This window comes from Molothrus ater, chromosome 23 (assembly GCF_012460135.2).
Source record: "Molothrus ater isolate BHLD 08-10-18 breed brown headed cowbird chromosome 23, BPBGC_Mater_1.1, whole genome shotgun sequence".
NCBI classification, from domain to species: domain Eukaryota; kingdom Metazoa; phylum Chordata; class Aves; order Passeriformes; family Icteridae; genus Molothrus; species Molothrus ater.
The window spans coordinates 2543530-2667785 of record NC_050500.2 but is presented as its reverse complement, the minus strand read 5'-3'; the positions used below and the strand labels follow the sequence as shown (position 1 = coordinate 2667785).

The 124256-nt window shown below is 45.2% G+C and overlaps 4 protein-coding genes across 5 annotated transcripts; 2 read left to right on the top strand and 2 right to left on the bottom strand.

The window, feature by feature from the left end:
• The first annotated feature begins 10091 nt into the window (after positions 1 to 10091).
• Positions 10092 to 12084, top strand: HES5 (hes family bHLH transcription factor 5). Its single transcript, XM_036396303.1, has 3 exons — positions 10092 to 10177; positions 10464 to 10647; positions 11019 to 12084. The coding sequence occupies exons 1-3, from the start codon at positions 10112 to 10114 to the stop codon at positions 11282 to 11284; spliced, it is 516 nt and encodes a 171-aa protein (XP_036252196.1). The 5' UTR covers positions 10092 to 10111; the 3' UTR covers positions 11285 to 12084.
• Positions 12085 to 22578: 10494 nt separating this feature from the next.
• On the top strand, positions 22579 to 40914 carry PANK4 (pantothenate kinase 4 (inactive)). Its single transcript, XM_036396177.2, has 19 exons — positions 22579 to 22728; positions 25279 to 25361; positions 25836 to 26044; positions 27442 to 27625; positions 28150 to 28242; positions 29364 to 29517; positions 30175 to 30356; positions 31735 to 31816; positions 32920 to 33020; positions 33645 to 33800; positions 34622 to 34734; positions 35214 to 35301; positions 36509 to 36660; positions 37078 to 37133; positions 37608 to 37657; positions 38787 to 38894; positions 39044 to 39144; positions 39581 to 39649; positions 40515 to 40914. The coding sequence occupies exons 1-19, from the start codon at positions 22611 to 22613 to the stop codon at positions 40726 to 40728; spliced, it is 2313 nt and encodes a 770-aa protein (XP_036252070.1). The 5' UTR covers positions 22579 to 22610; the 3' UTR covers positions 40729 to 40914.
• LOC118694874 (probable glutamate receptor) lies at positions 40894 to 52054 on the bottom strand. Of its 2 annotated transcripts, none has more exons than XM_036396179.2 (11): positions 51966 to 52054; positions 50311 to 50419; positions 48640 to 48671; positions 47592 to 47651; positions 46816 to 46995; positions 46057 to 46283; positions 45307 to 45404; positions 44625 to 44842; positions 43868 to 44093; positions 43227 to 43474; positions 40894 to 42633 (listed from the first exon to the last, which is right to left on the bottom strand). In XM_036396179.2, exons 2-11 carry the CDS (start codon positions 50381 to 50383, stop codon positions 42532 to 42534), a joined length of 1464 nt encoding a protein of 487 aa, XP_036252072.1. In that variant the 5' UTR covers positions 50384 to 50419; positions 51966 to 52054; the 3' UTR covers positions 40894 to 42531. The 2 variants fall into 2 exon arrangements, with proteins under 2 accessions (XP_036252072.1, XP_036252071.1); XM_036396178.2 differs by having other exon boundaries at positions 50311 to 50422; positions 51966 to 52018.
• Positions 52055 to 53954: 1900 nt separating this feature from the next.
• Positions 53955 to 100609, bottom strand: PLCH2 (phospholipase C eta 2). Its single transcript, XM_036396362.2, has 22 exons — positions 100181 to 100609; positions 84882 to 85028; positions 83776 to 84019; positions 82751 to 82880; positions 81572 to 81742; positions 79670 to 79763; positions 76085 to 76288; positions 74901 to 75021; positions 73491 to 73662; positions 73125 to 73232; positions 71770 to 71928; positions 70938 to 71030; positions 70371 to 70471; positions 69954 to 70051; positions 69450 to 69632; positions 68563 to 68670; positions 68263 to 68387; positions 67770 to 67854; positions 67171 to 67317; positions 66202 to 66281; positions 60669 to 61725; positions 53955 to 56922 (listed from the first exon to the last, which is right to left on the bottom strand). The coding sequence occupies exons 1-22, from the start codon at positions 100221 to 100223 to the stop codon at positions 55193 to 55195; spliced, it is 5400 nt and encodes a 1799-aa protein (XP_036252255.1). The 5' UTR covers positions 100224 to 100609; the 3' UTR covers positions 53955 to 55192.
• Positions 100610 to 124256: the final 23647 nt, after the last annotated feature.

Below are 124256 nucleotides of genomic sequence, written 5' to 3'. Positions count from 1 at the left end.
TGATTCTCCACTCAACACCCAGATAAAAACTACATTAATTCCTCCACCTCTGAAACCAATTTTCGCCTCTGAGCATCCCTCTCAGGGAGATTCTCTGAAACAGAAACTCCAGAGCTGGGACTCGTTTCTCCAGCTCATTAATTGAGCAGAGGAAGAAGAAAAGTGCCAGTCCTGTGATGGGCAGGGAAGTTTTGTTAGAGACAATTTTTGTTTCCCTCTTGCTGCTTTCCTGTGATTCTCCACTCAGCACCCAGATAAAAACTGCATTAATTCCATGGGAACAGCCATGTCAGCCTCACCCTCCTTGCTCTTGGGAGTGGTTGTGCACTGGCCCAGTGCTCAGAATTTCCTCCCCACATCCAAACTGACCCAGAACCTGCACCTGAGGAAGCTGAACACAAAGTCCAAATGCCCAGTAAAAAAATTAAAAAAAAAAAAAATTCTCTTTCTTTAGTATAGTTTTAGTATAGTATATATTTAGTATATATATAGTATTCTATAGTGTGTATATATATATAGTATATATATATACACTACATAGAGTATATATATACTATATATACTATATATACACACTACTATATAGATACTATATATTATATATAGTTACTATATATATTATATATAGTATGTATGTATAGTGTATATATAGTATAAATATATATTTATATAAATATAAATATATATAAAATATATATAAATAGAATAGATTTTAAAAATAAAAATTATATTTAATATATAAAATAATATATATATAAATAAAATATATTTTTATGCAAATATATATGGTATATATAGTATAAAAACTATATATAGTATATATTTAGTATATATTAGTTTAGTATAGTATATATATGTAGTGTATCTATTTTTAGTATAGTATAGCATTCTTTAATATAATATAATTATATTATTAATATAATTATATTATAATGTAATATAATATAATATAATATAATATAATATAATATAATATAATATAGTATACTAATAAATCAGCCTTCTGAGAACATGGAGCCAAACTCTCATGTCTCACCTCCTCCTGGGGACCCCACAAACACCACAGATCTGGATGTTTGAAACAGGGCATCAACAACAGGCTTGCCCCAGAATCCCTGCCAGATGTTGGCCCTTTAGAAAGCCCTAAGGATGGTGCTGCTTTCCCAAGTGTGGAGAGATGCTCCCAGTGCTGCCCAGATGGCCTTTTGGGAGCAGGGGTTTCCCACTGAACACAAAGCAGAGCCAAGCACCGTTGCTAATGTGGTTTGTAGTCGGGCACACTTCCTTTGTGACAGGAGGCAACGTGGTTAAGGAAGGTGTGGGAAACTCCAGAATAGGAGCAAGGCAAACTTCCCCAGCAAACTTCCCCAGCTGTGTGTTAGTGAGTCATTCAGAAAGGGGAGCAGGGGCAGAGATGAACTGGGAACAGGAAAAACAGCAACATTGGGATATTTAGCCAGTGCTGAGTCCTGCAGAGCATCCTGAGGTGGGAAATAAAATAGGTCCAATCCCAAGGGCCTAACTGAGATCCACACTGAGGCCAACAGAGAATTTGGACTCCAAGATTTGCTCTGTAGACTTCCTACCTCTGGAGCTATTTCTGATCTCTGTAAACTTGTAAATACAAATTACCTCCATGCCTACCTCAGAATTTAGCAAAACCTAATCAAAATTTGCATTTTCTCCTGCCAAATACCAAAACAAGAATCAGATCTGTTGTTTCTCATTTCTTTTCTCCAGCTGGTATTGCTGGTATAAAGTTTGGCTGAGTTTTCTCAGCTCCCATGGCTCCACATGGGCCATACGAAACTCTCACAATACCTTCATGCTCCACAGGAGTTGCTGCCTTTCCTGAGATGTATTAAACAGATTGGGGAGTTAAAGAGGCAAACAGGGGATGTGGATTAGAATTCTCAGAGCAATCTGACCACCTCTGCCACCTCCAGTGGGACAGCTGGCTTTGGTGCAGGAGCAAGTCTGCCCTGCAGCTCCTTTCCCTGTCATTTCCTCCCATCTTTCCTCTAACCCTTCCCTGCATTTCCTCCCTGCCCTTCCCTGTCCTGCTGCTTGGCTGGTGCAATTTCTGTCTGCCTTCACAGCTTCCTTCCCTTTTTATTTTTAATTTTTATTTTTTTCCTTCTTTCCTCGTGGTTTGCTTTCCCTCCATGCAGGTTTTATAATCTGATTTTTCGATCTGTCACTCCTTTCCCCCCCTGGCTGTCACAGGCAGATGTGGTTTGAGGACAGGGGTGTCTCAGAGCCCCACAGCCCTGGTGAGTGTGGAGTTCCCTCCAGTTTCCCACACTGCTCTCCCATTCAGGGCATTCAGGCTCAGGATAAAGGAAGTGTGCCATGCTACAAGCTGAATTAGAAATGGTGTTTGACTTCCCTTTGTACCGCACAGAAACCTTGCTCTGGGCAGACCATCTGCATAGCCCTCACCGTGGAGAAAACCATTGATCAAGGCCTGTCAGCCCAGCTGGGGGAACTTGGGAAAGTAATTCCTTGTGCCACTTCAGTTCTTTGGGGCTTAACATCTGGCTGGAGGGGGAGGCGACACTTGATGGTTTAACAGTCGTGCTTCCTTTCAAGTTTGGGATGCTGTTTTGATCCCAGATAAGCCTTTCTGAAATCCTGATTTTAATAACATGGAAAGCATCCAGAAGAGTAGGAATAATGCACTGGCTTTGCATTTTCAAAGTGCTTTACAAATACCAGCTAATGAATTCTCAGCGACCTCCTCCGTGGGTGAGGATGTATTATTAGCACAGTGGTTTACAAAGGAGGGAAAATGAGGCTGAGGGGAGAAAAACCAAGATTTCAAGATTTCAAACAGCCTACAGGTCGCAGGCTTCTATGGCCAGGAGGTTGTTTGAGACATCTGGTTTGCAAAAATGCTCAGCACCAACTTTTGTTTTAATTAGCTTTGGCATCTCTGAATGGGGCCAGCTCCCTTGCTTGTGGGAGGAATTGGATTTCCAGGCTGGACCACACTCACAGCCATGCACCACCCAGATAAGCAGATACCAAAGTTCTCCTTTGCCCTCAGGTGCAGCAGTGGGCTTTGAAAACGTTCTTTAGCATAATTTTTCTCAGCCCATGAAACAGCTGGAAAGGAAGATAAATCCCCAATCAGGAAATACTTATTGTTGTGCTCAACAGAAAATAACTCCATCTCTCCAGAAAGTAAACTAGTGTTTTCATTTGCTTATTCATACCCCTGCAGCTGTGCTTAGTCCCTGGGCAAGTCTGTCTGTCTGTCTGTCTGTCTGTCTGTCAGCACCATGGAATTCTGCTCAGCTGCTTCCAGCAGGGATGGTTGCCCTGGGATTGGAGCTCCTCAGGGAAGGGATGCAGTGGGCCCTGAATGGACTCCTGAGGGAATATGAGGAAATCTGACAACGTGCCTTGTCCTGTGGATGGAGATGAGAGCACCCAACCCTGCCCATGGCCTGGCAGCTCCTGTGTGTGCCCCTCTGCCAGTCCTTTGCCTGGCTCAGGAGCAGATTTTCCACCTCTTGAAAGCCCTTCTTGCTTTGATCAGACACCCTCTCTTCATTCTGCTGCCAGCTGAGAGTGGCAAAGGTGTCCCTGACATATTTTCTGAAAAATACTTTTGCTGGGATTTTTCTCCTGAGAAGCTGAGAGGCCTCAGAAACGAAATGTAAACAATAATTACCTGCTTCTGTGGAATGCAACAGGCTCATCTGGGATTGGTCTCATGTGGTTGTTTCTAATTAATGGCCAATCACAGTCCAGCTGTCTCAGACTCTGGTCAGTCACAAGATTTTATTATCATTCCTTTCTATTCCTTGCTAGCCTTCTGATGAAATAATTTCTTCTATTCTTTTAGTATAGTTTTAATATATTATTTGCTTTTCATATAACATATATCATAAAATAATTAATCAGCCTTCTGAAACATGGAGTCAAGTTTCTCATCTCCTCCCTTGTCCTGGGACCACAACACAAAGATGTCTCCAAATCCCACCTGCCTGGCAGGGCAGGACCTCACAGGAGCTCTGGGACACTTTGGGCTCTGCAGCTGGTGACTGATGGCTGCCAAGCACAAGAAAATGAGTTCCAGTGGGAGCTAACACCCCAAAACTCACCCCAAAACTCACCCCAAAACCCAGGCTGAGCTCGAGGGAAAAGGAGCAATCCACTGGGGCATAAGGGAGATGACTCTTCAGGCTATAGACTTGCTCCCAAGGCAGGGACAAGCAAAGGAGGCTCAGGGGACACCCAGGAAGCCTCTGGCTCTTATCTCCCAGCACTGCCCTGCTGGCCTCTGGGTGATTAAATATCTGCTCCATGCAGATGGGATTAATTGCTGGTGCTGCCAGGATCCTCCTGCCTGGCACAGAAACACCATTCCCCTCTGGTTAATGACACTAAGTGCTTGCTGGGGCCAGACTTCAGGAGCCACATTCCCCATTCCCAACCTGCTCTGCTGGAATATCCTCTCTGCAGGACACCTGCTCCCTGCCAAAAGCTTGGCAGCACTGTTTGCTGAGTCTTGGGGCTTTTATCAGGACACTCATAATACTTGGGGCCTTCAGCAGGACTTCACATCCAAGCCTCATAATTCTATAAAGAGAGAAAATTAATTCTATCAATCCAAACGCTCAGCAAAAAAAAAAAAAAAAAAAAAAAAAAAAAAAATCATCAAAATGCTTTTATTTTTATGGGAAACATCAAATTGTTTCTGTTAAACCTCTGGGATGTTCAGCCTATTTCTTGGCTCCCCAGAGCCCAAATTTTGATATTTGGAAGGTTGGCAGCACTGCCAGACCCACAGAAGCGCAGAGCCCATTGTAAGGGCTGGGTGCCACCATCTCCTAAAAAACTCACCCAAAACCAAACAGTGACAGAAGTGCACAAACCCAGCAGCTTCTGTTTGCTGTCCACCCTGCATTGCCAGTGACAGGCTGTGTCCTCCCTTGGCCAGGACAGGGCAGGTGACTGATGGGGAGTTCCAGGGGACTTTCAGGGAGCTCCCAGTTGAGAGGGATGGTGGATTTGTGTTTACAAACCAGCTGTGGGGCTGCTGGTGGATAAAACCTGCACTGGGAGAGAAAAGAAACAATGGGAGGATTCCACTGATTGATGAATGGGAAAAGAGATATTTGCTTTTACAAATAAACTTTGGGTTTGCTGATAAACGAAATTAGACATTGAGAGATGAAAGAAACAATGGGAAGAAAAAAACCCTAAATTCAGTAAGAATTAAAAATGAAAAGGGAGGGTTGTACATTAGAGGGGAATCTTTGGTATCAGGGAGTCTGAACCTCTCAAGTACCTCAGAAATGGGGGGAAAGCCCCAAATTCCATAAGAATTAAAAATGAAAAGGGAGGGTTGTATATTACAGGGGAACCTTTGGGATCAGGTGTTTTGGGAAGTCTGAACCTCTCAAGTACCTCAGAAATGGGGAAAGAGAGAAGGGAAATGTGGCTGGAATTAGGATAAAAAGGAGGCTGCATCCTCCAAAAATTGTAGAGACCCCAGGGGATGCCCCATGGCCTCTCCCTTTATTGGAATAAAGTTACAGGGCTCCTCTGTCTCCTTTTTGGACATAAACCTCTGGCTGTTTGTGGATTAATTTTCCTAACACCAGGATGGTTGGGAGGAACCTCAAACCCATCTGGCTGCACGTGGGAGATCTGTCACTACAGGACACAAAACGACACAGACTCGCTGCTCTTTCCAAGGCAAAAAGGACTCTTTATTTTCTGGCTCCAACAATTTATAGATTTCCAAAAGTGACAGTGCCACCTCTCCAATGACACTGGACAAACCAACAGGCCATCAAATTTCTCCTCCTCCATAAAAGAATGCAAAACAATAAGTTATTTACATGGAGTGCATGAGAAAGTTCGTTGCAGGAATGTAAACATCAGAAGGCTCAGAAAATCTTAAAAAATCAGGGTGACAGGAGATCCCTCAGCCCCATCCCAGAGATGGGGAGCAGCAGCATCTCCAAACTCCTCAGCAACTCAGCCCTGAGTCCCAGGGAGGAGCAGAAGGCCAGAATCCATCCCCTGGTTGTTTTTTCCAGGTTTGGAAGGAGGAGGGTGATAAACAGAGCCCATGGTGGCTCCCGCCAAGCCTGCTCCCAGGGCAATGTGTTCCTTTGAGCCATAATTGATTCCTGCCATCAGGCACCAGCCTGCTCTCCCCCAGGGTCAGCTCTTTCCCACATCCAAGCCCATTATCCCACAGACCATGCCTTTTGTACAACACACTCCAGCCATTCATGTGCAAAGCAGCTGTAATCCCCGGACCTTTCAGAGTCAATATACCAGGAAATAATAAATCCCTCTTGTGCACTCTTGAATGTGCCGAGAGGTGACTTGTGGGAATTTCAGCTGGGCAGAAAAATAATAAATTCTCCTTAATTTTTAATTATTTGTGATACTCTCTGTAGAAGGACTATGTCGTTGGGGCATGGCTGCTTGGGGGTCACCACACAAGCAGCTATAGAAAATTGCTTTTGCCTCTAACAACCCTAAAAATGCAGATCAAGTTGTCTCACATGTTTCTTAATGATCAAAGTCCACTTTCCTTCACTCATGCACCTGGGAATGGCAGTGTATTAAACATTCTGGATCTGAAGAAAAACTAATTAAAAAGGTTAAATCTGTGAAGAATGGACTTTACAGTATTAAGACCCCTTTTTTAGTGGGTTCTGGTGTCTCAAGGAGGCAAGATAATGCCATGTTAATGACATTTAATGGAATATTTCATACAACAGTTCTAATAACAACATAACCTTTTCCCCTGGAAGAAGCAGATTTCCCTTGACTCCCACTCCACTGGTTCACATGCAGAGTTCCCCGTGGGAACAGAAACCAGTCCTGAATAACAAGTTTGTCATGGTTATTTCTTTATATATTTCCTTCCAGCCAAACCATTTTTATATTATTTTCTGTGTTTCATGTCACTGAAGGACCCCGAGCAGAGCATGATAGGCAGGATTAGGATTAGGGTTAAGGGCAGGGTTAGGGCTGGGAGAAGGGATCTTCATCTTGGAGACACCAAAGGAAGCAGTGGCTCCTCAATTAAGAGCTGTCAGAGGATAATTAGGGGTCACCTCAAACAGGTCCTTGGCCAAGAACATCCAGGGAGGAAGCTGTGAGAACAGGAGGGTGATGAGGGGATGTGCTAACACTGCAGGGATTTGTGGTGCTGAAATCTTTGAACCTTCACCATTAGATCAGATCACTCCAGCAGTGACACACAGACCCAGCAGTTTACCAGGGTTTATCGTTTTGAAAAGCATCCAAAGATAATCCAAAGATAATCCAAAGATTTCCCCCCCAGGTGGGTCTGCCTGGGACTCTGGCAGTGTCATTGCTGCCATCAGCACATTCCCCCTGAAACTGAGATCAGAGCTGGCTTCATCCTCGCCTCCCTCCATTTCCCTGGCTATAAAAGCTTTCCCAGCACTGCTCCCAACACACAGGGAGACGAGAATCTCTCAGCAGCCCCAGCACTGCTGCTCCTCCACTCTGCTCCCTGGTGTGGTGGTCTCAGGATGAGGGAAGAGACGAGGATGTTGGCTCCATGTTTCAGAAGGTTTGATTTATTATTTTATGATATATATTATATTAAAACTATACGAAAAGAATAGAAGAAAGGATTTCATCAGAATGCTAGCTAAGAATAGAAAAGGAATGATACCAAAGGCTTGTGACTGACTGAGACAGTCTGGACGGCTGGACTGTGATTGGCCATCAATTAGAAACAACCACATAAGACCAATCCCAGATGCACCTGTTGCATCCCACAGCAGCAGATAACCATTGGTTACATTTTGTTCTGGAGGCCTCTCAGCTTCTCAGGAGAAAAAAATCCTAAGGAAAGGATTTTCCATAAAAGATGTCTGGGACACCCTGATGTGCTCCCAGGAGATGGCAGAAAAGCACAAGGGCCACGTGAGCCCCATGGGCACAGGTCAGCTCCCAGAGGGCTCTGTGGAAGAGCTCAGCACCCCTCTCCCATTTCCCAAAAGAGGAAACCGAGGCACAGTACAACAAACCAGAGCCCCAGCACGGCCTGAGCTGCAGCTCAGCATTCCTGCAGCCACCCCTGCGTGAACCTCTGTCGCTGCCCTTGTCACCCCCTTCTCCCCTGGATGGTGAAACGTGCCCGTTTCAGCCTTCCTGGGTGAAAAAGCCACAGAGTTCATGGTGCCCCAAGAGCAGCAGAGCCCCACAAAGGGGTTATTAGCAGCAGGCTGTGTGGGTTTGGATTTCTCTGCCTTTCCCAGACTCTTCCCCCATTGACAACATTTCTTGCTGGGACAATAGAAGTGTGCCTTGCAACTCCTCCCGACATTAGTGACGGTGCTTGAGCCTGAATGATTTAAAGGGAAGGAATCCAACTCCCAAAAGACCATCTGGCTATCAGTGCTAATACAGCAATAAAGGTCAGGGCTTCTCAGGAGCTGGGAAAAAGATGGGTTTTGACACTGCAGTGTCTTCAACCAGCTTGGTCCATGCCTACCTGTGTGCCAGCACGGCTCCCCTGCGAGGGAAGGGATAACCCAGGATAGCAGCTCCTGGAAAAATGCCAGCAGAGAGCACAGGAAAACAGGCAGCACCTCATTAAAGCTGGCAGAAGCTGGGGCTTGGTCTCTGAGCTGTCTTATTTTGTATCATAATCCTTTGACTGCTTCAAAGTGCTCATGAGATGTCTTGTCTCCTGGCTTTCCCACAAGGCAGGGAATAAAGGGCTCCAAGGACAACATCTGCCCTTCACAAAGGGCTGAGTCCATTCAGGCTGCCACAATGAGTCCCATAGCAGTGACACCTCCCTCCTTCCTGTCGACTGCCCATTACCCCCAGGCTTCATCGCAGCATTTCCAAGCACGAAATTCTTTGGTTTTCTTACCTCACTGCACATTTCCCTCCTCCCTTGCCATGCCCAGATGCTCAGGGGAGGAGCACACCTCTGCCTGGGGCACACAAGGCAGGATGCAGCACAGCTTTCCCCAGGTAGCTTCTGGGTTATTTTTTGGTGCTGTCTCAAGGGCTGTACTCAAGCAGATATTTTACTCACGACACAAAATCAGAACTGACCTCCAGTGCCCTCACAGCTTCATTCTTTATATTGCCTTTATCACAAAATAAATGGTTGCTTTCCCAGCTCCCCATGCTGCACACTCCACTGTCACTGGGATATTTTCTGAAAAACCCCTTAGCCAGGATTTCTCCTCCTGGCAAGAAGAGAAGCCTCAGCTTCTCCATGTTTTGCTGCTCTGGAATGTGGTCTGGAGATTGCTTGTCCAAACATGTGAATTGTTTTTAATTAATGACCAATCACCATCAGCTGTGTCGGACTCTGAGGAGTCAGTCACGGGTTTTTATTATTCATTCTTGTTAAGCCTTTCTTTTTCTTAGTTTTGGTATAGGATTGGATTGGATGGGATGGGATGGAATGGAATGGAATAGAATAGAATAGAATAGAATAGAATAGAATAGAATAGAATAGAATAGAATAGAATAGAATAGAATAGAATAGAATAGAATAGAATAGAATAGAATAGAATAGAATAATCAGCCTTCTGAGAACACGGAGTCAGATTCTCATCTCTCACCTCGTCCTGGGGACCCTCACAAACTCAACACAAGACACACACCCACACACACACAGAGCTCCTCCAAGCTCTGGGAATGGCAGAGATGTCCCTGGGGCTGTTGATTGGAACTCTAGCAGGGCTTCCCTCCCTTTCCCACCTTCCCCAAAAGCGTGCCTCCTCCACTGTGCCCGGCACATGCCAGGCTCAGGAATGCCACTGATGCCAGCCCAACCAGCTGGAGGGTCGGTGCTTTCCCAGCCCCACACTCCACCAGCAGCGTGGGCAGAAGGTTATTCTCCCCGGGGCATTGGCAATCAATGTACCACGCACTAATGGATGCTTCCTCTATTGTCCCTCCGCGGGGCTGGATTGGCTGCGGGGCTGTGGGAAACACCGGCCGTCCCCACACTCACGTATCTGCCCCGGCTCCCTGGGTATAAATAGAGGGATTTGGGAGCTGCCAGAGCATCTCATCACACTCGGCACAGCAGCTGCCTGGGGTCTGTGCCCAGGGCTGAGCGCTAGGAATGGCTCCCAGCAATGCTCTCGTGATCCACATGGAGGAGAAGCTGCTGCCAAAGGAAAAGAATAAAGTAAGTAGAGCCCTGGAGGGGATTGGAAGGGCTGGCCTGCTCCTAGAAAGTAAATATAACATGGGAGAAGAGGGGGAAGTGGTCTGGGAGAGAGCAAATGTGTTAAAGAGAGATAAGGTTAAAGAGAGATAAGGGTGATTGTATAGATTTTTAAAAATTAAAACGAGTGGGGAATGGGTCACACAGCTCTCCTGCTAAAAATAAGCATCTTTGAAGATGGGTGTATGAGAGGGGAAATTGGGTCAGGTCTCACCAAATCCCTGAGGATCTGCTCCCTCTCCCACAGCTGAGGAAGCCGGTGGTGGAGAAAATGCGCCGGGACCGGATTAACAGCAGCATCGAGCAGCTGAAGCTGCTCCTGGAGAAGGAGTTCCAGAGGCACCAGCCCAACTCCAAGCTGGAGAAAGCCGACATCCTGGAAGTGGCTGTCAGCTACCTGAAGCAGCAGAGCCAGCTGCAGGACCAAAAAGGTGAGTGCAGAGCAGGTATTGCACACCTGGACCTGCTCTCTGACACCCCAAGGCAGGCAGGGGACGGAGCACCCCAGCCCCAAGCACGTGAAGGCCACTGCACAAATTGTTGATTTGAACTCTAGCAGGGTTTCCCTCCCTTTCCCCACCTTCCCCCAAAAGTGTGGCCACACCACGGCTGTGCCCAGCACGTGCCAGGCTCAGGAATGCCACTGCTCCCAGGGTCCCTGCTTTCCCAGCCCCACACTCCACCAGCAGCCAGTGTTAGCGTTGGGTCCCTGCCCCATGTTCTGGTCATGTTTTGGTCATGGTTTGGTCATGTTTTGGTCATGGTTTTAACCCGCTGCATTTGCTTTTTCTTTCTCTTTCAGCTTTCATCCACAAGAGCCCAGAGCAGGACTTTAACAGCGGGTACCTGCGGTGCCTCAGGGAAGCCATGCACTTTCTGTCCTACTACGAGCCCAAGAAGGAGACCCAGGTGCAGCTGATCAAGCACTTCTGCAAGGCTCAGCTGGCTGCAGATGCCTCCTACTCTGCAGCTCTGCCTGGCTCCCCCCTGTCTCCCTGTGTGCTCCCCAGAAAACAGCCTGCCCAGAAGAGCCTGGCTGCTGCTCCCACCATCTGGAGACCCTGGTAGAGCTGCTGAACTTTATTCCCACGGTTTTTTTGGCTCCAAAAAAAAAAAAAACTAGAGGGACCTGTGGTTTATTAGTTCCTCTTTGAAGTAGGAAACGTTGCTTTCCAAAGGTGGGAGGAAGGGGTGGTTATTGGTTTTTTTTTTCTGTCAGCAGAAATGAGGGTCGCTGGGTGGTTTCCCTTCATAGTGAAGGATTCTGGGTGTATCTTGCAGCAGGTTTGTTGCTTCTATTGGTGGCTCCTGGCCAAAGACAGGACCAAGTTCTGTGGTGATTTAGAGAGCAGGGTTCCATCACAGGCTGCTGAGCCTGTGGCTGTCACTGGAAATCTTTCTGCTGACTGCCTGGGTCACAGTTCAAGTGCTCCATTGTCTCTAGATAATGTATTGACCTTCCTCAAGAAGGAGCCCTTCGGAGGATGTATTTTGTATCATAAAGAGAGGATTGAGCCTTTCCCTTTTGAGTGAAAGGTGTCATTAAGAAATGCTGATTCTTCTGAAGCTCCTCTGCTATTTTTAGTATCCTTCTTACAGAAAGTTGTGATGATCACAGAGAGCTCTGGGGACAATTCTCTTCGTGTCACTTTGTGCTGCTCTCATTTGAGGGATAATTGGTGCCTTTTGTAAAGGAAATACCTTAAGGAAAAGGGGGAGGAAGGGAGGCAATAAGTACTTTATAATCATTCACTGAGCACGCCAAGGAGCTTAAAAAGCTTTTATAAAGTTGTGATGTATTCATCCTGTGTGATGTTAAACTTGCATGTCTCGCTGTACAGTACAATAAAAATGGTTTTAGTCATTAATGCTTTGCTTTGGGATGATTAAAAGGGCTGGCACTGCTGGAGTGGGTGCCTGCAGCCTCTCCTGTGGTGGGGAAGCCATCAGGAGGTGTCAGTTCTGAGCCCTTCACTCCAATACATGAATTACATCTGGGAAATCCCTTTGGCAGAGCTGATCTCAGATCCTGTGAGGAAGCAACCTCTGGAAAAATTATCAAAAATCGAAATGGAGGTGAAATTGAAGTGAGGCGCTGAGAAGTGGCAACGTTTCAGATTTAACAGTGACCTATTCTGCCTCCAACAAATCACTCATTCCACAGCCACTTCATTTCCCCCACTAATTTTTCCACCAAGCTGAGAGCAGCCTTGTGCTTTCTGCCTGTGCAAATTTCCCAATAACTTCCAAAGGGTTTGGCACCTGCCTCAGCTTGGGGACCTTTGAAACCGCCTGCAATGAGGTGAACTAATTTTGCTGCTTTAATTTTATGACATAAATTCTGTTAGGCTTCTTTTCCAGAAGTGAAATTAGCCCACATATGGCTAAAAGTATAATTAGATAGGAGAGACTGAGGAAGCATTTCCTCTCCTAAGTTATTTCCTTTTATTTTACCTTCTCTTCTAAATAAATCTGCACAAATATTCATTTCACAAAACTATTCCCTAATCACAGCAATTCAGTGGTTTGGGTTTATGACAGGGGACACTCTCCTTCTTCCAGAGATACAGGAACAGCACAAAACACATTTGGACAAAAATCCAACTTTCCTCAGACTCCCTGGGAGAGGTGCCCTTGAAAAGCTGCATTTCAAGCACTCAGGGTTTGCTCCCTGACGAAAGGAAACACTGAATACCTGATCTTGTCAAAAGCAACCTGAGATCTGCTCAGCTGACAGATCAAACTGCAGCCAGCACTGAACCTGCCCAGTCCTTGCTGGGTTTGTGGTGAAATCCTCTGTTAACCACACAGAAAAGCCCCAAAAACCAAACAGGGATGTGCTGCTCTGCCTCATTTTGGGCATTGTGGATCATTTTGGTTTTGTTAGGAGAATTAATCCACAAACACCAGAGGTTTATGTCCAAAAAGGAGACAGAGGAGCCTCAGCCTTTATTCAAATAAAGCCAAAGAGGACTCCTCTGTCTCCTTTTTGGACATAAACCTCTGGTGTTTGTGGATTAATTTTCCTAACGGTTTTATTTCTGCACAGGCTGGTTGAATGCTCTTCAAGGTGGGGGGTTTGATGCAGGTCTCTACCAGTGCTCCAGATTTATTCTTCCTAATGAACTGCTAAATAATTCACAAGAGATATTTTTGGGTTTTATGGTTGCTTAGCGAGCTTGAAGAAGTCACTTCAACCTCTCCGCACTCAACTTGTCCTTGCCAATTAGCACAGGCTTCTGCATCCCAGCACAACTCCAGCTGTTGTCCATGCCTGGGGGGGTTTTAAATCAGGCCTAATGAGGGCAGTTTGGGGGAGTTCAGGCTCAGCTGGAGTGCCGTGTGCCCCAAAGGCCAGCCCAGCCTGATGGGCACTGCTGGAACCACAGCCACGCGTGGCACCGGCCGGGCTGCTGCTCTTCTGGGCATGGGGTTCCACCCAAGGGAGCGGGTGTGAGGGTCTCAGCTTGGCAGCACCTCTGAAGGTGGGGTAAAAAATGAGTGTGAGGGAGAGGAACAGTGGATTTCTCCTCCCTGGGCAGTGGGAAGGGACCAAACCCCACAGGAAAAAAGCTGGGTTTTTTTTTCCTTCTGCTTTCCATTGTTAGGAAAATTAATCCACAAACACCAGAGGTTTATGTCCAAAAAGGAGACAGAGGAGCCCTGTAACTTTATTCCAATAAAGGGAGAGACCATGGGGCATTCCCCTGGGATCTCTCCAATTTTTGGAGGATGCAGCCTCCTTTTTATCCCCATTTCCCAGCCACATTTCCCTTCTCTCTGTCCCCATTTCTGAGGTACCTGACAGGTTCAGACTTCCTGATACACCTGATACCAAAGATTTCCCTGTAATATACAACCCTCCCTTTTCATTTTTAATTCTTATGGAATTTGGGGCTTTTCCCCCATTCTGAGGTACTTGAGAGGTTCAGACCTCCCAAAACACCTGATACCAAAGATTTCCCTGTAATATACAACCCTCCCTTTTCATTTTTAATTCTTATGGAATTTAGGGGTTTTTCCCCATTTCTGAGGTACTTGAGAGGTTCAGACTTCCTGATACCAAAGATTCCCCTCTAATGTACGACCCTCCCTTTTCATTTTTAATTCTTACTGAATTTAGGGGTTTTTCTTCCCCATTGTTTCTTTCATCTCTCAATGTCTAATTTCGTTTATCAGCAAACCTAAGGTTTATTTGTAAAAACAAATATCTCTTTCCCATTCATCAACCAGTGGAATCCTCCCCATTGTTTCTTTTATCTCCCCCAGTGCAGGTTTTATCCACCAGCAGACCCACAGCTGGTTTGGAAGGACAAATCCACCATTCCTCTCACCATCAAGCCCAGCCTTGCCCCTCTGGGCTTTAATTTACCAATTACCCCGGAGCTAAAAGCCAGACCTCCAGCCTGCCCAGCCCCTGCCCAGCAAAGGTTATGTTTACAATTTATTAATTATTATCACTTCTCATAATTGAACTCAAAGCTTCTTAGGGCTCCTCCTGCCCCTGGGGTGACTCTCCCCTGCTCCCAACACATTCCCACCCTTAGGGAAAATGTTGTTTATTATGCTGATCCCACAGCTCAGGAATACTCTCCTGACAAAGCCCCTATTAACCTCAGAGTGTGGGCCTGAGTTTCTCCGAGTTTCCCACACTTTCTTCCCTATTTAGGGCATTCAGAGGCCCACAAAGGAAGCGTGCCTCACAACAGCCCACATTAGTGACGCTTTTTTGGCTCCTCATTGTGAGGAGCAGCAATTCCTGTCCCGATGGACCATCTGGAGAGCTATTTTTCCCAAGGAGCACATTGATCGATCAGTATTATGCCAAGGCCCTTTTAAAACTTGGGAACGTTATGCTCTTTGACACTAAATAGGTGTCTCAAGAGGTGTTGTCAGAAAGATTTTCAAACCATTTAAGGGAAGAAAAAAAAAAAAAAAACATTAAAAATCATAATTATTTCTTTAAAAACGCCATCAGTGGCATCTGGGAGACAGGCTGGCATGGATGTAGGAAATGGTCTAAAATGAAAATGCTCTAAAATTGGTGTGAGCCATCGAGTTGTGCGCTGGTAGCACAGCCACAGAGGTACAGGGCGCTGCTTTTTAAACCTGTGTGACACAGACAAGGAAATTCTGGGCTTGACAAGGAAATCCTGAGCTTCCAAGCTCTTTGCTGGTAGTCCAGCCTCCTCCAGACCTGTTGCTCCATTGCAGCACACTCAGCTCCCCTTGTTAGGAAAATTGATCCACAAACACCAGAGGTTTATGTCCAAAAAAGAGACAGAGGAGCCCTTGTACTTTATTTGAGTAAAGGAAAAGGCCATGGGCATTCCCCTGGGGTCTCTCCAATTTTTGGAGGATGTAGCCTCCTTTTTATCCCAATTTCCCAGCCAGATTTCCCTTCTCTCTCTCCCCATTTCTGAGGTACTTGAGAGGTTCAGACTTCCTGATAAACCTGACCCCAAAGATTTCTCTCTAATGTACAACTCTCCCTTTTAATTTTTAATTCTTATGGAATTTAGGGGGTTTTTCTTCCCCATGGTTTCTTTCATCTCTCAATGTCTAATTTCATTTATCAGCCCATTCTACTGATTGATGAATGGAAAAAGAGATATTTGCTTTTACAAATAAACTTTAGGTTTGCTGATAAATGAAATTAGACATTGAAAGATGAAAGAAACCATGGGGAAGACAAAACCTCTAAATTCTGTAAGAATTAAAAATGAAAAGGGAGGGTTGTACATTAGAGGGAAATCTCTGGACTCAGGTGTTTTGGGAAGTCTGAACCTCTCGAGTACCTCAGAAATGGGGGAAAAAACCCTAAATTCCATAAGAATTAAAAATTAAAAGGGAGGATTGTACATTAGAGGGAATCTTTGGTATCAGGTGTATCAGGAAGTCTGAACCTCTCAAGTACCTCAGAAATGGGGAAAGATAGAGGGAAATTGGATAAAAAAGGGAGGCTGCATCCTCCAAAAATGGGAGAGACCCCAGGGGAATGCCCCATGGCCTCTCCCTTTATTGGAATAAAGTAAAAAGGGACTCCTCTGTCTCCTTTTTGGACATAAACCTCTGGTATTTGTGGGTTAATTTTCCTAACACTGGGGCTGTTCCTCAGCTCACAGCAATCCCACAGGTTCCCCTCTGGAACCAAAGATGCCCCTGCTGGTAAACCATCTCCAGACCACATTCCAAAGCAATCAGATATTTAGTGTTCCCGTTCTTTTCTGAGGCTTCTCAGGAGAGGAAGTGCTAGTGAAGGGATTTAACAGAAAATAGAATGGAATTTTCAGAAAATAGAATTAGAAATCTTCTGAAAATATCGCCGAACTTTCAGAAAATACCACGGAAAATACAGAAAAACGCAGGAATCCGGGGGGTTTGGGGGCAGAGGGCTGTTGTGTGCCCGGCTCACCATTCCCATCAGATGGAGGGAGCTGCCAGGGTTTCCCATTTTGCCCTTCAACAATAGAAGTGTGCCTGGGAGGGTCCCGGGGAGAGCGGCGCCATCTGCCCGGCCCTTGCAGGAAGGGATCAGCCTTTAATCACCCCGAGCTGGTTGAGCCCTTTGGAGGCCGGGGCATTGTGCTGGGGACGGCGTGGCATCCTTTAAACCCGCTCATTTCATATTTCCAGGGCTGGAAATTGGGTCAGAGCTTCCCTCCCCATCTCCCCGTGGCCGCCTCCAGCATCCTCCTTCCTTCCCATCCCCTCCATCCCAGGAGGGATCCAGAAAATCCCGTGCTTCACTTCCCTCTGCAGGAACAGCACAAGCACATTGAACACGGATTGAACTTTTAACTTTTAACTTTTAACTTTTGAGAGGAATGGAGAATTCGTCTTTCCAAACAAGCTGTGGGGCTGCTGGTGGATAAAACCAGCACTGGGGGAGAGAAAAGAAGCAATGGGGAGGATCCCGCTGATTGATGAATGGGAAAAAGATATTTGTTTTTACAAATGAACCTTGGGTTTGCTGATAAATGAAATTAGACATTGAGAGGTGAAAGAAACCATGGGGAAGAAAAACCCTGAATCCCATAAGAATTAAAAATGAAAAGGGAGGGTTGTACATTAGAGGGAATCTTTGGGATCAGGTGTTCTGGGAAGTCTGAACCTCTCAAGTACATCAGAAATGGGAAAAAAACCCTGAATTCCATAAGAATTAAAAATTAAAAGGGAGGGTTGTACATTAGAGGGAATCTTTGGTATCAGGTGTATCAGGAAGTCTGAACCTCTCAAGTACCTCAGAAATGGGGAAAGAGAGAAGGGAAATGCAGCCAGGAAACTGGGATAAAAAGGAGGTTGCATCCTCCAAAAATTGTAGAGACCCCAGGGGAATGCCCCATGGCCTCTGCCTTTATTGAATAAATTCAAAGGGCTTCTCTGTCTCCTTTTTGGACATAAACCTCTGGTGTTTGTGGATCAATTTTCCTAACACCTTTACTTTTTTTGATTTAACTTTTTTTTGACTTAGAGATGAGGTAACTGCGTGGTGTTTTAAAAATTTTTATTCAATTTTTATTCTTATGAGAAGGGTGAAATACTACAGATATTATTTTCTTAATTTATAAAATTTTCTTAATTTATAAAATTGTAATAATAATTTGTTATAATATTAGAAGTTAGATATTTTTATTTACAATTCATTATAGGTGTTTCTTGGCCTACCAGCTTCAACCACACCATACTATAAACACCTTAAAATGAATCATCTAAAATTACCCCTCATAAGTCCTACTACAATACATCTTTCATAATTCTATTTCTCTAAAGTATCTAATCTTATTTACAAAACCAACCTTTAAAACTTACTTCTAATTCAATTTCTCTCCCAACAATGTCTATCCTATTCTGTAGTATTTCTAAGTCAATATTTCTTATCTCAAAATTTACATACAAATACAAGCTGTATAAACCTTCTATCAAATTTTAAGAATTTTCTACAAATCCATTCCCACACCTGCAGCAGGGATAGCCCCAGCTCCAAGGAATACTGCAGATTACTGCAGGAATGCTGCAGATTACAAGCTGACAAAATAATTCAGCTGATTTCGAATGAGACTCATGGTCTGTGTTAAGTCATAGTTTATGACAACCATCAAGAATTAAAATTGGTGTACCCTAAGTGATCCATCTAAATATAAATTGTCTTTGGGCTGGGAAGGGAATACACCTGGCTTGTGAAAATTGTGGAAAAGGCATTAAAATCTTCAGGTTAATAATTAAAAGGATCACCTTTAGCAGAATTATATCCTTTTATTCACCAGCCCTCTGTGCGATGGGACACTTTGCTATCCAGCTATCCATGGACACAGGTTTGGCCAGGGGAGGGATGCTCTGATTAAATCAGAGATTTCCTGCCTGATTTTGAAAGGCAGACACAAGAAATAAGCAGGGTTCTCATCAATGTTGTAAGAAACAGGTGTTCAAAAACGGCATGAGGCCTGAGAGATCCTGACCACGACTGGGTTTGTACTGGGTTGTGCTGGAAGGGGGCAGCAGACCTGAGCTGGCAGCTTAAAACAGCCTGGAAAAAAAAAAAAATAAATCAATATTGCTGCAAGGCAGCTCCAATCCAGCATCCTGCCTGCTCCTTTCTCCCTCATTACAGAGAAATCCCAAAACTGAGCAGAGTGCCAAGAGGGCCTCACACCTGTGGAACAACCTGAAAATGGGATAATATAGCAAAATAATGGTCAGGAATTGACTTCTCGCTCCCTCTCAGATGTCTGTAAATGGGAAATATATTTAGGTGGAGGCTCAGGAACAGTGAGGCATTTACAAAGTGGCATGAAATTAAACAGGACGTGTTTGGGAAAGACATCACAATCACCACATGTCTGCCGTAGGAAAGCCCAGATTAGCCAAACAAAAGCAAGGAAGAGCTCTGGGTATAACTTACAGAGGGACTTTCCACAATACAGAGGAAAATATTCCAAGCTAACTGTTTGAAGGGCTCTCCCCTCGATTTTAGCCTGAAAATTATCTGGTACTGTATTCATCTAAGCACGGTTTAATGTCAATGAAACGGTTTAGTCCCTCTAACTCTGCGTTTTTCCCTTTTCAACCTCTCTTTGGGGCGCAGAGCATTATCTCTTCCTGGGATCAGTCTTCTGTGCTTCATTTCAAGCCAGCCTGGGAAAAGGCAGCACATTGAGATGTCGAAGTTCCCAACATCAGGCAGAAGCCGGATGATAAAGACGGGCAACGCTTTCCCACGTTCCCTGCCCAGAGCCGCGATGCCAAACCCTATTGTGTCCCTCACTCCCCGGCCCACCTGCTCCTTTGGGAGCGGGGTATTATCCCCAGGCAATTCACAGTCAATTTGCCATGCTGTAATGGATGCTGTCCCATTGTCCCGGGCACGCACGGATTGGCTGGAGACTGTGGGAAACTGCGACTCGCTCCGGACCCAGACTTTGGTAATGCGGCTCCTGTGTATAAATAGGGCAGATCCCGGCTGCTTTCCCCACTCCGAGCCGGGAGCAGCCCCTGGGATAACGCTGCTCTGTCCCTGGACATCTGCCCTAAGCCAGGACAGCATCCCATGGCCCGGAGGGGAGCGCAGGGTGAGTACCTGGGAAGGGAAGGGCCGCACCTGTCCGGGGCTGGGAGCTGGGGAGGGGGAGCCTCGCTGCTCACCTGCCCTCACCTTCCTCACCTTCCCTTCTGTGTTACAGCTCGGCAACCCCGGGTGGGATTTACAGCAGCTGGAGCTGTCTGGAGAAGGGATTTCAGAGGGACCAGCCCAGCTCTGAGCGGGGGAAAGGAGAAATCCTTGGGGGGATTGCTGTGAGCGAGCCGGGATACGGGTGAGTGCTGCCCATCCCATTCCCCACCCCACTGATCCCATCCCATCCCATCCCATCAATCCCATCCCATCCCATCCCATCCCATCCCATCCCATCCCATCAATCCCATCCCATCCCATCCCATCCCATCCCATCCCATCCCATCCCATCCCATCCCATTGATCCCATCCTGTCCCACTGATCCCATCCCATCAATCCCATCCCAATGATCCCATCCAATCCCATCCCATCAATCCGATCCCATCCAATCCCATTGACCCCATCCTATCCCACTGATACCATCCCATCGATCCCATCCCATCCCACCAATCCCATCCCACTGATCCCATCCCACTGATCCCATCCCACTGATCCCATCCCATCCCCTATCCCTCTCGCTGCCTTTTCCTTTGGAAAAACCGTCTCCCTGTGTAACACTTTTCCCCTCTCCCTCCCTTGCAGCCCCTGCCAGGAGCCCTCAGCAGGATGATCCTGACGGGCTCCTCTGCAATTCCCGTCCCTCCATCCCACGGGGAAGCTGAGCTGCCACTCCTGGAGCTCACAGGTGGCACCTGGGGACCCTGCTGCTTCCTCCACACCCACCTCCAGCACCGAGGAGACGCCACGGCCTCGGGAGGCACCGGCATTTCCCAATCCTGTGATTTTTGGACTTTTCCCGTATTCCAGAGGAGCCCATGGCTTGGCTGTACAAGTCGCCCCCGCTCCTCTCACGAGTAGGGAAGAATGTTTCCCCTTTTTTTGAGCAGGTCGTTGCTCCGCACGGGTGCGAGCTCCCCTTCTCCCTGAAGGAGCACAGCCATCCCACCGCGTGGAGAGAAAGTTGTTCTGAGGGAATGAATGTGAGCTGGATCCTCCTGCTGGGAGGGCTTGGCTGTTCTCAGCCTCTGTGAGGTAGTCCTTGTACCTCTGCTGGGAAAGCTGTAACCCCTGGGATGGTCAGAATTCCCAATTTTCCTCTTTCCTTTTCCTCCCAGGGCATCCGCACCTGGAATGTGTCTCACTGTGACACATTTGGGAATCTGGCCTTCCCACGGTGCCACGAGGGGTTCTATAATATTTATAATCTGTAATATTTATAATTGGTAATATTTATAATCTATAATATTTATAATCAATATTTATAGTGCGTACTAAGCACGCTCTGAGAATGGTCAAACCATATCCCAAACTGTGTAGAGGAAATTCCTCGGGATGTCTTGCTCACGAGCCAGGGCTGTTTGTGAGGTTCAGGATGCATGTGTGCCTTTTGTAAAGGCAGGAGCTCGTTTTTGTGTCCTTATAGGACCAAAAGTTACAGCTGTGCTGTCCACTGTAAAAGAAATATTTATCTAAGTCTTTCATGAAAGGCAGATGTATAAATTATATTTAATTTTTGGTACCTTTTTGCCAAGGGAAAATGGGAATTTGTTACTGTCCTTGGAGGATGTTATGATGTGTTCTGTGCAAGCTGCACCGATGTATGACCTGTGCCAGAGTTGTCTTGAACATCAGAAGTTGCAGAAACTTTTAAAGGTCAAAAATAAATAAAAATCTGCTTAATCAATCCAAAGTCTTTTTTTTTAAGTAGTTTTTACAGCTGGTTTCCCTGTGGTCAACTGGCATGAGACAGATTCCAGAGAAAGCAGAGATATTCAGATTTAACACCGAATTTCCCATCGGGACCTCTGCAATGCTGTTTTCCACAGCTCGGGAATATCAAACCCCAGCTCTCTCAATGTGAGACAAAAATAACAGCACGCCCGAGCAGCCAATTCTCTGGGAATTCAGAGCCAAGAAAGGTCACTGCAAGGGTGAAAAAAATCATGGAATGGTTTGGTTGGGAGGGACCTTAAATATCACTTAATTCCGACCCCTTGTGACAGGCAGGGACACCAAACAGAGGAAGCACTTTTAATTTATTTAAATAAAGTTTTCCAAGGCGCAAATTCACATTCCTGGGGATTCGTCCGGGTCACAAATCACTTGGAAACACGTGAGGGGTTAAAATTAGGGGGTTTGGCTACAGAGGACACGCGTGGGGCTGCTCAGTGGGTGTGTGGCTGTATCGGTGTCCTGGACCCCCGTGAGCTAACGGGGATCCCCCTGCTCCCCCCGGGGGTCTCTCTGCCCATTCCCCTCCACGTTTCACCGGGGGTCTCTCTCCCCGTCACCCCCAATTTTCTTCCCCAGGCTCTCATCGACCCCACCAAGGGTCTGTCCTTGTCCCCTCCCGAGCTCTCTGCCCTGGGGTCTCTCCTCGTCCCCGCCCTGGGGTCTCCCTTCAATATCCCCCGGGGGTCTCTCCGCCCTTTTCCCCACAGTTTTCCCCGGGGATCTCTCTGCCCTCCCCAGGGGTTTCTCTCCAATTTACCCCTCGGGGTCTCACCGACCCCTCCCCGGTATTCCCCCCCCGGTTCCCCGTCGCGGTTTTTCCGCCCCTTCACCGCGAAGTCCCTCAAGCCCCGCCCCCACGCTAGTGGGCGGGGCCAGCGCGCTCTCCCCGCCTGATTCCCCGCGCCTCCTCTCGTTCGCATGCAGATTTATGCGCATACATTTGCATGCCGATGAGGCCGGGGTGAGGGAGGGAGTGGGTCGCGTTCAAAATGGCGGAACGGGGCGGGCGCGGCAGCGGTCACGGCAGCCTGGACAAGAGTATCACCCTCCCGCCCGACGAGATCTTCCGCAACCTGGAGAACGCCAAGCGCTTCGCCATAGACATCGGTAACCGGGCGGGGGAGGCCTGCGGGGAGGGGGCGGCGGCGGGGAACGGGCGGCAGCTCCAGCCCCGCCGAGGGGGCCCGCGGGGGGCCGGGCCGGGCGTGCGCGGGGCGCGCTGGGAAGTGTAGTCCCCCACGAAACGCGGGCCAGCGCGGGTGAGTGCGGGCTCACTACAGCTCCCAGCGGGTTGCGTGATATGGGGGGTGGCACGGGGCACGACGGGAGTTGTAGTCCCGCCGCCGGGTGCCGGCGCGGCCCTAGCGAGGAGCGGCACTACAAGTCCCGGTGGGCCCCGCGTGGGTAACGGGCCGCGGGGAGCAGGGCGGGGTGGCCCGGTCGGGGCTGCCCTTGGCGGCCAAGGGGGGACAGGGGAGAGCCCGGCAGGCTCGGCCGGGGGGCGGCGGAGCTGGGGAACATCGGCTGCACCCCCTCAGAGCGCACCGGGCCTTGCCCCAGTGCGCCAGGCCCGAGTGCGAAGCCCCTCGGCCGGCCCAGGCCGCGGCCCGCGGGATGCTGCGGGCGCTCCTCCTGCTCCCAAACCGGCCTGGAAGAAGCAAAAAGGGCCGGGGACGGCGGCTGTGGCACTGCCCGGGCAGGGCAGGGCGGATGCGGGGCTTGCCGTGTGCCGGGGTCTGTCACTGCTGCCTCAGTCACCCCCAAAACCACCCGCTGCCCTGTGCGTACACCCCAGCAGCCGACACTGGCGATTTTCCCGGGGGACAGAGTGACACACGGGACAGGGTGACACTCGGCAGGGTGACAGCCGGGAACTGTGCAGGGACAGGCTGAGCTTCTTCCCAGTTCCTTCGTGCAGGGATCAGCAGTGGTTCTGTGGACACCCACTAAGCCACAAGTGCCGTTTCAGACATTTCCCTTCCCTTTTACGGTCTCGGGATCAGCGGAACTTTTTAGGAGAAAAGCCAGGGAAAAGAAAAGCAAGCTGTTACTGGTCAGGTGAACACTGCTCTGTGTGCTGGGGACTCAGGGAGAGTGGGAACAAAACCTGCACCATAATAGAAAATGTTGTCGTGTCACTTCAGCCCCTCGGGAGCTGCTGGTTCCACGCCTGTGAAAATAACAGCTGGAGCTGGCCCTTTGTGCGGGTCAGCTCGGAATTAGAGTCCTGGGATTAGTTATAAAACCTAGTTACATGTCTCAGCTGGTGTTCTGAATGGATTTAAGTCTTTAAAAACTGGGAGAGCAAGGGGATAATGCACAAAGCCATGGCTCTGCATCCCGTGGGTCTGCTGGTGAATTCCTGCAGCACCTGTGTCATTGTTGGTGTAAAGAATGTGACATTCCAGCACTGAGCCTCAGCTTGGAGCCGTGGAGGGAAACTTTCCCATAAAAACTGCAAGCCCTCACCTTTTAGCAGAACAGACCGTGGGTTTTGTTTACCAGAAACTTCAAAGCACTGCCTGGGACACTGAAATCAGATCCAAGGTCAGGGAAGCTTTATTGCTTTAGTTACTGTAGGTGTCTGTCCATGGTCACTCTACGTTGACCTCACTTAAATTTTCCTGGAGTAAACTGCCTGTTTTTCTCCTACAGGTTGCAAATATTTTCCTAGCAAAAATGTTTGAGCATTGTGGAAGAGCTGACAGTATCTTTCACCTCTGCTGCTTCATTTCTTGGTTTTTATTAGGCAGCAGAGTGCAGTGCCACTGAATTTAGCCATTATTTAGGATCTAACATTGCCAGGTTTTTATTTACTTTCAGGACTTTAATGTCCTGACTTTAACCAGTAGTGGATCACAGTTACCCTCAGACCTGGAGCACTGTGCTGGAAAACATTGAAGTTATTCAGTGTAACCCCAGAAATCCACTTTTGCAGGTCAGATGCAAAGACAGGGCAAGGGGTTGAATTCTTTTTCAAGGGGAGAGTTGAAAGTTTTATTGCCATGAGCAGACTGGAGGCCTGAAGGGGGTGACGAGGCTGCTCTGCTCAGACTTGCACATTGCTAACATCTCCACTTTTGTGTGCTTGAGAAACAGCACTCTGAGCATTCTTTACCCCAAAGCCAAGACCAGTCTTGCAAAATAATTACTCAGTACAGAGGGTCATTTTCTAAACCATGAGTTTGCAGGCTTGTCCCTAAAAGCAGGGTGAGAATATTATTAAGTGTTGCTGCTGGAGCACTCTGGCACATGGGGGGCATTGCTCAGTGGGGGCAAACCAGCTGAGAAAATCCTGGTGCGGTTTTGGGGGGTTTCATAAAGTTCCCAAACAATTTGAATGACAGCAGTACATGTACTGGCCTGGCTGATTAAGAATTTCCACTGCTCATCTTCATCCCACATCAGTCAGGCACAAATTGAATTTATGGAGCTTTTCCCTCCTGTGATGCTCTGGGGGTTAACCAGGCCAAGAAGTTCCTCAACAAAAAATTCTTTCTGCAAGGATTCTTTCAAAGGATTCTTTCTGCAATCCCATTAATTTTCTCTGGCTTTACCTGAGGAAACCTGGAGAACCAAGAGCTGACATCAACACAAGTTCTATTGTTTGCTCCAAGGTGAGGCATTAATCATAACTTGTCATCTCTTTATGAACAGGTGGTTCATTAACCAAGCTGGCTTATTACTCAACTGTACAGCACAAAGTGGCAAGAGTGAGATCCTTTGATCATTCTGGAAAGGTGAGAATTCCATCAGGGATCAGCTGCATGGGATTGACTCACAGGAGTGAGGTTCTGGACTGGCTAGAACAGAAATTATTGTATCCAAACACATCTAATAACTTGTTTATATAAACCTTTTTGGGAAGTGTTTGTATTGCCAGGTACTATTTGTATTTATTTTTATTATTTATATTTATTTATTAAAATATTTATTTTCCAGACAGTAAGCGTGGTACTTTTGTAAAAAATCCCTGCTCCTGTGCAGACATAAGTTTCCTCATGCAGAGGGATTTCCTGCACATGGGAGAATTGATTATCTCAGCTTAAGGAGAATTAAGAGCTGTGAAACTCTGTTCTTCTTTGACACAGCTTGAGGTGTTGTGTTTAATGGCATTAACACAGTTTCAAGGGCAAGAAAAGCACAAGTATTGATGTTCAGGAGTTCAGTGTTTAACCTTGATGTTCTCTAAGAAATCCTTTTCTCTTTTAAAGGACATAGACAATGAACCTTTGTATGAAATATCTGTTCAGGAGGAGATTACAGCTCGACTTCACTTCATTAAATTTGAAAACACTTACATTGAAACCTGCCTAGATTTCATCAAAGACCATCTTGTCAATACAGAGACAAAAGTCATCAAAGCCACAGGTGGTGGTGCCTATAAATTCAAAGACCTTATTGAGAAGAAGCTGGGGTTGAAGTAAGTGGAACTGCTTTTTCTTCTGTAAAGAATGAACTTACACCTACTCCAAAAGCTTTTGTCATTTTCCTGGGCATGCTCAGAGGTAATTCATGTGACAGTCATTTATTGTACAGCTCCTACCTAAACTTCATGCAAAGGCTTGCAGCAGAACAAAAGGCAGCCCCGTGAATTTACAGGCTCATAAATTTCCTGCTCAAGCACCATTATCAAACATCAAATACTGAAAAGTTGACACTGAAACCTGCCTAGATGTCATCAAAGGCCATCTTATCAATACAGAGACAAAAGCCATCAAAGCCACACAGGGTGGTGCCTATAAATTCACACTTTCTGTGCTGTAAGTGTAGGAAAACATTCATTTACCCCAATATTAAACATCACTGGGGAGAGCTTCAAGGCACCTCTCCTGCTGTGATCTGTGTAGGAGATTCCTCACCCCCTGAGGGCCTGTACTCATCTTTTAGATTGTCTTTGCAAATCACTTATTTCTCCTGATAAGCTGGGCTCTGTTATCTCTATTTCACACCAGCCACTTTTAGTACCTTATTGGCTGTTACTAAAGATCAACTGATCAAGATAAGGAGGCACTTTCCCTTCTTATCTCATGTGGTGCACCTGGTTTAAGTTTTTATTTGGTTCTCACATACTCTGTTTTTCTCCACCATGGAACACACAAATTATTCTGTAGCACTTCAGATGAGCTTGTGCCTTGTGTTTCCAACAAGCCTCAGGATATATCCTGTAGGAATTTCCATAAATCAGTAACAGCACAGAGACACAGAAGTTCACAGAAGTCAGTGTGTGTTAGCTGATTTATCAATCATCTTCTCCAAGTTTTGGATCACATTCCCAGACTCCACACTGGGGATACCCTGTTGTGAATCCTGCTGCTCTTGTGAGAAGTCTGTGTTTGCTAATCCCACTTGTAGGCTCCTCCCAGCCCCTTGAATCTGTCATAAACAAGTGCTGAGATGTTGAGGGGGCCTTTTGTGCTTTATTAGGAGGCAGGGGACGAGCAACAGACAATTATTCCATGTTGGGAAATTGTTTTTTTGAGGTTAATTTCCAGCTAAGCCTCCTGACCTACTTTATGGCAGGGGTGCACAGCCCATGAAAGGAGCAGGGCAGGAAAAGAGCAGTGTAAACAAGCAAACAGGATTATTTTTAATGACAACATGATTAAAGTTACTGTGTAACAGAACTCCAGCCTGGACTCCTGGCACAGGAGGGGAGCACCAGGCCATGTGCAGATGGAGGTTTCATGTTTCCAGGGAGCTGGGCTTGTGCCAGCTGCTGTGAAAACTCCCCTCTGCAAAATCTGTGCAAACTCCAAAATCAAACTGCCTTATCAGGAGGGCCGGCACATTTGTTTAAGGCTTTTTCCTCCCCCTCAGGGTTGATAAGGAAGATGTAATGACCTGCCTAATTAAGGGGTGCAACTTTGTGCTGAGGAACATCCCCCACGAGGTGTTTGCTTACCAGAAGGATTCAGACACAGAATTCCGGTTCCAGACCAACCACCCCAACATTTTCCCTTATTTGCTGGTGAACATTGGCTCAGGGGTCTCCATAGTGAAGGTGAGTGGTGGCCAAAATGCTCTGCTGGAGATTTGATGAAGGTGATCTGAAACCTCTCCCTGGTTCAGATTTGTACTTGCTCCTGGGTAGTGCAAGGTTTAAAAAGAAAATTGTGCTTTTTTTAAAGTTTATTGGTTTATTTCTATTAATTGCAGAGTTATGAATGTTCTTCTATTCACTAATTTTTTTAAATTACATTTAATTTCATGTTTAGAGAAGTGATTACCCAATGAGGACAAAGGCTGTCAGATCAAAGTGATTTTTTTGTTTGTTTTGTTACACTGTTGAAGAGACCAAGTTTAATGTCTATATTTAGCATTATTTGCTAAGAATTAAATACAAAGATTTCCAAAACTGCTTGTGGTGGATGTGCAATGTGCCCTTCTCACCTGCCACTTCCACAGTGGAAGGATTCCATCTCCACTGATTCCACTCCTCCAAAACCCTGCACACTCTGACATTTAAATCTGTGTTCAACATTATAAAAGGACTTTCTAAATAAATCTGCCCTGTTTGACTCACAGGTAGAATCAGAAGACAAATTTGAATGGATTGGGGGCAGCTCAATTGGAGGTGGAACCTTCTGGGGTCTGGGAGCTCTGCTCACCAAAACAAAGGTACCCAAGTGTCTCTTTTAAGGGGGGTGGGATTAAAGTAAATGCTGGGAGGAAGCCTGAAATGTTGGAATGTTAGGTAAGAAGGCTGAGTCCTGCACTTGTGTCCATATTTTTGACACTTCTGATGCATAAAAGGAAGTTTTTAATGAAAAAAAGATACTGGTGGAATATAGGCACAAGAATTAGAAGATGCTTATTGTGACCAAAAGCAATCAAGGACAAGTGATGGACAAGAGCCTCCTCAAAGTAATTTTTTATTCTCTTTTCAACTTAAAATGCCAACCCAGATCCTTCAGTACTATCTGCAGAAGAAAGCAGGGAGCACAGAATTGCTGCAAAATGTCTGGGAGCTGAGAGGAGAAATTTTGCCTCATGGTTGGTTCTTTGGTTGCCAATTCAAATTTAAATCCTGGGCTGACGAACAAGGCCTGACTTAGTCCTGCTCTGACATCATGCTGGGCTTCCCAAAGAGCCACCGTGGCTTAAATGAGTCCTAAATGTCAGCAGTGTAGGAAAAGCTAGAGTTACAAATGCACCAGATCAGAAAATGTCAAAGGGAGGGCACAGCCTGGGCTGGGCTTTTGGTTTGATGCTCCTAAAGAAGAAATCTTAGCACATGACAGTGCCTGCTCTTAATTCTCTCTTGGTTTTATAGAAGAAATTCAAGTTAACAGGGTTATAAATTAAGTATTGGGATAATGGAGCTTGCCTGCAAGTTTAATTTCAGGGACAGTAAAGGCACACTGAGACTTTTTTCTCGAACTTCTCTTTTGTTGTGCTCCAGGAGACAAAATTCTGTTTCCTCTTAGTTCCTATGTTTCTGAATTTCAAGATAAGGGATTCCATGAGGCTTTTGACTGTTTTATATGTGCTGACCCACCCTAATTTTCAGGGGAAATTCAACAAAATATCTGCAGATAAGAAAGAGGTTGATTGTGGTGTTCATCTTTAAAGGCGTTCCACTTGAGATCTGTGTGCTTGATCACTGTGGATACATCCCTGTAATTAGAAGCAGCCTGTCTTTGGCTGGCAGGGTTAATTCTAGGACTGGTTTTGGTCAGTAAAGATGCTGCAGAGCTCTGGCTCAGGTCAGCTGTGGTAACTGTGCTTGTCACCCTCAGAAATTCGATGAATTGCTGCAGCTGGCCTCAAAGGGCCAGCACACCAACGTGGACATGCTGGTGAAGGATGTGTATGGAGGTGCCTACCACACCCTGGGGCTCAGTGGGAACCTCATTGCCAGCAGCTTTGGGAAGTCCACCACAGCAGACAAAGGTACTGGGAGAAAAAAGATCTCCCCAAACATCTCCTCTGGCTCTTGGGAATCAGCTTTATACTTTTTACAAGTAGAGCTGAAAATAATCACCAGCTTCTTTCATGATTTTGTGTTTTGCCTGCACAATATTGATTTAAAATGTTATGCAGTACTGCTTTATAAGCAGACACTTAAATTTTCAGTTTGGGATTGCTTAAGCTGAGGGAAAATTAAAAAATAGCTGTCTGGTTAGCCTGGGGTTAATTCATCCCTGTGGGAAATAGATGTGGCTTTCTGGGCTCCAGAAGGGCCCTTTGGCAGTGATTTATTACAATTTGCACTATCTTAATGAAATAATTGCAGTGCATCTCAGGCCAAGAGGGATGGATGAACCCTCACCCGTGGTTCCTAGAGAGAAGAAATGGATTCCTGCCATCCAGAAGTTTCTTTTCAAGAAATATTTCACATAGGCTTTGAGAGTTGGTTTTTTTAAATCAAATCACACTCCTCCTTGTTAGAAGTACATGTGAGGTTTTTATTTTCTTCTCCACACATCAAGAAAGCTGCTCCAGCCCTGGATTTTTCTTTCCCCAGCTGCAGGTTCAGTTAGAAAAGCAGAGTCCACTGGAGCTTCCTCTCTTTGTGTGTCATTTGCTTTCATCTTCCTTGCCTTCCAGAGTTTTCCAAAGAAGATATGGCCAAAAGTTTGCTCCACATGATCAGCAATGACATTGGCCAGCTGGCCTGCCTCCATGCCAAACTGCACAACCTGGATAAAATTTATTTTGGAGGGTTTTTTATCCGGGGCCACCCCGTCACCATGCGCACAATCACCTACAGCATCAACTTCTTCTCCAAGGTAAGGAAAACACAGGCTTCCCTACAGCAAAGTCCCATTTTAGGTGTTTTTCTAGGCTGTTGGGATACCTTAATAAATGAATGTGCACATGAAGTAAGCTTAGAATGCTGCTCCTTAGGTAGGTAAGGCAGGGATGTGTTGTGGGAGGGGTGAAATTCAATGTGAAATGCCTGGGAGTTGTGTCTGGCCTTTTTTCTCTCTCCCTACCTCCCTCTCTCTCTTTTTATTATTATTTTTTGATTGACAGTCTGTCTTGTAGCTCCAAGTAATGAGTTTCCACTGTGTTCTTAGATAGTCACCATCATTATTCAATTCCTCTTGCTGATTTGCATCTTTCCACCCCCAGGCCATGCAGTGTGGGGTTGTTCTGCTGAGGCACTTGGCATCAGTGTGGTTTTGTTACTAAAGAGAAAATCAAATCTCAAACCAACCAAGCTGAAGTTCTTTGCAGGTTTTGAAGCTGTGGAAAATACTGAAGATTTTTGACTAGGAGAAAGGTCTAATCCACAAGCTTGTTAATGGTTGTTACAGGTAGATTAGTCCTGCACTTTATAGAGTAGATGATACCAATTTTTTCTCATCTCAGTGCTTTATGCAAGAGACTCCTGTGTGCTGCCTTTTCCCCTCTTTATTTCACCACTGTTGTCCCTTTCTGTTCCAAGAAAGCTATTGCAAAACTGCAGCTTTAGGTTGTTGTAAGAGACGCTTTGCCAGGGGTTGAAATCCAGATCTCCCTGTGAGCTGGAGCTGCTGTTTCCCTCAGGGTGAGCTGTTCCCACAGTCACTGCTGAATTCCTTGGAAAAGGCCATGTCTCACCCAGCCTGGGAAAGCTGAGGGGCCCTGCTGTGAGGATGGAGGCTTCTCCTCCCCAGCATTCCTGTATTTGGCATTGATAATTAAATTATTTGGATGGGGGAATGCTTGCCTGTGGGTAATGCCCAGTGTCTGTGTGGTGTTGAAGAGCAGTGCAATAAAATAAACACAAGGAGCAGTGTCCCAAAGGTGTTGTTGGCTGCAGTGGCACACACTCACCTTGGCAATCCCATGCCCTTGCATTTCCAGCCTGTTGAAGCAAGAGGAGTTGAATATTCATGGATTGATGCAGTGGTGTTTTCCAGGGAAGGCCATAGAGCGCACACCACTGGTGCATGGGTGTTTTCCAGCTGTGTGATAACTGGGGAATGATGTGTGTGAGCAATTCCTCCCTGAGCTGCTCCAGAAGCACCATTAAAAGTTGCTGAATGTGTGAGAATGTAGCACAAATGACTATTACCATCTTCTAGTTGTTTCTATTAAATTAAAGTGTGAAACTAGTGACAAAGAAGTGCCTGTTAGCCCTCAGGGACCATCCAATTGCAATGTTTCATATTGTGGCAGGGAGAGGTTCAGGCATTGTTCCTGAGACATGAAGGCTACCTGGGAGCCATTGGGGCATTTTTAAAAGGAGCTGAACAAGACAGTAAGTACAGCACTGCTCTGTTCTGTATATGCTGTGTTCTGAAATGTCAGTGTACTGTCCAAGTTTCTCTTAAGAGGCTGCATGTAAGCTGTTGCCTAAATAAATCCATTTGGCACTAATAAACACAGATGCTGGGCTTTGGTTTTATACGTTCTGGCAGGGACATCTGAATTTCTCACTGGATTTCCTGCTCACCTTTGAGAAGGCAGCAGGACTGGGCTCTTCTCTTCTCTGCACTTCTCCAAAGAGCAGTCACAGCTCTAAATCCAGCTGGAGAAATGTGGGTTTGGAGAACCTCCTCCTCTTTAAGAGGCCACTTCTGAATTCCTTTAATGTACTGAGGAAGACCAGCATCTCCAAACTGTGTTTGTCTGGGAGTGAAAAGCCTCACAGAGGAGACCCTTCTGTCCAGATCCCTTGGATCCAGGGTGCTTTGGTGGAATTCTGCCTATTTGGTTTCCCTTTTCCCCTCTTGGTGTACTGGCAAGGCAGGCAGTACATTGGTTACAGTGGCACAGCCACAGGCTGCTGATGGCACTTAGCTCAGCAAATATCAAATACACCTCCAAAAAATGGATGTGGAATTCTTTTCCTGCCCATTTGATAGAGATGGGCCAGGAACCAGCTACTGAGGAATTAAAGACATTGCTTCTGCAGCATGTACTGTACATCTGAGCTCATTAAACTTTTCTCAAATAAAGCAAATCTGGAAATAACTTCAGTGTTTCTCTGAAGCTTCCATTGTGCTTTGGGAGTTCTATAATACTATTTTGTTAATAGATTTAGAAATAAATGCTCAGTGATAGTGCTTTGGAGGCATGCTGATTAATGACAAGGAAATGGGGTTAAAATAATGATTTTAGAACTTAAATTGTCTCTTGTCTCATTCAGGTTGAAGCTCCTTGGAGCAGGTAATTCATTGAGTGGTTGAAACATCTCTTTTGGGGGTTAGAGGGAAAAATTCTGTTTGCTTTTAAAGACAAGGGGAGCTGGCTTGTGTAGTGCAGCAGCTGCTCAGAGGGATGCTGGCTCTAGACTCACTCACAGGACTATTCTCAGTTTTATTTTCAGATTATGTGTGTCTGTGTCTTTCTCTTTTCTAGATCCAAACCAGTACAGCTGGGGAGAGAATTATGCTGGGAGTTCTGGGCTCATGAGCACATCCCCTGATGTTTCCCCTCTGCAGAGAACACGCAGTGGTACAGTATGTGCTGTCTTTCCTAGCCCTGTGTGTGTTCTCTTAGCAGTCCTGACCTGGACATGGGTGATGATTCTCCTGCTTGCCCTTGAGGCTCCTGCTTCCCAGAGAAGTGCCCAGTCTGGTGTCTGGGGTGGTGTTGTCTCCTGTCCTGTGTGGTGTTGGATGGGATGTTTCAGAAAACAGGCTGGCTGCTACTTTGGCTTGCTCTCCTTCACCAAAGTTGGGGGAATGTTTGTCTCTCAGCTGGATTTTGCTGCAGCTGAAATAGCTCAGAATTTGGAATTTCGTGTTCAGACATCTTTAAGCAGTGTTAATTTGCTTCCTGTGAGAAGAAAAATCCAAGATTGGACAGAAGAGCACAATCCCAGTCATCTCTTAAAGTCACTGACAGTACAGCAATTCTGATTGCACAGTGGATTATTTTCACACTGGATCATTTCTGTCTCTAGGGTGGGCATGGATAAAATAATCCTCAGAGGGAACTGGATTATTTATGATGACCTATAATTGTCTGCAAATCTGTCAGTCTTAACAGTGGCTGGACTTCTGCAGCCCTTGTGCTAATTTAATTCATTGTGAATTAATTTCTGAGTGAGTTCTAATCCATTTCTTTCATTTCTCCCCTAGTTTGACATGCTGGAAATGGACAGATTGGAGAGACCACTTGTTAACCTGCCACTGCTGAAAGACCCTTCCACTTATATCCCAGACACTGTTGACCTCACAGATGATGCCATGGCCAGAAAATACTGGCTCACCTGCTTTGAGGAGGCACTGGATGGGGTAAGTGTCACAGAACAGTCCTGTGTGAGTGACACAGGTATTTGGGAAAGAAATCTTCTGTGGAGCAGAAGCATGTTTGTCCTGGAAAATGTTCCTGCTGTGACACCCCTCTGGAAGTGCAGCCTCTCCTTCCCTGTGACAGAGGCACCTGGCATTGTCCCAGTCCCTTAAGGAAGGGCTTGGTCTCTTTAAAGGCAGAAATGTTCTTTTGTGGTGCTTTTTTTTTTCAGCTCCTGAAAGGTGTTTGCAGAGCATTTCTCTCTTTAATGGCACTTGGACCTCTGTGTACAGAGCTGCAGGCAGGACAGTTACACAACCAAAGGCCACAGATCCTTGGGTTGTTCCTCCTCTGGGAGCAGTCCTGCTGCCTCACAGACACTTTCCCATGGGAAAGGCTCAATTGAACCAGACATAAATTATATTTTTTTCTGCACTGAAGCTGATTCAGGCAGTTCACTGGAGTAAACAAAAAGAGAACACAAGGGGTCGATGTGCACCATTAAATTTCTGCTCCTGCTTCTCCTTTAGCGTATGTGCATTGTTACATTTTTTCCCCTCCTCTAAGTAATTAGAACTTATGCTTAATTTCTGACAGTACAGTCTGGAAAACAAACTTTAACTCTTTTGGGATGAAAAGAGCCATTAAAATTGTTGTTTACTGTTTGGAATGAAGGGAGGCTGGGAGGTGCTGTGTGGGAGGGAGCAGGCACAGAACAGGGAGGCAGATGGAGGGGTTATTGCTCAGACTGAACTTCACATCAATTACGAGGAGGAAGAGTTAATTTGGTAACTCCAAAAGTGTTGCCTCTTTTCTCTGCCAGGTGGCAAAGCGAGCTGCAGCCAGCCAGCCAGACTCTGTGGATGCACAGGAGAGAGCTGAGAAATTCCGCCAGAAATACTGGAATAAGCTCCAGACACTCAGGCAGCAGCCCTTGTAAGTTTTTGTTTTCCCTTTTGGATCACTGGCTGCTTCTTTTGAGCAGTGAATGCCCACCAAAAGCTAACCAGAGCAAACAAAGCCAAGTAGGCTGAAGGCTCAGATGTGCCAAACATCCTCTGCACAGAGATTTTGGATTTCATGTGTTGGAGTTGAGCAGAGAAATTCTATCTTGGCAGAAAAATTGTTATTAAAAATTTGGATGTGGTTATTAAAAATAGCAGCAAGTTAATTCTGGACACTCTCCCTCCCTGTATTTAAATAATCTTATTGTAAATTTAAGATTATTGAATCTACAGTAAATAATCTTAATTGTAGATTCAATAATCTTCTTGTAAAGCCACAGTTTAGCACCTGTGTCTTGCATCTTCAATGCTCATGTGGGAGGCTGTGACTTACAGAGGAAACAGAGGGAAAAAGAACTTTTTCTGTTTGAAGTAATTGATTTGTTTTTTCCCCCTTCTCCCTTTTCAAAGTGCATATGGTACCTTAACAGTCAGAAGTCTCTTGGATACAAGGGAGCACTGTTTGAACGAGTTCAGTTTTCCAGACCCCTATTCCAAGGTGAGTTCAAGACACTTTTCCATCACTCTGTGATGGATGGCTCAGAGGGGAGAGATCAGGAGCCAGTTCCTGCACTGGCTGGGAGCAGAAACAGCACTGGGGAATGGGACATAAACCCCTTCACCTCCACAGGCTCCTGGTGAGCAAAATGATAACCCAAAATATCACCAGCTTCAGTGTCCTGAGAGCCCTGAGAAGCCATCCTGGTGCTCCTGAGCTGTGTGTGGTGGCTGTCACCAGACACTGTCACCAGGCTGACACTGCTCTGATTCTCTCCTTTTGTCACTTGTGAGGTTCTCAGCATTAGGTTGGAAAGGACACAGTTCACAACCTCCTGCTCTCAAAAACATTCATTCCCCCTGTGCAGCTGTTTTCTCTCTGTGTTTTGTTCTGTGACATGAAATGATTGGGGAGAGGAAATTTGAGTCATTATTTCTCAAAAAACAACTTTCTGTATGTCCATTCCTCACCACTTGTTTGTGTGCCATATAAATAACAACAGTGCTAGTGGCTGATCCAAGACTCTTTTCCTGACTGTTGACATATTTCTGCAAAATACAGAGAAAGTTCTCCCTGGCTGCGCTGGCAGGTGCTACCTTCACTCTGAGAAAGGGCTAAAACACAGGGGAGGTGGCTTTTGCTTATGTTTGCTTCTTGTAATTCAGACAAGTTCACTGCCAGGACAAGATTTTGGTACCCAGAATCATTTTAAATTTTCTAAGAGAACTCACCCTGTAACACTGATCTCACTGGAAACAGAGAAGGGGGAAAAAAAACTGAGAGCTGCTGAGAATTTGGGATGATGCAAAAGAGAAAAAAAAAACCCAAACCCTTCAGATTTTGTGGGACTGCTGGTGGTGGTTTCCTGGGGTTGATGCATCATGTTACCACTACAGGGTTTTTGTGTGTCCACTCTCCCATTCCCCACCTTGCTCAAGAGACATTTCCCAATCTGTTCAAGATCTATTGCATCTCTAATTTGCTAAGAAAAGTAATTATTGGGCTATAGATCATATACTCATGACACTTTTTGTGAGAATCCAGGGAAGTTTTTCCATGGTCCTAAGCACACTGACAATAATTGGTTGGTCCATGAGAGGCCATGAGCACAGAGGAGATAGTTAAAAGTGGCCTTGGGAACTGAGACAACCAAAGCTGGGTAAGAAATGTTGGTCTGTGAATCCAATGTTTCCTGTCTGTCTTACAGGTAAAGCAGAAAGAAAATGGAATAGCCTTAAAGTGTTTCCAGAGTGTGATCGAGTCCCTGGACTCCCTGGGCTGGGAGGAGAGGCAGTTTGCACTGGTGAAAGGACTTCTGGCAGGGAATGTCTTTGACTGGGGAGCAAAGGCAGTCTCAGAGTAGGTGTTACATCCTTTACCAGCATCCTTTAAGCTACAGAATGTAAAAAATTCCTCAATTTCTCAAAAGTTCCTCAATCTCCCCATCACCACTGTTACAGCCTGCAGCTGGTTTAAGTCATTACCATTTCATGGTGGTTTGCAGACCCAAAAATGTCTTTTTTACCCTACTGCTTGCAAACATCTGTACATTGCTGAGGCTGTTTTCTTTTAGCATCAGAACTCTGATTTAATGTCCTGATGAGCCTTTTGGTTTTAACATGATTAAAAACTACATTTCCCAGTCCTGGGACCCACAGACAGCCCCAGTACAGGCAGTGCAGTGAAATTGCTGGGCCCCAGCTAAAGAAATGTTTGAATTCCACTGATGTGAGGTGGAGGTGTTGAACTGTGCCCTTTGTCTCTCTCCTGTCCCAGTGTTCTGGAGTCTGAGCCACAGTTTGGGTTTGAAGAAGCCAAGTCAAAGCTCCAAGGTAAGGGGAGATCCCTGCTGGTGGCTGGATGTTAATGAGGGAGTGGAGTGGGGATGTTTGTGGGGTTCTGGCACCCAGATGACAAAAAATCATTAGGGCTTGTTAGGGTTATATAAATGCAGAGTTTGGGTAAGGAATTAAACCTGCAGACTCTCTTTAAACACAGAGATGGTCACTCACTGTTGTGTCCCTGCCAGGGAAGTGTCCTGGGGGGTTCACACCCAGCTCACAGCACTCCTGAGCTGTAGTGTGAAAATTCCACTTCAGGCCTCCTGTCATGGAGCCATTCCCGTAACAGAGAGCTCAGGAACTCTGCCAGCCTACACATTTAACAGTAGAAACCTGAGCTCAAATGTTTCAGTGCTTCAGTGGGTGCAGCATGAGCCTCCTGCTTGTACCATGTGCCGAATGACTGCTGATAAGAGTGAGTGGCTGCTGATAAGAAATGCTGACACTGCTCTGTCTGTGCCACAGAACGTCCCTGGTTGGAAGATTCCTACAGCCAGTGGCTGGAGCGACTGAAGGTACGACCCTGGGTAGCCCTAACCCCACTAATTAACCACCTTAATCATCAAACCACCTTGGTAATTGTGGGGTTTGAACAGAACTCTGTTCAGACAGCCCAAAACAGATCCCAGTAATTCCCCGTAAAGAAAGGAGTGAAGGAATTAGTCTGAAATGTGGTTACTTCCCAAGCTGCTTCCCTGAATTCCCACTGGAGCCCAGCTGCTCCCAGAGCCCTGAATTTAAAACCCTGGGGCCAAATGTAGTGTTTGAGTTGTTCCTCCCCCTGAGTAGCCAAGCTAAACCTGGCATTAATGTAGGAGCTTGCTGGAAGTAATGAACTTACCAATTAGGAAAGGTTTTTTTCTTTTTTTCCCGTGTGATCTCTTTTACCATTTAATTAAGATTAATTAAAAAGCTTTTGTGTCTTTGTGTAAATCTCTCTGTTGAAAATGGCAGCTTAAAGGTTGGGGATGAGCAGACTATAGCAAATCATTACATGCTCCATCTTAAAGCACCAGCTAATCTTGTGTAACAGGGATAATTAGGGAACTACAGGCACTGTCCTGTCAGTTTTTATTAGGAATTAAGCATTTTTCAGTTCCTCTCTTGGTATGAACTGGAGTGAACTAAGTTTCATAACACCAGGTTGAGAGCAAATGAAGAGGTTAATGGAGAATAGGCACTATCTTTTCATTTTAGGATGTCACTGCCCCCACAGTCCATGCTGCCCTTTCCTGGCAGAAGGGAGTGCTGTTCAGCCAGCACCAGGCTGGCTTAAAACACCCTCCAAGGTAGGTCCAGCTGGCACCCAGCGCGTTCAGGATCAAAGCCTGACTCTGGAGTTAGGCCTGGCTTAAGTTGGCAGGTGGAGGTTTTGTTGCTGGAGTTTGAGAGCCCTGTCTCAAGCACAGCACAGGAACTTGAGGGGTGTTTTAAAACAGGAACTGTTTAGGGCCCTGTGCAAAGGCACCATCAGGGAGCCCCATTCCTCCTGTTGGTCACTGGTGTGTGCTGGGAGTTTGCTGCAAGCCAGACCCCAAGGCTCAGGTGTTTGAGGGTACAAAATGTGGGAGGAGTAGCTGTGAATAACAAACTGCCCTGAGCTGAGTGATGCTCCATCCTGAATGCATTGGTTTTCTCTTGCAGGAGGGTCCCCCTCATAAATGTGCCTTAATTTTCGCAGATAACAGTGGGATAGACATAATTTTAGGAGTCTTTCCTTTTGTCCGAGAGCTCCTTTCTAGAGGGACAGAGGTGAGTGCTCTTCCTTGCCAATTCCTCTGGAGCTTTGGTAACTGCTGGACGGTGTCACTGCCCACCAGCAGGACACTCCTCTGCCAAACTGGGAATGATCCAAGCACCTGGAATGCCAGAGCCTGACTGTGTCACCTCCCTCCCCCCAGGTGATTTTGGCCTGTAACTCTGGCCCTGCCCTCAACGACGTCACCTACAGCGAGTCCCTGATCGTGACCGAGCGCATCGCGGCCATGGACCCCGTGATCCAGTGAGCAGCAGCACCCCTGTCACCCCTCCCTGGGGACAGCACAGCCTGGGCACAGCCTGGCTTTGCATTTCTCTCTTCATCTGTAACTGCAGCCTCAGCCCAAGGCAGAGCATTTGCTTTTGTTAAAGTGAAAAATTTAGGAATTAGGTCTTTCTGGCATGCCCGTAGTTATATTTCTTGTTGTGTCTTCCCCTGACAAGCACTCCAGCTGCTCTACCAGGAATTTTCTGTGTTAATAGAAGCAAATCCATGTATGTCACACACACAGTGTCCCCAGGAGAGGATGCTCAAGGAAACATTGTGTTTCCTGGTGGAGTCCCTGCAGCAAAGGAAGCCTTTGCAAAAGAGGTTTTGATATTCCTGCTTCTCTGGCTTATTCCCAGGTGTGCAAGGCCCTGCTGAAGCAGCTGTTTAATATTTTTGTCTTTTTAAACAGCTCTGCACTGAGGGATAAGAAGCTGCTGTTGGTTCAGACGGGCTCCAGTTCTCCGTGCCTGGATCTGAGGTATGTGGGCAAAGGCCACTGTGTGGTTTGTGTCCCTCAGCTGCAGGATGGTCAAAGGTTTGGCTGTGGAGCATCCCAGGCACCCTTCCCACTGGGAATCACTTCTGCACACCCATCAGGAGGGGCTTAGTGTGGATTTACAGAGCTCTGACACTGCTCAGGCTTTGGAGCTGTTGGCTCTTGGTGAGATGTCTGTGTTCAGGACACAGCTGGGGCAGGAGCTGCGGTTATGGCTGATGTCAAAACCCCCTGGGACAGAAGCACCATTTCACCCTGTTTAACCTATTCTGATCAGTTCCTCTATTAGAGACATACCTGTGTCAAAATCCCAACTTGGCTGCATTTAAACAACATTTCAATCGAATCCCTTGGCTTTCAGGGGCTGCTGTTTGTGGGAACCAGTAACTCCATGCAGAATCCCAGAGGGCAGCTTGGGGCAGCTCTGGGGTGTGGCTGCAGGTTGGGCTGAGGGGTGGCCACAGTGGTGGCCGTGGTGTGGCTGAAGTGTGGCCACTGTGGTGGGGGAGAGGCGGCCATAGTGTGGCTGCAGTGAGGCTGCAGATGGAGCTAAGGTGTGGCTGGAGGTGTGACCAAAGTGTGGCTGCAGTGGTGGCCAAGGGGTGGCTGTGGCGTGGCCATGGTGTGGGCTAAGGTGTGGCTGCAGTGAGGCTGCAGATGGAGCTGGGATGTGGCTGCAGGTGTGGCCGCAGTGGTGGCTGAGGGGTGGCTGCAGTGTGGCCATGGTGTGGCTGCAGGTGGAGCTGAGGTGTGGCCTCAGTGGTGGCTGAGGGGTGTCCTCAGCGTGTCCTCAGCGTGTCCTCAGTGGTGTCCTCAGCGTGTCCTCTCTGGCCGCTCTGTGTTGCAGCCGCCTGGACCAGGGCCTGGCCGTGCTGGTGCGGGAGCGACAGACAGACCTGGTGGTCATCGAGGGCATGGGCAGGGCCATCCACACCAACTACTACGCCGTGCTCAGGTGCGAGAGCCTCAAGCTGGCCGTCATCAAGAACTCGTGGCTCGCCGACCGCCTCGGGGGCAAAATCTTCAGCGTCATCTTCAAGTACGAAGTGCCCTGTAAATGATGGAGCTGGCACGGCCCACGGACTTGCACTAGTTTTACTTTAACTGTAAAGAATGTATTTTTATTACAACAGGGACAAGAGTTCACAGGAAATTCCGTATTTATATTGTGCTTTTGTGACTTAAAAAGCGACAATATGATTCACTCTATAGTCTACACACTCAAATATATATATGTATATCACTCATTGTTTATTTTGGTAAGTGTTTATTTTAATGCTGCAGTATTTGTGATGAAAAGACTTTATTTTTTTGTTCTGTGAGACATTCATATAGAAATATATTTAAATGTCAATGAAACCTTTTTTTATACATCTCTGCCTACTCTGCCAGCAGTGACACAACACCTACCAAATAGTTTTTAACTGCTAAGTGAACCTGTTGTTGCATTTTCTGATGTTGCATTTTCAGCTTGTAGACTTACCTAAATCTCTCCTGCTCTGTGCAGCTCAGCTGATGGAAGGGCTGATCCACCTTCTCACCCCACAAACGTTGCTCAGGCTGTGGCTGAGCCAGGGCTGTTGCAGTCTGAGTTGAGGACCAGCCCTGGTTTCCCAATACCTGGAATTCCTAACCCCTTGTTCCCATTAGCAGGAGGGACAAGGGAGGGAGTCCTGGAGGGATGAGGGAGTCCTGCAGCTGCACTGAATCCCTTCACAGCAGCTGGAAGCTGAGTCTCACTGAGTTCCCCTCCCAGGGAATGTGCAGTGCTGGATTCAGGATCACCCATAACTTCCCAGCCTGAGCCCCCTTGGTTTCTGTTCCCTTCAGTTTTCCCTGCTGGGACTGACAAGGGTTGGTGGCTTTGTTCCTGCAATGCAATTACAGCCATTCCCAAGGAACCCAATTTGGTTTTTCCCTCCTTCAGCTGCACAGTTCATAAATGGAGTGATTTCACCACCAATTTACCCTAACACTTAAATGCTTCAGTCATCCCAGCTCTGAAAGGGAAAACAGCTTAATGAGGAAGGTGTTTAACATGCAGCTGAGAAACCTTCCCATAACCTTCAGCATTGTTTGAGAGCAGGAGGATGATGCAAAACACCCTCACATCTCCCCTTGCAGGGGAGCTGGGGCTCTGCTGTGTTTGACTCATCCCCACACTCCTTCCCTGCTCTGGTACTGATGAATTGCCACTGCCAATCCTCAATTCTTGGGCAACAAGAACAAAACATTCTCTGTCACTCCTGTGCTGGGAAGGGACAAAGGACAAGGCCTGCCTGGCATTTCTTAGCTCAGGTGCCACCTTGGTGGCAGGGGCTCCCTTTTTGGGGTGCAGGGAGGGCCTGTTTGGGGTTACACAGCAGCACTGTCAGTTCTGATCCAGGAATTGCCTTCCAGGGACCAGCCCCTCCTGCTCAGGCAGGGTGAGGCTATTTCTAGCTGCAGTGCTTAAGCTGCTGTTCCTAATTATGAGACAGACAAGAGCTTTAATGTTCCACGAGTGTTCCTCACACAGGAATTAGTAGCAGAGGCTTCACATTAACCTGTCCCCAGTCACTTCCTCCTCCAGGCCTTCATGGACTTACAGGGTGAACTTCAAACCTAAACATGGATCCACCATCCTGGCCAGCTCTGCTCCAGTTTATCCATTTGTCACAGCTCCACTCAACCCCTTACCAATTTAAATTCTTCCAAGCCACTGAGCATTTTCCTTGTGTCTGCAGCTCCACCACCACTCCAGAAGTGCTGTGTCTGTGTGTGTCTGTAATTAGCAAACTAACACTCTAGACTAGGAGAAAAACATCTTCCTACACTGATACAGCTCCTAGGACGTGGCACAACCCTAACACAGCAAAAACTCCTCAAGCATTTGCCTTCCCTGACGGCTCCTGGCTTTGTCTGGCGGCTCCTTTTATGCGTAGACGAGTGCAGATTTCTTCTGTGAAAACAGAGCAACAAGATTTCTGAAAGAGAAATAGGGAGAGAAGGCTGTGGGTGGTTGTTCTGTGGATTCATCTTTTCCATGTGCACACTGGGAGAGCTGGAGAGCAGGAGCACCAAGGGGCACTAGTGCAGTTCCCCTGTGTGTGTGTTTTCCTTGTCTAATGACTAAAGAACAGCCAGCCCTGGGAATAAACTCATTAAGGATCATTTACTGTCCTCTCTAACACCCAGGTCAGTGGAATGCAGTTTGGCTGTCTTGGGAGTTCAGGGAATGGGATTTAATTTGTTTTTTGTTGGGGGGGAAAGGGGTGCTAGGGGTTTATTTTATTTCTATATATTATATTTATGCTGTTCAGGGTTCAAACCCATCCCACAGTCCAATTTTGGCACTAACTGCACAGCCTTCCCTCACCCCTGCCCTTCTGCACAGCTTTCCTTAGAAAACCAAGGTCGGGGTGGAAATGCTGGTGCAGGAGGGACACGGGGAGGCAGGACAAGGTGCAGGGCCCACCTTGGAGGAGGAAGGGACACAGGGATGCAGGAAAGGACCTGGAGCAGGAGCCAGGGCCCACCTTGGTGGAAGAAGGGACACAGGACAAGGTGCAGGGCCCACCTTGGCGTGCGCGGCCGCGCGGCGGCTGCTGCTGGAGAGCTCGGCCAGGGCAGCGAGGATGCCGAGGGCGAGGCCGATGCCCAGCGTGAGGAAAAGCCCCCCCAGGGCCGGCGGCTCCAGGGGCGCCCAGCGCTCCCGGCTCTGGCGCAGGCAGCTGCTCTCCCACCATTTGTTCCTCAGGTAGTCCAGGTCACCCGACTCGCGCAGCTTGAGCACGGCGATGGACAGGGGCTTGGTCCAGGGGGATGCTTGGGGAGAGAGGAGAGAGAGGAGGATGGCAGAGCTCCCAGCCATGGTTTAGTTAAATATTGTCAAAGGGGGCAGAGGTGTCACTGAACCCAACCCCGCCTGCCAAAGGCTTTTCCTGGCTAACAACAATCCTGCCCTATCCACCTGTGGGACAGGGGCAGAGCAAAGGTGCTTTGGGAAGAACATGAGCAGACTGTCCCCTGCTCTGCATTCCTGGGGCCAAGGCCACCAGGAGTTGGAATATTTGTGGATAAGAGTCCAAAGTGAGAGCCAGCGTTAACTCCCCACAGAGCAGTGACCCCACCGTGCAGCGTTCTCAGCCTGGTGACCCTGACAGCAGTGCTGGCTCTGGCCCGTTGGTACCCCAGGGAGCAGAGGGGACAGGGACTCACCCTGGGTGGTGGCAATGCCAAAGCCACGGGCCCCAATGACCTCGGGGGCCCTGATGAGGTTGCAGTGGCGGGCGGCCGCCAGGTCCTGCGAGATGGACTCGCCGATGAAGGCGTAGTTGGAGTCCATCACGCGCTGCACGGCCTCCTGGTAGGTCTTGACCAGCACGTGCTCCCTCCTCTTCTCCATGTACTCGTAGATCATCTGGTGGATGGGGTTCTTGGAGTTCTGCAGCCCAGAAATCCAAGGGTCAAACTCAAACGTCAAACCCAAGTGTCAAAAAACCCAAGGGTCAAACTCAAGGGTGAGACAACCACCAGAAAAAGAAAAATCTGCTTGTACGTGCAAGGGTTGTAAAACAGGTTGGAGAAGAAAAGCATTTAAACCATTTATGAACCCTTGCAAGCACAGATTGTCCCCCACACTGGGGACAAACATCATCAGGTGTACAAGTGTCACAGATGCTGAGGTACACAAGGGCAGCCCCTGAAGAGTAGAGAGATTTTTCATGGAGAATTCAGAATAAAAATAAGAATTCTGTGCCCGCTTTCCTGTGGGAAGAGGTGGAGGAAGGGCTGAACAGAACAATAATCAATAATCAATAATAATAAACAATATTATTTGAAGTATTCCAGGAAAACTGAGGGACTCAACAGTGACGAGGGTGCTGTAGGGGTTATAAGGCCTGAGCTGTGGGACAGCCCCAGCTCAGCAGTCCTACAGCCCCTGTGTGTGTGGGCACAGGGAAATTCTCTGCACCTTGAAGTAGTAGAAGGTCGAGGAGCCCTCCAGGGTCCCAAACTCCAGGTTCCTCTGCTTGACCAGGTCCTCGAAGGTCTGGATGGGGAGCTGCTCGCTGCCGGAGCTCAGCAGGGCCGTGAAGTTGGCGATGTAGGCGGCCAGCAGGGCCAGGGTGAAGAGCCACCAGACCACAGCAATGACCCTCACCGAGAGTGCCTGGGGCCTGGGGGTGGCACCTGCACCACAGGGAGCCAAAAAAATCACATAAATCACACAGGAGGGGATGTGGGGCCAGAGACACACCAAGAACTGCAGGTCCACCGGCCTGAGTTACAGAGAGTTGCCTTTCAATAAAGGCAAATTGCAGATCCTGCCCTGCAGCTACACAGAGCCTGAGCCTGGAGGGTCCCTCCTGTGCTGCTCTGGGCAGGGCTGGAGCAGCAGCAGTGGCACAAAGCTGCACAATCAGCTCCTCTGTACCAAGCAGCCCTGCCATGCTCAGCTGGGCATTGCCCCAGGCAATGGTTGCCCAGAGTAGAAAATATTTCCCAGCCAGAGTCAATCACCTGTACAGGCCCAGCAGGTCTGTACTCACACCTCCCCAAACTGGTTTAGTGCTCCAAGTGTCTCTCCTAGGACACCTTTTCACCCCAGTGTCACAGAAGAAGCTGTGTGCACCATCGTCATCCTCCCAGCTCACCTTGCAGGGCCAGTGCTCCTGCTCCAAACCAGAGGCTGTTCAGGAAGGTGAAGTGGTTCTCTTCATTCTTTGGCTCGTTCCATTCACAGGGGCTCAGTCTGTGGGAAAATGACAGGATAAAACCAGACATTCAGCAGGAAAAAAATAAAAATAATCCCCCTCAAGAGATCTGGTGTTCCTCACTGGGACATCCCAGTCATAATGCTGCTTAATCTGACAGGATTTAAGCATTCTCAGCCCTTGTACTAGAGCTGCACAGGAGGTTCCTAGAGCAAAAGGCTCCCTGGGACTTTCTAAGCTCTTCATAGGTGAGAAAGGCACTGACTTGAACACAGCCTGTGAAAGAAATGTGTGATGGTGTTCACAGGGGTCTGAGGATGAGGGAAGAGATGAGGATGTGGCTCCATGTTTCAGAAGGCTTGATTTATTATTTTATGATATATATTATATTAAAACAATACTAAAAGAATAGAAGAAAGGATTTCATCAGAAGGCTGGCTAAGGATAGAATAAGAAGGAATGATAACAAAAACTTGTGTCTCAAACAGAGAGTCCGAGCCAGCTGACTGTGATTGGCCATTAATTAGAAACAACCACATGAGACCAATCACAGATGCACCTGTTGCATTCCACAGCAGCAGATAACCATTGCTTACATTTTGTTCTTGAGGCTTCTCAGCTTCTCAGGAGGAAAAATCTTAAGGAAAGGATTTTTCAGAAAATATCATGGCTACAGAAATGCATTTGTACCTGGCAACAAGGAAGAGGCAGAAGCAGGTGAGCAGGTAAGCAAATAAAAGAGCTGTCCAGGTCTCCTTGCTGAAAGGGGACAGGAAGTGGAAGAAGGACATGTCCTGGGAGGCCGTGTCCTTGCGGAGCAGGATCCCAATCCCAGTCTGCAGGAAGGGGGTGGTGAAGGACACCACCTCCTCCCTGGCTGAAGTGACGGTCAGCGGAGCCACTGCAATGTCAGCTTCCTGCCAAGGAGACAAAAAACAGTCAGCCACCAGCCCAGGGAACATTTCTGTCCCTCAAACAAACATTTCTGTCCCTCGAACATTTCTGTCCCTCGAACAACAGCCATATTTTGAACAAATCATAGCTGGATATGGGTACTAGATCAACAGCCATATTTGGAATAAATCACAGTTGGATATGGGTACCAGCTCAACATCCCTATTTGGAATAAACCACAGTCGGATATGGGTACTAGATCAACATCCCTCTTTTTAATAAACCACAGTCAGATATGGGTACCAGCTCAACATCCCTATTTTGGATAAACCACAGTCGGATATGGGTACCAGCTCAACATCCCTATTTTGGATAAACCACAGTTGGATATGGGTACCAGCTCAACATCCCTATTTTGGATAAACCACAGTCGGATATGGGTACCAGCTCAACATCCCTATTTGGAATAAACCACAGTCAGATATGGGTACCAGCTCAACGTGCCCATTTGGAATAAACGGTCCCCGCAGGTGGTGGGGGCAGGCGGGGCCTTACCCTCCTGAGGATCTCGCCGATCATGCCGCTCCAGTTGCCCCCGGCCGCCACAGCCCCGTACTGGCCGTCGCCCACCACCCTGACGCGGTACTGGAAGCGCAGCATCCCCGCCAGGGCCGCCAGCAGCTCCATGCAGTATCCCTCCAGCTCTGCTCCCCTCACCATCACGTAGGGATCCTCCTGAGAGGCAGGGACACGCAGCCAGATCAGCCCGGGGGGTTAAACCCGGCCTTGGTAAAACCGCCCCCTTATTCCTCCCCACTTTTTTAATTTTTAATTTTTTTTCCTTTTTTCTGTCTTTTTTTTCCTTTTTTGTTCTTTTTTTTTTCTTTTTATTTCCTTTTTTATTTCCTTTTTTTCCTTTTTTTTCCTTCTTTTTTTTTCCTTTTTTTTCCTTCTTTTTTTTTCTTTTTATTTCCTTTTTTATTTCCTTTTTTTTCTTTTTTTTCCTTTTTATTTTATTTTATTGATATTAACATTTTCCAAGATTCCCCCCACCCCCCCTCCAAAATTCTCAAATTCCTGAAGTTTCCTGGAATTACGGGAGGATTTTTGAGATGCAAAATCCATGGAAATTCCCAGAGTGGCCTCGAATCGGGGGAGTTCTCATCACAGTCCCCCCCACCCAAAAAAAATTTCAGAATTCTCGAAATTCCCAGAATTACCAAAAATTCTCAACCCCCCCTTTAGTGAAATTGGGCTCCGGCCACGGTTTTGGGTGGGAAAAGGGGAATTAGCCCAAAAAAAGCTGTTCCCTGCCCCTGTCAGGGCCTTACCAGGATGGTTGTGACAGTCAGGGTTGGAAGCCCCTCTCCTGCTCCCCGAGGGTCCGTGCCCTGCAAAGCAGAAATTGAGGAACTGTTGGGTTTCAAGGTTTTTCAAAGTTATTTTGGGGTGACCTGGGAGGTGTAGGGGGGTTAAACCAGCCCTAAACCTGCAGTGGCTGCTGCTGTTTCCTGACTAATTAATAAATCACAGCGTTTCACTTCATTGCCTGCTGCAAACAACAATCCCTGCAAATGCTGCTGCACATCTTCAGCTGGTGCGTGCAGCCTCCCCAAGAGACCAATTCCTGCTGCAGACAAAAGAATTAGCAGCCAATTAAGGTCTCATTAGAGAGCAATTCCAGGAGACGCAGAACAGTTGGAAACCTGAGAGGAGGAGGAGGAGGAGAGGAAAAGTGGATTCATTCGTGTGAGTTAAAGACACATCTTCCAATTTTGCAGTCACCCACTCGAGAGGATTCCTCATCAAAGCCACTGCAGGGCACTTGTAGCTTTTTCTAGTGAAGTGCCAAATTCTGTGAGGTTTGCTGGTCTTAAATGCATCTGCTTATTGTAAATTACAGGATGATTTTTCTAGACAGAGAGAGGATGTGTATATGTGTGTGTGAATATATAAATATATAAATATATATATATATGCAGTACAAAATGTGCAAAAGAAACCTCAGTCCTTCCAAAGGATCTCGTTTTAATTCTCTCTGTGCCATGGAAGGGTTTGAGGGATGAGCTTTGAGTGGAAAGCTGTGATCACAAGTTCCCCAGCTCAACCAGCCATGAAGACAAGGGCTACTGGCAGGTTCTTCCCTGGGGCACAGCTGAATTTTGAGCTCTGGATAAAAAATTCAGTCAAAAAAACTCACAAAAACAAACAAAGGAAAACAGCACAGAGACACAGCCGGCCATGAACACTGTACTTAAAATAATAACTCTTCAAAGATGAAAATATTTTACATTCTGATCACTATTTCTGGATTGAATATGTAAAATCATCGGCCCCACGCCTTCGTTAGTGGCTCTGCAGTAATGAACTCAGACATACCTTACTCATAGCATCATCATTCCTCCCAGCTCCTGGAAAAATACAACAAAATCAGATTTGTGTGGGTCTTGTATTCACAGCTCCTCATTTCACAGCCCACTGAAATAATCACAACATTCACCCTCAACTCCCCAAGTCCCTTTCTGTCCTCCCCCAGGGCACAAATGAAGGCAGAGACAGCAGAGAGGGGCTGCAGGAGGTTCTAAAGTCACTTAATGATGCCACTTGATGTCCCTCACCCTCTGAGGGCCTCCTGCACAGCCAGTCCATCCCTGAGGAGGGGCAGCACCAGCTCCTCTTCCTCACACAGCCCAGACCTTCCCCCTTTCCTGCCAAGCCCCATCTTCCCCTGAGGAGAAGCCAAAGGTTCCTCACCACCCAATTCCCAGCCACTCCTTTTTCTTACTCTCGCTTTCCCCTGCTGCTGGCAGGTTCTGCATCTGAGATGCAGAATTAAAACCACAATTTTGTCAATATGTTGCTTATTAATTGCCCAGGATGATTTTTCTAGAATCTGCTTAGCATTGCTCCTTGGACTCAGAGAATTCACAGCACAAAAGCCAAAAATCCCTCAAGATAAACTAAAAAATGCAGGATATGTTTTCACTCTTTCAAGCAAAAGCTGTGAGTTTTTTCTCTAAATATAACAGCATATTCATTCATTATGTATTTATTTTTCCTTCTTTGGTGTTGCATTTTCTGGCCTTGTGCTGAACTCTGCATTCTTGTCAAACAAAACCTGTTTTTTCCCTCTCCACCACAGTTCTCCATGGGGGCTGGAAATCTCCACAAAGGAGTTCTCTTGTCTGCCTTTAGAAGCCCTTTAAAGCCAGCAGCAGCCTTTGGAGGCCCCGTGGGGTTCCTTGGAAGGCAGCAGAGCCTCTGAGGGCTCCAGCTCCCAGCTCAAAGCCCCTTTGTGAACCCTCCTGAAAGGCCCAGGGGTGATGGGGCTGCAGCACCAACCCCAGGTCATGGCAGTGACAGTGCCCAGCATCGAGGATTCTGCTGGGAATCCTCCTGGGAATCCTGGGAATCCTCCTGGAAATCCTGGGAATCCTCCTGGGAGGCTGCAGCAGCACAGGATAAGGGAAAGGCTCATCCCTCCCTTCCCCATAGGTTGGTGGTTGCAGGCAGAGACTGTGGCTGTAAGAAAATCAGCTTTTTTCTTTGCTCCTGCTACCCTGAGCTTGCCCAGCCCTCCAAAGGGAGGCTCCTGCTGGATTCCTGGGGAAAAGGCTCCTGGCACTGCTCAGGACTGGCCACCTCACCTCAGTTTTCTCCTCCATCCTCAGCACACCTTGCTGCAGCTCAAGGGACCATAAACTCACAGAAGTGCAGCTTTAACCACAATAACCACACCTAAACCCACCCCTTTTTCTTGGCTTTTTTCATCTTCCCCCGTCTCTGCCATCAGGTTTTCAACTGTAGCAGCAAAGGCACTTGGGGACATCAAAGGCATTGGAGGACATCAAAGGCACTTGGTGGCACTCACAGAGCCCCAGCCACCAGGTGAGCCCTGGGGAATTTCTTAATAACCCATTTGAAAGCAAATTCTGAGATCAGGACAAAATTCTGCAAGCACTGGCAGGCAAAACCAGAAGGAATTAATGATTTAAAGAAGAACAAAGCCAGGTTTGGGTGCAGCCAACACTTCTGGATCCTTTTCCTCACCTGCTTGGCTTGATTCCTTCAGGAGCAGCAGGGCTGTGAGCACACAGATTGTGAAGCGAAGTGATTTATCCATGGGAGCAGAAATTCCTGCTGCTCCACAGGAACCTTCCTGCTGGAGGTGAAAGGCAAGCAGTTAAACCTGGTTCTACAGCTCCTCATCGCTGGCTGAGAGCACTTTGTCCTGGATTTTCTGCTCCTTTTTCCGTGGAGCCACAATTCCAAACCAAGTCTCCAGCTGAAAACAGTCACTGCTGAGCTCAGCCAGTACAAACATTACAGAAAGGCTCTGGTGAAGCCTCCTCTGCAGCAAAAAGGATGTGACAAACCTAAAAAAGGGGATTTACCCACTGGTGGTTCTTGAAAGGGCAGGAGAGGAAGCAGCAGCAATATTTTTAATGGTATTTGTTCTCCAACAAAATGCAGGACACCATTACACCAGAAATTATAAAAAATAAATTTGAAATGCCCAAGAAAACTTACCATTTATGAGAGTGTGTAGGCAAAAATATACTACATGTGGCATTACTGGCAAACACTGGATTTAGGGATCTTACCTCATCAGCTTTTAGGAAATTTCCCAATCCTACATCCTAGGAAAACTCAGCTTTACAGCTCAGCACTTTCCCTCATTCATTTTCCCTAACGAAAGAAATAACTCAAACCTCCACAGAAGATTCCCTCCAGGCTAAATCTCAATGCTGATTTTGTTGTTGCTGCTGTTAAAATATTCTGCCAAATAGGAAAATGTTGATCCTTGTGAAAGGATCCCAGAGGAGAGGGCTGAGATCTGAGCTGTACATCAGCCAACACCTGTGGGAAATGGATGTGTAAGGAATTCTCAAAACCTGATAGAAAGCTTATACAGTCTTGTACATCTGTATGCGAATACTGAAATAAGGTGTGCTAATTCAGGAATGGAATAGAGATGACATTGTTGAGAGATTGAACTAGAAACAAATTTCAACAAGTTTCAAAATACAGCCTTGCAAAAAGACCAGGTATTTTAGAGAATTAGAGCTGTGAAAGATGCATTGTATTGTAACCAGGAAATAGGTTGGCTTCTGATGGAATGGTGTTGAGTTTTACATCTCTTGTGTCTCACAAGAGACTGATAATGGAATAAAACCTTTTAAAACACCCCTGAGTTGCCCCATTTCTGTAAAAGCTGAGAAAACCAACAAACACTGACTTTATCCTACAACTGCTTTTTAGACAAAGTAGTTGCTGCTCTTGGCTGTTGCCAGAGCAGCACAAAAACTGAGCAGCTTCAACAACGGGGGAAAAAAAAAAAATTGAAAAGAAGCAGCAGCCTTCAGGCTGAGCCAGGGAGGAGCTGTGCTTTCCTGGTAGGTTTAGCCTCTAAACTCCTGTTCCTTTTCCCTTTCGATTTGGTACATATAACAAAATCACCTTTGTTTCAAGTGGGCTCCTCTAAAAATGCCCAAACTGATCAGAGCTCCTCCAAAAAAAACCCCAGACTGATCAGAGCTGGTATTGCTGGCATCACCTCGAACAGAAAGCTGTTAACCACGCTGCTCCTCTAAAAGCACAGATAGGGTGCAAATGTGTGTTCGAAAGGCAGGAAGGAGCCGGTGGCAGCAGGCTTTGCCCCTTGCCAGAAGCAGAGCACGAACTGAAGGCAGTTTCTCACTTACAGCGACTCCCTGGGGCCGTCTGTCTGTCTGTCCGTCCGTCAGTCCGTTCGGGATGCCCGGCACAGGAGTGAGGATCCTGCAGGTTTGGGCATCCCGTGCTGGGTTAAATACCCGTGAGAGGAGGAGGAGGAGGAGGAGGAGGAAGAGGAGGAGGAGGAGGAGTGGCTCTGAACGTGCCAGCTGGACCAGGGGACACCTTCGGGGGAAGGAGGAGACCTCACCAAAGGACCTTTGGAAGCAGCTGGGTCCCACAGCTGGATGCTGCATCGGGACTCACCGAATTCCCTCACTGTCCTGTGGAGTTGCTGTAAAATTCCTCCCTCTGGAGCTGTCCCCAGCAGCTGTGCCCGTTTTCCTGCCTGTTGATCACACAGACAAAATCAGCTTTGAAAGACACAATTGAGTGTTCATTATCAGACTATAAATCCACATCCAGTCATGTCCAGTTCACTGCTTGTGATCTGGAGACTTCGGATTTCAGATCTCACCATTTAATGAACTGAGATGCACATCCAGGAGTCTCAGGATGCACAGGAAGAGCAGAAGAATGAAGAGCAAAACTGTGACCTTCTGCTGACTTAAATTCCAAATAATTCTTAGATGCTGGAATAAATTCCACTCATAGGAATAAAAAAATACATGATGAATAGTCAGTCTTACATAGTGTCACAAAACAAGCTGCAAAAGTGGTTGCTATTAATTTAGGAGCAAGAGGCAAATTTCACACGTACCCTAATGATTTAAATCCAGACACTGTTAGTTAAAATTCTGAATGAAGGTAAATGTTTTAAAGTGATGCTGCATCCTGTGAGGTGCATTAATTTAACAAGTATTGCTTAATCAATTAAAGATGAAAATAATCTGGTTGTGAGACTCAGTCTTTGAGAAGACACGAATAGGCCTTTTAAACATTAACTTTCCAAAGCTGTCAAGTTACATGTACTTGACATTAAAGCTGCAAAAGCATTAAAGATACAAAGGCAGCGACTCCCTGCAGCTTTTCAGCCTGAAATTAAAGTATTACATGAATGATTTTTCATCCAGAGAATGTTAATGAAACTTGCTTTGTGCTGGGACACAATGGGAGGCTCCTCTTGGCAGATCCCACGTTCTGCTGCAGCTTCACCTCCCTCCCTTCAGAGCCTGCAGTGATGCTGTGGGGTCACCTCAGTGCACATCCCAAAGCTCTGCTGCACAAAGCTGCCCTGGGATCTTCAGGATCCGAGTCCTGCAGACAAACCGGGCAGATCTGAGCCAGCCTGGAAAACTGAGGGAATGTCTTCAGACAAAACATGCTGAAGGGAATTTGAAAAGATTGAATCAGGAAATTTAACCCCTCCAGCCTTCTCACTGTATTATGGTGATAACACAGTCAGCCTTACATTTTGATATCTCAGAGTTTAAATTTTGTTACTGTTTTGGTATCTCAGCGTTTAAATTCGTGTGGCCAAGGGATACTAAAATTAGAACCAAGAGCCCCTTCCCAGCTCCACAAGTGACAGCCCTTCCAGGAGGAGTGCGAAGGAAGTAAAATGCACTTTCACTGTGCACTTTGCTGGGACAGGAATAGAAGTGATTTTTCAGTCAAGTGACAGGTGAAGAGCAAAATTGAGCTGCAGCATTTTCAGCCAGACTTTAAACCCCCGTCAGTGATGAAACAGGGCCATCTGTGTTACTTGTACAGCTGCTCCAGGATGGATCAGCTCCTTCTGACTGTTTTTCTACTAATTCCACCAGTTGCCCCAGAGTTTTCATCCTGCCCCAGCCCCTGTGCTGTGTCTCACACCTCACAATGTCAGTCCCTGCCAATCCTTGCACAAGTTCTGGAGGACCTGCGAAAATCTGAGTGGGTCTGCGCTGGCTGCCCCTCTGAAAAAGAGTAAAATTAAATGTTATCCACAAAGGAAGCTGGAAAACAAAGCAGATAGAATGAACCATGCTTGTGTATCACAAACCCCAGTGTTGTGTTACAGCTAAAGAGTCACCAGCTGGGAGGTTAAATATGTTTATTTTAGTAGTGTAAGGTGGTTTTACAAACAAATTCTTAAATTTTGCAATATACACAAAAGAATCATTACAAAGGCAAAATATCCTCTCAATAATAGGGACTCTATGCAGCCTGAAATAAAATTAAACCTCTGTTTCTCTTTAAAATGCATCTCAGTAAACATTCTTCTCCATCACTGATAAAATGTACATCTATAATAAATGACATCATAACTGGGGACCGGGGGGGACACATGACAACATCCCTAAAAATAAAACGTAAAAAAAAGGGGAAAGGAAAAATTATTACTCTGTTTAGGTTGTTATTTAATTCTAAATATGTCCATCTAAAAAAATTAAATATCTCTTTTTTTTTAAACATATCATTGAAAACTTTGCATGGCAGTGCAATACAGAAATAGTAAAATTTATCCAAAAAGTGCTATGTACAGCAGCATTGTTAAAATACCATAAGAAGGGACAGTGCTGTTTCAAGAAAAGACATGCTTTGTAGCCATTTCTGAAGTAAAGTCAGAAGATATTTCTATTTTTAGCCATTCCCTTCTCTCTCCTGTCTCAATTCCCTCAGACAATGCCTTGAGACAAGGAGCAGTCACAGTTCAGGTTCAGGGTGTGCATGTGTACATACATGTGCAGACATTTCTTTGCATACACACAGGTGTATATATATAGATATTTATATATATATATATATAGATATATAAACAGGATGAGTTTATAAAAGCATTGCTTTGGAACAAGAGAGCTTTTCTTCAAAGAGAAAATATGGATTTTCACTGAAATAAGCAGGTCCACGATGGAAGATGGACTGTATCTACTGCATTATTAATTCACACCCTCAGAGGCCTCAAACTCTTCCAGAAAATAAAATATGATTTTAAGTCCAGCCTCCTTACATGGATCCATGATTTGTAAGAGCAAAATTCACCTTAGCTGTGGTTAGCATCACATTTAGCTATTACACATCAGGGTTACTATTGTCAGAAGAATTATTGAAATTAGTAAAGACCAAGAGCAAACTGCAAACGCAAGAAGTGCTCACACACAAAGGAGGCCTGATTGGAGGCTGGGCAAAGCGCAATTAACAACTGATGAATCCTCATCAGTTCCTTTGGAGTTGTGATCTCAAGCACCCTTGGCTCAAGGGAAGGCCAGGAAGCTCAGGATTATTTTGGGCCTCTCAGGTTTTGCTGTGCCAGCAGTGCCCAGCGCCGCCAGGGTCACAGTTTGAGCATGAAGAACACCTCGGTGTCGGCCGCGCAGTCGGGCTGGGCCTTGGGCGAGGCCGCCAGGGCCGCGTGGGCAGCGGGGTCGGTGCAGCCGGCCCTGCCCACGCTGCAGGCGCCCTCGGGGTTGCCCCTCTCCTCGATGGGGCTGCCCCCGAGCTGTGCCCGGCCCTGCAGGCGCTGCCTCTCCTGGGCCTGCCTTGCCCTGTTGGCGATGTAGCGCACGCGGCTCTGGCTGCGCGACGACGAGCGGCGCAGCAGCCCCACGCTCTCGCCCTCCTCCTCCGACTCGCTGGGCTCGAGGCTGATGGGGGAGGTGATGTCGTTTTCCTGCTGGAAGGCTGTCAGCTTCTTCAGCTGCTCCGTCAGTTCATCCCGGGATTTGGCCGAGGGCCGCAGGCTGGCGGAGCGACGCTGCTCCCGCATGGAGCGCGTGACGAAGCTCCTGCTGATGCTGCGGTATTTGCTTTCAAAAGTGCACACGATGTCATCAGAGGTAAGGTCCCCGAGGCTTTTGGACTTTGTCTGGTTATTCCCGACCGTGTCATGCGCTTTGGATTTGTTAGAGGACTGCCTGAGGCTCTCCATGTAGAGCCTGCTCCAGGTGTGCCTTCTAGGAATGGACGAGAAGGCGTCCTGAGGGCTCCTGGCCAGGGGCCGGGGGCACAGCTCGTCAGCCGGCAGCTGGCCAGACCTCAGGTTGGGGTTGGACTTGCTCTTGCTGACCATTGGCATCTCGCTGCTGCAGGTGGTGGCGGAGCGGGGGCGCATGCCCTTCCTGATGGCCAGGGGCTCCAGGCTGTCCTGGCGGATGCCCAGGTCCGGGAGGCTTTTGCGGGCCAGGCTGGGGAGGGAGAGGTCGATGACGGTGTCGTTGGAGGACATGCTGGACGAGGAGGACATGCTGTCACGGTGGCTGGCACAGTCCAGCTTGCTCCAGATCCGGTCATTGACAGTGGCATCAAAGTACACTTCAGCTGCTGGAGACTGGCTGCTCGGGGTTTTTATTAAGGCTGAGGAGTCTGACGTCTTCAGTCCTTCACTCTTTGCCCTTCTTGCCAACGTGTAAGAGCTCGTCTGGGAAACAGAGACAGGGAGAGCCTGTGCAGCCCAGGCTTTCTGGGGAGAATCTGCCTTGGGGCTGTTACCGACACTGCTTTGCTGGGGTGGAACCGCTGCTGCACCCAGGTTTTGCCCTTTGCATTCAGAGGTGCTTTTCATGTCTGCTGATACCTGACCTGGTTGGTTTTGCTTCTGGCAGTTTCCTACAGGTTGGCCAGCACTGTGATCTGCTGCCTCTACCAGCCTGGCTTTTTTGGGATGTGCTGCTGATCCACCCTGATCTTGAGCCTCACTGCTCTGTGTCCAGACATTTCCTTCTGTGGGACATCCTGCCACATTTGTCCTCTCATCCTCTGGGGCTCCTAAACCTGAGTCAGCTGCTCTTGGGACATCCTGCCCTTGGTCTTCTGCAGCCAGATTGGTTCCTTGTTCCCTGGAGGGTAGGGGCTCTTGAGGCTGGTTGGGTGTTCTGCTTCCCTCTGATGGAGCCTCGGTGGAATGGTCAGAGCCAGATCCTTCCTCAGAGTCACTGTAGGGGGCAACAGGCAGGGGGAAGAGAAGGCTGCAGTGATGGCCCTCACTGGCAAGGACAGGCTCTTCTGTGATCGTTTCTAGGCTGCATAAAGAAGTGACTGACCTCTGCATGGAGAAGTGGCAGACATCTGCTTGGAAGGCATGAAAAGAAAAAGAAAGAAACAAGAAAAAGAGAGATACAGGGTTAGTTATCTCTTACAAATTACAGCTGAGCTTAGATTCATTCCTTATGTGTTACCATTTTGTTCTCAAGGTACAAGTTGTCCATGTTAATCACGATTTAAAAAATAACTTGAGATTTCAAATGCCTGGCCAAAGGCAGCAAAACATTTTGCACATTCAGTTTTAGCTGCACAAAGCCCTGTTGCTTCAAGAAATCTCAGTCCATGCACAGCAGCACCATGTGACTGTTCTGGTTTTCTTATCAAACAACAGCAATACCCAGCAATTTTTGCCCTTTGTGACCCCTTTTGTAAACCAGCTTTTCTTCCTCCACCATCCAGCACCACTTGATTTTCAGTTTTCCTTCCTTCCAGCATTTAAACAGGTCAGGGTATCAGAGCACAACCAGAGCATGTACAATGATCAAACAGGAGTTTGACCAGCAGATGTGATCCCAGTGACCAACCACTCAGAAGAGAAGCAGCACAGGACTTATGGAGCAGATTACAAATGATCTGCAGACAGTGGAATGTTAGCAATGGGACTTTTAAACACAAAACAAAAGCTTTAAACAGACTTTGTTCTTCCTAAAAAAAACTTGGTAATTTCTATTTCAAAAAAAAAAAAACAACTCTGCAGACAGATGGGTCATGAACAGCAGGCTGTGAGTGCAACCCTGGAGAATCACTCCAGCCACCAATTATCTGGAGAAAATGCTCCATTCTCTGCAGTGTTTATCACCTGCACCCCAGGAGCCAAAGCAATCATGCCAAGAAGATGATTCCCCATATCTCCAAAGCACAGTGCAGACATGCATTCCAGAACTAACAAAGCACCACCAAGGCAGACCACGACCTCAGGGACACAGGAGCAGGTAATTATAGGGCAGCAAACAGGGAAAAACCAGGGCTACAGGCAACAAGGTGCTGAAATCAGGGACACTCAGCAGACATTACCTTTGACTTGCTTGTCCTTTCAGTTCTTAACTAGACAGAGAGAGTGTGCATGTAGAATAATAGGACAGAACAGAGGAAAAATCCAATTAATGTAGGGAAGGCAGGTGCAGATAACAGGATAAATTAGTGCTCAGGGAGGGAAAGGAGACATACAGGAATATTCACACATGGTTGTAGGATCCTAAGAATTTCTGACCAACCAGAGCACTCAATGGAATCCACACATGGACAGATATTAAGTTCATTTTTTTTATCATAGAAGGATGAAAATATTTGTTGGTGTTGAAGGAACACACTCCACTGGACGGGGGAATGGAATCACAGAATCACAGAATCAGAGTGGCTTGTGACAGAAAGGACCCTAAAAATCATCACGTTTCAAGTACCCTGACATAGGCAAGGACACCTTCCAGGTTGCTCAGAGGAATCTGGACTGCTCCAAAGCCCTCTCCCAATGGGAAACATCACTCCCAGAACCTGCCCAGGGAATATCAGGCCTTTGCTTTCCTGGGATACCAGGATTTCCAGCCCAGTGCAGAACTCAGGGGTGGGAGCAGCTCTGCCCTGTCCTGCATTAGCTGGGAGCGCTGGAAGGGAATCAGGCACCTGTGCCCATAACCCAAATCCAACATTCCACAACCCAAATCCAACATTCCACAACCCAAATCCAACATTCCAGACTCTCAGTGCCTGGAGGAGTGTCAGAAAGGGCCCAGAGCTGATCAGATTTATAAATTCTCCTTCTGCCCATCCAGCAGCATGGATTAGGGCACACTAGGAAGGGAAATCTCTGGAAAAATGTAATTTTGGGCCAGCTATTGTAAGAATAAATATTATTAAATATATTTATATTATATATTATTGTTAAATATAGATCAATATATTTATATTTGTTTACATGTTGCATATTTATATATAACGCATATTTATATTATTGTTATATATTTATATTATATAAATAATTGTTATAAAATACATTTATTTAATATATAATAAAGGGCCAGCTATAGTTTCCTGCCTTATCCCAGGGCACTTCCCCCAGCAGAATGCCAATTCCCAAGTGCAGCCATGGAGCTGGTTTCCCTGGTTTCCTGGCCCAAGGCATGGCCTTGCAGGAGTTTGGGAAAGGGAGCTGTTTGTGCAAACAGAGGGGCTGTCACTGGACCAGCAGCAGCCAGTCCAAGGCACCATTTCACCATTTTAAGGGTTTGCTGATTCCATGCTTGGGAAGTCAGATGGATTTAATCAAATTTCAAGCATATCACAATATTTGTTCAGTGACTTGGGGGGCTGGCAGGGGAGCTGGCACTGATAATGGGAAATGGTTTCATATGTCACAGTACTCAGAGTTTGTGAAAAGCCCAATGCCAATAATTTAGGCATAGAAAGAGTTCTGCTGCTTTGGATTAACTGCAAGTCACGGGAACCAGCAAATCTCTCCCCTCCCATTGTCCTGGTATTTTCCTAAAAGCCTGAAGCAGATATTGGAAAAATATGTTTATTTAAAAAAAAAAAAGGTATAAAAAAATAGAAGGTAAATTTCAGGCACCCAATCAGATGAAATTGGTCAAATAAATAAAATATCTGAAATTTCTGTATGAGGCTTTCAAAGAAGCCCACTATAGGTGAGCAGTCAGAATCTGTTATCAAAAAAGGGAAAAGCACCAAAATAATTTCACTGTTCCTGAACATGTAATCATCAGTGTCCACATTTCTTGGACAATTAACAAGGAGGGTGAGGGATTTGAGGAGGAGCTCTTGCAGTCACAGCCAAAAGCTGCATTTCCTACTTTCTCCTTACAGTTCTGTGAAGCAGAAAATTCTTATCAAAATCTCTTTCCTTCTGTCCCATTCCTGCCAAATCAGGAGCAAAAATGCCATTTTTCTCACTAAAAGTCATCCTTTGATTGCCTCTGCTTTGATTTCCCGTCTCTACAAACTCCCAGTTCATGGTACAGGTGCAGCCACACAGACCCAGTTTGAAACAACCACAAAATGCTGCAGCTTTAGGAACTTTCCTCTAAGTTTTGGGCACATTTTGGGTGGCAGTGGGGAATGGCAGGAGTGCCCCAGCCTGGCTGATGCCAGGGAGCAGCAGATCACACCCTCTGCCCTCAGGCCAGGAACATCACAGCACAGCAGAAATGTTTGCACACACATTTAGGAGCAGAATGGGCTGCTGTGTTTATAAAATACATCTCCTGAAGAGAGAAATCCATCCAGTAATTCCTGGACTGACAGCAGTGATTTTGCAAGATCTTTGAGGAGGGAACAGGTTTATTGTTATCAGAGGGCACATCAGACATCATTCCTGATGTGGTTATCCCTCAGTGGAACACAAAGGTTGATAATGGAAATATTGTTTGTTGATGTGGGTTTTCCATATTTAATCTCACTTAATGCTCTGGTTTGGATCTTAAAATTTACTTAGTATCATACCACATTCACTAAGAAAATCAAGGAAAGAAAAAGCCCTGAACAAACAACCCCAACATTTATGGACTACTGACAGTGCCACTACTGCAGATGGTTAACTAGGCATGGCAAGGACTAAGCTAAACCAGACACTTCTACAAAAAAAGAAAATAAAAATATTTATGCAGATTTTTTTTCTTCTGTCATTGCCAAAATTAAAAAAAAAAAAGACCTCTTGACAGCCAAACAACATGGAGGAGCTTCTAAGTAAGGATGCTATGCAGAAGCTGAGACAATGACGTGATCTACAGTGGAGAAGGGTGAAGAAAATCTGGTCTTACCAGTAAAGAATATAGGGGATTTACTTCGAATTTCCTCCAATTTTTGAACGAACAAGGCGTTCATTTCCCTCTGGAGGGTGCCCACTTGCCTTCGAGAAGGTTCAGCCCAGCGCTTGGGGAATTCTGGGCTTCCAAGGCTTTCTAGACTGCTGGAGTTGGAGGACACAGAGCCATTGCTGGCTGCAACCAAGTTGACAGTGCTTCCATACTTGCCACCAGAGTGGCCCTGCCAGCGGTGCCGGGGGTGAGCCTTTATCCCGTGGCCCTTAGAGTCACCACTCGTCTTCCCTGGGCTCACAAGGGCCTGGCTGCTCCTCCTCAGGTCACCTGCAGTTCCAGGGCTGCTGCAAGGCTGCAAATCTGAGAGCGGCCTGGGCTGCCCTCTGACCACCCAGGTGTGCAGCTCTACCCTCTCCTCTGCACTGCTGCCCTGCCCGGCCTGCAGGGGCTCTCTGGCCACCGTGGGCCTGCCAGGGTGGTCACTCCATGGCCCCTCAGGGTCAGGGCTCTCTTTGGAGCCAATCATGCATTTCATGCAGTTGGTGGCCACTCCGATCCTGCCCGAGCTGTTGATGGCACAGCGGGCAAAGACGCTCGGCTTCTCGCCCAGGGGCTCCTGCAGCCTCACCCTGTGTGCCCTGGGCAAGGGCTCGCTGAAGGGAGCCCCGGGGTGGGCACAGCTCTGCCCTGGCCCCTGGGGACAGCCCTGGGCCTTACCTTTCAAGCCCTTGCCAGGTGCCTCCCCAGTGGCACCGTCTCGGGGAGCTGGGGACGGGGAAGCACTTTCTGGCTCTTGCACAAAGCGAGGCTGGGAGGCAGCTTCCACTTCCCTCCCTTCTCCAGCCCCTGCAGAGCTGCTGTCCTTTGTGTCAAAAGCAATTTCTGGAAAGCCCTTCTTGTTCTTCTTCTGGCTCTTGGTGGGTGCACTGGCCGTCCGTCTCAGGATGTGGCTGCTAAAGGAATGTTTGCGATGGAGCTGCCCAGCAGCATGACTGTCCAGAGAGGCCTGCTTTGGATTTCTGAGAAACAGCCCTTTTAGACCTAGAGCTTGTTTGGCCTGCAAAAGAAATAAGAAAAGAATAAAAACATTAAAATAAAAATAATAGAAAAAGAAAATAATAGAAAAATAAAAATGCAAGGCTCTTCCTCCCGAGCACAGGAACTCATGAACAAATGATCGTTCGCACACAGTTTCCTGATATATTCCTGCCATCAGCATGAAAACTAACCCAGAAATAGGACAGGCATTAAAAATGAAAAAAAAAAAATCACTAACAGCAGCCTTGCAATATAACACATCTTTTTTTTTTTCTCAGCTATGTTTTTAGATAACATTTTGCAGCCACACTTATCTCTGTATTTGTCATCGTTTTCTTTCTAGCATGTAATTACTTACAACATCTACATAAACATTAGAGCTATTGAAAAGACAACAGCAAAAAAAAGGAAATACTTCTGTCAACAAGGCTTTCCTTCTGAAAGCTGAAGAGTTTCTCAGTTTCACCCAAAGCAGATGCATTTAAAATTCCTGCTGTAAATGCATTTTCTAGGAACTGTTGGGAAATAAACACTGGCCATAAAATAGAATATTTTTTTCAATATAAAGGAGATCTACACTCGAATTGAATTGAGCACTGTCATGAATAGCAGTTAACTATACACACACAAAAGATCATGGAGTATTTCAATTTCTACCTGTGTGATTGCATTTTGGTAATTTTTCCTACCATACAACACTTATCCCAAGACACTGGTGTATGTGTTCAGCACTGAGGAAACACACTATAAACAAGGGAAGTTAGTCAGTGTCACATTACAGTTGTCCACAGTCTTCAGTAGTTATTTAAGCATTAAACACACAAATCCACCATCATAAATCTCCCACCACCATACAACTGATTTACATTTCAATGAAACAGAGTTCCAGCATTCCTGCAAACATTCCAGGTGTACTTGCCAACTCTCCAAGGCCAGGCTGATGCCTGAGTCAGCGTTGGTTCGCTCTGAGCACAGAGATCACTTCAGGCACAGAAAGGTATTTCTCTTTTCATCTACTTCTCCCCCTTTGCTCTCTTTATTTCCCAGCTGGATCAGACTTTTGAGCAGCTGTAGCATCCAGAATGAATAAAGCCAGGGTGGATCATGGCTGAAGTGCATTTTAGGAAGCCTGTGGCAGACCCTGACCAGCAGCCTGCGCTCGCTGGCGCTCGCTGTCAGTTCCACTTCTGCCCTGTGATGTCACATGAGGCCACGTTTCTGCTGTGCCCAACAATGGCACAGAAGAGTCTCATTTAAATTACAATGCTCTTTCACCCCAAAATAAATATTTGAGTGCCTGCTTGTGCATTTCCAGTTCTGCTGTGCAGGACTTAATGCAGATGTTGGCTGCCCTGTGCACTGAGCCTGGGCTAAGAGCTGATTTTACCCCAAGTGTCCTGCCCAAGCTGCCCTGCGGGACCAAGGTTTATTTGGCTGACACAAGGGCCAGTAAAATTTTTCATAATATTATTTTTATATAATATTTAGTAAATTATAATTGATTGAAGTTTACTTATCACGTGCCAATTTCCAGCGTGAGTAAGACATTATCAAAAATTACCTTTAGGATAAGATAGAGATGGTGGAGTTTGATTTTTCCCATGCAAGGCAAATATTGAATATTGGAAAATCATCTGTGAGAGCCAGACTATTGAACAATCTGCTTGGATTACTGGGAGACAAGTTGGCAAGTACATGAATTTTTTGCTATAAAAATCAGACAATATAAATATTTGCAAAACCCAGAAAAAATTGTCATACAAACAACACAAACAAATAATATCCACCAAAAAGAAAAGGGAAGCACTGATGGAATGGGAGGCAGTGCAGGGCCCAAGGTGTCATTCTGGCTTGTTTGCTGCAGCTTTGTTAAGCTGGACACTGTTGCTTGAATCAATGGAGTGATTCAAGAACACAAAGGCAGATTTGATTAACTTAGGGGGGAAAAAAAAGTTTTAAAAGAAGGAAAAAAAAAAAAATAAAAGAGAGCAGTTTTGAGGGAGATCCAGGACACTGTGCTTTCAGCTTCCAGCCCAGCTTTTACAGGGCTGTTCACTCTGGAAAGCAGACTTGAAAAACAGCACAAGAGGCTTTCCCCCAATTTAGCAAATGATTCAGTGTCAATGTTCTTTTCTGTGTGAAAGAAGGGCTCTGAATCGCAGCCCTCCAGAGAAAAGGCAGGAGAGGGAGAGGCTCAGAGAAGGGGGAGAGTGGCAGGAATTTTATCCTGGATCTGCTTCACACGGGGAGGGCTCTGTGGCTGTCAGTGACCCCACAGGGGTGACCCAGCCAAATGTCACAGATCATGTTCCATGAGTTGGAGAGCTCAAAGATGCTACCAAGGAAAAGGTTGATGCTAATGAAGCCACCAGCTCAAGGCATGCAGGTGTGTGGTGGTGTCTGCACCTCCCTGGGACAGGAGGGGTACCTTCAAGGCGTCTAAAAACGCTCTGCTTCTAAAAGGAGACTTTTTTGACATAGAGAAGCCCACTGAAATCACAAACAGACAGAGTAAAGGCAGAGTAACAGTGAGGGAGGAGCTCAGAGATAGGCACATCTAGAAAAACCACAAGAAATTCTGCACTACATCAGCAGACCACAGAAGAGACAGAAACAAAGAAAAGCCTTTCCAGGAAACAGAGCAATCTGAAAGAGATTTCACACACAAGTTAAGGTTCTTTTTTTCACCTAAGACTGTTTTAGTAATACCAAGCTACTGAGCAGGTGGAATATCTCCATTTATAAAAAAGTCTCAAAATGTAAATGTTTGCATTAGAATCTCTGGATTAATAAAGAATGGGTAAAACCAATTAATAAAGAATGGGTAAAAACCAAACCAGGCTGATAACTGGGGTGATTTTTCTGCCCATAATTAAGAGAGGAGAAAAGAAAAAATACTAATTTGGACAGCAGTCTGTTAACCAAAAATCAAAGCAAAAAGTTATTCAGACAGACCAAACCAGAAAGGGATGTGTAATATTTGTTCCACATTTTCAGAGGTTTTTATTAAAAATTATAAATTAAAAAAAAAAAAAAGACAAAAAAAAAAAACCACCAAAACAAAAACCACAACACATACAGATTTTCCTTTCAAATCCTTGTATTTTGTCTGTGCACAGAACCACTTCCTAACAGCAGCAAGCCCAGAGAGACTGAAGTGACAATGAGAAGCAATCAGGGAACACCAAGAAAAATCTATGTCCCAAAAAAAACTGCCGAAGTTTCAATGGGCATTTGCCCTTCTGCAAACTGTCCCAGCCAGTCACTCATGAAGAAGTTAGGAAGAGCAAATTATTATGAAAGGCCAGGAAATTAAGGCTAAACAGAGAGAATTTGCCAAAGGAGGTTTGAATTGAAAATACTTCACTGCTGAAGAGGATGAACATCGGCCCTTCCATTAAACACTGCTGGCAAGGGCAGCGACTGGAGTTGAGTAACTGAGTGATTAATAAGTATTAAAAAGCTGTTTTCCTGTTCAGGATTGCTCGAATTTCCCTCTGGAGGAGGAGCTGGGCATTCCCAGCCCGCTGGATGCCTCCTCCTGCTGTCCTGATGCTGAAATTGCATCTCACTGCTGCGGGACCAACTGGGGTCCTGCGAGAAGCTCTGTACCCGATTTCACTGGCATTAACAGCCCTGAACGCTGCTGATGTTTTACTCGTGCTTGAGTAGGTTTTTGTAACACTTTGACTTTGAAATTAGAGAAGAAAAATGAGAAAACAAAGGAGGCAGAGAAGCTTTCTTTCCTCCTGCTCTCATGATTCTGATATTGCATCTCACTGCTGCAGGACAAACAGATCCTGCAAGGAGCTTTGCACCTGATTTCTTTGGCATTAACAGCACAGATCACTGCACTCAGAGCACAGGAGCTGCCTCCTTTTTATCTGGCCTAGGACAAGTCTGAAATTAGGGCTTTACTTTGGTGGAAATTGAGATGTGGCACACTAAGAGTTGTTTATTTCCTGCACGTGAAGAAATCACACCCCTAATAACACACAAGGAGTGTAAATATGTCCAGCTATTACCAGCATCACCTTTCCTCTGCATTTTAAGAGTTATTATGGCAAAAAATCCAAAGTAAATAAGCTTGAAGAATTTAATTAAATTTAAAATGCTAAAACATCAGACAGAGCCTTTAAAGCACCAGCTTTGCAGGGAGCAAGTGCTCAGGGTTCAGGTGTGCCACCTTTGGTTCAGCAAGGTGCACTCACAATCACATTATTTATATAAATGTGTGTGCTGCAAGGAAATTACCTTCCCCTATGGCTTCCTCAAAAAGGCACTGCAAGAATCTCTTTTATCACTTTCCCTACAATTTGCCTTTATCTCCATGGACATTCAGAAAGATCTCAGGCTACCACGACAAGCACAGCGATCAATTTTACTCCAAGTGAACAAAAATGTCAGCCTGGACCTTGACCCACTGAGCTTCCCTGGTGTGATACAAGGTGCTGGCAGCTCCTGTGGGGGTGCTGCTCACCACAGAGACACTCACCTTACCACAGATGTCATTTATAGCCACATGCACAAAGATGGAAGCCTCTTCTATGCCCTCCAGGTACACGTGTCTGTAACCTGAAACAGAGGGAGCAGAGCTGGAACAAGGCTGGCACAGGAGGAGTAGCTGGAGATTTTCCTTTTAGGAGCAGCAGAAGAGATCAAGCAGGATTCTTCCAGCTCCTCCTCACAGTGAGGTTCCAGGCTTGAGCATCACCTTGCCACACTCAGGTGTAGCTGAGCCACACCACCTGCAAACTTCACCCCCATTTTTTGTCATGATTTCATAAAACGGCCCTGTCCTGTTTCATCCAGGCTCTGTTATTGCTGCTGTCAAACCATGATTTAAGCATGACCACATTCTCTCCTCTGGACTGTTAGTCCATAATTGAGACTGCAAACCTTTCATCCAAGGTCAGTTTAGTGAGAATGGATGGAGTTTTTTAATCTTAAAGAGAATTTTTTTTTTTAATTTGAAAGGAAAGAAAAATACACACACACAAGAAGTTTTAATGTGAAAGAAGACTGAAATGAAAACAGAAAGAGGAAACTGTCAGAAAATGGCATTTAATGGCCTGGATCCCATCATTAGAATAGGTAACTTTATGAGTAGTAGTTTAACACAGAACAGAGTCACAAAACCAATCAAAATTCTAGAGTTTTTTCAAAAACTGGTGTGAAGAAAGAGAGGACAAAGCAGTAAAGGAGTAAAGTATTTAAAACCCACAGTATTTACCCTGCTTAACAATCTTACCTATTTTTTCAAAATCTAGTCCCAAAAATCTAGAGTTAATTGATTTAGTTTTCATCACCATATCAGTCAGGAGCTGACTAAGGCAGAGAACTCAGGGCCCAGACTCCAGCTTTTCTTGTTCTAACTAGAAATTTCTGCAGCAGATACATTAATTTTGATTTTTCCCAGGAAAAAAATCCCAGCCCATTGATTTGGGATGACTCTTTCTCTTACCTGGCATCATGCTGCTGAAGGCAATTGTCCTCTGCCCGATGAAATCCCTCCCGATGGGGTCGTGGTCCCACACCAGGAACCGGATCAGGGCAATCTCTGGCATGTGCACTGTGAACACCAAGGTCTCCTCCCACATGGGGTTAAAACCTTCCAAAGGGGGAATCAGCCTTCAGGAATCTCATTCACAACAAACAACAAGTCTGCCTAAGCTGTGGTGTCATTCTGGTTTTCCTGACAGATTGGTTGTTCTTGAAAAATCCAGTATTCCCACAAGGAACAGAGTTGGGTCTTGCCTAAATTTGGCCCTGCTTTCAGCAGGGGATTGGCCAACCTGCCTTTTTGACCACAGCAAGCTCAAAACACCCTTCTCCCACACATAATGAGAAAAAAAATGCTTTGCTTCATACCGAGACCTTCAGCATATTTATACCAACTCAATCAAACAAGTCAAGATCCAAGTCTAATTAACATTAAAAATGCTGAAATCCAGTTTTCAGTGCTTTGTCATAATAGGCACCAAATCTTATCTACTCCTATTTTTATGAAAAAACCTGCCTGAAAGAGGATGTTTCAGCCATAAAAATCCCAGACAATCTTACCATTATCATCAACTACTCTGGTTTGTTCTTTGAAGCAATCAACAGGTAAGCCTATAACTTCTACTTCAACAAATGGATCTATGATCTGAAAAACAAAAACCAACAAATATTGAAAAGAAAGAGTGACAAAGAAGATGGAACCCAAGCAAATGGCTTTTACAATATGGGCACTGTACATGAATGTCTGGGTAATTATTGCTCCTGAGCCTTATGGAGTGGATTATTAAATTGATAAGATCTCTCTCCCTTTTTTCTTTTTTTGCTTTTCCTGGAAGGACTGTGCTGGCAATTGGAGGAAAACCATCAAACCACAACTGTGATGCTTAAAAGTAAAAAAACACCACCAGAAGGTGTAGGATGTTCATGACCTAATTTATTCATGGTCTGTGTGTGCTGACAAGTAACTGCAGGGTGTGAAATCCTCATGCTTAGCCCAGCCAGTATGAAAATAAACCTTCTGCACCACAAAATAACAACCACAGCTGTCCCATACCTCTCCTCTGTCTCCCAGCATGGAATCACGTGGTTTGGGGAGCTGTTGACCACTGATAATTCTTAGTACCAGCTGTTTCTTCAATTGACCAGGCAGTGGGTCTTCAGAATTTGGGTTAAAGACGCCTGTAAGAATAGAGAATCCCATAATGTGAAGGTGCAACATGACTTTAATTACAGATACCTTGGGGCTCTTTTGCTTCTGGCATCAGAAATGAATTTTTAAACAAACTGTACCAAGGCCTCACACTCAATCCTGTCCTGCAATCAGTGTTCCCCTGGTTTTGCTGGTTTTCCTTACCTTGACACATGCAGTTGGGTTTGAGGACATAGCCACAGTTCCCATTGGCACTGAATTTGGCCCGGTTCAGTTGCAGCATTCTCCCCTCTGACTGGTAGTTTAGTGCAACTATTAAAAAAAATAAATAAATCAGATTCAAATTTGACTTCTTAGATGCAAAACAAAATCAGATATCTTATGGAAAATTATTGTCTTATATTAGAGCTTCAGGGAGAGAAGCTCTCCAGAAGAACTGAACTCTGAAGACCTCTTGCATTTGAGAAGTTCATTTATTTCCATTTACCAGACAACTCCTTGCATGTAAGACACATGTTCAAGGTAATCAATCCAGGGACAGTACCAAGGAGGACTCCATGGTCAGCAAAGCTGGGTAAGCAGAGGACTCAGAGTGCTCTAAGGGGTGATTCCAGTGCTCCTATTCAAGCATCCCCTTGGACTGAGCTCTTTTCTGACCCAGAGATGGGGCAGCTGAGAGGTGCTCCAAAAACTTTTATTCTACTTTTAGTCTCATGTGAAGGGTGAGACAATACAGATGTTATAATTCACACCATCAGAATCAGAAGCCAACTATTTCCTAATTACAATATCCTATAAGCATTTCTTGGCCTATCAGCTTTTGTTACACTATGTTGTAAATGTTTTAAAGCAAATCACCTAAAATTACCCATTGTAAGCCTTACTAAAATGCATCTTTCATAGTTCTATTTCTCTAAAGTATCCAGTCTTATTTGCAAAGCCACCCTTTGAAACTCCTTTCTAGTTCCATTTCTCTCTCAGCAACATCTGTCCTATCCCATGGACAGAATCCTCTACAAATCCATTTCCCACAGCATCCCTCCCAAAATAAAGCCAAAAAAAATTAAATAAATAAAGAGGTTTCAGCTCACCAAGTTGGCAGCCGGCATTCCAGAAGGGCTGGGGGTTGTAGTTGCTGGAGTCCACCCTGTAGGAGGAGGGGTAGATGCGGGACAGCTGGTGCTGGTTGAAGCGCAGGTACTGCGCTGGCTTCTGCTGCAGGATCTGGTGGGCTTTGGTTTCACTGAAAGATGAAACCTGCCAGCTGGAAGAGACTGCAGAGGAGATTAGAGGTAATCTCCTTATTCATTTATTTATGATCTAGATAAAGCTTTCAAAAGTACATAGCATTAGTTCCTTTTTAGCTATCAAGCATCATTTCAGTGCATGCCACTCAGAGGGAACTCTGTTTTCCTTAAATTACAGCAGACACTCTGCTTATTGGGGCAGTTATGGTTGAGAAAGTGAAGCTGAATATGATGATGACCTGAACCTTCATTAAGAAGTCTTCTTCTAATGAAAAGATATGTAAGAACATAAACATTTCCATTTCTTTGTGCAGCAATTATTTTCACCAAACTTTTAGTTCAACTTACTTTCAGTTTCAACATCATGGATGCCAACTGACTTTGTGTATTTCACCAGGTCAGACAGGGCCCTGGACAGCTTCATTGTCTTCTTCTGTCGGCTTACCCTAGAAAGGTAACAAATTACCAGAACAAATTAACTTCCCACCAATTAAGGGGTAAATGTTATCTTTCCTATTTAAAAATAAATCACGGTAAAGAAATGTATGAGACAGTAAGAGCTCAAAATGCACAAAAGGTCCACTGTGCTTGGCTAATGAATCTGAAGAGCACCAAGAGATCGTTCTGGTGATTTTGTGGCAGACATTGACATCTCCCCACTGCAGCCACCAACAAACTGGCATCTAGACCAGAAGCAAACCTATTTAGTGGGTGCATTTATGCTGGCATATTTTAGCAGCAAAGTTGTCCGATCATTTAACAAACCTGCTGTAATGTACAGAGCTCCTGGCTAAATTCCCTTGAGAATCCGAATCGTCTTCACCCTCTTCCAGACTTGATGCCTTTTTCAATTTGCTTCCTTTTTTCTGTGCCAGAAGAAATAAAACCATAATATCATAACTGTGTGATCAAAGTTTGAGCAGCTGGCTACAATTCTGCTTTGTTATGCCAATGAGTGTGTTGCTTAGAGAAAATGGAAAATGACAGCTTTTGTAACACTCAGCTCTGCAGCAAAATTTGCACATGGGGAAAACTCAGCCCAGGGTCTGAGCCTTGTTACAAAGGAAGCACAAATCCTCAGATAAAAGGTGTAAATTAATTTTTGTGGTTCTCAGCTAGATCTTGGATGCCCTCAGACCTTCATGTAGATTGAATCCGTGATGTTATGCACAATGATAAGCAGCTCCCCAGCCTGTCTGTTCAGTGAACAGCCGCACAGCGAGGTGCTGCAGATGTTGCAGTTATGAAATTCCTCTCCAGTGCATGCAAAAATAAAAATCCCTCCAAGAATCCAAGCTCTGGTGCCAAGCCCTCACCTTGGCAGGGGCTCACCTTGCGTTTGGAGAAGCTGCCCATGAGTGACCTGCTGGGCCTCTTGCTGGCACTGAAATCTTCCCCAGATTCTGCATCATCCTCAAGTTTACTCTGAAGCAACCAAAGAGAGAGGAAAGAACACAGGAGCTCAGACAGAGTGCTCAGACAGAGGTCTCTGGGTATCAACACAAACAGGAGGGGATTTTAGCACTGACTATTTGGGTAACATCTCTGCTAAAGGGTTTGTCAAGCCTTGGCCTTGCTTGGCTCTCACAAGAATTCTCTGATACATCATGTAAAGCGTTGGGTTTAAAATACATCAAAACTCACCCACAGAATGTTTTGGGAAGCTGATTTTTAGTTCTCATCCCTAGTTTAGTTTTAATCCCTGGTTATTGCACCTGCTTATTGTTGGCAGATCTCCACTGCTTTTTCATTTGCGTGGAACAACCTTCCCAAAGTTTTTGTGGCTTATTACAAAGCCTAAAATGAAAATGCCTCAACTTCATGAAGTGTAGTCTGTGGGCTGAGTACATTTTTATAAATTAGAGTTAATATAAAATTAAAATATACTGAAAATGCATAGAACATAGAGAACTGAGGAACAAAAAGAGCCCAACATTCAAAAGGAGTTTTTATAATGGAAAATCAAATTCTTTGTTGAAAAGTCATTTCAGAGTACATTTCATGCTCCAATTGCTGTGTGAGCAAGATAAATAGTTTGTGTATCTGACAGTGATGTTCACCTGGCATCATCATTAACTGCATGAATTCAGCTATGAAGCTGAAGTCAATATAAGATATATTTAGTAAACTAATGAAACACAAGTACAATTAAACACAAATTCACCTTCTTACTATCAGACTTCAGCCCAGCCTTTCCTGAGGATGGGAGAGTGGAAACTGCAAAATTGTTTGGATCTTCACAGTCACGGATTTTGGATTCTTTTATCAGTGAGTCAAGTTTTTTCTTTGCTATATTCTCCACTCTTTTCCTGTTAGCAGATGCCTGCAAACAAAACATTAAACCATTAAACAAGGCAGTGATGAAGGAAGCATCATGTGAGTCCCATGCCATGTCCAGGCTGACTGCAGCTGCAAGAGGTGCAAGATCTATTGGGTGGAAGGGATGGGAGATGCTTTGGAATCCTCTTTTCAGCAAATCAAAGGCAAAATGCAAGAGAACTCCTGTTCCCTGCTCTGTGTGCACCATGGCCCACGTGGGGAAGTGGGGAAATAAAACCAAAAATAAAAATCAAGAGTTTTCTTTTCCACTCAGGTCTTTTAAGGGGTGACAGATTGTGTTCTCTCAGTAGGCCCCAAGAATTCCCAGTTACATTTGTCATGAAACAAGCTCTGATTTTCTGAACTCTTCAAAATTTTGTTTTGGAAAGCAAACCAGGTGTAGCAAATCTCAGATTCAAAGCATCAGTAAATCTCAGCAAAGTGAACTGTTAATAACAAAGATGGTGCTGTAAAACACTGAAAAGTGATATGCTGACATGTAATAACATCCAAAAAGCAAAGAAATTCTATTTCTCCTTTGTTAGTCTTATTCACAGAGAAGTTTCTCTTTTAGATGAAAAGGATCAGATCCATAATACAAAATGAGGAAATAGCCTGAGGGAGAGAGGACTGAGAATGCAAACTGTCTCCAAGACAATCTGGTTTATGTCATTAAATGGTTTTGCTGTGTTTTGTATTGTTTCTGCAAGGTGCAGTGGAATTTGCCAAAAGATTAAAGTGACAAAAAAATAGAACTTTTAAAAAAGGAAGAAGAAACAAGGGATTTTCAGATTGAAGCCAGCAGAGATTTTTCTTACAGTAAAAATCAATCAAGCTCAGCATTCAGCAAAGCAAAGGGATGCTCTGTAAAAGTGACCAGAAATTGATGTAAATACAATATTTTCTTTTCTTCTTTTTTTTTTTTTTTTTTTTTTTGCATTTTAGGGGAAGCACACTGTGATGCACTGAAGAATCATAAGATATTAATATTCTAAACTAGAAACATAACCCCTAGAAACAGGTTAGAACAGGCTGCTTCCTGTGCACTTTTGTGAATCTGCCCCCATGAAGGTTTAGAACCTGAACCCCTTGTGATGAGCCCCAGAGATCAGACCACACCCAAAATCCAGAGAGCTCCCCCAAGGTTTCCTCTCACTGGGATGGGAAGCCTTGACAGACATTTACATTCACTTCACTTACATCTCCATTCATTAGTTTACAGTCATCATCAATCTCATCAGCACTGTCCTCATCAGAAACTTCTCCTTCCTCTGCATCCTCACTGATGTTGGCTGGAAGTTTCTTGCCCTAGAAGATAAATTTATTACAGAGGCAGGGGAGCATGCAGCTCTTGCTATGACATATTCTAAAAAAAACCCCAAATTATTCAAAGCATGCTATTTCCAGGGTTTTACTGACTGAGAAGACATTTTGTATGAACCTTAAGTAGCAGTTTCCTAAGGTCTGTTTTTTGTGAAGTGATTTAAGTTAGGGTACAGTGATAACCAGGCAGAAATCATCACCACAAACAAGAGGAGGGAAAGGACACATGAAGCAGGAGTTTACCTTAACCAGGATCTTGCCTTTAAGACTTGCTGGTGAGGGGAGCTTTGTGGAGTCATCGTTGTGCACAGAGGACAGATCCAGTTTGTCTCCCAGGATTTCTGTAAGGTACTGAGCCATTTTCTTCTGCTGCACGATGCTGCAGTGGTTCTCAATTGACAGGATCACAGGGTACCTGCAGGGACCAGAAAGCTCCAGCTGCAAATTTGGCTTTTACACCATGAAGGCTTTTCCCACTAACAACAGAGCAGGGTCCTACAGATAAACCTGCAGACAAAGCCTCTTCTACAAAGACAGCAAGTGTTGTTTCTAGTTTTAGTTTCACTGTTCTTATTTATTGTTGATTATCCAGACCAAGGCCAAGAAACAACTATGCCTGGTTGAAGATAGGACTTGTGGAGCATCTACTCCAGTGTGGTCAGTGCCAGTAAAACCACACTGAAGATGGATTTCTCTCTAGAGATGATGCATTTTTAAGATCAGCACAACAGCCTTTTATAAAGGAGTTTTGCAGGATCAAACTATCAGGGATTCATTCATTAAAAATCAATTATTTTTACCCTGACATCTGGCCTTCATTGGCTCCTCATCAGGATTTGAGCCACACCAGGACCAGACTTTCCCAGTTGATGATGTGGTCCCAGTTACCATTTTTGCAAAGGTTTAAAAGCTGAAGCATTTCAGAAGCACTGCTTTTGATTTGTTTATCATGACTTCAGGCAAACTGCAAGAAGTATCAGGCTCACAAGAAGTTTGCCTGGTCTGAAAATTTAGTGCAAGTTTATTTTCTATTTGTAAAGGCAGATGGGCTGCTTTGGGCGAGCTACTGGAAAATTTTTACAGTGATAAAGTGATTTCTATTTAAAAAAAAACAAAGGTTGCTACACACATTTTGACTGTGTGGAGGAGGAGAACAGTAACTGCCAAGGTATATGAAACTTCTCATGAATAATACTGATTTTCTGAACAATATACCTGTAGGGAAAATAACCTCTTTCTGATGAACGCCCTGCTTTGTCCACAACCAGGTTACTCTCTCTTTGGATCCTTTATTCCCTGACTTGTTTCCTATCCCTGGAGCACCCAGGTGTAGCCTTGGCAGCACCAGAGTGCTCATCCAGAGAGACAAAGTGGTTTAACTGCCAGCCCTTCACTAAAAACATTCACTGGCAAAACCTGTTGTTCCTCAGGTGTTGTACAAGCTCAATAAAGCCAGCTCCACACCCCTGTGCAGAATGACCCCTACTCAGCTTTGACTTGGTGTTTCTTTCTGAAGGATCTGAAGGATTTCCCCCAGGAAACAACTCCAAATTCTGTCTGGAATTCTGGAACAGGTCAGGGATGTACAAGGATGCCAGGGAACACTCCCATTCACAGCCCTGAGACTCAGAGGCTGGCAGGCTGGATACATACTCATTCTTGATGAAGGCATATTTGTTGATAGTTTCAATCACATCTTTGAAGAGGATTTTGGAAGTCAGAGTGTATCCATGGTGGACAATTGGTTCCCCATCCGGCCCGTCCCAGCAGTCAACTGCAGGACAGAAACAGTGACACCATCAGAGCAGGAACAGCTGGGCCAGCCTCAGTGGGGGACAATAAAACCCTGCAATTCCCTTCAGCAGCCCAGCCAGCCGTGTCCCCAAAGCAGGACACAGGCTCATTCCCACCCTGCACTCCCTCCTCTCTGTGCTGAACATCCTTCCCGGGAAGGAACTTCCTGAACTTGGCCTCGTGCTGGGACCAGCTGACTGTTCCCACTGTCTGAGAGAGCCCCAAGCAAAGAAACTCTTGTAAAAAGTGCTGAGGACTTTATGACAGGGAGAGAGGTGACAGAGCAGAGCACTGCCTTCATTGTGCTCCTGCTGAACCTGAAAAGGAAAGCAGAGGCTCTCAGCCAGGCTGCTCACACCACAGGCCAAGCCAAGACCTGCCCATCCCTTGCCCAGCCTGGATTTTGCCTGACTTTGTCTATAATATTTGTCTATTATCATATTTCCATGGAATATTTTACTCCCCTGAAGCACCCAATGGCACATCCACAATCCAACCTAAAGCAAACCGTATTTGCCTTCTGAAAAACTGTGCAAACACTTTGATGGTCAGAACATTAAAGATGAGGATGAAAGAGGCAATGTCTCAGAAAGGCAGCACAAGAAGGGATTGCACAAAAAGGTCCCCTGGTCACTGCAGACACTGTCACCATTTCACAGAATATTTCCCTGAGCAGAAATACCCACTTTCCTCTCAGGTGTGGCTGGAACTCTGCCACATTTGCCAGTCTGGCTGTCACACACTTAGCTGGGCAGGACAAGCGCCAGTGCATTCTGCCCAACATCAGCATCATCTCTACAACAGGAGTTTCACAATTTTTTTTTCCTCACTACCAACAACACCACTACTCAAATGTCTGTCTCAAGAAAATTTGCCCATTCTATCCCAACATTATTTTGTTGTTCTTTGTGAAAGGAAAACATCATTCTCCTAGGATTTTTCCTCTCCCCAGCTACCATGCCTTCTGCAGAAGCCACAAATCTTTCTTCAGAGAGGAAAAACAAGACCACAGAGCCCACTGGCAGCTCCTTTTTGCTCTTTACCTTCCACACAGCGACAGCCAGACTGCAGCACCCATGCATACATGTCCACCCTGGACTGGGACATCAGCTGATCTCCCATGAGGTAGGTGTTGTGTGAAGAGGTAATGAAATAGTGACTCAGAGGGTAGCTCATGTCCTGGTTCACTTGGTAATGCTCTGGGTTGAAGATGTCCCCCGATGGACTCCTCATGTAATTGGTGAAACCTGTCAACAAACAACACTTTAAATAATGTTTCATCAATGTTTCACAGTTTCATCCTTTTTGTTGCTGTAACATTCCTAAAACCAGCCAAAAATACATCCCTATATTCACCAGCACATTTAAGATAAAGAAACAGAACCACTACACCCAAATTGTCACCATGACCAAGTGCAATTATTGCTTTTCTCATTGCTTTGTACGTTTTCCTGCTCTGCCTTTCCTGAGAAAAATGTGTCTATTTAATCCAAACCTTATAACTTGTGCCAAAAGATTCTGCTAGGACATTGGCTCACATGGCACATAAAAGCCTCCAGAGATCTGCAGTCATATCCTGGAGTTGCTCCTCAGTGAAATCTTGTAAGATCTACAGTATTGGGCTGTGTGGAGATAGTTTTTGATGGCCCAACAGGAGATACTCTCAATACTCTTCTCTTCTCTTTCAGTATTTTCCCCCAAAAACCACCAGAATAATGACAGTACACATTGGCTTGTACAAGCTACGCTCTCTAATTTGGAAATCACACCACAAACCTGCCTGTGGAGTGGGGAGCTCTGCAGTACTGCACTAATGTCACTTCAGAGACTAAAGTTCACTCCAGAATTGACACTGAAATATCAATTATCTGTGGGGCTTTCAGTGGTGCTACCAGAAGAATTTCTTTTCCAGAGCAGTGGGATGCTTGGAAATCCTGCAGGCATCATCACCTGGGCCCTGTGTGTATTGCAATCACTACTCTTGTTCAGAAGCAAGGTTTTAGCAAGTTATGATTTAATCTTTGTGTGAAATTGCTGCTCTCAGGCCTCCAGCAGACATTTGTGCACATATCACAGCCACTTTCACAATTCAGACTGACACAAAACACTGTAACTTCCACTTCAGATCTCCCCCAAAGGTTTTTCTTTCACCACCAAGGAAAGACTCAGACTCCCATTCACACCCTGGCTTTGCTGACAGTGCTGATGCCTTTGGTCAGAGGGTTTCTGCTTCAAGACTTCCAATTCTCCTGACATTTCACTCATTCCATAAATGAATCAGTGCCTCTGTAAAAATCCTGCCAGATTTCCAAAGGTCTTAACACACTTCGACTGTGACAAGAGAAAATGTCACCTTTATGATGGTCCTTCTAGGCTACACATTTGGTGTTGATGAAAGTTTTATTAAAGGAAAAGAGCTGATAAACAGAAACAGCAGCCAAACATTTTGAACAACACACTGGGACACAGTGCCAGGGAATTCAACTCAGCCCAGCTGAATATTGAATCTCTTGGAGCACACACCATGATCAATGAGCACATCAATGATAGAGGCAGGGTGAAAACAAAAGATAAACCAAGGCAGAGCAGCCACTGTGGCGAATGGATAGAGCACAGGGTGTGTCAGCAAACACACAGCCACCCACTGGTGGCAGGTAATCAGCTCTTCCTGCAAACCAATCAGCTGCTGCGAGATCAATTCCACCCGGCAGCTGGGGAGGGCAGCAGCTGCAGCAGCACCATTGTTTGCTTTGAGCTCTTGTTAAAGTGTGATGGTTGCAATGAGTTCACACTAACTGGATTTATCAGTCCTACAAGGAAGAAAGAGGAGTGGAGGAAGGTGCTGGTGGCAGTGAGTGCCACAGGACTGCAGTGGTCACCCTCAGGGGAGGTGCACTGGTACGGCGGCACTTTGATCAGCAGACAAAGGTAAAGGGTTTCTTTAGAGACTGTGAATGAGCCCATTGTCACAGCCCAAGGTGCTCCATGACAAAAGCCAGCGCAGCTGAGGACAGGCACATGAATAAATAGGACAGGACAAAGAACAGTGAATTGTTATTTCACTCCTATTGAGGTGCAGCCAGGTGTGGGCAGGATGGTCCTGTCAGGGCTGTACCAATCTGAGGAATGAACAGGCAGCTTCAGCTTCCGTGGCTGCTGCATTTCAGTCCCCAGGGCAGCACTGGAGTTGTTTTCTGGGAGACAGGAGACGTCTAAAGTCTCAACTCCACACAGACAAGAGAGGAATAACTCCTCTGCATGTGTGTGCACACATGTTCATACATGATGTACATGCAGACACAGGTTTGGGGTTTTTAAGCAGCTCTTCCTCCTGCTGTCAGCACCAGCCCAGCAGTGAGCCCCTGTCAGCTCCTCAGTCACCTCTGTTTTGTTTGGATGTCACCAGAAATGTCCTGCATTAATTAGGCTCTAGATTAGGTCTGTTCTGTTCTGCTGCACTTGGAGCAAGTTACTGGAGGGGTTAAGGTCACAAAGCTTTTTCCAGTTGTCTCCGAAGGACCTCACCTTCTGCTTCTCTCTGACACCAGCAGAATGTCACCATGCTGGACTCTCCCTTATCCTGACCCATAAATTCTCTAATGTTTTATCATCCAGTCTGAGGCAAAGCAACTGTATAGATTTTGTTGTTGTTGGTTTTGTTTTCCTCTATGGAAACTTACAATACTTTGAAAAGCCTACTCTTTACTTTTTTAGGTATGAGGAAAGCAAGATAATGAACTCGCTTATTCATTATTTATGTGACTGCAACTGTCTGTAAAGACCAGAAAATGAAAAGAATGTCATCTGCTCCCTCACTGGCATTAGCATAAGCTTTAAAATAAATTGAAAATTTAGTCTGGAAGTAGAACAGACCTTGACCCATCCTAAGCAACCACCTTACACACTGTACCAGAAACTACCCACTTCTTCCTGCAGGAAACCAAACAACTTCTGTTCTGCCACTTTTCAAGATGACAACACACCCACAGAAATGGACAAGGCTGATTTTCTAAACATCCAAGAACTTTGGCACAGAACCTAATTCCTCAGGAAAGTGCTCCCTTCTTGGGGTCAATAAATCTGGCTGAAGATTTGCTGTTTAGGGGAAAGGACTTAGAGCCAGCCCCCAAAATAACAGCTACCACCCTGGTGGTACAGCATGGGTATATTTAGAGAGAAGGCTTCAGCAGCAAAGGTCAGGAAGGCAGGACCAATTTCATCTATCATCCCACTCAGACATTTACTCTGGATCACATCACTCCTCTTATATTAAGACTTAATTTGATTTCCAAATTGATTTGATTTCCAAAAATACCTGCAGGAATGATGCAACTAAATTCAACTGTATTTTCCAAAAGCATAAATAGAGACACCTCCAGTTCCAGCTGACTTTCAATGACTGCTGCTTCATCCTGATATGTACCTTTCAAAAATCCTCCCAAGAGATCTGGTTTTTTTAGGTTCCTCAGTAAATGGTAGATATTTTTTAAAAAAGCAAAAGGGCTGGAAACATACTTTATACAACATGACAAAATTCTACACCTCTATATTCTGCAAGCAGCAGCATTATTCTCCTGAGCCCTGAGCCAGTTCCCTTTTCCCCACAAAAGCTGCACCAGCCAGCTTACCATCAATTCCCAGGGCTCCCTCCTTCTTGTTCTCTGGGCATGGCTCAAACTTGCTGATGATTTCCAGGCAATGTTCTTTAGTCACATTTGTCATCTGGAAAAGCAGCAGAAATGTAGTGTTAACTATTAATCACAGCTTCTCTGAGCTCTCTCCATCTCCAGTCCAACAACTGGGCAGATGATCCATGGTGGGACTGAGGATTTCCAGTTCCCCAGAGGGATTCTCACTCCTGTCAATCAGTGTCAGGTCAGATCAGAAGGGGAGCTCTCTGTGAAAAGTTTCTGTGCTATTGGCAGCTGCCTGATGTGAGAGTTCTGCTTTGTAGGTCAGATCTGTTGTTAGGCACCACAGAGCGTCCAAACAGAACGAGCTTTGCCACAAGCCAATGGGATCTCTTCTCTTGTAGGATTAGAGGATTAGTTTGCATTATCAAAGGGTTTTTTTCCTTTAAAATAAAACAAGAAAATGTCTCATCTTTATGCAGCAGACAGAAAAATCTGTTAGTAGCAGGGAAACAGAGAAACAGGACATAATGTTCTCAGGAAATCTGCTAACTTCAAGGTTGCTCTGCATTCTCAGCTGAAAAAAAAAGAGTACAAAGGGAAATATTTATCTGTAAATGTTGTCATTTATGAAACCAGGGTCATTAATGCTGAGCTGTAACTTTTTTTACATAATGCAGTGTTTTAGTAACCTAATTTTAACACAATTAATACCCCTGCTATTAACTGTTGATGTGTTCTCTCTTATCCTGATATTATTTAACATTCCTGTCCTGAATGGTCCAGCAAATCCTTTCTATTAGATGCTGTACATGAAAACACAGCCCTTGTCATCAGAGTGCAATAAAGTGACCATCAATTTGGCAACACAGAATCTTTGCCTGGGGGAAAATGAAACCACCAGCACATCTGCTACAAGATCAATGCCTTTTCTGGGGGTAATTTAAACCTAATAAAAAAAAGTAAAAGAAGAAGACAAAAACCTCTAACTCTGGATTTGAACATCAATGATACTAGGTTCAAAAGATGAAGCTCTGGAAGACCAGGTTTTCCTGGAATGGAGTAAAGATGTTTTCCCTGTCCATGCTGTATGAGAAAGGGTGGCAAGGGAGAGAATTCCTCAGGCAGGATTTGGCCATGTCAGTAATTAGCTGAGTTGATTTCTGTCCTGTGGTGAGTGTTCATTTTCCCCTCACCATCTGGAAGATCAATTGACCAATGAAATGGAAACACACCCCACTTATCTAAGAAGATAACTGCCAGAGAGTTGGATTTTTTATTCATTCCTTTCATGGACAATGACTGAAAATCATGGACAGTTATGGCTTACAGGCATGAAGCTTCAGAGGAGACCATGACAGGAAAAGGACAAAGATAAGTTGAAGGACTTCTTCCTGCAGCACTGGACTTAAATCACTCTGAGAAAATTCCTTGGGCACTACAATGTGTTTCAAAAACTCTCCTATGCATTAATCATCCTCTCAACTGCTCTTTGAAAGATAATCTTCCAGTTTACACACTGAGATAGTGTGACAAAGGAATTCAGAGTTTCATCATGGGCTGTGCACTAGGTCACATGCAGAGCCAGGAACACCAGCTTTGCTCCAAGGTGCTGAATACTGGGAACAGACAGATGCTGATGGGATTGTTCAAGGGGAACACATGAAAAAAGAAAGCAATTCTAGAGATTATATTTAGGGCCTCACCAAAAGAGCCTACAGGGCAAAAAGGTGTGAGAGCAAGAAGATTCAAGAAATACTCCTAGATGAAAATCAAGAGACATCTGTCTCTTTTTCACATGCACGGCATCGAAGTCCCCACCCCTTTTTAAAGGGAATTCATTCCCAGTGGCAAGCAGGAAGGCCTGCAGCTGGAATTCTGCTCCTGGCTTGGGCCTACCTTCTGCTCAGTCTCCAAGAAGCGTTTCAGGTCATCTGTGTCCAGGTAGTCCTTGTGGTTGCTGTAGGTGAGCATCAGCAGGTACAGATCGCGCCGCGTCGACATCATCTTGTAGAAAGCACAGAACTCCTCAAAGTCCAGCGTGCCCTGGTTGTCATCTGTGTCAGCCTCCTGCAGCACACAGCAACCAGACAGTCACAACCCAACTGCCTGCACCAATTTTAGATAAACAAACCCCTGCATGAGAGTGAAGCACTGGAATTAAACGCAGGTTGAAGCTGCGTGATGTGGCTGCTAGAACTGACTGATCTACCAGCCTTGTCACAGGAATCCTCTGCACAGCTTTGAACCTCTCCCATGGACACATCCATGCCAAAAACAACTTTGAAGGTTTCAATTGTTCCACAGGGAACCCTGCTGAAGAATTTCTTCTGTCTATGGCAATTAAGTGAAGGCAAGTTCCCCTCCAACAACATGTGTGTGTCTGGCAGAATTACCCATACACATCTTCAGAAGATCATTGGAGCCCAAGTATCCTGAAATTAATTTTATATCCAGGATTTGAGAGGATATCTGTTAAATCCATGGCCATAAATTAATAAAATCTGGAAGAATACTAATTTTGCAAGTAAAGAAAAAAATCATCAGGGATTTCACATAAAGGCTTGCTGGTCCCCGCAGGGACTTTGTGATAACAAAAGCTACACATCTCCATTGTTGCTCATTAAATTGGGCCAAGGTCAGCAGAACACAATGTCAAACAAACAGCTCTCAGCAGTGCAAAAATCTGACAGATACAGAAGTTTACATGCTGGGTATTTTATTAGTACCAGCTATCAGAGGATACTGGATACTTGATTTGATAATATTTTTAGAGAGAACATAACTGGAGGAGGAAACATGACTGGGTTTCTGACCTAAAAAGTATAGCAAAAGAGCAATCTTGGAACTGTGTGTTTTCACGTTATGTAACACCAGAAGGTACCTGGTGTGTTGCCTTTTTCTGTGCATAACAATTTATCTGTGACGTTCTTCTGGAGCTCTTTCCAATTTACCAAATGGACTGTGTAGTATCTCTCAGTAGAGTGGAAACAAACCACCTGCTGAAGTATTTGCTATCTCTCCTACTGGATTTCGTGTTAAATCCTTGCTTTTTCAGGAAAAAAAAAAAAATCTTACCTTAAACATTTGCTTGACTTTCTGTCGGGGTAGGTTCACATTCAGTTTGTGCATGAGCTGGAGCACTTCACTAATACTCAGACTGCCATCCCCATTTTTATCTGCCTCATCAAATGTCTGCTTCAACCACATTGAACAGGAGTTAAGGAACAGCACGGAATATTGAAGGATATTACTGAACATCATGGATATATTATTTTTTTCACATTAGGAAACACTGCAAATGAGACTGGGAATGAAAGGTCAAGCTAATATCTAACTCTCCTCATGTTACTTCAGTAACAGCTTCTAGACTTGCTGTGCTCAACATGCCACATGTGCTCTGTGCCTATTTGACAATACAGAAGAAAAACTTCTGAGTGAATCTCAGTGTTACGTTGTGATGGTGTTCACAGGGGTCTTAGGATGAGGGAAGAGACGAGGATCTGATTCTATGTTTCTTGATTTATTATTTTATGATAGATATTCTATTAAAACTATACTAAAAGAATAGAAGAAAGGACTTAATCAGAGGGCTAGCTAAGAATAGAATAAGAATGGAATGATAAAAAAAGCTTGTGTCTTGGACAGAGAGTCTGAGCCAGCTGGACTGACTGTGATTGGCCATTAATTAGAAACAACCACATGAGACCAATCCCAGATGCACCTGTTGCATTCCACAGCAGCAGATAACCATTGTTTACATTTTGTTCCTGAGGCCTCTCAGCTTCTCAGGAGGAAAAATCTTAATGAAAGGATTTTTCAGAAAATGTCATGGCTACATTACATCACCAAATTAAATGGATGGTTTTACACTGGGAGTGAGACTGAAGAATGCACCTGTGTCTTTTTCAGTCCACTGCACTCAGTCATCTCCATCTCCAGGACAATCCTCTTTAGGAACTCTGTGTCTGGAAGCAGGGAATACAGTGGCAACTGCTTTGAAGCTCTGAGCCTAGTGCTTACTTGTAGCAAAGCAAATACTGTAAGGAATCCTGATCTTCTCCCACTGCAGGGAAAGCTCCCAGGCAGCACAGGAAGGATATTGGTCTCTGGTCCTTTGGCGTTTGGAGAGGCTGTCCTCATCGCTGATGCCTGCCATCAGGTACTTCAGCCCTGTGATCCAGGTCCGTGCTTCCTCAGCACTGGAGGACACCAGGTCCAGGGACTCCATGTGGTCCCCGTAGTAGATGCTGAAGCAGCAGTTGGGGTCGAAGCTGCCGTCGGCGTAGCGCTGGAAGATCTCCGACTGCTTCCCCTCACACACCTCCTGGATGGAGTCGATGGAAACTGCAGGGACACAGCTGCAGCTCAGCAATGGCTGCGAGCAGGCCCAGAGACAGCCCGGAGAGGGAGAGCCCAAACCTCACCCTGCACGGCCCCAGTTCACACAGGGGTTGCCTCCAACTCATTTACAGCACCCTACACCCCTGCAACCTGCATGGCCAACCACAGCACCTTCAACTTCATAAATTACCCATCATAAAATCATTTACTGCCCTTTAAAGTCAAGTACAACACTGTGGAATCCTTTGAACCCTTCAGGGAAATACCCAGGGCCTTGCCTTGGAAAAAGGTAGAGTTTTCCCCACCTAGGCTGAAAGAGAGGACTTCCCCCATGGTGCTCTGCAGCACTATTGCCAATCTAATGCAGATTGCTTCCCCCATTGGCCAGTTGACCTTGCCCACCTCAATTATTCATCCCTCATTGCCCCTACAGGCCGCTGCCCTTTGCACAACCCCTGTTCCCTCAGACCACTGGCCACTGACCCCCGTACTTAACTCTTTACACAGCACATGCTTGTGTGTTTTGTCCCTGATTTCCCTTCAGCATGGTGGAGCAAACCTTCTCTGGAATTCATCATACAAAAGGCCCTTCTGCCTCTCTTTGCTGAGCTCGCTGTGGTGAGTGTGCTGTGGACTTCACTGCTTTCCCTGAATTCTTACCCAAGATAGTGGATGGTGTTGCCTATTTCCCAATAAGCTTTTCCACAAGAGATGCTTATTGGGAAATAGGCAACACCATCCACCATCTAAACCCCACACTGCCACACAACACCTCTCATTGAGCCAGACCCTTCATCCTCCTTTGTTTACAAGAGCACAAGGCCCCAGGAGAGGTCAGAGGGGAGGTTCTGTGGCTGACACTCACTTTTGGCTTTCTCATTCTTCCGAGAGGGTCTCCAGCGAATGCAGGACCTGTGATCATCCAAGTAGTAGAAGCGGACCAACCCCTTGGAGCCTCCTCGGAGTTTGATCATCTGGGTGCCCGCCTGCATGGAGCTCATGCATCTTTCCACTGAGAGGCGAATAAAGAGAGAGCAGTGAGCCAGACCTTGCTCCCTTTGGAATTGCCTTTACGGGATGAAAACACATCAAGCAGCTGCCAAATGAACGGTTTCAGTCAAAGGATGAGGGTGCCTGTAGTGTCTGGTGTAAGAGGTCAGGTGTTAAGATCAAAAAGTCAGAAAGATTCTCGGTGGCTGTGGACTTAGCCTGTAAATGTGAAAGTTTTCATCCCCATATTGATTTATAAGAAGTGATCATATGTTGGGACCAGCACAAGGTATGTGCCTTTCTCAAGACCATCTCAAATCTGAGCTCCTACAACATGTAAACCTTGTGCTGGACACAGGGTGAAATTTCACCTGGAAACTGGAATCCTTGGCCAGCAAGGTCCCACTGCTTCTATGGATTAAGCCACTGATTCTATGGATTTGCTTAGCAGGAACCCCACAAACTTTTCATCTCCCAAATCCCCCAAACCCACATTTTCCTAGCAGGAAGCCTCTCACTTGTGCTGTACTTTGGGCCTCAGGACCTGTTCCACTCCTGAGCGTTTGGCAGAATCCCAGACAGTGCAGCCTGAAAAGCCACGAGTGTTGGGAGAAGCTCCCTCCAAGGGTCTGCTCTGCCTCTGCAGGGATCCTGCCCTTTCCTGGGGAGCTGCTGCCAAACCAGGGCTCTGGCACTGGCAGCCCCTGGGAGCCAGGTTGGGGCTTTCTGAAATCCAGCTGCTGCAAGGACTAAGCACAACAACTTCAATCCAACTGTGAGTGGCTGGCTCTGTCCCAGGAATAAATGCAGACTCACATTTTCTGCCAAGTCTCCCATTTATTTCCCCTGATGACAGAGCAGAGCCTGTGACCTGATTTTCCTCTGACTTTCTGCCTGATCCGTTTAAGTAAAATTAAAACTATTACTGTGTTCAACATTCTTTTTTTTTTTTTTTCAGCCCTAGAGATGAGAAGTGAAAATTACTGCTGAGATTCTGGATTGAAGAATGAAAATTAATACATGCAATACACATTCTAGTTCAGAAATAAATGCAAGGAGATTCTGAGGTCAGCTTTCTTTTATCAATCTTCTGCCATAAGGATTAAAGATGAATACACTGATTCCATGTGTTCCAAAATGCATCAACACCAACACAACAACTTGGGTGATTCAAGTCCACCTCTCAGGCAAAAGCAAAAGCAAGGTAAGTAAAAAGAAATGGGAAAAAGCTTTGATGTCCCTGTGCTTTAGAGCTCATGTTCAGATAAAGTCAATTAATTCATTCTGGAAAAGGTTCAGCAAAATAGACTCATTTGAAAGCAGACCTCTATGGTACAAGAAAATTTTAATTTGAAGGCACAATTCTGTAGAGTTCATTGTCCATGTTAATAAAATATTCATGGAGAGAAGGTGTGGAATTGAGAGCAAGATAATCCCTGGTGTAACATTTTACTTCTTAAAGCTGGACCCTTGTCTTCAGGCACAGATACCTTTAGAGAAAATCAATATTCAGCAGGTATCACCATAAAGGCAAGAGCTGTGCCAGAAACATCCACTGCAACATCAGATCCAAAGTCAGCCCAACCCTCTCCCAGACACTCAATCTTTTCAAAATCTGCTTTCATTCTGATTCAGAAGAAGAGAAATATTTCTCAGATTTACTGAAATAATAATTATGGGAAGCTTGAACTGATTTTCATTTCACAAGGCTCATAGGGTTTTTGAAAAAAAATTCAGTCAAAATAGCTAATAAAAGAATTTCTCTGAACATTAATCACACACACTTCAAAATCACATTAAATTTCCTACTTCCTCTTTGGGAATTATAGCAGTAAATAATCTTATTGGAAGAAACCAGAAGAGTAGCAATGGGAAAAGTATCCAAGATCACACCTGTTACAAAGCAGAAGATAATGAAGAAGTACCAAAATAAAACCACACTTTCTGCAACACCCATTTACTTTGCTTTTGCATGAAGCAGGAACACGTTCTCTGCTGTTAAAATTTTAATAAGCATCCTTAGATTGCTTTTTCCATGCTGCTGTTTATTTTGTTGGAGGATTTCTCCCCCAAAGCCACCCTGAGCACCTCACTGCAGCTGCCTGCTGCAGTTCCAGCTCCTCTGCACTGAGCTTGGGTGATCCATGGCCAGCCCCAGTATTTCAGTGTTGCCATCTTTTTGGGGCTGGTGACACAGGAGGGCACAAGAAATCCTCCCCTTCCTGTGGGCGAGCAGATTTTGTGGATCCTGGCAATGCAGGGGGAAGGAAAACCCCAAAGGGAATGCAGAGGTGTTTGGTGGGGGCACCAGGCAAGGGCCAGGACATGGAGCAGGGACGTTTCCCCACCTGTCCCTTCTGGGGACTGAAAGTTTAGAGCACTACAGAGACTGGAAGAAAGAAAAAAATAAAAAGAAAAAAGAAATCCTAGTGGTACTTATATCAAACAGAAAATGATATGGTTTTTTCCCTGAAGTCTTTCGCAGCATGTAAGTGAAAAGGGCACACTGCTGAGAAGTAGAACTGTTTCTCCTTGCCATTGTTCACATTCCTTCTTTAAGGATTCATTCCTATACTTCAGATAAAAATCCCCCAGTCTTGCAATGAATCAGGTTTTTGAAGAAATGGCTCTTAACTATCTTCAATTAAGGCTGAATTACAGCTTTTCTGTTTTTCACTTCATTAGTTCCTTTTTTTTTTTTTTTTCAGAATTCAGCTTATGTTCAGCTCTCTTCTGATCTAATGAGTTGCCTCAATTTGCATCTGAACAAAAAAATTGTGGAGAAAAGATGGATCTCTGTATACTGCAGCACAGAGCACTGTCAGAGCAAAGCAGAGCAGGGATAGAAACGTGGAACACCCAGTTCCACACGGGACTGATGCAGCAAAAAGGCTCCCAGTGATTTCTCATGCTTCTTAATAACATTTATATTTACTATACAAAGTGTTAAAGCAACAATAAATAGCAAAACTAAACAAACCATAAACCCTACAATTTGTCCTGAAACAAGGGGGGAAAAGGAGACTGATATAATTCCTATTGTTAGAAAGATGTTCTAGTGTCTGCAAATTAATTATTTATGGTTCAGTAGCATTATTGTCTTTTAGGAGTCTCTGAGTTTGATATAAATATGTGAAGGAGTGGGAGTATTTTAGCATGTGGGGATGAAAAGAAGTCAGGAGATTGAGTCATTGAGTATTTTTGTACACGGACCAGCTTTGTCAAAAGACTCCCATCCCTGGGCTCGAGGCAGCCCCAGGCTGTGTCACACACCTTTGCCCCTGGCAGGCTCAGGGACAGAGAGCATCAAAGCCCTCTGCCCCAAGAACAGACCCTGGAGGGATGAATCCTAATTGTGTGCCTCGCACCAACCACCCTCCTAAACAACATCAGGAGAGGAGAGCAGATTCCAGCAGCTCATTTCTCTCCAGAAGATGTTTGTGAGCCCAGAGAAACCCCCCAGTACATGTGCACCAGAAGGGCAAGAAAATATCCCCCTAAAATATCACCAAACCAAAACAGCTTTCCCACACACAAACAGAGGACTCCCACACTTGTCACACATTCAGCACTGCCAATCCATTGAAGACATAATGACTGCCCCATTTTTTTAAAGTCTCACTGGAAATGGTTTCACAGCTATAAGTGGCTCATCAATATGTAAACCAAAGAGCTGGCTGGCTCCAACTATTCCTGCCAGGAATATCACTTTCTTTCTAGACAGGAGGCATAAAATCTTTTTAAAAATCAATATATCAATATATTGATATAAAATATGTAATGTATCCAAGGACACAACTTATCCAGCAGAGTGTGTTGGGAATTCTGTCCAGAAGATATTTTGCCAATCCTGCCTAAGAACTGGCTGTGGTTCTCCTGGCCCAGGTACACCAGACTCACTCACATCACTCCGTTGGATCCAGTTAAAAACCAGATCACATCCAAACTCATTAATCTTCATTTGTTTCATTCTGCATCCCTCCAGCCTAATGAACTGGTGCCTCTCACCTTTTAAACCAACCATTTTATTCCTAGCACTGCTTTGTCCCCCTTGTTGGCTCAAGCTTCACTGAAGTTCAGGACTTCTACTGTTCTGCTCATTGGCCAAAACAAATCTGGAAGTGTCTTTGGAAAAGAACATTTCTCTACAGTACTGTCAGCAATGGCTGGGACAGTGTTTACAGTGTACAAGAGATGATGAAAGACTGAACCCATCCTTAAAGCACACCACCCCTGATAAATGAGGTGTTAATGGGAGCAGAGTTGTTCTTAATCCTGTGGAAATTAGGGGCTTGATTTGAGGTCAGGCTGTCAGCTCTCCATCCCTCCAGCAGCCAAGAGCATCCAGGGAAATGCAGAAGCAGAGTAGGAAGGTGTTTCTCCTCTGCAAAAATTCCCAGTGCTTGCCGAGCTATCTATGTGTCCAACTTTCTTGCTAAAAAAAAAATCTTTGATCGATGAAGCTGACAGACAAACAGGACAGAAAGTGCTCAGGGAATGGGTGGTTCTGGTCAGGCTGCAGGTTTCCTCACTGGCCATGCAGAAGTGGCCCAAGAAGATTGTTATTAAAGTGCTTTTACTAGAACAGCTGTTTTCTCTGGCCATCTCTAATCAGGTTTGCTGGGTTTATTAGCAATTTAAAGGAAAGGCTGCTGTGAGTACCCAAAGGGGATCCTTCTCACAGAGCCAGTGAAGCTTGAGAGTTTTGTGTATCTGAATTCAGAAAACAGCCTCTAAACAGTCCAGTCACCTGGTGTAGATCAAGACAGCAGAGATACTTCCAAATGCTCATTTTTAAAACTCTAAGCTACAAATAAAGATTTAAGAGTTGTACAGTACTGGCAGACAGCAAAACTGTTGTGCTGTGGATAAGGAGAAGGAGACAGAGTCTATGCAACAGAATATTTTAAAGGGTCAGCAAGTTTCAAAATGTACAATTTTGCTGTAGCTTGTCCTGAAGAACATAAATCATGAAATTATAAGTGGGGGCTTGCTGAAGACAAAAAGAACTGCACTAACATCAGACCAGGGCTGCCTCCTCCTTCCTTCTTTTCTGCTCCCCGCGCTGCTGCTGCACAAAGGTGCCACTAACTAAGATTTCAGCATGAAAGATTTAAAGGTGTCACCATTTCATGGAATGCAGGGGTTCAGCATCTTACCAAAGTGGCCAATTTTCCATCTCGGAGAGGCGACGATGCTGCCACCAACCCAGAAAAAGTCTTCAGCCAGACGAGCCACTGAGAACTTATTTTGAAGCAAGGGAGATTTTGAGATATCCATATCTGAGCTGGACTGGAAACAAGCACTGATGGCCTTAGGAGGTATCAAAATTTTATAGTACACATTCTCCATGTAGCAGAATAAAAATGTTATCAGAAAAATAGAAAACAGCCATTGATTTCCAAAACCCAGTGGTATTTTTCAGGTATTTTTCAGGTTGTTTCAGAACAGTTTCTCAGGTAATTTAGGTCTCTTTCACAGTCCAGATTTACAACATTAAAATCCCAATAAAATCCTTTTTGTTGTGATGTACCTGTGACTACTTTGAAGAATTGGGTGGGCTTCAGTTCAAGATTTTAAAGAAGACACGTGATGGAGCATGAGGCAATTTGGCATGTAGATGAAACCATTTCTGGACAGCAAGGCCTCCTGATGATATTCTTTTCCTCCTGCTGATTTTCCTTTTCCTTTGGTACTTTCCCAACTGCTTGGCATCATCAAGACATTACAGCAATTTATTGTTGTTGGCTCCTCCACCACTTCCTCCTCCTGACAGTGATTCCCACAAGGAGAAAACCCTTTGGTCACAAACAGATTTGCAGGTTCCACTCTTTCTGGGGCTCTACCTGCTCTTCAAAGCCAACCAACAACATCCCCTGCAGTAAATAATGCACAGTTAACAGCACAATCCATTCCCCTCTCTGCCCTCCTGAGCCACCCTTGCCTTTCACTGTGGATCTGCCCAGGTGCATAAGCTCTTCAGTCTCTTTCCAGGGCTGGAAAAAAAAGAAGAATCACATTTTCTTCTCATACAGCTCCTCAAAATATCATTGTACCAATCTTCTTCTCTTCTCTGAAGGTTCTCCTCACTATTTTAATGGGCATTTCTGATAAAAGAAAGAATATTTCTCTCTAGGCAGCAAAAACTAGATACGATGGAAACACAGCAACACATGTTTGCTTCAAATCCTAAATCCATCACAGGCACTAATCCTAAGCTGTGCTCCTGCCCTATCCAGTCAAGGGATTTAGGTGACACGTTACAACTGAAAAACAAAAAAGGTTTCAAATAAGTGCATTCTTCTGCTTCTCTTCTTCATCTTCATCTTCTTCTCCTCCTCTTCCTTCTTCTTCTTTCCATCTCACACCCTATTTAGGGATGCCTTTGCAGGCTGACACAGCCACAGAAGATCTTGCTCAGGGCACAGCCAGGCAGCTCCTGTGCCCAGAGCTGCTGTAACAGAACCAGGAGCACTGAGGGGGCTCCAGGACTGACAGATAAAAGCAGGTGAGGATGAATTTTTAAAAAGCACTAAGTCACTACTTCATTCCATTTGAAATGCACCCATTGAACTCCAAAGACAGAAATCTGTCACGTAGGTTATCACTTAAGCTACATTAAGTTTTAAGTACAATAGACAATCTCTCTTGCCATCTGTGATCTGTACAAGGAGCCTCATATGCTTCTACCCTGATGAGCTAAACACAAATTGCCCATTTAAAAACACATTCATTAAGTGCTTCCTACTCTTCCTTTCACAGTTTGAAAAAAGCTTTGGAGTAGTTAATTCTGGAGATGATTCACTCTCAATTACAAGTTGTTTATTTCACCACCAATGCCCAGAGTTCTTATACTGGGCTTGACTCAGAGTTTAACCACAGATTAATTCCAAACCAGAACCAAACTGGGTCTGCACCACGGGAAGCAGTGATGCTATGTACACTCTTGCCACTATTTATTTAAACATTTCAACCACAGCCTTCCAGCCTCCTAAGGCATCTTTCAAGAGCAATTTCGTGAGATGACTGCAAACTGTCATCAGGGAAAGAGCAACTTCTCCTGGAAAATGCTCAGAAGGATATATGCATCCCACAGAAAACTCTGCCCTGAAGGGAAGAACAAAGGAAACTTTGTTCTAAAGATCCTAATCCTTCCTTCACGTGAAGCCAGGATGAGAGCTGGGACCTGGGAGTTTCATTGTCTTCTCTATCATCTGCTTCTCTGAATTCCTCAAATAAATCCATAAATACCTTTGTGTAATGCCCATGCTTTAGAAACACCACCTTAAATGGTGAGAATGTCACTGCTGTACCTCACAGGGAAGGAGAGAGAACTTAGAGGCTCTCAATTACAAGGAAGCAGAGTTAAGGCAAATTTCTGCATAAACCAAAAGTATTGCAGCTGTTTAGCTCCTTTTTCCCCTCTTGCAGTACTAATCAGGTTTCCTTGCAGTTCTCCAGGCTGTGCATGCAACAAAATCAGTGACTGGCACAGAATGCTAAAGGTGCTCTCTTCAAAATTCAAATATCAATTCTGCCAGGACATCATAGACTCTGCACTCACCATTTATGTGTTATCAACCTGGTGACAAGGGGAAGGGAGGAGAAGAGGGAAATGGAACTCCCATTGCAGCATTGCTCAAGATATTGGTTTCATGGTTCATAATTAGAATTCTGCAAATGCAGGGCTTCAAATATGGATTTGGTTTTATTTGAGTAGAGAGAAATGCCAATGATTTATAGCACTGGAAAAGAACTATTACAATATTCAAGTTAAAGTTAGATTTTTAATCCTAAGAGCACACGGAGAAGGTTAATTTAAATTATTTCAGTTCACTATCCATACACCCCTTCAGGCCTCCTAAGGAAATCCTCATTTCCTTAGGAGGAAAGGAAAAACAGAGAAAAATAAAATCTTTTAGAAGGCTCCTCCATTTGTTATGCTGGATACTGGATAACAGCGTGGACAAGCAGCAGGGAATAACAAAGGGTTAAATTGGACACAATCCCTCTCCCAACTCTTAAGCACACTGAGCTGAGGACTTAGGATCTAAGCCTGCTGAAATGGGTTTCTATTCTTGCCTCTCTTGACATCCTCAGAGCAATCTTGCTCACCTGACCCAACAGGGAGATTAAAGACTTCTTTCCACAGCACTTCAGGAACTTATTATTGTCTGACTGTAACAAAGGCTCTCCATGCCATGAAATAGATTTTAAAACCAACATTGTCTGAGTCTCCAGGCTAAAAATGGAACTCAGAGCACTTGAACAATGCTGGAACGTCAAAGTCTTGCAGAGGAAGAAAGTCACTTGGAGAGTGCCAGAGGAGCCAGACTCCATCCCCCAGAAAGAACATCTTGAGGAAGACACAGGAGCACAACACACATATGGTTTGGAAGATGGAGAAAAGGGAACAGGATGGAGATCCTCCTGAGACAAATGGGTTTATCAAAAATGCAATCCTGCAGGATGGAGGGATTCATTTGACTGCTGAGGGATGGAAAAAGTGTGAACAGTTATGTAATACAAAAGGAAACAGCTGCAGACCTCAAAGTAGAAAAACCAAAACTAGAAAGTTCGATATCCTGACTGCCAAAGACATGAAATGTTACAGAGCTGGCAATGTGTTTGACCTGCAAATCCACCAGGATCAGACCTGTGCCTTCCCAGCCCTGCACTCCCTTTACCTTTGCATGGACACACTACAGACCCAGTTCACCAGATTAACAAACTGACCTCGTCACAGGAGGCTGATTCTGAAACACTGAGCTGCTCATGGGCAGCTTTAGTGATACACACAAGAACTTTAATGCAGCTACTCCCATTTCCCACTTCCCATCCAGGGAAATCTCGCTCCTAATGGCTGTAGAATCACAAGAAAATTATTAACAAGAAGACAGTCATAAAATACAAGGAGGAAACAGAAGATATCAGTGCCTTCTGGCACACCTCTCTCTCACTTACTTTTGCCCTTCCTGTTGCACTTTCACCAGTCAAAATACCCTATAAAAATTGCAGAAACTCCATTTACAGCTACATCTTAGCTACCCCAGCCCAAGATCTTCATAGGAGTTAGCCAGCCTGTTACCACCCTTGTGAAGCACTGAATGCAAAGATGTTTGTGAAATACCAAAAGCAAAAACATCTCATTGAAGTGCACATCACTAAAAACAAGTCAGGAATACTCTCAGTTATGGTAAAGGTTCAAAATTCCACATACATGGGCACAAACACAAGCAGCAGGAGATGACTGGACTTGATGAACCAAAGGTGAATGATGCCCATTCACTACTTTTAAACATGTGATTTATGTTTGTTCCCTTTCCCCCAGAAATGCTGCTTCCAAGAGGGCTAGAGCAGCATGAACTGAGCAGCCAGACCAGCCAGCTCAGCTGCAGCTTTTCTTCTCTCTGCTGGAGTCATTTGCTTTGTGTTTCCAATGCACTCTGCTTTTTCACAGCTGTGTCTGCATGCAACAGCTGCCCACTGCTTTTAGTGTGGGCTCTTCCCAAAAAGAGGGATTTGGGGAGCAGATGCTGATGGAAAAAAGACATTCACAGTTCCATTTTCTACTTTTGTCTTTCAACTAAAAACTTCTGTATTAGTTCTATCAAGAATTTAATAAATCTTCTGTATTAGTTCTATCAAGAATTGACTAAATCAATCACTTTCAGATGGTTTTGGCTCAGAAAGGCCAGAGCACCTGCTCTGGGGCCACAACCTTATCCCAGCTGTGCATAAGCTGCCTTTTCCCTAATTCTAGCCCAGTTCCACCCTCTGCCATGGGCACAGGCAGAGCCTGCCCGACCATCTGGACAGCACCTCTAAGCACAGTAATCCCCCCTCGAGATTAACACTGCACATCTTGCCCAGATCAAGTGGAATTCAGGTTATTCCATGGCCCCTGTGCCTCACCCACCAGGCCTCCACGTGTAACATTTGTGCACTGGCTCTGAGCATTTTCAGCAAGTTATTAACTTGTCTGAAATCCACCTGTCCTCAGCATCCATCCACTGGCAATTCCACTGGAGAGGCTGTAACATCACATTTTCCTGGTGCTCCTTTCCCTGCTGGAATTCACAGTGGGCAAACCCTGGAACAGACGCTTTAGGCAACCACAACCATGAACTCTCCAAAACTGTTTGGAAAGTCCCATTATAAAAACGAACCAGTTGTGAAATCCCTTAAATGACTTCGTTCACTTGAAGGAGTGTTTGTGGAATGGGGACCCATTAGCAACAACAGCACTAATTTAATGACAATTACTCTGCCTCCTGCCATGATGTTTAGTTCTCTTGGGCTCATCTGGAAAAAAATGATGCAATTATTTTAATTAAGTGAGAACAGTGATTTGAGCTGCTGAAGTCTTGTCCTTGCAAAGCTGTGACAAACAAATTTTGTCAGTTGTAGAAAAATGCCAGCATAAAATGAAGATTTTAAGACTATAAATGGTGCTCTAAGGTCACCTTGTCTCCAACCACCAACTCATATAAGAAAATGTCCCTACACACTTAATTGAAGTAAGATCATAAACCCTTTACATTTAAAGGTCTTTCAGTGCTTGACCATCTGTTCAGGGCCATGGGGCACAAACACAGAGAGGGAGATTAAGGCAGGTTGGGACAAAAGCAATCCACCAATATGATTACTCCTTCTAGGAAAACCCCACTAAGAACTCAAGAATCGAAGGAAAAATGGGCACAGGAATGCAAGACAGGTTGAAAGACCTAATACTGAAATTCATCACCAAAAAGTGATTTTAACTCACAAATTTTACTTCTGTATTTAGGATGAATTTTAATGTATTCTATCTGTATAAATGGAGAACTGTTCCAGACCTTCCTTTTGAGCCATGTACATTTTGAAATATGTGACAGACTCCCTATTTCTTCAAATATAGACCAGTTTCATGAAAGATGGGGGAAAAAAAGGAGCTGCAATGGCTCTAGGAATAACTCAGTCTCTGTCTTCATTCAGCTTTTCTCAGCTTCTGCGACATCCAAGAGACAGCCTTATGAGGCTGTTCTTTAAATCTCCCTTAACTTATCAAAAACTTATCACTCAACAGAACCCAGCATCTGTAAATCTCAGAAACCAATGGCAGGTCCTTCTGGAAGCTTGAAAGATGACCATGATTGTGGTTTCCTTTGAGCAGGAACCACCTGCTGCAGTCCCAGAGGGGAAAATCACCAGCAGAAAACAACACAGAGCGCAGGGTGCTGAGCTGGAGCCCACAGCAAGCTCAGGGGCTGCAGCCTCACAGCTGATCGCCCAATTTCATCTGGTCCTGGATTCAGTAGGGCTCAGGTAAATGTACAGGGAGTAAAGTAATTGCTCCTGAGCTCTTACAGGAAATCTGTTTCTATCTTTTGCTATGGCCTCCAATATCCACCTCAGCTCGAAACAAAGCATCCTGACAGATTCATTTCTCCCCAGGGCTTAGAGCCAGAAGATAAGCAGGCATTTGAAGGCTGATGCAAGTGTCAGCTCGCTGGCTGAACTGGAGAAATGGGCTTTCAGGAAAATATTTTACAGAGAGCCACATTTAACAGCAGTTCTGGACTTTGTTCAGTACTGGCAGGTCCACATTCACTCCATGGCAGATCACATCATGCCAGAAAATTTAGGTGCTCTCTGCCACATAATGTCTTTAGACCTACAGAGGCCAATATTGATTATCCAGCAGAGGCCAATATTCATCATCCCTCTGCAATTCCCTGAAGAGGGAAAGCTTTCCCATTTAGCTGGACTGGGTTCACATTCCCCCCCCAAATGATTGTCAGGGACAGAAGGGATATGAATCAGCAATCTGCACGTATGCTACCAGTTAATTTGAAGTTGTGCACTTAGCATTAACATGACATTTTCTTTGCAATGTTTCCCTAATTTTTTTTTTTAATCTAGTTGAAAATGAGGCATCTGGAAACCATCTCTACTTGAGGGTTAGACCAGCAGAAACAACATCTTCAGTAAAAGGCAAAATCAGGAGCAGTGATGCTGGAGAACCAGAGAACACCTGAGTGTTGATCTTCCCCAGTGAGAGACATTGTGCAAATGCTGTTCCTGGGAGTCTGTAGCAGTTTGGAGGCTGAAATTCTGCAGCCACATCCCATGAGCTGTTCCACTGGAAGATGTTTGCCAGCTGCCACATTTTTTGAAGGATTTCCCCAGACAAGATGCTTCTCTTAGGACATGGCCCATTCTCCTCCCAATAGCACTGACAGTATCAGCTGTTTCTTTACTGATAGCTGAGCATTTCAGAATTACTGGGAACAAGGAATATTTTGGATCTTCATCAATGACTCCTCAGCCTCTAGTCAGCCAGAACCCCTTAAAAAAAGGAGTGGCAAGGCAATGGAACACCAAAGCCTTGAGAGCCTGGAGGTTGGTGCCTCTCACTATGAATGTTCGAGCAGACCATCATATGAAGGCTTCTGGAGGCTTCCATACACTGGGGAATTACTGGCTTCAGTTGCATCATGACTGGTTTTATATCTAAGTGGGGGGAGAATCCCATTTCCTTTTAATGCTACAGACGACAGCAAGAAGTGGAACCCTTAAAAAGAACCACAACCCCCTGCTTGTGCTTCAGCCCGTGGAAGCCCTGCCCATGAAGCTCTGCTCTTTTCAGGGAGCCCATTTGTTTTCCAGGTGTTTCCACTCCCTGGCTTAGAAGGACACCATCTGGCAGGAGCACTGAGCTGGTTGAATCACAAACAGATTCAATCTCAGCCTCAGCAGCTTCCTACTGCCAGCAAGGAATCAACCTGAGTGGCTGCTACCTGGGTGATCTCCAGGGAGATCCTCAGGTGAGAGCCCCTCTCTCTTATTCCTGCTTTCAGAAGTTGGAAGCTGAACCCAGTAGGAAGAAGCCAAAAGGACTTTGGGTGCCTCCATCACACCTTCCCTGAGGACCTTGTCTGTTTAAAGTACCAATGCACAGTGGTGCATTTTCAGAGAACAATAACTGGATCAGGAATACTCAGGCTGTCCCATCGTGACCTTTTCAAAACCAAACTATTCTGGTTTTCAGTCCTGAAACACTTCTGTTAGAAAATGCAATCATTAAAAGTGTGTTAAGGCTCTCCACTGCCAGAGGGCAGGGTGAGAAGGGATGCTGGGATGGAATTGCTCCCTGTGAGGGTGCACAGGGTGCCCAGAGCAGCTGTGGCTGCCCCTGGATCCCTGGAAGTGTCCAAGACCAGCTTGGATGAGGCTTGGAGCAGCCTCATGGGGATGAAACAAAACAATATTTTAGGTCCCTTCCAACCCAAACCATTCCAAGATTCTGTGATAAATGTACCACTCCAGCCAACTCATCCAAAGCTTGAGGATTTACACATTCTGAAGATTTAAGAAAACTACCTTCTTTCCTTGGAGCAAAAAAAATTCTTGCTTAGAGGGAATAGTTTCTCCCTATTTAGCACATTGTTCAATTAAAGCTCCATACTCCCAAATCTCCAGCCTCTATGCCAGCAATATGGTATAGGTAAATAAAATCTTATGCCAAGTATTAAAATCTGCTTTTCTGCTTTTTAAATAAATATTGACAATGCCCAAATGCACCTCATCATCATTGCTTCATTCTTAACAAATCTCCAAGGAAATTGGTTAACATTTGTCTGTTGTTGTGATGCACATGGAGACTCTCTCATTATTACCTGAATTGTTTGCATACTTCTCAGATTCACTAAATCTGTTTCAGCCTAGAAGTATTCTTGGATTTTATATTAATTTCATCAATAAACAAATCAATTTCCAAAATGGCAATAAAACTATGGAAAAAACAAAGGCAATTTCTATGTACAATAGAAGCTTTTCCTATGTGATGTTCTATGGTCACCCTCTTCCTTTTTTAATTACAGTTCTGCTCTAGAATGGGACTCTTTAAAGTCAATTTGCTGTAATTTTCACATTCACATCCTTCTTCAGGTTCTGGAGCAGTATTTGCTGCAGTGATGAGTGACTGCACAGGTGCAGCCACACCTGAGTTACCTGCTGTCCTTTTCTCAGTGAATGGCATTGCTGGAGCTTCTTTGTGGTATTTTAATAGCAAAGACAAGGCAAAGCCAAACCAGAGCTCACAGGTACAAGGTTTGGTTCTGACAGCCAAACACCAAGTTAGAGCCAAGCATTTTTCCACTTTGGTGAAGTTTTCATCTAGAAATGATTTTTAGAAAAGAAGAGAGAACTTTAAGGAGTGCTTCCTTCAAAAGGGTTTGAGGAACAGGCACTAAGCATTGATTAGTTGAGTGAGGGATACTGCTCTGCCTTCCCAAAGACACCAAGGTGTGAGACCAGTGTCCAGAGCAGCTTTTTTGAGCACACAGAACCCAAGACATCCTTCTTTACTTGTTGCATAACTCGTGTAAAACCACAAGCCTAACAGGCATAAATAACAGAATGCATACAGACAAGCAGCCAGGCACTGGAGTCAATTCATTTACATCTCAGGGAAGGGTTTCTCTCTCTGGGCTTTTCCTGAGTAAATCAAGGAGGAAAGAAAGCTTTTAAAAATAAAAACTGGGCTTTTGAGAATTGGTCTTGAGTTCATAGATTCATCAGCCATCAGTACAGGAGGGATGAGCTCCCAGTTCAGCATGCAGGACACTGCAGCACAGTTTTCCCAGCTCGAGGCACTTCCCTGACTTCACCCCTGGTTTAATCCCACCAGGGAAAACTTCAACCCCAACTGATTCTGTGCACTCTTCTTGTCGGATGGGTGTAAAGAAACTACATCTAACAATTAGCAAATCACCTGTTTTAGAAAATTAAAACAATACAGCTGACTCACAACAGTACTAGAGTCTCTTTTCTCTCTTCTAATGTGGGTAGCAGAAGGTCTCAGGTTAAAAATAGAAAGCCTTTCTTATGGTGACAGCAGCTAGTGAAGCAAGCAGAAAAGGAGCATGAACATACCTGGTGCACTCCTTCATTGCACACTTTATGCAGGAGGAAACAGCCATTAGAGATACATTTATTATTTAAGCTTTAGTGATAGTAGGAGGCAAAGGTACAGCAAAAGCTCCCTTAAGAACCTGCTGTATTTGTTTAAAGCATTTAAGTTTGAATAACAGAAAAGAAGTGTCCAAGGAAGCTTTGTGTAAACTACACTTTACAGCAAAACTAATTTCCCTCAGAAAGGTGGTTAAAATAAACATTTTTCCCCCTTACCTTCTTCAGGACTGAGGCATTTAATTGTGCTTGCATCATCCATATTCCAGTGAGAGATTCAAGTAAAAACACCAGAGGAAGCAGCAAAGACCATATGCACATCCCTGATCTCTCCAAAGACTCTTGTAAAGAACGAGGAGAGGAGCCTTGCCCGTGGTTTCACTGCAGCATCCGAGGGCTCCTGGGGCTGCCTGCTGCCTGTGCTCTGAGCAGCCTCATCCTTTATTCCCTGTGCAGGGGTGCAGCAGGAGCTGCTGCCAGGTAGGAGCCAGTGCAGGAGCTCAATGAATGTTCCCAGCCTTTCCCTGCAACTCAAGTGTTCAGCCACCTGGGATAACTGTTCCTTAACTCTTTGCCTCCCTGCTCCCAGGCAGGACGTGGGGATGGTTTTTTGCTTTACTCCTTTGGAAAAGGAACTGAAGGAAAAACTTGTGGATGTCAGCAAAGAAGCACAGAGGATAATTCGCTTTTAATTCCTCTGGGATGTGTTGCAGTAGGCAGTGAGGTGTCACTTCGTTTAAGAAGGGAAAAAAAACCAACCTCTTTTTTATGTTAATGCCTCCCCTGTGTCCATTCAGCATCCTACACATTGTTATGGGATCCTCCCAGACTTGTTTAAGTTTAGAAAGCAAGTCTATAGCTACTGATAAAAATAGGCAAGCTGTTCTTTTTGGATTTCTTTCTAACTCCTTTTCTTGGCAAAAATGACAAATTTCCCACCTTTTTAACTTGCAAGGAAATATTAATGCAGAATTAATGGAATATGGCTAGGAAACAATGCACATTATTGTAGTCTGTGCCCCAAAGCACAATACAGGAGAAGACAGACACAGACATTTGAGTTCTGTCTAAATCCTGGAGAAGAATTTTAGCATCTTGATATGAGGGTGCTGCCTAAAAACTCCAACCAGGAATAGTTCCTGCCCCTCCTACATGCCACTGAAATACACAGGATAAAACAATTTGTTCCCTTGGGGGCTTGAAATCTAATTAAACAGGAATGATAAAGGATTGGGAAAAGTTAGTGTCTCCTCTAGGAAAGGAATCTGCTGCTGGGGTTGGGCAGGGTCGGCAGGATCACAGCATCCTGCCCAACACCCAGGACACTCCAGGGCATTCCTGCCACGCAGGCAGTGACCCCACACAGGTCCATCAGGCAGTGCTGCTCTGGATCCTCTCCCCCCCTGGCTGCAGGAGCTGAAGCCAATCTGTTTCTGCTGTTTGGTGTTTCCCTCTTGCCTTGCACCTCCTCATCCTGACCTGCTTCAGCACATGAGGTGCTGTGGAATGCTCAGAGTCACTTTCTCCCACCCCACTCAGGCTCTCCACGCTGGGAGTGCTGACTCTCCTTCATGTTCCCAGCTGCTGCAGCTGGATTCTCCTGCTGTTTCCATCCCACATCAACCTTGCATTTCAGATATCAATCACTATTGCAGAAAGATCAAGATCTTTGCAAGATCTGACACAACCCCCTGCAGTTTTCATTTAGGCACGAATCCATGGTCATTGCCATCTAAGGAATGGCTCCAGGACTTGGCTCAAGTTTACTTTCAATAAAACATTATCCTATTTGCTTAGTGGCTTTCAGCACTAGCTGTGTCCCCTGAGGTCCCATCTCCTGAGCAACCCATCCAGAAGCACTTGAGGAGCACTTACTGCAGGAGCCTCTGGGGCCTCCTGTATTTACACCACCTTACATTTGGCTAATTCCTCTTGCAGCCACTGTGCTTTAACACAGGCCTGTCAGGGTGAACATTGCACACAATGTGCCAGGTTTATCCTAAAAGTAACTCTCATTTCTGTTCTTATTTCCTGTTGGCAAGTGCAGGTTATCAACAAATCTCATCTCATATCAAAAGGGAGAAGATGGGCAAGTGCTGAGGCCCAGAAAGTGCCTGTCAGACAACTTCCCTGGGGAAACCAGGGCAGGAAATCTTCACACTGCAGGGTAGGCTCAATTCACTGCTAGGGACAAACCTCTCATTCAACACCACCTATTCCTCACAACCTGATCAAGAGACAGAGCAAATTGAAAGATTGCAGCTAAGAACAATCAACTAATTCACTAATTACCCCATCAAACTGAGCAAAGCTTGTTGCTTCACCAGGCTATGCTTTCTTTAGAAGAAACATATAATCCCATCTGAGACTATTAAAAATTCAGAATCAGTACCTAATTACTGTGTGACATAAATTCCATAAAATGAAATGTTTTGTTTCTTTGGGAGTTTTTTGCTGTGCAGTTAGAACAGGGTCACAGAACAAACGTCAGAGAAACATTTGAATGCCTTCACAACACATGCAAATTTTTTGAAATAAAGAGAACACAGACTGTGCTATCATTGAGACCAAAGCATTTTACATTAAAAGATTCTCTTATTCCAAGTAATGTCTAGTCTAAACCAGTAAATTTCTCTGTGCTAAGACAATCTGCTGACTCTTGAAATCAATGACAAACTTTTATCTGGATTTGTGGGCTCTGATTCACACCAGAAGTTCATACATGGCTGGGAAAGGTCACCAGCACTCCAGTTTGGAGAGCACAGTGCTGGCATGGAGCAAACCTACCCCGCTGTCAGTTCCACATCACACAAAGCATAGCATGCCCTAATTCCTTCATCCTCCATTCCCAGTTCTCCAGCTCTACCCAACAGAGCAGAAGAGTGACTTGTGGAATGCTGCTGTCACATCACAAAGGTTTAAAGTCCTAAGAAAGGACTAAAAGGGGCCAGGACTTCTCTCAATTCCTTCTTTCCACGATATGCAGAGGAAGCCCAGAGTGATGCCACCGAGCAGCTGACCCTGGTTAGGGGAGCTGAGCCATGACCTGACAAAGATCTGCCCTTGCTGTGTGGCTGCACTTCCATAGAGGATCCTGAGCTACCCCAGACCTCTGCCAGGGCCCAGCCCCATCCTGGCTGCCTGGAAAGGAGCAGGGCACTTCCAGAGAAACAGCACAAGGCACCCAAGCTGATGGCACAGCTACATTATAATTTGACTACACATTCACCTACACATACATCCTTCATCCCAAGGCTCCAGCTGCCACTTTTTATCACATTCTAAGACCTATTTCCTGACAGAAATAACAGAGATCTCATAGCCCAGCACAGGGGAGGAATGAGCTGGGGACTGAATGAGCCAGCTGGGAAATGCAGCACCACCACGTTACACCATGGTTAAGTGGAGAATGGAACATCCACAACGTCAGGAACATTCTAAATAACTTCTGAAAGTCAAACACTGAGCCCTCCTTGAAAGCCATTAAACTCCATCCAGAGAGTTCCATCTCTCACAATCCGTGGCATCACTTCAAGACCTTCTATAAATCAACTTCAACACATGTGGGTGTCTGTTCTTAAGTTTTTGTTCCCATAGTTACCAATGTACTTTACCACAGAAGAGAACAGCAGGTGGCAAGACATAGAACAAAATCACCATTCTCTTAACATATGAAGAGTTGGGACGTTTCAAATTAAGGTTTTATTGCAAAATGTTTACAGAGAGTAACCAAGACGAACACTATCAGATTAGAAAACTCTAAGATCCTTCCATACATTTAATCCTGAGTCAACAAAAAATTCAACATCCAGTAGGATGATCAATTTCCAGCCCTGCATCAGATGATGCCATGGGATTGCACAATCTACTGCAGCAATAGTTTTGTCTTTGTAATTTGAAATTCTCCCTAGGTCCCCTTGATACCTTCCCATGTACTTTTTGCAGAGAAAAGGTGAAGAGGCCCAGCATACTGTACACAAGATAGATTTCTCCAAATAAAATTATCTTTGTGGGATAGAAACAGTAAAAACAACCACCAACAGTCTGTTCAACTAAAACAACCATTGACTTGAAGGCTGCTATCAAAACTCTCACAGCTTGAAAGTAATAACTTCTCCATTGTCAACACAAATAGAGGGCAAAATGACTGGCATTGAATGTGCTGTAAATACCAAAGAGATGCTTTGCATAAACAAGTTTTGTGACTCTTTCTGTAATAAAATCAGACACTGTGGGACTGTGTGCTGTCCATTGCCTTCTGCTGCTCCTCAGGCAGAGGAGTAAAGGTAATGCCCTTCACATGTGCAGTGCTACAGGCTCCCATCCTGTCTGGCAGCAGGACAGGAACCAAAACTTAACAGCTAAACTGTACCTGCTCCTGAAACCCTCTGCAGTGACCAGCTCACCTCCCTGGGGCTCACCAGGCTGTTTATAGCACAGAGACAACCACCATTCCTTTGGCTCTCAGAGGTATCAACCATTCCTTTGGCTCTCCCTTTCATCCCCCTTCTCCCAGACTTCTACTGAGCACCAAAAGGAAAGAGAACACTGAGAAAGTTGGTTGAACTAAGCTGGTTTAACCTGATTTTTTTCACCACACAGTTTCGGAATAAACAACATTTACAATCTTTATTATTTCAGTCTTAGATCTTTTTTCTGATTTGGAGATTGTTAGAACTGAAGTGTTTTGGTGGCCTATTTTCTTATAGACCCATAAATCATCTTGGCTGTTTGAGGTTTTCAGGGAACACACATTCTTCCAAGAAAATCTGTGTTACATAAGATGGGAAGATGCTCATGTCTAGCAGAGAAGGGGGAAAGGCAGTAATGCAAGAAGGCAAAACTAGTTCCAAATGGATCTTGGAGTCTTAGAAAGCCTTCAGAAGTAAAGCTCAGCTACCAACCAGACTGAGCTAGTCCTGAGTTCTCAACCACTACAGTGACAAGAACAGTCCACAGCGCCACAACCCCAGCCCCACACACACCACGAGCCTCTCTGCAGCACTTCTGTTTCCTGCGGTGTTTTATAAACGAGTTTTCAACGTGTTTTCAAACTTCTGACTAACAATCTGAAACTGAGGGAAAGATCATTGGCTGGACTGCTTTGTTTAGACAAAAACACTTCAGTAAGTGGTTATACTGTGTGCAGGTGATAAAATCTGGAGGTGCCGCAGTGACAGCTGCAGACAGATGCGTTTGCTGCTGGAATTCCTGCTGCTTCTCAGATCACTAAAAGGAAAACATAAAAATCCCTTGGCTTGCTGCTCCTCTTTGTCCCTCCGAGGTTTATTACTGAAAAGTCGAACCCTGTGTTATGTCTTGCTGCACAATTGCTCTCATTGTGGTATCGTGGAATATGTGACAAGCTGCAAGCAGCCCACAGGCAGCAGTGTAAGCTGCCCTGCAGAGTGGCTGTGTGGTTTCCCAAGTGCAGGAATTCTGTACAGCCAGAGCTGGCAGGCAAACAGCTGGGAGCTGGACACCTTAGGCAGGAGATCTTCCGGGTGTCCTAGCAAGGAGTTGTGGTCCAGGTATGGACATCATACCTGGAGATCATTTCCCTGGAGATCATTTCCCTTCCCTGTGACTGTAGTTCCACCCTCACAGTACTTTCCCTGTCTTTTCTACTTCGTTTTGTCAACTCCTCCAGTGAGGTGCTAAACCTCAGTTACTCCAGTGGGTCTGGTTATCCCAGATGCATCCAAGCAACAGAGACACAGTTCACAAAATTAATGTTCAATTACCTCAGATCCCTTTGTTGCTCCACGCAATCTTTTTTCTCCCTTTAAAAATAGAAATGCATTAATATTCTCGCTGGAGTGCAGCCCTGCACAGTTGCTTTATTCCATGTTTCTGCTGTGGGAAGTGAGGGATCCTGCTCCCAGCTCCCTGCTCCTGGTCCTGTTACTGCTTGTGACATATTTCCAGCCTGCAGCCCATTGTCTGCACAGCCCTGCTGCCTCTGAGAACTCGCTGTCAGCACTGTGGGAGAGCTGTGCAAAAGGCACAAAACAACCACAACCAGGAGAGAATCATGGCTGCCTGAACTACATGGATTGTCCCTGTGAACAGATAATAACCTGCTTCAGGGTAAATCACATCTTTAGTGTGTGCTGAGGACAAGATACGAGATACCCAAGACAGGAATGGAGCCAAGAAATAAATTAATCATTTCATTTTTCAGCAGACAGCACTCTGACACATATGACAAAATCTCCTGAGCTAATTTTCTCCCAAAATCAAAACTTGCAATTCATTCAGTCACAACTGTGACATGGATTTCTGAGCACAGACACAGTTCTCAGACAGTTGAGCCATGAAAAAGGCACGGTGGGGTGGAATTGATTACTAATTAGTAATAGAAGACACATATGCTTGCAACCATAGAAAACAGCTGTGCTGCACTCTGTTCCATTGTCCCAAATAAATTGGAAAAGATAAATGCATTGCTCTGTGAGGCACAAAGTAGATGAGGCATTCATGCTTTGTTAAACTTTCCAGGCACTTGAGGGTGTTTGAAATTATGATGCATGTTAAATTTAAGCAGATTTATTATCCACGTGTTCCAAATGCAATGAACCCTTCACTGCCTCACATTTCCTACTTTAAAAATAGCAGGTTTTCTAGACTGAACACACAAGTGTGTCTTGTGTAGGTCTAACATAAAACTTCTAGTCATACAGATGCTCTGAAGCAGCAATTAATACCTAATTTTAAACATTTTCCTATCTATTCATGCACACACAGCTTCAAGTGCCCACAAGAGCAGGTACAATAAAAGACTTGGATAATAATAGTGGAGAAGTGCTGGGTCTTTCTAAGCCAAAGGAATTTTGGGTGCTTTGCATCAGAAATTCTTAAATAAAAAAGTTTCATCATGAAACACTCAGATCAGTCCACCTGTTGCCAAAATGAGGACAAAACATTTTGCACTCTAAGGCCTGATAATTAGATAATTAGGGTTGCAACCCTAATACATTTGGGTTTGGATAAACATTGTCCAAACTTTGTTTGCCCACACAAGATTGAAGCCGAGGATGAAGATGCAGCAACACAAGAAGAGAAGTTTAGAGTGTGGAAATTATCAGTCACTATCTGCACTAATTAGGACTCTGGGTACTCATTAAGAGGAACCTTTCTGCACAGTAGAAAGGTATCTCAAATCAGACCTTTTTGTAGTGTACTTTGTATTTTGTAATTAGAACAAGCTCCCATAGCAGATCCGTGAGATTTCTGTGTCACGTTTTCGGCGTGTAGAGAAACCAAAAATGAGATATCTGAGTTCTACATGAAATTTTCAGGCTTGTTCCTTTACTTCCCAGCACTGTCCTTATGCAATGCTTTAATTTAGACTATCCTGAGTACTGGTGCAGAATTAATCAGGTCAGCAAAGGGCCTGCCAGCCACGATTACTGCACCTTTAAATACTTCTTTTCACCGTCACTTCAGCTGTTACTCTTCTATTTTTAAATCAGTTTCAAACTCAAGACCCACGGGCAGGGGGCAAATCCTTCCCCAAAAATGCCACGGACAAGGGGCCAACACCAACCTCAGCTCTTGAGGTTATTCCCCTTTTTCCTACAGCTTGTTTACTGGATTGTTAAGCATTCTGGCAGCAAATGGAAGGGGGTGGGGAAGAAGACGAGCTGCCACATTTCTAAAATTAGCATCTTCTGTCTCTGAGAAGCCTGTGGAGATTTAAAAAAATTAGGTTTCTCTGCAAGATGCAGAGAGATGTGGAATTTAAACTGCGTTACACAGCTCAAATCCTGAGCTCTGTTTCATACCTGCAAGCTAGTTCACCTACCTTCCCTTTCATCCCTCTTCTCCCAGCTGTCACTTAGAGACTGTTACAAAATACCTAGTCCATCATTTTATTGTAAATGGAACTGCATTCTTGTACCCTGTCATCCCCAGGAGCCAGTCCATGGAGCCACAGACTCATTCCCTGTTCCAGGTCACTCCTGCTGGGCTCTCTCACAGCCTCTGAGGGGGCTGCAGTTCCCTGCTCAGGGATTTTCTCCCCTCAGCTCTGGCTTTTTGGTGCTCAGGTAGCAGGTAAAGCCCTGCTCAGGGGATGTGTTGAGTCCTTCTCCAGTCTGGGATGTAAGCATTCCTTGCAGAGCTGGCTGCAGGAGCTGCTGTTCCACAAATTGTGTGTGCACAGAGCCAGGATTGCTCCAGTTCCAGAGCTGGGCTGTACAGACATGTTGGTTTTACCACACACCCTGCCATGAGAACACCATGAAAAGTGACATTTTGGTCTTTGCTGTTTATTAATAAAACCCAACAGTGAAAGAACTGACTGTGCCTCAGTTCCTTCAATGCCACCATTGCCATTTGTTCTGCACAGAAATAGCAGAATATTATATCAGACCTGTGCTGAAAAATCCTAACCCAGAATACTGGGCTTTCACAGATGGGCTTGAAGTTAGAAATGGAAGTGACTCAAGAATAAAACTCAAGTTTCTTTCCAAGAACCACTAAGGGTGCCAAAGTCTTCCTTTGGATCACCTTGTGAAAGAACCAAAGACTCAGCCATGACACAAATGCAGACTGGCACAGGCAAAATTAAAACATATGGGACCAGAAGGGTTTGTTCCAAAAGTCCCTTTTCTTCTTTTAGCAATTATATTTATTCTACTGCTATTACAAGTCACAGTTCATGTCTTATGACAAATATATATGCTTAGATTTATTTCAGGTATTGGAAGCATCAGTGGGCAGCGTTACAGCAGAAAATTGTGAAAAGAAATGGGAAGGTTTCAGGATTTCTACAAAGGAAAGTTCCCAAAATAACTCATGTATTTTGAATCAACATGTTTTGGTTCATCAAAATAGTTACTGGCTTAAAAAGCACATGAGATAGTATATAGTATATGTTATTTTTACATATATTATAGATTGGATGTACCTGGTAGTATGCAGTATAGATTAGATATATATAAATTTAAATGAGATGAGATGACATGACACGACATGACATGATAACGTGGTTTAAATGAATTATAAAATCGGCATATTTTGTTCTAAAACTGACAAAATAGGTTTATTTGAAACTTTAGTGAAATACTTTTTTTTAATTTTCAATCTGACATGAGAAAAAATCTAAAAAAATTCTATTCTACAAAGCATTTCCCATTTGGTGAAACCCCATAGAGCCAAAGTGAGGGATTTCATTCAAGTTGCTCAAGGCACCTCTAGTTAAGATGTTTAGTACAAAATTTTTCTGGACCTGAGTCTTGCAGTTAAAAGATGAGCTTTCCTGACTGGAGACAGAAAAATCACATAAACCTGACCCAAAATCCAGCAGAGCAAATCAGAGGGTTCAAGAGGCACAAGTCAAGGCCTTGTCACATCCCAGGGCTGTCCTACAAACAGGGCAGAGGTGCTGCAGGTCCTGCCTTAGCACAGGAGCTTGCTGCAAGTCAATTCTCTGCACACATCTCTGCCTGTCACTGCTAAATTACAATTACAGTCATCCCTTTTAGCTGTTTGCACTGATTAAATGAAAGCACAGAACTCAGTTTATCTGATTAGCCAGTCTGAGCAGCAAAAAATTACCCTGCAAGCAGCAGCTTCACTGCTCTTAGTGACACCCTGCACCCACTTTATCTTTGCTCTGCCCTCTCAGAGGGCAGCCCTTGGGAATTTCCAGGATCAGAATTTTCCCTCAAAGCTGATTTTAATCCCAGGTGCCCAAGGGTGCATGAAACCCTCCTGTCCCTCCTTAAGGGAAACCCCTGCCCCCACCAGAGCAGGGAGCTCAGCCTGTCCTCACTGTCCACAGGCCAGGGTTTGTTCATCCTTGTAATAAATTATGGATGCCCCCCCATACACATCTGTTACTCAAATCACCAGTTAATAATGTATGAATAAATGAAGAGACTGCTCTGAGGGGAGAGAGCTGTGGGGGACTAAACTTTGAATTCTCTGCTACAGCAGCAAGCATCAAAGCTGTACTGCCAGGCTTGACCTCAGCTGGGTTTTCTTTTTTAAGAGGGTTAGAGCTAGCACCTTATGAACATGAACGGCTGAACAGCAGGGGCATGGCATGAAAGCTGGCCCAGAAACACGGGGAAAGAACGAAACACCAAATGAAAATCTTGCCAGAAGCACATGGGTATCAAACGTCTTTGCTATCCTGTGTCAGTCTGAACTGGGAGTTAAGGTCACAAGTGAATTGATAATTCTCACCAGAAATACATTGTTAATTCTCACTAACAGAGTTCTCAGTCGGGGGAACAGATGCCATTTGAAAATACAAAGCCTGCAAATAAGAAAAAAAGTGAAGAAAGGCTGCTGAAGTTTCTACGTTTATAGTAAGCTCCAGAACTGCAACTTGGGACCAAGCGCTGCTGGCTCTCAAGCTGGAAACATGAGAGCACGCTTAGGAACCCCGGCTGTAAACAGCGCTCGGTGTGGCCCAGAAGCGGCTCCAGGAGGGGACAGCGGCGCCCCCAGCCCGCGGGTACCGCTCGCTGCCGCCGGGATGCGCTGAGGGCGCTCGGAGCGCGGGGAGCGCTCCCGGCCGGGCAGGCAGCGCTGCATGGGCCCGAGCAGCACAGCCCCTGCCCAGGGCACCGGGGGACAATGAGAGCAGCACAGCCCCTGCCCAGGGCACCGGGGGAATGTTAGAGCAGCACAGCCCCTGCCCAGGGCACCGGGGGACAATGAGAGCAGCACAGCCCCTGCCCAGGGCACCAGGGGAACGTGAGAGCAGCACAGCCCCTGCCCAGCCCCTGCCCAGGGCACCGGGGGACAATGAGAGCAGCACAGCCCCTGCCCAGGGCACCGGGGGACAATGAGAGCAGCACAGCCCCTGCCCAGGGCACCGGGGGACAATGAGAGCAGCACAGCCCCTGCCCAGGGCACCGGGGGGACACTGAGAGCAGCACAGCCCCTGCCCAGGGCACCGGGGGACAATGAGAGCAGCACAGCCCCTGCCCAGGGCACCGGGGGACAATGAGAGCAGCACAGCCCCTGCCCAGGGCACCGGGGACACTGAGAGCAGCACAGCCCCTGCCCAGGGCACCAGGGGACAATGAGAGCAGCACAGCCCCTGCCCAGGGCACCAGGGAAATGTGAGAGCAGCACAGCCCCTGCCCAGGGCACCAGGGGACAATGAGAGCAGCACAGCCCCTGCCCAGGGCACCGGGGGGACACTGAGAGCAGCACAGCCCCTGCCCAGGGCACCGGGGGACACCGAGAGCAGCACAGCCCCTGCCCAGGGCACCGGGGACACCGAGAGCAGCACAGCCCCTGCCCAGCCCCTGCCCAGCCCCTGCCCAGGGCACCGGGGGAATGTCAGAGCAGCACAGCCCCTGCCCAGGGCACCAGGGGAATGTCAGAGCAGCACAGCCCCTGCCCAGGGCACCGGGGGACACCGAGAGCAGCACAGCCCCTGCCCAGCCCCTGCCCAGCCCCTGCCCAGCCCCTGCCCAGGGCACCGGGGGACACCGAGAGCAGCACAGTCCCTACCCAGGGCACCGGGGGAATGTCAGAGCAGCACAGCCCCAGCTGTTCCATCCTCACAGAAGCTGCAAACAGAACTGCAAGTATCCCAGTGGGCGAATGGGCACAAGAATTCAGTGCACAGTGCGCTGCATGAACGACAAGTCTTAGACAGAAAGAGCTGTGCCAAGCCAGGCAGCGTCTTCCAGGGACTTGACTGAGCCTCCTCCTCTCACAAGTAAGTGCAGCTCATCCATCAAGAGAAGCATCTCCTGTTCAGGTGCTGGAGACTGATGGAAAAGTTATTTCTCCCCTATAAAAATGAATGGCACAGTCTGCCACTGCAGTGTTTCTTGTCCCTAAATTACCCACTTATGCTGCACCTTTCATAAGAAAAAGGAAGCAGAGAACTCCCTCACAATTCTAACTTTTATTATTGCTTTAAATTTTACTCTGACCAAGGTAGGAAATCTGCACATCTTGTGTGGTGCTTGCAGTCAGTTCACAACTTGGACTGAGAAGCAAACAGCAAAGTGCTCAGCGCACACCCTGTCCAGCCACCTGAACTCCGGGCAGGAAAGCAAATCAGGCTCTGAAGCAGACAGTGAAGAACTCAGAGACCCTCTGGTGATAGTTATTGGCAAAGTCTCTCTGATACAGCCACATTTACAGGACGTCACAACCACGATTTGCTGTGCAGAGAATCCAGACTTTATCCCTACACTGTCTGTAAGAAGCTTGAGTCTGAAATCTGGTACTTGTACTATTAAAAAAGCTCTTCCAGCTGAGGATTAATCATCTCAGTAGGACTGTGCAAATGCATGTGAGATGAGTGGGGAAGGTTATATAAAGCCCACAGAGAGAAGGAAAATGCAGAATAGAACTGAGGACCAGGCTTGCACAGCACCTGAATGCCTGCAGGTGCTTCTAACAGAGATGCATTCTGAGTGCTGATTGCAATTTACTTGTCAGTCATTTACTTGATTAATTATCTCCTCCAAATGGCTCATCACCCAGGGTAGCTGAAGTGTTACAACCATCATTAGAGACGCAGTAGTGTGATCCTCCAGCAGACACAGATCCAGGGAACAGCCCCCTCTGCACAAACACACTTTGCCACGAGACACGCAGCTGACAAACGTGTGTACAGAGCCCCAGGAGCACACAGCACTGCAGAACCACCTGAGAACTGCACATGGGAACGGCTTCAATGAACAATGCACCACAGGTAAAGATAAGATGACTGCACAACCCAACCTGATCAGCATAATCTACAGCAGCAGAACTCCTGTAAATTCACTGAGAGAACGCAGGAACATCAGCACTGTGTGCCAGCAGAAATCATTTTATACACACAGCAGTGAGTAATGACACTAAGAAATGATGGGCAGAGTTTAGCACAGTGCATTGTGGTGGAGTTTCTGTTGTTTAAGAGCCAACCTTCCCTTCCTCCATCAGTTAACTTTGCAAGGTACACTCAAATGCAATGTCTACAGCTACTGAAAGAGCTCTGGAGTAAACAATTCATTCAGAGAATTGGGAATTGCTCTGTCCTTAGCATTATGGTTTCTCCGAAGCAATACATGTTTCATTTGCTGTAAGTGGAATGGATTTTCATTTACTTAGCAGTCTTTGTTTTTATCTAGATACTATGGCTGTAATTAATAAAACATGCCTTCTTAAAGATAAAAGATCTTTTGAAATGACAGTGAGCTGATGAGATCTAAAAAATACTATCCTCTAACAAACAGGGTCAAATGGCTGAATATCTCTGAACAAGTGAGGAAAAGAAAGAGTAATGTGATGCTATGAAAGTATTACTGAACAACAACTGAGCCCATAAGCACAATTTATCTTCTAGCAAAAATTCTAGTGGATGAGGTAAAAAGAATAAATCCACCTACTGTGTTTCTGCGATGGGCTTCCTAAATCCATCATCTTGTAGAGACAAGAGGGGTTTTCTCAATTTCCTATGTTAGGAAGTAAAAATACTCTGCATTTTCCCTCCGTCTTGCTCCCTCTTCTGCAAGTCTGTGTCTGTGTGAGAAGGCAGTTTGAATTTCATCCCGTTTATTAGCTCAGGCACTGAGGAATCACTGTCACTTTTGTGATGTACAAGCTCCTTTCCTCTTCACAACACCGAGGAAGCGGGGGAGAGGGGAGAGAGGAGAGGTAGGATTTTATCTAAACTACTTTTTGCTGGAACAATTAACTCTTTGCTGACTGACAGCTCCTTCCTGGTGTGTCTTGTGTCAGTTGACACTGAAATGTCTGCTCCTCTGCAGGGGATTCTCTCTGACAGCTGTTAAATGCTCATGTTGCTTCTTTTAAGGTTTCCTCTGCTTTTCTCTTCCACTGCTTAACTGGGAACTCCAGTCAGACACCAGCACAGCCATGATCTCCTACAACCACATGAGGTGACCCTGTTCAATTATGCCAGAGGGACTAAAGGTCACAGATTTGTTCCTCAGTCCCTACAGCTTCTAAAACTTACAGAGGTCTCTAATAGGGGATTTATTCTCCACCAACTAATGCTTGCTGCTTCTTCAGGTTTACATTTAGCACCTCTAACCCTGAATATCCAAAACTGAACAAAATTATTTGCAATGAAACCAAATGCACTGCTGCTAGAAGAATGAAATGTGAATGCACCTGTGTATTCCACCATCCTCAAACACTTTCATTTTCAAGGTAACAGAACAGAATCCTGTTCATTCCTCTGCAGTGAATTTTCAGTTAGGTAACAACAAATGATCTTGCTTCACTTTCTCAGCCACCTGTTCTAGAAAAGAAACACAGTTAGTAACACCACCCCATAGCCAGTTCCACATTCAGCCAGGTCTGCAAAGGTTTCCCCAAGTTTAGTGTTTTCCTGGGAGAACTATTACATAAACATAAATATATGAATATATGTATATATGTATGTATGTATATATAAAACTGTAGATATTTGCATCTCTTGAGAGAGTTTTAACTTTTTAATCCCTGCCCACAGTAAAACCTCCCCGATGCAAATTTTTACTTAGACTCTATGAGAAAAACGAGTCAAATTAACTAGATTTTCCACACTAACCATTTTCCTCCAGAGAACAGCATTCAGGATTAAGCACAAACCTTTATTCCCCCCTTACTTCAAACAGCACTTTGTAGTCCATCTCTTCCTTTTTTCTGCTGGTAAATGAGGACAAAACCTGTTCTGCAATCATGGATCTGAATGTTAGTGATTCTAACATATTTCAATTTTCATACTTAATTCTAACAAATGAGCATTTTGAACTTTCGATAAGCTTCATTTCTTGATTTTTGAGCATTATCTTGACAGCAACCCAGCTCCTGTATCTGCCACTATCCCAAAGACTTGCCTGGTGCTGAGCACACTTCCCTGGAATGACTTTCCTCTGACTTTCACTGCTGGTCCCACTCATTCTAAGTTCCTGCCTATGTCAACACCCAGCTCATTCACTGTGACACAAGCCCAAGCTTTTTCTTCCTCTGATCCAGTCACAAATCCTGCTGGCCTCCTGGGAATCAACATCCCCCCTTTCAGTTCAGAGAGAGAGAGACACCAGTTAAGGGGATTAGAATAGTCTCTAAACAGGTTTAAAACCTTTTGTCTTCTTCACTGAGCCAATTGCCTGGAACTTCAGCATTTCAGCAGGGAAAAAGATTATTACTTCAGGGAAATATCAGTGGTTCTGATATTGTCAGAAACAATCTCACTCTTCTCTAAACTGTTCACAGCTCTTCTATTGTGTGCAGAGCATTTTCAGCATAGAAGGGCCATAATAGAACAGCCTTTCTTCACAGTGGCTCCACAGGTTTAACTCATGGTTTGTACTTCTGAGATCATGAGTTCAAGAATATTCTCATTTCTTCTCTACAGAGCCAGCAATTCAGCTGAAGGATCCTGGATTTGCCTGGGAGATGGCAGCAGCCACACATCAAGTGGTTCCTCATAGTTTGATAACTGTAGAAAACCACTATGGTTTGCTTCAGAAGACAACTGGAGCTATTTGTTCTCTCAAGAAACAAAGCATTCCCCTCTCTGATGAAGCATTTAACCTCAGATCAAACTGACAGATAAGATTCTAATGTGAAGATAAATAGAAAACTGCTTGGAGATGAAGGGCATTGAAATGTTTGGGGAGGTGACTAAACACCAAAACCCAGGGAGGTTCACAGTATCACAGTCATGATTTTAAAACAGTTTGCCAAACTCCAAGTGCAAACCAAAGCCAGCCATGCTGTAAGACACACAGGCTAGTAATCACTTGGCTGTACCTGCTTTTGGTGGCTTTCAGGGCCAAATTTCATTAAGTTTACCAGAACTATCAGCAAATACAAATAACTTGCTTGTGAGAAAGTGTAAGAGGGAGAGACTCAGCTCTTGTTTACAGAGCCTGGGAGCAGCATCCCTGTGAGTGGCTTTGACTGACAGGATTATTCACAGCTAATGGCAGCATCTCCAGAACTTCCCACAGATAATGCCAATATCGTTGCACTCTGTTAAACAATATTGGATTTCCACCCCTCCCATCTCTGACAACACACAGGCTGAGCACTCATATGAATGAATGAAAGGAACAGATTTTTCCTCTTGCAGCATTATAAAGACCTCATTTTTAATTGCTCCAGCACTGCTTCAGTCAATCCAGAAGTTGGTTTACTACCTCTAAACTTGCTGCACTTATTCTAACCATCTGACTGAGCATGATTTTTACCTAATTCACTTTTATCAGGCTCAAACCAAGGTAACTTCCCTGCTACCAGGTACACCTACCAAGAACTTTCACTCTGCCCTGCAATGAGCACTGGCTACAAGTAGCAGTAACCTTGGCTAATGACCCTCAAGGGATGCCAGGTACAAAAGCTGCAGGAGCAGCGGCACTCAGGTGGTTCTGAGGCAGCTGGAAGGTCCCAGCGCTGGCTTCTGGCAGGATGGAGGCTGTGAGACTGCTCACCCAGCAGATGGCAACCGCGACACGGCCTCGGCATGAGCGGTGTCCTGAACCGGGGATGGGGCGCGCACGGCGCCGCTTGTTCTGCTGGATTTGTCCCTTTTGGCCACTACACGCGTCCAAAACCCTCACAGGCAGAAAGAGACACATCAGATAGGGCGGCAACACTTGAGGGGGCAGAGGAGAAGAAAGAAGGAACAGATGGTAACATTCAGGTGATTCAGTTTCTAGTCCAGAAAAAAAGCCCACTGATTCTGTAACAGAGTTCAGTCAGTGCCTTTCATCTCCTTTTCCCCAGTTAACTTTTACAGGAAAAGCAGAGCTGCTACATAAATTGAGTATCCAGGTAACGCTGCCCTTTTCATTACAGCCTCATGATTCACTGGCACAGAGCAAAGAAAGGTGAGGCCAAACTGCAATATTCCTACAGACCATGGAGAAGGAGCAACAAAGCAGAGCTCTGTTAGATCCACCTTTGTGGTGCACATTTACAATCTTCATCCTAACAAACCTCCACTGAGACAAAGGCAGATGGTTATTAGTATTTCCTGATCCTAAAACAAAATCACTACCAAGGGCAGAGGCTGTGTGAGCTGGAGACAAAGCAGATTCCTCCCTGCTCCATAGCAGGTGTCAATTCATTGGAATTTAGGCTCCTGCCTTCCAAGAGATTGCAGCAGGAATGTGTGAGCCTGAACAGGAGTTAGGAGACTAAACACCTTTAGGCACCTTGGCACAGAGCCTCCAAAAACTGCATTACAATGCACTTTACAAAAAACACAGGCAAACAAAAATCCCAACCAAAAAAATCAAGAAAGAAGTTAATCTAGAAAGCCTTAGAGATTTTCATTACCTCTTGAATCTCTATGGGCTAAATTGCAAGGCTTGAAACGGTCACTTGATTGAAACTAAAATAATTGAGGAAACAAATCTACATTCCTCAGAGACAGGAAAAAGGAACCTGAGTCACATCAGCTGAAAGACAAAACACTTAAGCACAGTCATAACGAAGTTCAAGGTCCTGGGCTCAGTGGTTCATTCTGGACTCCTGAGCCTGAGCCTCGTGCTCAGCCCTTTGCTGGCAGCAAGGAGACAGACACCCTCCAGGTACCTTGTGCCACACATGATTCCCAAATCCCTGCCCTCCATCAGGTGCAGGAGAATTTATCTATGGAGTGTGAATGAATGGACAGAGCTGAGAGCTGCCCTTGGCTGCCGAGCCCCAGCCAAGGTTACCTCTGCCTGCAGTGACCCCAAGACACTTCCTCACCCTTTACAATGCACTCTGCTTCACACAAAGGGACAATTTCTTATAATTTTCTTATAATTTCTTATAATTTTGTCATCTCTTAATGTGATATAAAAATTCTCAAAAACCTGAATGCTTTCAAACAATTTTCCTTCTAAGACTTGAACAGTCTTAAAGAATTCTACATGAGCCTGGACGTCCAAAACCAGCCTTTTTCACAAAATGAGAACTGTTTCAGTTTCACTGTTCCATCAGTCCTCAGATCTAGTCCAGGCCACCACCACTCAAGATCAAAAACCTCCAGGGTTCAGACTCATTTGTGGCCTACAGATTGCATGTTGCAGAATAGCTCCCAAGCAGCTGATATCAGCACCCACTATTGCCACTCTCTGGATCTTACCAGAGTTAGTTCAGTTCTGAATTGCTGAGGTTGGACATTATTATTATTATTATTTGTATTTCAGAATATGTAAAAAAGACCTCAACATGACTGAGAAGTGTCTGTTGTGCAGGAACAGCAGTTCCCATTTGTAATCAGAAAAAGAGACAACATAAGGATAAAATGAAACTACAGAAAGAGCCAAACAAGAAGGCAATAACAGAATCAGAACTAGAATCTGGATCTGCTGAGCAGTCCAGTGTTGTGTCCTTAGGTTCATATCTTCATTACAACAGTCTGTGGACTCATTAACATAAATTAGTATAAACTGACACTGCCAACAAAGGAAACAATTGTTCATTCTGCAAACCTCACTTGTGCATTTCTGCCTCTGCAGCAAAAGGGAGGACAAACAGCAGCTCTCAGTGTTCCTTACACTACCGCCTTGTCCTCCATTCAGAAAGGAAAAAAGGTGTTGAAAACAGAACTTTCAGCTGAGACTGTGCAAAACCTTCAGGATTTGGTGTCACAACTGTGTAGCAGCACTGTCTGTGTCACAGCAAACTGAGGAGAATGCCATGTCTGAGCTCATTTTAGGGATAACTGTGTCTGCTCAGATGGGACTCAAACTGCACCAACAAAACCCAAATCCAAACCAGGTCCCATCCTTCCCTCACTGCTTTGTACATGCAGAACAAGCAGAACTGCAGCATCAGGTCACATTTTATTTTTAGCTGAAAAACCAGTGAAACTGGGCATTTTCACAGAAATCTAACTCTAATTGAAGCTCCTGTCAGACAGCTGGTGCCAATTCACAGAATGTCACCTGTCTGTCTGTCCTTCAGCTCAGCTTGTGCCACAGAGTGGTTTGGGTTGAAGGGGGCTCTGGAGATGCCCCAGCCCAAGCCCTGCCATGGCAGCAGCTGCTCCCAGCCAGGCAGATGTTGGAGCCCCTGCTGAAGGGCAGCTCAAGTGCTTCTCCAGGCTAATCTGATGTACCACATATCTCAGCAAACAGGATTTTGCATGTCTGTGCACAGCACTCTTTCATCAGATTACAAGGAAAAAGTGAGTCTAGACTTGCCAGAGCATATTTGAAAAATAGAGGATTACTGAATTTGCCATATCCCTCCTTGATTCTGGACTCTCCCAATGCTGCTGTAATAAGGACTAATGACATTATATATAACCAAATTATGTAAAAGTTAATTGCATTCCACTCAGATTTCCTTTTTACATACCAATCTGCTTCCTCATCCATGTGCAGCCTACACAGAAAAGTGGAGATTTTACTGCAAAAAAGCAATAGGTTTTGAAAAGTGTCTCGGTTGATGAAACATCAGAAAGCTGCACAAGAGATCCAAGAGTTCCAAGCCACTGAAGATGAGTAAGCACAGAAGGAGATTGTGGGTTACTGTGATATTGTGGGGCCAGAGGATCAATTGAGGGGCACTTAATTAACTTTGTGGAGTAATTGCAGCCCATGGTTTAACTCCAGCTCCATCCTTTCCTGAGTCTTCTGGCAGATAAACTCACCCAAACATGAGAAGAGAAGCGTTGCACTTGGCAGGCTGGCCTGACAAGGCTGAAATGTTATTTCTGAAGGCACAGGCTGCTCCAGAGCAGCTCAGCACTGGCGCTGTCACCTCTGTGCAGGTGGCTCAGAGTCTGTCACAGCACAGAGGCAAAACCACATCAGAGCTGCTTTTCAACAGAGCCATGGAAAGAGTTAAAGAGAGAGTCGAGGCCAGGCTCAAGTGGGTGTTCTGAACCAGCCTGCAAAGGGATTCCTGAGCCCAGACCAGCTTTTGTTTAGGTCCAGACCCACTTGCATTGGAATGCTGGAAGTGCACAATGCAGACTTTCTCTCCCTCCAGCTATTTCTGCCTTTTCTTTGCACTTTGTCCTAGGTTTGCACACTGACAGAGCTTCGTGTACAGGAATATGTCATGCACATCCAGAGTCATCACCCTACAAATAAAAATAACAAACTGACTGTTAGAGAACAAAAAGAGTTCTCTAACAGTCAGTTTGTGTGATACAGCAATAACTGGAATAGATCACCTCACTTCTGTGGTGCCAGAACACACAAATGATGCAATACCCACATTTCACATCTGAATTTCTGCACTTTACTTTTTCAAACTCCTTGCAAATCAATATAAGAAGCACACTGAGATAATGATAATGGCTTGATGGCTCTACCAGGAAAAGTAACATCAGTAAATGTGTAAGAAAGATAAGAACTAGGATAATGACAATCAATCACGGATTAATTATTTCACCGACAGGCTGGTTTTAGTACACCTACAATATACATGTATTCAGCTAGTAAAAAATACACTTATCAGCACAAATTGTAAGCCAACAGAAAGCAAAATTGATCTCACAATTGCTGGATATTTAACCAGATGTACAAAATTAGGTCCTGTGAAAACCCAGCCAAAACTTTCACTGCTGTCTACTTCATGATTGTAGGCAGTAAATTAAATGCATTTCAAGCAAATGAGTCCTGTGTTGAATAAATGAAGATTTGATTTAAATATTAAGCTAAATAATCTTTTTATTATTTATTTTAAATGCAAAAAACCCCAGGCCCTCCTCCCTCAGATGTCTCCCATAGCACAAATTCATCTGCCACAGACATCAGTTACACAATTCCCTCCCTCCTACCCAATCTCCAGTCTACACTTGATGTGCACAATCACTTCTGTAATCTCCAGAGCTTCCTAAGAGAAGAGCTCATTTTCCCCTGTGCGAGCTGTCAACACTGAGAAAAGAGCAACAGCCAACAATAGTTATTCTTTGAGCTCTGCATCTCCCAGCTCAGCTCAGACAACTCCATGGCACAGAGCCACAACCTGAGGCACTATAAATCCCAGCCTCATCAACTTCAAGAAACATTTTCCAGAAGCATTGGAAAGGATCAAGGAAAAAAGTTGCAATCTCTTGACAGTCTCATCCCAGGATACTCATCTACATTTTTTTACAAGTTTTACAAACCCTACACATGAAGGTCTGTTCACACAACTGAAATCTCACAGACTGCACAAGCAAGGACAGAAGAAAGATTGATTCAAAGTTATCCTCAGTGTACAGGGCAATGGTTGTTTTGGGGATTTTTTAGTACACTTTACCCAAACTCTAGTTTCAATACCAACTACACAGAAAAAAAAGGGACTGAGGAATATGCAAGCACAGTTCCCTCAAATTTAAGGAAAACTAGCTGTCCCATATGAAATATCAATACAATGAAAGTAAATTTGGAGAAGAAGAAAAGAGTGAATTTTCAATACCAAACTATGAGATGAAAGGATGGGACCTTCCACTCACCTACTGTGAGGATGTTTGCAGAGAGGAAATGGCAGCAGTTTCCCTCATGGAGAATGGATTCTTCTCTTTGTGTCAAATCCCCTGCTAGAGATTTTGGAGAAGTCAGAGCCATCTCAAGCTTTCAGAGCAGCCTAGCAACAGTGCTTGCTCCAAGTCAAACAAAGCACTTCAGTGCAGATATCTGCAGAAAGTTTCAGTCAAGCAATGAAAATATCCAAGAAAAAGCAACAATTTCAGGATGTTGCTGCTTTGCTTGCTTTGGAAGTGCCAGTGAGTGCCTTGTCTGGAATTCCACATTCAGGACACTGTCCTGGTTTAATTCTTTTGCCACATATTCCACTCATTGAACAACAGGATTTGTAGTATCAGTGTGGAGAGAGAACCACGGAGCTCAGTCTTGACAGGATGGATGTGAGGGCCCTTCCCAGGAGCACAGGAGTTACAAACATTCCGTGGATCTTCCCAGTGTTTCTTGCATGTGGACACCCTGGAGAAGACATTTTTTAAACAGTGGAAGTTACTTTAACTGTGAGATATTTACCACAGGAGCATACTTAGGTGATGTGCAATGCACTGACCTCAGCAGACAGAAGGCACCAACTCTTCCTTCCCTCACCCCAGGATTTTCCACAGACAAAGCTCCATTTCTGCCAGCAGCAACTTCTCCAGAAGCCAAAGTGCTCATGCTGGGGTTAATGAATTTATACACACAGACACACAGAGATGCAACATGTGCATACACACTTAGCTCAGTCGTTCTGCACAACAAGTGAATGTACTGGGTGCATTCCCAAAGGACTCTGCCTGATGATGGCTCCCTCATCCACTTCCATCCCCAACCCTTGAAGCCCTTTGCTCCTCTTACCTGCTGTCAGCTGTCTCCATCCTGTATCTCTGGCATTGTCTGGCATTCCCTTTCCCTTTCCTTACCCATCTTCTGCCCAGTGGATACAGAAGACTCACCTTTCCAAAACTTTCAGTGGATGCCTTCCTCAGAGGAAGAGGGTCAAAGAAGGCTCCCTCCAAACCAGCAATCACAGCAGACAGAAACCTGGGATCCTACCTGGTGCTGGTAACTGTTTGAATCTCTGGGAGTCTCCTTCAGTTTGTAATTACAAGTTGAGCTCTGAAACATTGCCCTAACATGTTTTGTTGTGAAAGCACAGATCCAGTTTGACATTATTTTAAAGAGAGAGGGCAATGAAGCTCACTATTAATTACAGTGATTAGAAATAGAGGAGGGGGTTTGAGACATTTGTAGCAAAAAATGAGTAAGAGAATGCCCTGCTAGAGCATCTGCCTGTTTGAAGCTGTACCTCTCTCCTTGTCTTTGGTCCCTCATTCAGCTTCTTTGGGAAGTCACTTCCTCCCTGCCATTATCTTTTCACCATGCCCCACCTTCTCCATTCTCATGCTGTTAAAAACTCCTGTGTTCAGAGGGAGCATCACAGTGAAGTAACACCCTTATGTGGAGCCAAATGCATGGCAACTTCTTCTAAGGGACAGCAGTGCTTGGCAATAATTATCCTGTAAAAAATCAGCATCATTACAATCATTTGTTTCCACAATTAAATGGGAAATATCTCACAGGGCATCCTGTGTCTCTGCAATCGTTATGGACTCAGAGAGTGACATTCATTTGGCAAAGAATATCTTTATTGCAGAGCACAGCTGGAGGAATCAAAACCCAAATTATAAACTTAGGGCAGATTTCAAAAGCTGACTGGCCTGAGAGGGGAGGAAGATAATAAATTATCAAAGATACATCCTGTGCCCCCCATATACTCATTCTTGTACATGCTGTCACCTGTCCCTGTAATTGTCTCCCTCCATTATTCCCTGGCATATACATAATTAGGTAAAAGAATACAGAGCTAGCATTCTGCTTTAGACTGAGAAAAATCAATTCATACACTTCCATGTATTCATTTAATACACTTCCATGCATTCATTTAATACATTTCATGCATTCATTTTGTGCATCCAAAAATAATGTTTTTTTTCCTTTAGGTTAATCCTTGAATTGATATCAAAAATACATATAAAAAGCTGACTTGTTTTATTTAGAATTGAACCTTAAGTAGATGTTAGATGGTATGTCAGGATTTAAATCAACTTGTCCAGAGAAAAAGCCAAAAGTGCACCCAGCAGCAGTTGTGGAGCTGCTCAATTTCATGCTCTGGGCAGGTACTGCAGGTGTCAGGCACTGCCTCAGTTATCATCTGCTTTGGTCATCTGGGCAACTCCTGCCCACAGTTTCATAGCCACTAGCCACAAAGTGCCATGTGTGGTACCTGTGCACTGAATGTTTAACCCTGGGCTCACTCCGGGCTCACAGGACAGATGGAACTGCTCTGACAGCAAGACAAGATCAGCCCATTTCCTTTGGGAAAGCTGAACTGGTGGGTAGTTACTGCTGACTCTCTCACCTCTTTGCTTCAGGGCTTATTTGCAAGGCCATTTCCTTTGGAGGAAGTTCAATCAGTGTGACTAATTAGACACCAAAGAACATGACCATGAGGGCAAGGAAGACTGAATGGGCACGGGTGCTCCTGCTGGTGCCAGAGCAGCATCATTCCACTGAAAGCAGCTGAGCTTTACATTGATGTGGCTCATTAAATATTTTATTGTCTTGAGTTATGTCAAATTCATGTTCTTTATGCTTTGTTATGATCTGAAAGTGAAGCTGCTTTAAGGCAGCTGATCTCTGAATGTCTTCACTTTCCATGCAAAAGTTCTTCCTGCACTCAGTCCCACCTTTGACAGCTTCCTACAGGTCCTCAGAGTTCCCTTCCTCCCCTCCCTCTCTTCAGCATACCTGTGTTGATAAAAAATAAAAGCCAAGCCCCCCTTCCCAAACCAATCCCCACAAATCCTATGCAGCCAATGGAAAAGTACACAATGAATCCCTAAAAATACAGA

What these genes read in the sequence shown, in the direction of transcription:
- HES5 (XM_036396303.1), top strand. Translation starts at nt 10,112, where the DNA reads ATGGCTCCCAGCAATGCTCTCGTGATCCACATGGAGGAGAAGCTGCTG. An exon ending in TGCCAAAGGAAAAGAATAAA is followed by an intron (nt 10,178 to 10,463) that starts GTAAGTAGAGCC and finishes CCTCTCCCACAG; the next exon opens with CTGAGGAAGCCGGTGGTGGA. An exon ending in CCAGCTGCAGGACCAAAAAG is followed by an intron (nt 10,648 to 11,018) that starts GTGAGTGCAGAG and finishes TTTCTCTTTCAG; the next exon opens with CTTTCATCCACAAGAGCCCA.
- PANK4 (XM_036396177.2), top strand. Translation starts at nt 22,611, where the DNA reads ATGGCGGAACGGGGCGGGCGCGGCAGCGGTCACGGCAGCCTGGACAAG. An exon ending in AAAAGGAGCTGAACAAGACA is followed by an intron (nt 31,817 to 32,919) that starts GTAAGTACAGCA and finishes TCTCTTTTCTAG; the next exon opens with ATCCAAACCAGTACAGCTGG. An exon ending in ACACTCAGGCAGCAGCCCTT is followed by an intron (nt 34,735 to 35,213) that starts GTAAGTTTTTGT and finishes CCCTTTTCAAAG; the next exon opens with TGCATATGGTACCTTAACAG.
- LOC118694874 (XM_036396179.2), bottom strand. Translation starts at nt 50,383, where the DNA reads ATGGATAAATCACTTCGCTTCACAATCTGTGTGCTCACAGCCCTGCTG. An exon ending in TGACTGTCACAACCATCCTG is followed by an intron (nt 46,996 to 47,591) that starts GTAAGGCCCTGA and finishes CCTGCCTCTCAG; the next exon opens with GAGGATCCCTACGTGATGGT. An exon ending in TGCCTCTTCCTTGTTGCCAG is followed by an intron (nt 45,405 to 46,056) that starts GTACAAATGCAT and finishes ATTTTCCCACAG; the next exon opens with ACTGAGCCCCTGTGAATGGA.
- PLCH2 (XM_036396362.2), bottom strand. Translation starts at nt 100,223, where the DNA reads ATGGATGATGCAAGCACAATTAAATGCCTCAGTCCTGAAGAAG. An exon ending in GGGAGCCCTGGGAATTGATG is followed by an intron (nt 76,289 to 79,669) that starts GTAAGCTGGCTG and finishes GTTTGTTGACAG; the next exon opens with GTTTCACCAATTACATGAGG. An exon ending in TGCTGGGAGACAGAGGAGAG is followed by an intron (nt 67,855 to 68,262) that starts GTATGGGACAGC and finishes TTTGTTTTTCAG; the next exon opens with ATCATAGATCCATTTGTTGA.